Source organism: Rousettus aegyptiacus, unplaced genomic scaffold (assembly GCF_014176215.1).
Source record: "Rousettus aegyptiacus isolate mRouAeg1 unplaced genomic scaffold, mRouAeg1.p scaffold_m13_p_2, whole genome shotgun sequence".
Taxonomy (NCBI): Eukaryota; Metazoa; Chordata; class Mammalia; order Chiroptera; family Pteropodidae; genus Rousettus; species Rousettus aegyptiacus.
The window spans coordinates 169,567,191-169,688,568 of NW_023416295.1; the positions used below are offsets into that span (position 1 = coordinate 169,567,191).

A 121,378-nucleotide genomic window follows, 5' to 3' on the forward strand; every position below is an offset into this window, starting at 1 on the left:
TCTAGTCCTCATGGTCCATGAATCAAGGGCAGCTCAAGGCTAATGGGGCATGAAGTGTGTATGGAAATTTCCTGATGAGTCTAGACAAGAGTAAAGGGTGGCCCCTATGAGAAGATGCTTGTGAGGGCCAGAGGCCAAGGCCACACTCTGGGGGATATTTTAAAGTGTCTGGGTGGATACCCTTTGACCCAAAAATCCAGTAAGGGAGGGTTCTTAGGGAACCTCATCAGAGATGCTGAGGCACCCTGCTTGCCTGGCTTAGAGCTGAGATTCTTGAGTGGTGAGGCTGACCAGCCTGCCTCCCTGTCAGACTCAGCAGAACAGGCCTGAAGTATACCCTAGACAGGGAAGGAATGGAGATCCCCCAGTTGACTCCTGGTGCATCCACTGGAATGTGAACAACGCCCAGACCCTGCCATGTCTGACCCAATCTGTGTCTTCGGTATCCAGCCCTTTGCCAGGCACCATGGGGGTGCTCCGGGAGGGTTCTCGTGAGCTGTCCCCCCTGTCCCCCTGCAACAGTGCAAGGCTCAGACTGAGTGTCCTCTTCGCCCTCCAGAGGCCTTCTCCAACATAGGCGAGGTCTGCAGGCATGTACGCCCTGTAGCAGGCCACCTCCCTGCCAGCCTTCTGAGCCAGGGGTCTCCTCTGAGACACCCCCAGGGAGAGCTGGAGCGGGACGCAGGGGGGCTCGGGCTTCTCTGCGTCTGACTTCAGCTGCCCACTAGCCAGAGGCCGCTGAGCCCTGCACTGTCAGGGGGTGTGCCGTTTGGGTCTAAAGGCTCTGATGTGGGGCTCGAGAATTCTCTGGTCCAAGGATCTTGCTGAAGCCTGGGCCCTACGCTCACTGCAGAGGGGTGACGTGAGTCTCAGCTGGCTCAGCGGCCATGCGGTCAACCAGGCAGCCTGTGTTATTAAACCATCTATCTGACTCTGCCCGGAGGGATGCTGGGGGTGGGAACAGACTCCCTTCTACTGCCTAGGTCTGGAACTGGGGCAGCCGGAGGCCCCTGGGAGCTGGAGGTCGCTGGCCTCACAGACGGGCTTGTCACTGCTGACCTGCCGCCACCGGCTCCGAGGCTCCGGATGCTGCAGGGCCCGGAGAGGCGCTGACTGGCCGGTTTCCTTGTGTTCTTTCTCTGCTCAAAAACTTCCAGGCTCCGACTCCACGGGGTAAAACGCCAACTCCTTACACCGACATCTGGAGTTCTCTGAAACCTGGCCACATTCTACCTAGAATCATAATAATAGCTCAGAATGGGGGCGTTTACTCTCTCGTTCAGGCTGGATGCCAAGCGTTCCCCCATGAATTAAAGTCTCAGTGAATGACGACAACAATCCTGCGAGGGACTTAGTGTTATTATTCCCATTTTACTGATGAGGTTCAGAGATGCCAAGTGATTTGACCGAGAAGGCACAGAGAGGAAGAGGCAACGGCACTATTCGGCCAGGCTTCCCTGCGAATGAAGCCAGGCTGTGGCTGCAGGACTCTTGGGGGATTTGGGCCTGGCCATCCCATGCTTAGCCCTCAGAGAGCTCGTCATTCCCAGAACCTTCCCTTTATACCTAGAGTTTTCTCAGTCTAGAACTTGAGCATCTGAAGGTCCCTGTGGGTGAGTGAGTAGCTGTGTGTTCCCCGGGTTCTGTGGGAAATGACAGGTGCGTGTGGCCTCTACCAAGTTACTCAGGCCCAATACCCAGATGTCACCTTCATGCCACCTGGGCTCCCTGCAAATCTGATTCATCGACAACTTCCGTAAGTTCTGCATCCAAACCGTACCCCCTCCCTGTCACTGCCACAGAGGCAAAGACGAGGTCTGTCCTATTCACCTCTGCTCAGAATCTAGTGTGCAGTAGGCGTTCCAACAATATTTGTTGAATAAAATGATCAAGTTCATGCCCGAGGGAAGGAAAGAAGGTAGAATGGAAGGGAGGGAGGAAGGAAAAAAGGAAAATATTAGGGCGAGCAGAGAGGCAGCCTTCACACGAGAAGAGATGCTTGCACTACCTGCCGGTCGGACGGGTGGGGAAGCGCAGACAGGCAGAGTGCCCAGAAATGACAGCCACAAAGACACAAAATGGCCAGGACGGCATGCGGCACCTGAGGCCTAGGAAGACGACCCAGGACCCTGTCTCGTCCCTCCTTGGCCTCGGCAAGGTCCTTCCCAGCCCCAGTCCAGGCATCCCTTCGCCTTTCCTCAGGCAAGGTGGCTGCACGCCCTCCGTAGAGGCCCCGGACTTCCTTGGCAGTCTCTCTCTCTTTCTGGCCCACAGCCCAGACCTGAGATAAAAGAGCAACTTCTGCCCTTTCTCACTCAAATCCTTCTGATTGTTTGGCCTGTGGTTACTCTCAAACCTCGCCGCACGTCTCCTGCTCCCCGCCCGCCTCACATTTGGGGCCCGTGGAACCCGGTCTCCACAGCCCCAACATTTCACTCTCAGAACGAGCACTAGACACACCTCGGCATCCCAAACACCCCGCTGCACCTCAATGTTGCTGGGTCTGGCCAGGCCAGTGTTGGGTCTTTTTCCCCCCATTTCTGAGAAGGGAGTTGTCTGCCAGAGGCTGAGTTCTCCCCCACTCTGTGCCCTTCCCAGAGCAGAGCCCATGGCTGCCAACTCAGCTCTCAGCACCAAGAGGAGGAGGCCCAGACCAGGGCCTGGAGGTGGGAAGGCAGGTGAAGCCAAGTGGGGGTGTGTGAAGCCAGGAAGCCCAACATTGTGTTGGGCTGTGTGGGAGCCAGGACGGGGAACAAAGCAGGCATCAGGGTCACAGCGCAGCAGGCCAGAGTTCAGGGCAGGGCCCGGACTTCTTGGAGAAGATAACAATATCTGTCACCATTTACAGATGGCTACCCCGTGTTAGGTTATATGCAAATGCCACTGAATCCTCACAACTTGAGAGGATGTTATCAGTCAGGACTTGTGGTCACAAGTGACAGAAACCCGACACGAGCCCAGTTTGAACTGGCTTAAACTCAGAAGAGGATGTATTGGCTCCCACAACAGGGCAGGGTGGGGAGGGTCTGCCGGAGGAAGATGGGAAGGAGGAGGAGCCATCTTGAATGCCATCAGCCCACCTCTCTCTCTCTCTCTCTCTCGCTTAGTTCTCTCGGGCTGCCGTGCCCACAGCAGCGGAGTCAGGAGCACCCACGGCCCCAGGCTTACAGAGTCACTGCAAGACTAGAAGTACTTCTTCCACTTTCAATCTAAACAACTCTAGGGAAGGACTCTGATTGGCCCAGCATGGGTCACATGCTATCCCTCAGACCAGTCACTGTGACAAGAGCCATGACGGCAGAGAAACGGTCCAGCCTGGGTCAAGTGCCGCCCCACTGCGCGCGCCCCTCTTGTGGCCGGAAGGAGGCCTGTCAGCAGAAGGATGGGAGAGAGACCCTGGGCAGACGGAAGCTACGGCAGCACTGCAGGCTTTGCTCGTCTTGTAATAAATTTTGTAATAACTTTAGATTTATTAAAAAATGCAAAGATAGCACCCAGCTTCCCCTGATGTTACCATCTTACGTAACCAAGATACATTTGTCAAAATTAAGAAATTAGCACTGGGACATTCCTATTCTCTAAACTTCAGGCTTCATCCACAGTCCCTCGCTTTTGCACTAATGTCCTTTTTCTGTTCCAGGATTCCACCCAGCACGCCACACTGCACCTAGTCATGCCGTCTCCTCGGTCTCCTCTGGCCTGTGAAGGTTTCTCACTCGTTCCCTGCTTCTCATGACCTTGGCAGTGGTGAAGGGGACCGGTCAGGTATTTTGCAGCATGTCCCTCATTTTTGGTTATCGGACGCTTTCTCATGACTGGTCTGGTTCACGGGTGGGGGAGCAGAGCACGGAGGTGTGGTACCCTTGTCATTTGCACCTCGGGGGTGGGGGGCACATGACGGCCACATGATTAGCGATGTTAACCTTGGTCATTTGGTTGAGGCAGGGTCATCTCTCACTTTACAGATCGGGAAACAGAGGCTGGAAAGGCTAAGCTGCTTGTGCTAGAGTGAGTTTTGGGACAGAATGCGGACCAGGCCCGTCTGCCTCCCACTAACCCACAGTTCCTTGGCATTTTAGGCAGGGACAATGGTGCAGGAGCCCACTTAGGAATGCGGACGTGTGAAAGGCTGCTCGTAGAAACTGCATGAGGGCTGCAGCGAGAGGACTTAGCCCAAGACTTGTTCTAGGGGAGCAAGGCCCTGCCAGGATTGCCCTGGGGGCTCGAAAGCCACAACAGACTCTAGCCAGGAGGGGGAGAAAAAGGAGACAGGCCGGAGCAAGGACCGTGGCTCAGCTGGGTAGGAAGGCTGAAGGAAGGAGGGAATGACGAGCATGATTGGGCCAGAACAATCCGAGAAGTCTCCCTGGAAGAGAAGGCTGCAATTGTAGGAAAAATCAGGCCAGCTCGGGTGCGAGTCTGTCCCAGGAGACAGGACAGCAGAGTGTTGAAGATCACGAGCCCTGGAGTTCGACGAGCCTGGGTTCAGCCCTTGGGCTACCACTTCCGAACCAGGTGGTCTTGGGCAAGTGACTGCTTCCCGAGCCGACTTGGGGCTTTCTAGCCCCCAGGCTTTGCCCGCCCTCCTCACCTGCCTGAAATACTCATTACAGAGCCGGCTCTCAGACCTCCCCAGCCGGGACCAGCTATATACTTGGTGGGACCCAGAGCAAAATGAAAATGTGAGACGCCCCTCCCCTTTCCCCGTTCAAAAGTTATTAAGAATTTCAAGACAGCAATGCAGAGCATTAAACCAAGTATGGGGTTGTTCAAGGCGGGGGGCCCTGAGAGACCGCACAAGTCACGTGCCCATGAAGCCGGCCCAGTCCCCATCCCGCAGTGACCACCTTCACCCTGTGACATGATTGCCAGATTTTCTCTACAGCTCCTCGGCCATTAATCACAAGCTGCCTGTCGATGCTGCTCAGGGCGCTGTATCGAGCGGTTACTTTGCTCTCACATGGCTTCTCCTTGTCTTGCCCTGGGTGGAAGGTTGAATGAGATGCTTTCAATGGTTACATTTGATGTCCTTTAATTTTATGGCTCTAATATATATAGATATATATATTTGGCCAGGAAGCTTCCGAGCTCCTGTGTCTCAGATGCAGAGTCCAGGGGTTAGGACTTCCCTCATGCTGTCTCAAAACCCTGACATCCCTGAGCAGTTTTGAGGTTTTAGAGGAAACAAGAAAGGTCAGGAGAATTTCATTCGCTTTCATTTTGCCAATTTGAAATGTAAAATTAATTGTGATTTTTGCCATAATCACACAGTTCTTAAAACTGTCGTGGGCTCCAAAGGCCATCGATCCATCTCCAATAGGGGGGTCCAAAGGCACTTCCTTCCCCTTGACAGGGAGCTGTTAGCCAGCCTGACACATTTTTATATTTTGTGCATTACTGCTTGTTTGTTAAATTCGCTTTTTTTCCCTCCCCCTTACTGTCAAGAGGCAGAATATTAGAATCAGCTTGCCTGCACTCATCTCTTATCTCTGCCATGAAAACATGTACCAGTTGCTTAATCTCTCTGGGGCTCAATTTCTTCATCTGAAAAACCGAGACCAAATGAGTTCTAAATGTTCTGGTTACTATTGCTGCTTAAAAATTCTAGTGGTGCAAAACAAAACAAACAGAACACGTACACAGCCATCTTGTTCTGTTCACAGTTCTGCGGGTCAGGAATTCTGGAAGGATTCGACCGAGCAGTTCTCACTTGGGCTTCTCATGCGGGCGGAGTCAGATGCCAAATGGAGCCGCGTTCGTCTGCGTGCTCGGCCGGGCTGCGCTGGACATCCGAGATGGCTCACTCGCATGGCTGGCATTTGTCGCCCACTGTAGGTTGTTGGCTCTGCTGGAGCTGGTGAATGAAGTGCCTGCTTCCAACATGGCAGAATCAGGGGAAATGGGCTTTTAACGTGGAGGCTGGCTTCCCCCAGAATGAGCATCCCAGGAGAAACAGGTAGAAATTACATGGCCTTTTCGTACCTGGCCTTGGAAATCACAAAACATCGCTTCCGCTGCCTTCTATCAGTGATCAGCGATCTACTAAGTCCAGCCCAGATTAAAGCCAAAGCCACCTCTTAACAGGAGGAGTGTCAACACCTTGGGAGCATGTTTTAAATCTGCTATAATATACATCAAGCACTTAGAATAATGCCTGGCACACAGTAAGCCCTCGGACGTGTTATAGCCCCCAAGAACAGAAACGGACGATGCAAAATGGTTGGTCGAAACACTAAAGTCGGGATGGAAATATTAACAAAAATTCTGTAATTCAGAATAAAGCATAACCATAAATAGTGAATAGGACTTGATTTGCCTGTGGAATGTACTGGTTCGGAGAAGTATGATTTTATAGAAGCAAAGAAGAAAAGCAAAAATAGAAAGTACAACCCTAAATACCTGAAAATGGAGTTGCGTCATCTCTGTGACCAGTGTGGGGTCTCTCATGTCAGGTCGTCTGGTGCTGGCCAGGAGCCTTTGAAGTTTCCACATCTTTTTCCCCACAAAACAATCAAGGCATTGCTCTGGGAACCAATGGAGTGTTTCTAGAACAGCACAAAATAAAGCTTTTCAACACAAAATTGATGACTTCCATCACTAAAGGCAGAGAAGAGACCAAAAGTACAGAGAGAGGTATTATTCGAGGTGGCTGGCCTCATAGAAAAACCAGGTACAAACCATTCTATTGCCAGGACATTTATAAAGCCAGCCAGACACACAGTAAATGACAAGTCGGAGAAAGCAGTTAAGCAATTGGCAAAATTATTTTATTTTTTATCCAATAATACTATTGGGAGTGGGTGGGAGAGTCCATGAAATTAATGGCCAATGATGTAGAAGATCAAGAATTATCACACAGGTGTGCTGGCCAATATTGCCCTTTACAGATGCACAAAACCAGAAGAGGTCATGGCATCTCAGACTTTGGCACCCGTATGGGAGTGTGTGGCAGGAAAGCCCCTTTCTTTCTCTTAGCTGAACCCTGGCTGCATTCAGTGAGGCAATGTGCCCTGCTCTCAGCCAGTCTTGAGAATCCTTTTCCTGACTTCTCAGCCTCCCTTGCAGCTAGGGTTAGCCATGTGACCCAGTTCTGACCAATAGGATCTAAACAGGAACTAGCCAGAGGGTTTCTAAGAAAGCTTTACCTTTCCTTTTAAAAGAAGTCAGGCACACCTGGTGGACCCCAACTTTCTTCCCTCTTTGTCCCACTCGGAATGCTGACATAATGCTGAGGCTAACTGTGGCAGCCATCTTGTCCCTCATCAAGGCTTCTTGTCACATGAGGAAAACAGTGGCAGGCATGTACCATCTCCTCTGTCCCCAGACCTCCGATCTCTCCTCCTCATTTTTACCCAAGCCATCGATAGCTTTGTTTCCGCAGTCATCGAAGAAGCAGAACAAGGAGAAGAGCCCCTGCCAACTCCCACACTCCACAAGGCCGATATTCCATGATACCCTAGGACCGCCCCGCCCCACCTCCCCGAGGATGCTCCTCCTGCATTCCCCCTCTCGCTCCCACATCCTCATTTTCATTTTCCCTTCTCCAGGATCATTCCCAGCAGCACACACGTAATGATATTTCCTCACCTTTAAAATCTGTAGACTTCACATTCCCTTATCTCTCTTTTCCTTTGTAAAAAGAAAAAATACCCAAAGACCTATCTGTATTCGCTCACCCCAAATCTTCTCCATCAGGCCCCTCCAGGTGGTCCTTGTTCCTCTCCTACTCCTTGTCAAGGTCACCAGGTTCTCACCTCACCTCTGACTTGACCTGTCAGTCACATTAGACACAACCAACCACTCCCTCCTCCTTGAAACCCTCTCTTTTCATCTGAGAGTAAGCTCCGTGAGAATGTTTGTTGTCTCATTCACTGCTCCATCTTTACTATCACGGGTGGGGCGTAGGGGTGGCAGGTTATTCGACACTATCCGTTGAATTAATAAAGAAACTGTTAATTGTCCCCCAAATATCCACTGTCCTCTTATTTGACAAAAACATAAAAGTTTTTCCCAAATACATAGCTAACCAGATAAAGACAACATTTCCCAGCTTACCATGCTGGGATAGGTGTGGCCATATGACTGCATTCTGGCCAAAGAAATGAGAGCAGAGACAAGTTATGCGATTCCTTATTCATGCCCTCAAAAGGAAAGATGTGTACCTCTCCTTTGTTTTTCAGCCCTTCCCTAGGTTGGAATGGGAATGCAATGGCAGGACCTGGAGCAGCCATCTGAAACCAGACGGCAGAGCCACCTACGGGTTAAGGAAGGTAGGAGATAAAATTAAAAAGCTGCAGCCTATCAGCACTGGTCACATTATGCTCAGACTGTTACACGAGAAAGAAAATAAACTTCCATCTTATTTAAATCACCGTTATTTTGGCTTTTGTTGTAGCAGACAGACCTATATACTCAGGAATGCGCCTGTATTAATTAGAGCACTTGTAGTTGGATTTTTTTTTTCCATCACCGGCAGCCCGATCTGCACATATACGAGGAAACGTGCCCCACAATTGACTTCGGTCCCGTTCATTACGCAACATCGAGGCTTGAGGGGAGGACAGTCTTGGTTAAGCTGATGACTTTGTGAGCCACGATGCAGACCGGAAAGGGACACAGAGATCAGGACTACCTTTTGGCCACCGCGTGGGCTGCAAGGAAGGGCACAGCCACAGCTCCGTGGACGGAGGCATCCGCTCGGGAATGCCAGCACTCAGCACGAGTCACGGTGAGCAGCTGGCAGGCAGCAGCGTGACTCCTGATCTTCACTCAGCACCAGGAGAACCTGAGATTGGTGCGATCGAACCAAGGCCACTGAGTGGACTTCTTTGGGGCAGCTGTCAGAAGAAATGCGCCAAATAAAGATCTGCTTTTCCGACCTGGGCCACTCTCACTGTCGAACGAAGGTGCACGTCAAATTTTTTTTAAATGAAGGACAAGATTAAAAGTCTTTCTCTAGGACACAATAGCACCGGGGAAAGCCACCCCTTTGCTTTTAAGCAACATCGCTTGTCTCCGCAGTCAGCACCTTGAATAATCGGATTCTGTTGCATTGGGGCTAAATTCATTTTCACAGCTGATGAAAAGGTACCAGGGTCTTGGAAGACCAAACCATGGGGCACATTTCTTCATCCCCAAGAGCCTGACTCTGTACCGGCACTTGATGATTTTCTCCACTGCTCAGGGGGAGAAATCAATGACACAGCAGTGAGCATATTAAAGCCACTTCCAAGAGCGGACGCCACCGAGAAGGAAGCCTAATCCTCTCTCGTGTGGAACGGAACCAAGCGGGCTGTTTGTCCCCCGCGACTTCCCAGCCCTCCAGCGCGCTGCCCGTGGCAGCTTTTCTTCTGATGGGCGATAGAAGGAGGCTTCCGTGAGAAATCGCTTCCTCGTCGCCTCAGGGGCCGTGTCCGATCGGCAAAGCCCGGAACCGGGCCCTGGTCCCCATCCCCAACAACCTGTGGCCGAGTGATGGGTTGTTTGGCTCGGCGAAACTAACACTGAAAGAAAAGCAGCTGCCTGGCTGGAAACCACGTGCTGCTGGACAAGCTAGCTTGTCACCGGGCCAGATAGCGGGGCCTGGCCCATTCGTCCGCCTGGCAAGCAATGATCGCGGGCCTACTATGTGCCAGGAACACAGGGCCCTGGACGATCAGCGGTGAACAATAAAAAACACAATCCTCTCTCTCGATGAAAGGAAGCCTTTTTTTTTTTTATTATTGTGATAAAACGTGCATAACAAAATGTACCATTTTAAAATGTACTGAAATTCCGTCCCCATTAAACACTAACTCCCTGTTCCTCCACTCTCTCTGCCTCTGGGAATTTCTATTCTACTTTCTCTGTCTCTCTGAATTTGACTCTTCTAAGTACCTCATATAAGTGGAATCATGAAAGATTTGTCGTGTTGTGTCTGGTCCCTTTCACTTAGCACAGTGTCTTCGAGGTTCATCCATATGGCAGCATGTGAGCAGAATTTTATTCCTTTTATAAGACCGCGTAATACCTCATTGCATGTGTTTGTTTCACAGGTTTGCATATCTTTTGTATTTTGTTGGTCCATTCATCGGTTGATGGACATTTGGGTTGTTGCCACCTTTTGGCTATCATGAATAATGCTGCTGTGAACGTTCGTATACAAGACATCTGAGTCTCTGCTTTCAGGATACTTTCAAACTCCTTCGGGTATGTACCCAGGAGTGGAATCGCAAGCTCATATGGTAATTCTGTATTTAATCTTTTAAAAAACTGCCAATCTGTTTCCACAGCAGCTGCACCATCTTACGTTCTATCATTAATTTTAAACATATTTCATTTAGATTTTTTTGAGTTATGACAAAGCTTTTCTTAATTGGCCTACGATCGGTGGTTCACCTGGGCACCTTGTGCCATTGTATAATTCGAGATGTCACAGGTGGTTGGTCAGAGCAAGGTTCCCCTGGGGGTTTTCTGAGGTTCTTGGATTAGAGGACTGAGATGCTTGTCGCTGCGGGACAGGGCCTGTGAGTGCACTCCAGGCCGGAGTGGCGGGGCGGCCTCAGTCGGCTATGTCTTCCCCAAACCACAGCTTCTTCAGAGGAAAGCTGGCTGCAGGGGACGGGGCTGGGCAGGGGTAAGAAGTCCTGCTGAGCAGCAGAGCCGGGCTGTGGGACAGAGCCGAAGACGCAGGGATGGGACAGGGGGAGGAGAAGAGAGCGGGGCCCGGGGTCCCGCCTGAGAGAAGCCACGTGTCCCGGGCACCCTGCCTGAACTGGCGGCCAGCTGGCTGGGGCCGGCGCCATGTTTGGGAAGGGCCGAGAGGAGAGAGGATCATTCGTTCGTTCATTCATTCATTCATTCATTCATTCATTCAAGAAATGTCCTCTGAGCACTGTGCCCACTGGGAGCTGGCGTACTGAGGTAGGAAGGCCTGGCCCTCCTGTGTGTCCATCCTCACCACGTCTATGCAGCTGATGGAGATCTCTCCAAAAACCCCACCCCCACCTAACAGCCCCTGTTCATTCGGGGTTCAGCAGGTGCTGGCTGCATTCTAAGGACTTTACACCGATTAACGTTAGTCTTTATAAGAACCCCCATTTTACAGGCGAGCAGGTAACTGCAGCTCAGAGAGGTTGGGCCACTTCCCCAAGGTCACACAGCTCCAAGTGGAGAAGCCCAAATCACCTCATCACCCAAAACTGCCTCTCTAAATGTGAGAGCCCCTTCTGAGGACACAGAAGGTGACTCAGGCCAGGGGGCTGATATCACACGCGCCACAGGATCTGATACTTTCCGAAGTCCCTCCTAGTGGCCAGGACGCCACCGAGGATCTCTCCCTCCAGCCCTCCCCTGCTTTCCCTAGGTCCTCCTTCCTCCTGCCCAGAATCCTGCCATGGCCGCCCCCAGCCTCAGCCCTCTGCAGTGACGAATTCCCCCTCCTTCTGCAAAGCAGTGACTGACACACCCACCACGTCCCCCGCCACGCCACGCAGCCTCCACAGACTGCCTGGCCCTCTGAGAGCAGCCCCGCCTCCCTGAGAGCAGGCAGAACTGCTGAGAGCAAATATTTTTCCCCGTTGTCACATAGAGTAATAGACTCTTGAAAAATCACATACTCAGAGGATCACAGCTGAATCTTATAATCTGAGACTCTCCATCAAAGAACCTTAGAACCATCAACTAATAGAATCTCCGAGTCAGTGACTCGAGAATCCCCGAACACCACAATCTCTGCATCACGGCCCAGGAGCAGCCCAGGTGGGTGGGCCAACACAGGACAGGACAGGGGAGCGAGGGGTCAGGGAGGTGAGGAAGCCTTGGGGTACGGGGGGGAGGGCGGAGGGGTGGAGGAGGGAGGCTCAGCCTGTTGTCACGCTAGAGGAAGCATTTGGCGGGTGAGGCCTGGCTCTGTTACTGATGGTTTTTAATTATGTAAATCAGCCCAGGGCCTGCGCCCGGCACAGGCTTGGCATCCATCAGCTGGCAGCAGAATTAATCAATAAATAACCAGCTGGATGAGGTCTGGGCATGAGCACCCAGTCACACCCCCACTGCCGTCCCAGAGGGGTCCCCCCGAGCCGGCAGGGGTGGAGGGATTACAGGGGAGCTGCAGCCCAAGCTGTCGGTGCACGTGCACAGACGTGTACACACGTGTGCCCACACATGCACACACATGCGTATTTGTACCACCCATGCAGCTGCAGCTTTAGCCCCACCATGTAGGTGCACAGGTGGGCACACCGGCACACAGCAGCTCCCGTCCCCGGCACACAGAGCTCAGCACCTGCCCAGAGATACAGCAGCAGGAGGCGAGTCCCTCTTTCCAGCCTCCCTCTTGACAGAGCTTTGCCGCTTACTGTCACATCGCTTCAGCTCCACACAGACCCTGCGAGGCCAGCACCACGGGGCCGAGGCCCTCATTTCACAGATGAAGAAACTGAGACTCAGAGAAGGGATTTGCCCAGGATTGCAGCCAGGGGTCTGTGCTCCAAACCCCACCCTCACTCAAAGTTTCAAAGAGGCTGCAGGCCCAAGGGAAGTAGGGAGGAGAAGTGGGGAGCATGGGGATGCTGGGGCCCTGGGCATGGCCCTAGTCCCCGCCGAGGGCAGGGCCCTGGGTGACCTGGCGGAGAGCAGGGGAGTCCAGGTGGCCCGGTGGGGCCCGGGCTTCCGGGGCCCAGGCAGTGGAACTGGGCACTGGCCCGCTCTGCTGTCCTAGGGAGCTCTGATGAATTGCTCTCTCCTGCCTCTGGCACACTCACTCCTGCTCCCCATAAATCAGCCCCTTCCTCTCAGCCTTGGCTGTTTCTCGATCACTTTCCAGCATTAGGGTTGGGGTTTTTCACCATCCCTAGCGGCAGGAGGGGACAGGCAAGGAGAGTCATAAAATTAATGGACAGGTCGTCTCTTCCCCTCTCTTCCTTCTCTCTGCTTCTGGCTTCCTGCCAGCCTCTACTCCTCTCCGGATGGGATCGCTAAATACTGAATGAGGAACTGAACCGAGACATAAACGAACTTCTGAGACATGGAGCGCTGTGGGTCTCTGTCTCTTGGTCCTCCGACTGTGCGTCCGGGGTCAGCTCTCAGCATCCCTCAGCCTCAGCCCATCAGCTACTTCTCCAGGAGGTGGGAAGAGAAAGTGGGAAGGCGCCCCCTGTGGATGGAGCTCTGGGCGAAGCCGGGAAAGAACCTGGAGAGTCAAGGGCTCCAGGGCCTGTCAGTCTTACAGTCACCACCCCTGAAGCCATGACGAAAGCCGTGGGCTTTGCCAAAGGTCCAGTGTGCACAGCACTGAGAACTCAAAACCATATAGTGCAGTGGTCAGTGACTCGGCCTCTGGAGCCAGCCTCCCCCACATCCAAATCCAGGCTGGGCCACGTGGTAGCTGTGTGACCCTGGGCAAGCCGCTTCGCTTCTCTGTGACTTCGTTTCCTTCTGCATAGAGTAGACAGAGTAATTATATGTGCATCATTAAGTGAAGGGATACATACTCTTTAGAAGAGTCACTGGTAAGCACAGTTAAATGCTCCAAAAATCAGCACTCGTTACCAGAATTAAAAGCTCTGGTGGCTGGTGCCCAGACATTTGTGTGCATCTGAATTTCCTGAGGACAGTTAAAACCTAGAAGGCGGGCAGCCCCACCACCCACCCTCGCCCTCACTGGGTCCAGGGAGAGGCCTGAAGTTCGCGTTTCTAACACGTGCCACCAGCTGATGCTGGAACTGCTGGTCTGGGGTTCGGAATCCGCACTTTTGAGAACCCAGCGAAGCCCAGGTTGGCACTCACTCTCCAGCTCGGCTCCCCTGCCCACTCTGTCCTTGGGAACTGAGGCCCCGAGAGGTGAGAGAGTGCTCAAGGCCACAGGCAATGAGGGTGACCCAGGCCTGGGCTCCCAACAGGAAGGGGAGGGCCCTGGAGCTAGAGGTGGCTCCATCACTACCACCACCCACCCTCCTTCCCACCCCCCCACCCCCCCCACCCACCCCCCACCCCCCTACCCCCCCCCTCCAGGAGCAAAGAGTCAGAATTTGCCTTCCCAGCCAAAGGTAATCTTTTAATCTCTTTGGCTTTAATCTTGCAGCCCAGCATAAACCCAAATCCACACAGGGAAAGCAAGAGGGTGGGGGTGGGATCTGGCGTCCTGGGGAGGAGGCTGGTAATCCCGGCTTTAACTTCGCTGCAGCTCATCCCATCTCTACCTTCCTCACCTCTGCTCTAGGGCGGCATTTCTGACAGAAGCTGAGGAGGCAAAGAGCAGCCAGGTGGGGTGAGGCCAGGTCGAGTCATGCGTCACAAAGACTGTGCTTTGGGAGGCGAAGCTTTCTTACACTGGGCACAAAAAACATGAAGCGTAAAAGAAGAAAAAATGGTAAATTGGGTTTCACTCAAATTGAGAATTTATGTCCAGCAAAAGACACCATTAAGAGAAAGAGAAGCCAATCCACAGATGCAAAAAAAAGATATTTCAATACATATATCTGACATAGGATGAGTATCCAGCATATGCAAAGAATTCCTAGAAATCGCCAAGAAAAAAGCACACAATTTTTTTAAATAGGCAGAAGACAGGAACCAGCACTTCACAAAAGAGAATATCAAAATGACTTATATGCACATGAAAAGGCATTCAACATTAGCGACAATCAGAAATATGATGACTGAAGTCACTGTCGCCTACCATTCACACCCACAGGAATGGCCAAAATTTAAAGTACTGGTAACATCCAATATTGGAATGGGCCTGCAGGAGAGTGTCAGGGAGTCTTCTCAGATGGGCCACCATCTGCTGGCCACCTGCATGCTCAGGACTCCAGCCCGCCAGTATCCCCCCCTCCCAGGAGAGCACCTTGAACCTCCCAACTCAGTGCCAAGCTGCACCATCACCGCCGTCATCACGATTCCTTCTGGAACGTGTCTGCAGGCACAGAGCCCATGCTTTGTTCTCTCTCCCCCTAGCCCCCCATGGTTGTCCAGCAGAACCTCCTTCCCCAGGGCTAGAACTGCTACGAGATGCTAAGGGAAAAATTAAAGCCCAAACTACAAGCCGCTGGAGGGGGGCTCTCTCCCTCACCCGCTCTGGCTGCTTGGTCTGAAATAGTCACAGGGCCTGGAAAGCGAGACAGGCTTCCCTTTGGAGTACACAGGACTCTACTGTACTCTCTGACAGAGACCCTTAAAATATCCTGCCTCCCACATACCTTAGTAACAAACACTCACGTGGCGACGTGCCCAGCCTAAAGATTCCATTTCTTAGACTCCCTTGCAGCTAGGAGAGGCCAATTAGGGATGAGCATCGGCCGTTAAGTAGGATAGAGGGGAACACCTGGCTTGTCAGTCCCCACCCAGCCCCACCCCCAGAAAGTAGAAGTGATTATGGAAATCCAGCAGCCATATTGGAGCGTGAGGTGACCTTCAGGGTGGAAGCCATATGCTAAGGTTGGTGGGACTAAAGAGAAGGAGCCTGGGTCCCTCTCTTGAGGCCCCCGCCAGCTCCGGATGCCTACCTCCTGGCTTCCTTCATGTAAGAGAGAGAGAAGCCTCAGTCTGCATTAAGCTACCATTACCTCCAGTCTCTTAGCGATGAGAAGCGATCCCTAACTGACAGGCGAAGGCCTGTGAGGCAGTATTACTGTGCAACCCCCACCCCTCTCATCCCCATGTTACAGATGCACCCCCAGCCTTCCTGCCTCTCTGCCTCCCCGTCAGAGATCCGGTTGCCAGACAGACCAGCATTCAAATCCCAGCTCCCAGCAAACTGTGAGTCAGCCTTGGCTTGGCCTGGAGTGGGGCCACAGCCCAATGTCAACGGTGCTCCATGCGGATCTGCGGCTGGAGCTGTTGACACAAGTGCCGTGGGGGCAGCAAAGCCCTGGCCCGGGTGGCCTGCCCGCTGCAGAGATAAAGGGGCAGCCAGATAACAGTTACAAAGGGCAAACAAGCCAGCAAAAGGAACACCGGCTGCGTGGGGGAGCGGGAGGGGGGGGAGTCTCCTTTAAACTCCTCCTCTGCCCTTGCAACATGCAAATGAGTCTTTGGTGAGAAGCTCTCAGGCACAACTAAGCTTTGTGATTCTCCTGCAGCCCATGACCACCGTCCGGGGCTGTCCTACAACACACGGCACGGTGGCTGAGACCTCGACGAGGGGCACCAAATCGCTGCTCCACTAACTGTGTCATCTCGGGACAAATTCTTTATCCTCTTGGTGCCTTAGTTTCTTAATCTGTAAAACGGGCACCCTGGGGTGGCTGGAAGGATTATGGGAGCTGACCTGGGAAGAGCTTAGAGCTGCGCCAGGTGCTCAGGAGGGGTTATTAAGGATCAGCTGTTGTGATCACGGTGAGACCTTCATTTCCTCATTATCTGTTAGAGGAAACTGAATTTACTCACCAGTTTTGGCACATTTCGCCCGCTGACTTCACACTCACGGCTTTTATTATAATTAACCCTGTGTAGAGTCTCCTGGCGCCAGAAAGAGCAACCCAGAGCTGTTCCTCTCACTTAGGCTGATGCAAGTAAAAATGAGTGGTGGTTATAAGCGATTCATCTGTCAAGCACAAGGTCAAGAATCGCAATTTGCCCATGTCGTCAGGCAGCACCAGGAAGCTCCCAGCATCCCAAACTGTCTCCCCTCTGACACTGACTGAAATTCCACCCTTGGAGCCAGAGAACCCCTAGGAGGAGAAGCAACTCAGCGGCACAGCGTCTTGGAGCAAATGCTCGCATCCGGGTCAGCCAGGGCGAGGGAACCAAGACAAGGACGGGGAGGGCAATGCCACGGGCAAGTTTTGGACCTTCTCAGGGTAGTTGAGGATTCTGCAGCCGCTGAAGGCTGGGTCCGGTCTCACTCACCTACACATGTGCGTGCACGCCTGCGCACGCGCGCGCGCGCACACACACACACACACACACACACACACCCCATAATCGCTTTACCCCAGCAGTAGGGACTTAAGCCGCTATCTAGGCTAGCCCCGCCCCCGCCCCCCAGCTGCACCAGCCACCTCTGTCCCAAGGTGCGGGGAGGAAATCCTGCAGGGCTGGAAGCTGCATCCAACAGAGCTGCCGTGGCAACACACAGCCCTCTCCTTCACACAAACACACACACGCTCACACACGCGCGCGCGCACACACACACACGCACTCACTGGTGCACGGACACACGGTCAGAGACAACACACTAGACACATACACACACTGAACTGTCCCCCTGAAGGCATGACAAGTCCAGCGAGACGACTAAGAGCCATTCCGTCAGGGAGAAAGCCACCCCCAGAAACAAGGGAGGCGCCGCAGAGAGGGACGGCACACTCGGGCCACTTTGCCGGGGCGCTCTCGCCCCGCGTGCCCATTCCCGCCCCCGCCCAAGCATTCCGCGCCCAGACGCTCTCAGCTTCCTTCCTCCGTGGGAGCCCCTGGAGCCCAACCCCATCAGGGTTCCCTTTCCTCCCCCATCTTTTCCCAGGACTCGCCCCTCCCCTCAGAGTCTCCTCACTCTCCATCCTTCCTCCATTGACGCCCCTCCCAGCCCTGGGAGCTGTGAGAACCCAGGAACGCTTTTCTGCCATTTTTCTGCGGTCTCCCCAGCCCATATCACAGGGGCTACCTGCAGCGGGCGCTGGGCCCCAAACCCTCCCCTTTCTGGGGCTCACTCCCCTCCATGAAGCTGTTGGCTCTTCTCGTTTTCTAGCAAGTGTGTGAAAACACAGATTAGAGCAATTAGAGAAAAGTCATTGGAGGGCAAGGTAGAAGCCACCACCGCACCTAATTACCAGTTGCAGCAAGGCCTGGTGAGGTACAGACGCCCTCGCACAGGTTACAGAGTTGCAGAGTCTAACGCAGGGAGGGGTGGGGGGAAGGGTAGCAGCTCCCATCGCAGGGTCTGGTTTCCGTTTAAACCTGCTCTCTGCTGTTTGCAGCAGCTCTCACACCCGTGCTCCCCAGGGAGACAGGGCAAACTGAGGCCCAGGGGGCTGGGGAAGAACAGTTGCAGAAGGCCCAGCCACGTGGACTGGTCTTCCTGGCTGAAGAGCGGCCCCAGGCCCCAGCAGAGGCCCCCTCTGGCCTTCGATCCCGTTCCCTGCCTGTCTCCTCTCCCTGGAAAGAATCAGCGAAGGGTTGAGGTACAGGACGGGTCCAGGATCTGGCCACAGGCATGCTCATGGTGCTGCTGGTGGGCTCAGCATCTGCATGTGGGTGACCTTGCCCTTCACCAAATGGCAGGATGATTTAACGAAAAGCTGCTGTCCTCAGCTGGTCACGTTTTGCTGAATCTGATACAGAGATGTACTGCGAGAGAATGGGAGGTTTTGTTAGAATCGGAGTGCAAGGCGTCCATTTTCATGCCCCCTTACCCCACAAGGCTTTTCCCAAACCTAGCGGGGCTCCTAACCTGCCAGCCAGGCTCCCCTTGCCCTGGCCCTGGGCCTGGGTGTGAAGGCAGCGGTGGGGCAGGGTTGCCCCCTGGTGGTGATGACCTGCACTGCCCACTGAGACTCCAACCAGGGGTCTAGGTAGCAGCGCACCTCCAGAACTGCCTGGCTGAGCAAGGGCGCGTGGAGCCCTGAGAAGGAGCTTCAGGAGGGCCTGGAGAAGGCGGGCACGGCTCCGTCCCTGTGCAGCAGCAGGGCGCATAAGCGGCTCCTAGGTGGCAAGTGGACACCAAGCAAGAGGGCAGGGGCGGATGCCCGGCATCCAGCACGGCCCGTCGGAGGGGCTCAGGGAGTGTGGATGGATGGATCAAGGCATGAGGGGATGAATGAAGACATGAATTTATAGTTTCCTAAAAGGTGATGGAAATATCACTAGTAATATGCAAGGTCATATTCAGATAATAGTGATGAACTTATTTGTACTTATTTTGAAGTGCGTTTGACATATCTGGTCCATCAAATCCATGATATGAAGTTTCTTTTTAAAACAAATATCTTTATGTAAAAAGGGTCGATGTAAAGAAAAACATGAGGTAAATAGCATGCAGGTGCCTCAGGACCTAGCATAGAAAGTGTTCAATAAATGGGAGTGTAATAAATGAACGCATGAAGAGATGATTATAGAAGATCTACACAGAGCAGTAGGTCAAACTTGGCTGTACTATGGACTCCACTGAGGAGTTTTAAAAAAATATCTCTGGTCAGGTGTGTGTCTCCGAATGTGGAGTGTCAGAGGAGGAAGCTGGTATGTCCTGAACAGCTCCCAGAGGGGAAAGCCACAAGCATGCAGTCTGGGCACAGTGTAAGGAGCAGCGTGGACTTAATGCAGCTGAGACTGGGGTCATTGGAGAAAGCAAGCTGGTCTTGGGTGGCCTGGGATTCCTTTGCCGGGTGAAAGTTTGGACTAGACGAACTCGAAGGTGCACAAGGAAAGCAAAGTGAGCTAATGTTTATGTAAACTAGCTTCTAAGTTGACACCAAGTGTAAATTTAATGTGTGTTTACTATGGTTTTAACATACTGATTATTTCGTACGTAGTCACCCTGCACATCATGCTTTATTTGGCGTATGTCTTTATTTTCAGTTAATATAAATATTACATTACTTTCTGTGTGGAACATATAAAATTTGCTGTCTTGAGTTTATTTACAAGTACGTTCTTCATTTATGGGACTTTTCTCCCCTAAAAAAATCCCCTTCTTGAAAACCGTGACAAGTTAATTATGAATGTATATTAATATAACTTTGTTAATGTGGTTATAATCTGTTTATCTATTTTCATTGGATTCTAATTGGCTCATAACAATTTTCAGTTATTTTCTTGATTAAAAGTTGAGGGAGTGTTTGGTGTGGGGTTTGTAAGGGACCCTGTCTGCTTCTAAATCCACACATAGTCTAGAACGGGCAGGCTGAGTTAATATTTAAAATGTGAGTTGATCCGTTGTCTTGTTTGATACTATTGATAAGAGAAAAGCATTTCCAAACATGAATTTTCATGTCTCTATTTCTGAGAAAGAATTGATAAAAATAAATTTTGTACTATTTGGGAAGATTAACATTCAAACCGAGATTGAGCCGGATTTTTGGTATCAGTTTAATGGTATTCAAGTAGCAGCTTTTTTTTTTTTTTAACTTTAAACGGATTTTTTAGAACATAAAACATGAATAGACTTTTCATAGCACAGGGTCAAAATTAGTTCTGTTAATGGCAAGTTATTCGATATTAATTCCATCTTATGAACAAATGCAATTAAGTTGCAAATCCTTTAACAGAGTGTGGTGTTAGGCCAATATTTTAATCGGTATTAGGAAATGCCCGATTAGCATGCCCGAGGAACAAGAAATCTTTGGCATAATGTGGAAAGCACGTGTATTCATTTTCAACCAGCGCCCTCCTCTCTTACATGGCTACAGGGAATACAAACCGTTACATCTGCTCTTGAGGGCAATCAGACAGTATCTTTAATCCACCAGTCCTACTGCTACAGATTGATCCTCCAGTATACTCACACAGGAGCATAATGGCATATGCACAGGAAAAGTTATTGTAGCATTGTTTGAACAGCACATGTTTGGGAACAGTAGAGGTCTAGTTAATAAATAACTGTATAACTATTCTTTGAAATATTACATGGCTGTAAAAAAGAATAAGAGTTCATCAACAACAACAACAACAACAACAAAACCCAATTAAAAACTTGCCAAAGGACTTGAATAAACATTTCTCCAAAGGAAATATACAAATGGCCAATAATTACACGAAAAAGTGCTCAATATCACTAATCGTTAAGGAAATGTAAATCAAAACCACGATGAGATACCACCCCACACTCACTGAGTAGTACTTTAAAAATAAATAAATAAAATGACATGTGTTGGCAAGAATGTGAAGAAATTGGAACCCTTACACGGCTGGCGGGGGCGTTAAATGGCGCAGCGGCTGTAGACAATGGTATGGCAGTTCATCGGAAAAAAACTAGACGTAAAATTACCATGTGATCCAGCAATTCCACCCCTGGGTATAGTCCCAAAAGAATTGAAAGACGTTATGCAAACGGATATTTATACACTTGTGTTCACAGCAGCATTACGCGCAAGAGCCAAGAGATGGAAGCGACACAAGCGGCCGTGGGTAGATCGACGGATGAACGAAAAGTGACACACGTACAATGTGGGCAGCCGCGGGAAGGAGTGGAGTCCTGGTGCATCCCACACGGGGATGGACCTCGGAAACGTCATGCTCAGACATGACGAAAACGTTCGGTGGCATTTGCACAACATCACGAATGTCATTCATGCCACGGAATTGTACTTCAAAATAGTTCAAATGGAAAATCTTATGTAATATGTTTTAACACAATTTTCTTTTTAATGGACAGTGCAATTTTTAAAGGAGGGCTTGTGGGAAGTCTAAATCCCCTCTCTTTGAATATAGGCCAGCCTTGGTTACCAGCTTCCAACGAAGGGAGGCTACCTGAATCTGAGGCTGGGTCCTAAGAGGTGTCGACCTCGCTCTCCCGGCTGCAAGGCCCGAGCCAGCATTGCAGGGTAGTTTGGCTACCCTGCAGCGTCAGCCACAGAGACCCCATGGAGACAGGGAACGAGGGCAGCAAGACATCAGACACATTAGAGAGAGGATCCGAGTCCCAGCCTCGAGCCACCCCAGCTGACACCGAGGGGAACAAAACTGAGCTCTCCCGTAAGCCGATTTGTGAGCAAAATAAGTGGTGTTGCTGTTTTAAGCCACTAAGTTTTTAGGGGAGTTTGTGGTGCAGCGGCGGGTGAACAGAACAGTAGGCATATTAGCAATGTATTAAAATGTACTGCAATTTAATTTACGAATAATCAGATGCAAATAAAACAGCTTTGGACTACATGAATGTCTCTTACAAACCAACTGGTAAATTGGGTGTTTTCACTCTCATGGTCTGTATCCTGCCTCTATAAAATCATTCGAAGTACAAAGACGCTTTCACCTGATTACTGAATGAAGCTGAGGGATAAGTGGGCTGGAGAGACAGGAGCGTTTGTCCATCCGGAGGGCCCCTTACCCAGAAAGCAAAGATATGGGTGGGATAGAGAAAGGTCACAAGGGCTGCATAGCATGGCTTGCACCCCAGCAGGACCCCTGGTGAGCGGGTCCTTGAAATAAAATCCAGAATGTGGAAGGGTTGTGTGAGGGATTTGCATGTCACGCACGAGGGGGTTCCAAGAGGACTGAGAAGAAAATTATGTGGTCAAAGCAAGAGAATTTCAGACCAGAACCACTGAGGGGCTGAAGGTTTATGAGTTAAGTTCAGGAGATTTTAAACACAAACCCACAATGTGTCCTCCCCCAAAGATCTCCACTCTTTCCTGTGTATTTCCCTCATCACTCCATCACTCACTGGAACTCCAGCTTGATGGTTTCCCCATGTGTCCCCCTGTATGAGTCAGGGTAGGCTAAGCCTTGTAACGAACACCCCAAAACCCAGGGGCTCAACTGAACACCAGTTCGTTTCTAGGTCTAGGTGTTCTAAGTGTTCCTTGCTGCTGTTTGGTGCATAGACTGCCACCCAGGGAAGAAGCTGGGAGGAGATTATGCGACCTGGGCCCCTTCCATCTCCAGGCTCCATTCTCCTCTAAACCAGAGGCCTCTCTAGCCAGCCAGTGATGAGGACAGAGAGAGATCATCTCATGTGGGGTTCATGGGCCAGATCTGCATGTGGGGTACACCCATCAGCCAGAACTTCATCACATGGCCACCCTGACTGCAAGGGAGGCTTGAAATGGGGAGAAAGAGGAAGAGCCCCTCTGCTGACTCCCCTCATATAAGACCCTTGGGTGCCAGTTCTCGTCTGTCTTGTTCACAGTGCCTGGCACCATCCTGGCTCAGACATAGAGTCTATGAGCAAATGAATGGGTGCTTGGGCCGGGTCCTGGGCACTGGGTTGAGCGGGCACTTCCCTTATGAATGCCTGGGGGCGGGCAGAGGGAGAAATGTAGCCGTGCCCATTTATCAGATCAGGAAACTGAGGCTCTGAGACCCAAGCATCATGCACAAGGCCACACAGGCAGTCTGTCAGAGCCGGGTCTCAAACGCAGGAAGCTTCTGCGGCAAAAGGTCTGTTCTCTCCACTCTCCTGGCTGCCTCTCCAGTACACACACTCGCCGACTCTAGTCTCATTACCTTCAGGGCTGCTCTCCTTTCTAACAATCAATGAACCATGTTTGACAAGCTGCACATTCCTTGGGGCGGCAGCTGTATCTCTCTCATCCCTATGCGCCCCTTGGCTACCGGCACAGTCCTTGAACACAGTAGGTGCTCACACCATATTTGGGGGATTAATTTGCTCACGCCGGCTCAGGCTTCATGCCTTGCTGCTTGCACAGTATGGGGGTCACTTACAACTGAAAAAAGAAGTGGAGGGGTATTTCTTATACGGCCCCTCCCTGTGCAGAGTTAGAGCTGTCTCCCACAGCAGGACCAGTGCCGTCCTGAGACTCCCTCCTGAAGCACAGACGAGGGCTGTATCGCATAAGGACTGAGGCTACAGGTGCCACCTAGCCGTCATCAGGGTGAGACCATGAGCCCCTGCCACACATACACACACAGAACACCCTTGCCCCAGCTAGTGCTAGCAAGGAGAGTAGAGGCAGCAGTGGGTTTCTGTCCGTGGTGCTGAACTCCCTTCAACCCCACCTCGTTCTCTAACCTAGCAGCAACTTAGAGCCTCTTGGGGAGCTAGGTAAAAAGTACAAACTACCTGCCCTCTTCTTCAGAGACTTGTATTCTGAAGATCTGGGTTTGGGCCCTGGAATACGTTTTTACCAAGCACCTGTGAGTCTTGGTACCGACAAGAGGTCGACTCCCCCACCTAAGTAGACAATCTTTGTGAAGTGCCTGCTTTGCGCCCAGCACGGCTCCAGATACTGCAAGGTACACGGATGCATTGCGTAGGGTCTCTGCTGGGCGGGGGGGGAGAGCAGCATTTATAAAGTCATTCAGGAGGAGGTGTGGGGAGGGAAGGAGGGAAAATACTCCCTCTGTTTTGTGTGGACACTGTGCCGGGCACACACTTTACCTCCATCACGCAAGGTGAGATAAGTTGGTTTGTATAAACAGTAGTGCTCACCACCACAACACTGTACCTTTCCTTCGGGTCTTCATCCCCTCTCTGCAAGGCAGTGTGTGACGCATTCTGCTCTTTCTGACTTCCTCATGGCTCAAGACCCAGATCTAACATCACCTCACTGTCCCAAAGACCCCCCAGACTTTAGTCCTTTCCTTGTGCCCCATGGTTGCATGTAATCATCAGTTACATGACATGCCATGTATTCAATACTTCCCCGACTGGGATTCGAACTCCCCGTTGAGGGTCGGGCATGCACCTGATTCCCCTGTGTAGCCTCTAACATAGGGACACACACATACACATACACTCCAGGAGAGGAGCAGTAAATTCTTATTGGATGGATGATTGGGAAGAACGGTAATGTGTCCAATGACTGCGCCAAGGAAAGTGGTCCTGGGTTACAAAACAGCTGGGATGAGTGCTCAGAACCAGAAGAAATCAGAGTGGGCCTCGGGGCCAGGCAACGGGCCAAGTGCGAATCAGGCAGGGGCCAGCTTCCGGTCAAGGTCTGCCTCTCCTTTCTCTGGGTGTTTGCAGAGAACAGGAAGTGGAGTCGGGACAGCTGTGTCTGACGAAGACAGATGTTCTCTGGGCCCGAATGTGGGGTGTGGAGGAGGGGGCAGGGGAAAGAGAAAGGGAAGTGAGGAGGGCCATGTCCAGCCAAATGCAATAGCCACAGGCCCTCTTTATTTAATTTTATTTTTTATTATGGAAATTTTCACACACACACATCCAAGTAAAGGGAATAGCATAATAAACCCGCATGTGCCATCAGCCAGCTTTCAAAAAAACCATTTCCATTTTGTCATTCTTATTTCCTTCTCCCCTCGAGCATCTTTTTTAAAAAAAAAATTCCAGATGTTTTTTATTTCACCTATAAATATTTTTAAATGTGTCTCTCACATATCAGAACATTCGAGAAAAACTCAATATTCTTATCACACTCGATAAAATTGACAACTTTTAATACCATCTAATACGAAGTCCATGTTCAAATTTCCTCGTTTTTTTCTAAAATGTCTTTCTAGGACCAGGTTATTTGAACCAGGATCTAAACAAGGTCTATATATTATGTTGTGTTGCTGTGACTCTTAAATCTCTTTTAATCTCTAACAGTCCTTTCTCCCTTCCTTTTTTATGCTATTTTACTTGAAGAAACCAGGTCCTTTGTCCTCATTGTTGATTTGGTGGGTCCATCCCTCATGGTGTCATTTAACATGGTCTCCTGTTTCTCCTCCCACCCTGACCCCCACCTATTTCCGGAAACAGGTATTTAGACCCAGATGGTTGGTCTATGTGGGGTCAATTATTTTGGCAAGCCGACTTCCTGGGTGCTGCTGTGTTCTTCCTATTGCATTTATCAGGAGCACCCAAGGTCAGATTTTCTCCTTCTGGGTGATGATCGGTCTCGCCAGCGTGATCCTTCCATTATAAAGCTCCCCATCACCTTGCCACCCAGTGGTTTTAGCGCCTTTTACAGAATCTTCAAGCACAGACAGAGCTGGAAAAGATCTGAGAAATCCATTTGCTCATTTTCTTACTCATCCCACAAATATCTGCTGAGCATCTACTATGTGCCACGCAGGGAGTTGCCGTGAACAGAACCAACATGATCCTTGGGATCATGGAGCCTCCAGCCAGATGGGGGCAGACCACAAACAAACTCATGAGTAAGCAGATGCACCAACCAGAGACCTGTCTCTGAAGGTTGGACCTACGCGGAGAGCTACCATACAGTGAGGTGACAGCAGCTACTGCTCTCAGGTGGACACTTTCCTAGAAGAGGGTATTGGAGCTCAATCCAGCCATGCAGAAATAGGGGTGCAGTACAGGGCGAGGGAAGAGCTGGTGTAGGCAGAGAACTCGGGCACCCCCTGGGGGTAAACGAGCATGCTGAAGTGGTGAGCAAAGGGGAGGCCAGTGAGGAGGCAGCTGTGATAAAGCGCCAGGACTGACGGTGGGGGCGATGGCCGGTCCGGCACCCCTGCAACCCACTTTCACGGCTGAGGCACTGAGCTTAGAATGGCAAAAAGGCGGTGTTCACTGAACAGCGACCTGCACCAGGGGTTCTCTGTGCAGTCTCTCAAGACCGCGCAGCATGCTGCGTAGAAGTCACCTGTACCTGTTCTACAGGTGAGGCTAGCGAACAGCGAAGTCACCTGCTCGAAGGTAGAGAGCCAGAGGTGGAAAGGAGGGTGGACCCAGGTCTGGTGGGGCTCTGACCCTCCAGAGTCGTCCCACGCTGAGATGACCACTGCAGGGCCAGGGTGCTTCAAATCTTGGCTCTGGCACCTCTAAGCCCTGTGACCCGGACTAAGGGCGTTCTCTCTCTCCATGTCTCAGTTTCCTAATCTGTAAACTGGAAATAACATTTGCCCAAGGAGCACAGCAAGGCCAATATTGGGTGGTCCAACCGTGCCCCCTACTCCCAGCCCTGCCTGTGGAGCCCACGTGAGTCACCTTAGCATTGAGTGCAGGCAGCTTCATACTCCCCATACAGACACACAAAGGGTTAAACCCAGACTCCTTCCTCCATCCCAATTCTGGTCCTTGCTGACTCTGCTCCCCCTCCTTCCCGCAGCTATTCTGGGACAATGGAGGCAGCAGATGGCCTGTTCCCTCCACCCGACCCTAAGAATCTGAGAACAACCAGAAAGCCTGCTGCCGGTTCTCAGAGCAGCCCGGCTGATAGTCCTCCACGAACAGGGCGGAGAGGACCATCCCTGCCCGGCTGCAGAGCCAGAGGTTACCCCTGCTCACTCACACCCCACAAGCCCACCATCAGGACAGCCCGGAAAGACAGGAGGCTTCGGAAGAACGCGAGCACTGGCTCAGCGCCTGACCCCCTGAGGGACCGCAGCACGTGGTACGTCTCTCTGGGCCTCAGTCTGCTCCCTGGAAAACGAGGGCTGAAGCGCTGGTGCTCAGTGGCCCCAGACATCGCAGACAGAGTTGCAGCAGAGACAAGGTCCTTCGAGGCCGGGAGGATGTGCTCCAAAGCAGGCCCCAGCCCGGGACGCGTAGGTCAGAGCCCCTGCAACCCTGAGGATCTCTCCTCCCTCCTCCCCCAGCCCAAGCCCCACCATGACCTAGCTGCACACTGGGCATGATACGGGTGGGAGAAAAGACTTCCCACCCCTAACCCTCCCCTACCATACACCGCCATGATCCCTTCATTCATTCATCCAACCTCTTTGGGACCTGAAATTCTAAGGGCATTTGGCATTCATTCAGCTCCCACCTTGGTGATCAAATCGCCCCTTTATCTGACACCAGAGACTGAATCCCTCAGCTCCATGTCTGCATTCTGCCTTCCCTGATTCTCAGGCCATGCCCACCCTAGGCCCTGAGGGCAGAGGAAAGGAGGAATAGCTTTCGCATACCAACACCTCATGGCACACACATATTCACACATGTGTACATTATACACACATGCGTGATAGGGCACAGACACATACATACACCACACATAAGTCTTATGCTCGGACGTGTGTAAAAGGGTATACACCACACACACATACCCATGCACACCCTAACACACCCTGGCACGCTACGGCACACACACTAATAGCAGCCACCATTCACTATGCCAAGCTCCTTTCTCCATGCCAGGCTCTGTGCTGTGCCCTTTACAAACACTGTCTATCAGCCCGTGAACATGGTGTTCTTTTTCTCATCTATAACATGGGCAAACAGGCCAGAGAGCAAGTGGACTCCCCAAGGTTACACAGCCAGCAAGGGCAGAGCAAGGATGTATAGCTTAGGACCCAAATGAGCACTCCCATCACCACTGTAGCAAACAGATCAGGAACACTCTGGCTATGTATAAAAATAAAAAAATAAATAAAATAAAATAAAATAAAATAAAATAAAAACTGGACCAGGAGAAGCTTAAACAAATAAGGGTTTAATTTTCTTACAGAACCAGGTGCTGGAAAGGACAGGGGTGGATGATTGTCTTGGCCTTTCCCTCAGGGCAGCAAGGTGGCTGCCCCAGATCCAGACATCACACCCACATTCACAGCAGGAAGATGAGGTATGGGGCCACAAACTTTCCCCAGAATCCTCTCCATTGGCTTTGCTTAGTTCACATTAACAGACAGAGCTCTGGCTCCAGCCAGAGCCAGGTGAGGCACATGGTAGCTCCTAACAGCAAGGGAGGCTGAGATAATGGATTGTGATGGGTCAGGATGATACTCCAAACAAAATCGGGTTCTGTTAGCAAGGCGTAGGGAGCAAGGAGCTGGAGACTGGTCACCAAAACCAGCATCTGCCACAATGTTTGCACTCTGCCACTTTCCACCTGGGTCCCTCAGTGGTTGAGGACTCGGCTAAGGGATCCAGGAGTGGGTGGCCCAGCGTTCGACGCCAGGGGAATGACTGAGAGGACAGAGTCGGGGTGGAAGCCAGACCCCACCAAGAGGCCCATGTAATTCTCTAGAAGATTAGGACCACTGAGCCCTAGCCCAGCTTAATGGTCCTCATCCTCATTTAATTTAACCACCCAGGGCCCATGGCAGCCCAACCCCTGGGGTCCCTCTGGCCCTGGTCCCTGGGCTGTCCAACCCTCCTCCCAGGGACCTGAGATGCCTTCACCACCATCCACCATCCAATCCTGGGCTTGCCCACCACTTGGAGGCCCTGCCAGGGACTGCCTACCCCAGGGCACTTGCCACAAGCACTCGGGGCTGCCTTGGGAGGCGAGGAACAACCAGAGGTCTCAGCCCAACAGTTGCCCAGCAGTTGGGGGTTCATTGGGCCTCCAGCTGTGGGCACCAGGGAGTATCTGGGTAGAGGAGACAATGTAGGGAGCGAAACCTATGGAGAGACCAGAAATGGACAAGACGGTCACCCCCATGGGCTCCTAAGGAAGCGCACATCATAAAGATGGTTTGGAGCAGGGTTTCTCTAGCTCAGCACTATTAACACTTGGGGCCAGATAATTTTTGTTGTGGGCACTGTCCTGTCCATTATAGGATATTTGACAGCATCCCTGGACTCTACCCACTAGATGCCAATAGCATCTCCCCAAGTCATAACCATCAAAAACGTCTCCAGACATTGCCAAATGTGAGTCTTTAAAGGCCAGAGAAACCACAAAGAGACTTTAGCTGAGACCGGACCATCTAACCACATATATCTGAGTCACCAATTGACTCCAGCCCCATTAGGCAGAAACCTACAGATTCTAGGACCTTCAGGCTTAGAAAGAATTTAACATCAGTTCTTAAACCTCCTACCAGTACAGCCATAGTTTGCACACTTCCACTGATGGGGGACTCACCCCACTAGAAGGCAGCTCCCGGGCCCCAGGGCCCTCAGAATAGTTGTGAGCCTTCCGCTTCCAAACAGACATCTCTGTGGAATTTCAGAACCAGGAGTCCTGGCTCCCCCAAGGGTTACATACTTCAGATAAATACAAAGTTCAGACAGAAGGCCTTTTGGAGGGGTCCCCTGCCAACTTCACAACTGAATTTGACACCACCCTCCTCTCTTCCTACCCTCCTCTCCTAGTTAAACGGGCTTCCTTTACTTTCTTGAGAGCATCTTGTTCCCTCCTGCCACAATATGTCACAGGTGGTGCTACAAGCTGCGCTACAGCAACTGAGGGATGAGCTCAACACCACTGACCTCCCTGTAGCCAGTTTTGGGGATAGAACTGGAAGGCACCCAACTGGCATCTTAGCCGCCCCCCCCCCCCATTCCAACCCTGTATCCACTGAAAAAAACCACTGAAGAGTATCAAAGATACAAAGAGCCTACAAAGGATCAAATAAAAATTCCCCATCAGTGCTTGAAGGTCCTCCATTAATGCCCCTTTTGCTCGGTGAAGACATTTCAGACTTCCAAGGTCTCCTGAAGAATCCCAGAAGATCAGGGCTGGAAGAGCCCTTCGGATCCGCCACACTCAGCTTCCATGTGTTACAAAATGGGGAGACTGAGGCCCAGAGAGGGCAAAGCACATGCCCAAGATAACATAGCAAGCCAGCAGTAAAGCAGGAACTGAAATCCACACCCTCTGATCCCAGCTCTGTTCGGTTGGCCCCAAGGCCTCTCTCACTTCCTTCTTCCTGGTCTCTCATCGTTGGTTGCCTGAACTCAGCCCCACCCTTCCCGTTCTACAGTTTCAGCCCCCAGACCTACCTGGAAGGGTCCTCCTCAGAGGAGAAGGGGCCCTGGAGCTTAATGACGTTGAGCTTCCCCTCAAAGACACCATAGCTGAGGGTGACCTGGGCACAGAGAAGTGGAGAAGAGAGGAAAGGTTGGGGTGCTCTGCTGGGGACCCCACAAGGAGCACAGAATTTGAGGAGAAGCAGGAAGGTACATAGGGCATTCTGAGGGCACAGAAAAGCTGCCTCTGAGCCTGAAACCTCATTAGCTGTGGGTGTGTCATGGAGGAGCCCACCCCACTCCCCAAGTTCTTCAAGCTTATAGGGCAATTTCAGGCCCAAATCTCATTTGCACCCCCAACAGTCCAGCTTACCTAAGAGCTGGAATGATTCCTTCATCTATGGACTGGGAAACTGAGGCTCAAGAGGGGAAGGCACTTTTCCAGTAAGTTCCAGGCATGGATGGAGATTTCCTGGGACATGCCGTGGGGCCCTGACAAATCCCTCTCCACCCAGGGCCTCAGGTTTGTCCATGAGCAATGAGGACTCAGGAGAATGACCCCAATGGAGAGGCTGTCAGGCACGGTGGTTATAGACTGTGGGCCTTGGGGCCACCCAACCAGGGTTCAAATGCCCCTCTTCTGTGGACTAACTGTGTGCCGTGGCTAGCCCCACCCTCCGGGCCTCCATCCATCTGAGGGATGGGAATAATGTTAGCACCATCCACATGTGAATGTTGTGAAGAACCAGAGAGATAAAGAGGATAGAGTCCCACAGTGGTGCCTGGTTCAGTGGGTGCTCCAGAAGCCCCTTTAGGGTGCCTTGGTTCTGGTTACCCCAAATCTGCCCGACTTTCCTGGCTTCAGGCCCTCTGGTCCTTATGGGACTAACTCCACACCCCGGGTTCCAGGCCTAGCCAAATTATACGGATTCTAAGCGCCGGTAGGAGACAGGTCATGTGACCCAGTGGGCCCATCAGACCAATGAGGGCCAGCCTGGGGATCTGACGGAAGGAGGCGCTCTCTTCCCAAGAGTGAGAGAAACTTGGGGCTGCCATCTTGCCAGCACAAGGGGCCTGCATGCCTGAGAACGAGGCCAGCATGGGGCAGGGCAGGTAAGAAAGGGAAGAAAGTCTGAGAGCCCAGACCCAGCCAGAACCGGCAAGTGAAGCCAAGCCCTCAGCTTCTCAGGTACGCAGGCCCGGGCTGTGCTGCTTTTCTATCACTTGCAGCCGAAAAGGTTCTGACTCACACTGTTGGGCAGCAGATCCCAGGGGCCTTTCTAGACAGGGCTGGACACCCATGAGCTAGAGAGCGGCAACTGCTAGACAGCGCCAGTTGGACGTTCTGGGTGGCGGGATGGGGGGTGTATCCCATCCCACCACCTTACGCTTGAGCGTCCTCCCTGAAGACCTGGTCCTTCCCAGTAACATCTGAGTTAGAAGGGAAAGCAGCGAGCAGTGGACAGTTAAGCTCGGATGAAGGAAGGGGCTACTGACGGGCATGGAAAGGGCAGGCCCGGCCCCTTCGGAGGGGTGTGGGGAGGATGGGAGGAAGAAGGGAGGAACAGGAGGCAGCAGGTGGGGAGCAGGGCTGTCTGAACCTGACGACGAGCTCCATCTCGTCTGTGCAGTTCCTTCCAGCTGGCATTTGGGGACCAGATCAAGAATTTTAGCCTCACAACTGCCAGCCCTTGAGGGTTGGAGGTGGCGAGTCACTGCACACCCTTAAGTGGGTCCTTTTCCACCCTGAGCCTCAGTTTCCCCATCAGTAGGGCATAGCCTGAACGCAAACACCTCCCCCACTGCCACCTGCCCAAGGCTGGCTTACCTGCTTCGGGAGCTGGGCAGCCCCCAGCAGCTGTAGGGTCTCCAGGTGGGAATGAAAGAGGGGACTGGGCTGTAGGTGGCCGCCCAGCTTGCACTCAATGATGTAGCCCACGGTACAGTCATCAGGCAGACGGATGAGGGCGGATGTGTCCACGAAGCGGGGGCCGCTGAGGAACAGAGCCATGCAATGCCACTGGCCTGGGCCCTCCACACCTGGAGCTTCTCCCTGCCTCCCAGGAGGCCCTCCACTGGGACCAGCCAGCAGAGCAGAGCTCAGCTGTAGCATCTGTCTCCTGGGTACCGTGTGAGCTCCTATGCTCTCTCTCAAGCTCTTCCTGCTGCAAAGGCTCCACACACACAACAGGTGCCGCCACCTCTCAACGCCTCTCGCCCTCCCCCACCCACCTGGGGGTCTCTGCTTACCTGGCCCACGGAGCCATCTTCAAAGCTAGTTTGCGGTTGATACAGAAGCCGGCACCCCCGGTGGCAAACCAGAACTGTACCATCCTCTGGAGGTAAGAGGACAGGAGGGGCAAGGTGCAGAGTAAGCCTGGGAGTTGGTGTGAGCGGAGCAACAACCAGGCAGGCCACCCCTCACCCCAGCCAGCATGGCTCAAAAGATTTTTATTTTACCACTTACTAGAGTCTTGCAACAGCCTGACATTATTATACCCATTTTATAGATAAGGAAATCGAGGCCCAAAGTCATATAGCTTATCAAGAGTGATAGGGACACCAATTAGACCCCAATCTGGCTGAATTCCAGTTAAAGAGGACATGTGTCTATTTGTCTCCCTGACATATCTTCTCCTTTTCCCCAGAGAAATGTCTCAACCTCACCCCATGTGGTTTGGGAGGGGCTGCCAAACACAGAACTTGCTCCTCTAGGCTACAGAGGTGAGCAGATGCCCCAGGCATGATTGCAGGGCCACACCCCTTGACCCAGTGATTGGCTCAGCAATAGGCACATGACTTAGGCCAGCCAATCAGAGTCTTCTCCTGAGCTCTATCTCGCTAACTGTGAAGAAGAGATGCTTTTACAGGGTCACCAGGCTGGAAGCTGTAATCCTGATGCCACCTATCCTGGGCCACATGCACTGGCCTCGCTACTCCCAACTCCTGGGACCAAGAAAACTTTTCCACAAAAGGAGAGAATGAGGCCTTTCATAGAGTAAAGAGAGAATAGACAGTCCTGTGAGCACTTGAGGCCAGCAAACTCTTGACACTGCAATCTCACGAACCGGTAACAACCCTTTGGGATTTAAACCATTTTCTTCCCCTGCCCAGCATCACCAAGGCCTCTTCTACCTCCTCTGTGAGGACCCGTGAATTCGCCCATGGATTCCTCTAAGGCTTTTGAGAAACAATATCCCCTTTCGGCTGTACCATCTCCTGGTCAAACAAGTTCCCTAAGGTTACCTTCTCCCAGGTACACAGTTGGTGCTTCATTGATGCATGTTGCATTGGGTTATCTCCCATGATGAGCAGTGAAAAGAACCCTCATCAGGGAGTTGGGAAGCCTGCCTCCTCCACTGCACAGCTCAGAGCAGAACTTTGAGAGTCATTGACTCTCTCTGGGCCTCTGATCTGTCACCTGTGAGTGCATCATCGGCTCTAAGTTCTTAAATCTGATGGTTTTCCTGGCCCAGAGGTATCCCCCTAAAAACCTCTGTGCACTTACTTTTGGAAATCCCACTGGCTTAGAGAGAGGTCAGAGCTCAATAAAACAGAATGAATGGCTTCTTGAGTAGCTAACACAGAAAATGCTCATAACTATAAATGCTTATTTAATGAATTAATGAGTACATGGCTTCCACTCCCAGATAATTACCGTAACGACAGCAGTAACAAAGAGCTGCCTAACCCTGAGCATCGACTGTGCCAAGCCCTTTGCTAAGGATTGTGCTACAGATGAGGGGACTAAGGTTCATAGAAACAAAGTCACTCGCCTGAGGTCCCAGCTGGGACTGGCCTCAAGCCGGAGCCACCCCAAGGAACCTCAGGATCTGAACAGGCCGAGGGCAGAGTCCCAGCATCCCCCTGGTAGGATGTGTGCCAAGGAGGGCATTCGTGCCTGTTCAGCGGGGTGGGGCTTGGGTGTGCCCAGCAGGGTGCCGAACCTGCACAGGAAGAACACAGCTCAGAGAGGAAGGCTGAGCTGAGTCGCGTACCGATTGCTAACACCAGTGTCTTATTCCACGCCAGGTCCCATCCCGAGCACTTAAATAGATGACGCTTAGTTCTTTTTCACTCACAGCCACCTTCTAAGTAAGGGACTATTATCACCCATTTCGCAGATGAGAAAACTGAGGAACAGAGAGGTAAGGTGACTTCAATCAAGGTCACGAAGCCAGGAGATGGCAGGGCTGGCACGTGAACCCAGGGAGTCTGGCTGCGGAGCAGAGCTCTCAACCCTGAAAGTCAAAGGTCAGGGGCGAGATGGAGTGGGAGCCTGAGAGACCCCTAGACCCACCTGGAACGACTCACATGCACACATCCCAGAGGGTGTAATTAAGACTCAGAGGCTGATTAGCCGCTAATTAAGGTTTTGTGTTTCCTGCTCTTGGCTTCCCTGATGAAGCAGATGGTGACCTAGGGAGGGTGGCAGCCCCACAGCCAGGCCCAGCTCCTGCTGCAGGCTCCACCTCCGGGGAAGGGACCCCCTGACTTGCCTTTTTCCTGGGACCGAAGAAGCCCTACCGTCCTGGGCCTCCCCAGTCCCGAAAGCCTGGCGGCATCCTGGAGCCGGAGGGAAACCATACAACACACTTAGACTGAAAAATTCTTCTTTGTTTATCTGAGAGTCAGATTTAACGGGTGTCCTGGGTTTCGTTTATGTATTTTCTAAACCTGGCAAGCTTAGTCCGTGTCCATCAAGCTCGGGGGCTGAAGCTAGAGCGAGGGACCCCGTTGTGCCAGGTGTCAACTCTTCAGCTGCTGGTCAGTGAAGTCTGCAGGGGGGTCGCCCAGGGGAGGTGAGATTCAGGGGGTCAGAGGCAGCGGCAATTGACCGCCTGGTCCAGGAGCATTCAGCATCTAAGGAACCCGCATGCCTGCACAATGACACCAGGTGACTAGCTGCCTGGCGGCGGAGCTGGGAGCCTCAGCTCACCCCACACGCGCTTCCTTAGAAGCCAGTGCTCCTCAATGACCAAGGCCCTACTATGTGCCAGTCCCTCTGCCTTACCAGCATCATCTGTCTCCCCGTTTCACAGAGGAGGCTGAGGATCAGAGACAAATCCACCAGCCCAAACACACAGCGACCAGGCCACATCTGAAACCCAGAAACCCTCCCGACTCCTCCACAGCCCTTGCCCCAGCCTGGCCCCTCCCCTGGGCCAGCCCTGACCCCAAATCTGGCCTGGCCTGGGCTGCGGTGGCCAGCATATGAAGGAGTCAGGGAGGAACAGACCGTGCGGTTGTGGGGCCGCGGCTCAGAAGCGTGGATAGGCCGGTTCAGGCTGGGTCGACCTACGTAGACGTCGAGGGTCGGCGGGAAGGCTTTGAGCAGCTTCAGCAGAGCCTTTGGGTTCACATAGTTGTCATCATCCACGTGGCAGAACCACCTGTGGGGATGGACATGTAGCCAGTGAGCTTGGAGCGGGGTTCCTAAAGGCTGCCAGCCAGCCATACTCTGCCTGTGCCCCCTACATTGGTCGATGAGCAGTTACGGGGAGGGTGGCTCATATGTAAGGCGCCTGTTCTATGCCAGGCAGCATCTTGTGTAAGATCTTGAAGGAGGTGTGCCCATGTAACAGATGAGGACTAAGACTCAGAAAGGTTAAGACACTTGCCCAAGATCACACAGCCAGTAGATGGCAGGATTTGAATCCAGGCGGTCTGCCCAAAGACAGACCACCGTCGGTCCTGCATGATGGAATTCACAGGATTCAGACGACTTCCCTTTTTTGAAAATGACATTTTCAACACAACACCCCATTCAGGAACTGGCGTGAGACAAATGTCACACCTGTCCCCAGAGACCCCAGTGCACTCACCTCAGCCCACTGGCCAAGAAGGCATCAAACTCAGCAGCCATCTTGCAAGACAGGGCGGGGTGGCTGTGCTCTGCAGAACAGTTGGTGACCACGAGGTGTGGCCCTGGGGAAGTGAAGACTAGTCAAGAACCTCCGCCCAGTTCCTCCCCACGGCTCTGTACACCCTGCGACAAAGTAGAGCAAGGCCTTGGGGGGCCCGGAGTAGTTTACCCACTCCCATTTTACACATGGGGAAACTGAGGTCAGGGAGGGCTGACCTTCCCAGAAGCCCAGAGCTGACAGACAGCAGCTAGGCTGGGGGCCAGATGTCCAGAGTCTTGTCCCGCACAATCCCTCTCCACACCCACGCCCATTTCCAGGGATGAAGCCTGCTCCCATCCTGAGCAAAGGAGCATCCCCACATGCCAAGGATGAGCAGCCTTGTTTCCTGGGGACTCCCAGGCCAGGGGACAGCCACCCCACCCAGGTCAGGCAGAGTTACCCAGTCTCTCCTGGAGGCCTTTATCCGGGCTGTCAGTAAAGATGAATGTCTGGGAAAGAAAAAGAGGAGTCAGGACTGGGCTCGGCCCAGGGCACTCTGGGGGGTCAGCCCACTGCCCACCACAGCCAAGCCCCGACGAACCCCTGTCCAGGTAGACACACACATAGTAGACCTCGGTCCTCCTTCAGTGACAGACACAAATCCCTCTCATAGTCACACACTCCTTTAAGACATCATACAGCTACCCTCCCCAAGACAACACACACACACACACACACGCACACACGCACACAGAGTCCCACTTAGCTCCTCCACAATCACTTATACACAACGCTTTGTCAGGAGACAATCCTGATGTGAAAAGGCCCACACACTGGGACGCCACTTAGGGAGAGAGTCACAACTTTCGTGGTCACACGAACTCCCTGTGCAAGTGCAGGAGCCCTGACACACCTCGGAAGTCTCGTATCATGACCCGATCCAGCCCTCCCAGGTCGGACAGGCACCCCACCGGGACCTTGCACACTCCTGGGCCCTCACAACTCACTGAGCACCAAGACGGGTGTTGTACTCTGTCCCCCTCACCGAGGATGAAACCGAGGCTAAGGGACAGCCCAAGGCTGTACAGTCGGCAAGTGTAAGCTGGGATTCAAACCCACGGGCCTCGGACCTCTCCCTTGCTCTCAAACCCCACTGGCAGCCATGACTTATTCCCATTTGTCCCCGGAGACCTCAGACTCAGTGCTTCAAGACTGAGCACGGACCACCCCCACCCCAAGACCTGTACTCCTCTTGGTCTCCCCATCTTGCTTGAACCCAATACTTGGGGTCACCATGTCCCCTCTCCTTCTCTCACAACCCCTATCGGTTTGTCAGCAAATGCTGCCTGTCCACCCAACCTTTCTATTACCCGGGGAACATCCTCTCCCCACCCGCCTCCTGGGCCACCTCATGGCCCAGGTCACCCTCGTCCCCTCCTGCCTGCTTTGCCGCAGTCACCTCTTCCCTGGGCTCCCTGCTCTGCCCTACCCCCAACCTCATGTCTGTTTGCAACACAGCTCCCAAGGGAGCCAGTAAACTAAGGCAGGCCTTCCTCCTCCTGCTCCCTGGCAACCTTTTGCCACCAAACAGCCAGTGGAGATAGTGGAACTCCCTCAAGTTTGCAGCATGAGCCAAATGGGTCACGGAATGTGCCGATGGGCAAGCAAGCCCCAGTGAATCGGCGATGCGGGGGTGGGAGGGGAAGGGGTCCTGAAGCAGGGTGCATGGCAAGCCTGAGGCTGGCACCAGCAGCAGGGTCGTACTTGGTTTGTTTAAAGAGGGGACCCTGACAATGGTTAAATCCTTGCGGGAAAACAAAAGGACAGGCAGCCAGCCGGGGGGAAGGGAGGGGTTGGCCGGAAGCCATCTGCTACAGAAGAGGGGAGATGCGGGGCCACCACTGCTCCCCACACCCCTCCTACCCCTGCCCCCAAGGGGATTGTGGGGAAGAGAAAGGCTCCTCACAGATCACAAAACATGCCTCCTCCAGCCCGCCCCCTCTGAATGGGACAAGGGCCAGAGCACGAGCCCCAGCCCGCTTCCACAAAGGCCCACCTGCCGCCAGGCCGCCCTTAACCAGCTGGGGTGGTTGCCCAGCCCTGGAGTTAACCAGCTCAGGCCTGCTCCTGATGGCAGAGCTGAGAGAGGCTCCAAGATCCTTCTGTCCCGTGAAGATGGGGAAACTGAGGGCTAAAACATGGAGGCTCTCGGTCAAAGTCAGAGATGAGCCGAAGGGTGGAGACAAAGGGGGCCCAGATGTGGGGGCGAGCGTAGGTCTCCCCATGTTCCCTCTTCTTCCTCTGTTTGAGCATCTTTCCTTTTCTCAACTCTGCCTTAAAGGACAAAATTCTAGACTCTGCCCCTTGCACTTGGGGCTGAGGGCAGGTGTCTGAGTGAATTCATCTCCTACCTCTGCTTAACGGTGCTCAGTTTCCTCGCTCGTGAAAGGGGAATATCGATAGCGTCGGCTGGGGAAACCTTCCCCTTGCCCCTTTAGTTCTTCTGGCTGGTTGAATAATTCGAATGATTCACAGCAGATTAGCAGGAGAAGGTCAAATTTTTATAGGGGTGCATGAGGACTTCACATACGTGTGAAAATGCCGAAGACGGCGAGGATTCTGGACTAAGGGGGGAGAGGCAGGCGATTCAGAGGTAGATGAGAAAGAGCAAACTTTTGGTAAACAAATTTTTACAGGGCTAGAAATAATGGGACGACAAGGAGAATCTAACGAACAGAATTTTGCTTGAATCCTCTGACTGCCACACTCGATTCGAATATGCTAAGGTAACAAAGCTGAGGGTTCCCTCCCTGAAGCAGCTCTTTCTGGCTGAATCTCTTTGGGAAAGAAAGGCAGGAGGAGAAACCTCTTCTTGAGTTTGTTGGGCTTGAATTGTTTTCGGCTTGAAATAATGGCATGCCAGGGAGGCACATTTCTAGGGAACTCCTCCCAACCCCCACAATAGCTACCACTTGAGGGGTAAATAGGGCGATGCCTCTGACACGCAGCCCCTTAGATGCTGAGCGGCTGGCAGGCACTCCTCTGGCTGCCCGGCTGGCATCTGGGATTGAGTTCAGGACCCAGAGGGGTTGGCCGCTTGCCTCTCTTCTGCTGGCCTGGTCCTGCCACCTAGGCTGGAGGCCCAAACACCCTTTCTTGTAGCCCAGTGGCCAAGCAGTCCTGGGATCCCGGGTCTCAGCAGAGAAAGTAGGGCCCCAGCCAGGAGGTGGGGACTGGGTCCCACTGGGTCCCACTGGGCTCTGCCCCCTCAGGATAATGCTGGCAAGCACTTCCTCCTCTCTGGCCTCAGTTTCCTCATTTGAGGCAAGAGCACCATCATAGTAATCAAGACAAGACAGGAAAGGGCCTCAGACCATGTGAGGTCACAGTCCCGGGTACACACAGACACGGCGCCATAAACAGGAAGGTCTTTGGGGAGGGCCAGGCTCAGCTGCTTCCGCAAGTAGAACCAGAATCTCCCCAAGAGGAGAAGTTATGCGGGGGCTTCAAGGAAGAGTCTGGGGTGCCGGGGGCCTGGCAGAGAAAGTGTTAATCCAGGGTGCTAGGACATGCGGGGGTGCCCCCTCCCCAGGAGGCTCTGACCTCTTATCAGGCATCACCTCCCCCTTCCTTAGTCTCCCAGGAGTCCCCAACCCCCTCTGAAGGCTCAGTCACTTCCTCCCACTGAGCCAGCTGCCAAAGTGGGGACAGTGTGTGCGTGCGTGTGTGTGTGTGCGTGTGTGCGTGTGTGCATGTGTGTGTGTGTGTGTGTCTGTTTAAACCTACCCCTCCACCACCCCCACAGATGGTTCCCAACACCCCCAAATCACTGACTTCGCTTGAGGTGGGCACTGGGGGTGGGGAGGGAGAGAGCCAGGAGGGACTCCGCTTGTGAGAGCTGCCCCCAGGGACAGACATAAGCCAGGAGCCGTCACCCACATGCCCCTTGCCATAGCATGCCTAACACACACTTTAGCTCCATGCATGTGAGCGTGCATGCACGCGCGCGCGCACACACACACACACACACACACACCACGTGCTGCGTAGGCCCCTACCCCGGCCTCGTGCCCACCACTGCCTCAGCCACCACCGTCACAGCACATAGCCTCCCTTCCTGCCTCGGAAACTGCCCCACAGGAAATGGGCACAGGAGGCGAGACGCCGCTCCCCTCGGCACGCCTTCGGCACCAGAGGCATGGGGGGCAGGGGCTGTCAGGAATTCCGAAAGGATGCCCCCCACACCGGCCCCTTCCCCAACGGGCACCACCTATGGTCCCCTCCTCAGCAGCTCAGCCCCTGTTCTCACAGCCGGGGCAGAAGGACGTCACCCAGAGCCTGGACTGGAGGCATCGGCCTGGGCGCATGTCAGCCAGGACCTCCGAGGCCTCCGCCGCAGCCGCCCAACACCCACCATCGACCCAGAGGGCAGGAGTGAAGCCTGCACTGAAACAGCCAGGGAATAGAGGGACCCCTGGGAGGGACCCAGAAGCCTGGGACAGGCGCTCAACCTCCAAAAGAGACAGAGCAGTGAGCCCGTGGAGCAGTGGGCTCCAAGGCCAGCGAGGGGCACGGCCAGGGCCGCAGGAGTCCCCAGATTCCGGGAGTCTGGGGGAGTGGGGAGGTGGACAGGCAGCTTCTCCAGTAAGGCCTCCGAGGACCCCAACCCAGTAGGAAGGCCTCTGTGAGTCCCTCAGGCCAGGCGCCACTCCTGGGGCCCTCAGTAGCCAGCTCGTCACCTGTTCCCTGATCCTGGAGACCCACGTGTCAAGCAGCAGCTCCAGGCGGGAGCGGTGGAAGATCCGGGTCGTCTTGACTGCGATGAAGACATCCCGCAGCTGCAGCTCGGGGGGCCGATGGCTTGGCGGGCTCAGCCCCGGGATCTCCTGCGCGCCCTTCGGAGACAGGCTCAAGTGGTACCGAAGGGAGAGGAGCCCCGTGCACAGAAGAGTGAGGAGGGCTCCGGCCAGGCCCCGGAGCCGGCACTGCATTGGCCCTCGGACCCCAGACAGCTCAGCCCCCGAATCCCAACTGGACGGGGAGGGGAGGCTGGTCAGGCGGGGCGCCCGGCAAAGGCGAGAGTCTGGCAGGCATCGGAGACCGGCAGGGAGGGAAGAGGTGGGAGTTAGTGCTCTGGCCCCAGAGGCCGAGCCATGGCAGCCCCTCCACCACTGCCGCCAGCCCTCCACCTGCTCTGGCCGCGCTCCCGCCGCCGCTCTGGGGCGCCTGGCCCCGCCCCTGCCTCCCGCGCAGCCTGAGGGGCGGGGCTGCCCCAAGAGAGTCCCAGAGGTGGCTGGAAAAGAGGCAGCTGAAGGGACAGCCCCCACCCTGCCAGCTGCTGCAGTGGGGGTGGAAGGAAGGGGCCCTCCAGCGCTCCCCCGCCCCCTACTCCCCAGAGATGGGCAGCGTAGCTCATTCAACACCCTTCGCTTTATGGTGTCCTGGTATCCAGCCTCCAGCTTTTGCTCACACTGTTCCTCCTCCTGGTCGCTCTCCCTCAGCCATGGTCATCCACGTACCCTCCACCAGACTTAATTCTATGTGGACTTTAAGGCTCAGCTCAGAGTCCCTTCTCCACGGGCCCTTCTCCGATGCCCCCTCCCACCCTCTGGGGCTCCCACAGTAGTTTGGGCAGTTCCTTTGGTCTTCACAACAGCACTGGCATTGTTATTCACAGTTTATAGCCGAGCACACGCCACAGAATGATCTAAAATGATCCAGCAACTCAGCCACAGAGCCAGGTAGGACCCCTGAGGGAGCCTGTCCTGCTGTGGCCCTCGGTACCCATCTCTCTCAGCCAGCTTTATTGCTGCCTCTCTCCCAGCCAAAACAGCGGACACACAGAGGGCCTTCCCCAGCCGCCACCGCCGCCCCGTTTTGCACGAGATCACTCACACTTCGTCCTGCTCCTACTAGAGCCCTGCACGTCCCCCTTCCTTTGTGATCAAAAGTCAAAGGTCGTACACCAGCCTATAGGCCCTGCAGGAGCGGGCCCCCACGCCACTCCTCCCCCGCTTCCCACTGCTTTCCCCTGGCTCCCTCCACTCCAGACCCACTGGGCTCCCGGCCACTCCAGGCCCTCACTCCCCGCCCTCAGGACCTTCGTGCATGCTGTTCCTGCCTGGGCCTCTTCCCAGAGAGCCACGCGTCTCCCTCAGGCCTTCACACAAATGCATATTCCCCATGAGGCCTTCCTGGACCACTTGATTTAAATTACGACCCCTGCTCCCCACCCCCTAGTTCGCAGGCCCCTGGGTCCTTCCCAGGCCCCCGTTTTTGCTGTCGTCCCCACAGCTCTTTTCATCTTCCAACGTCCTGTCTATTTGACTTATGTATAGTCTGTCTTCCTCACGAGAATATCAGGGCAAGGATTTTTTTATTTTTTATTTTTATTTTTGATTCACGGAATTCCCCAGTGCCTAGAACAGTGCCTGGTACATAGTTGGAGCTCAATAAATATTTGTTAATTAGACACAAGAAAGTACCAGATGGCTGGCAAATTGAAATGGGCCTGCTGTGGTCCAACCTTGCACTAGGAAAACCAACCCTTATGACTCAGCTTCCCATGGGCCCGCCCCACACCAGGCCCCTTCACACCAAGACGTGATCTCTGCCTTTGTGCCACACAGACCAGGGTTCAAATCCTGACTGGGCCACTCACTAGCTGCGTGACTCTGGGCAGGTCACGTTCCCTCTCTGAACTTTGCTTTCCTATCATTTGTAAAATGGGGACAAAAATAAGACTTGGTGAGAATTAAAGGATTAAGGGGCTTCTTTACCCCCATGGAAAGGTTACCTAACATGGGACCAGGCAGACAGCTGAGCCACTGGGTTCCCACATCTTCACCCAGACTCATAGGTCCTTAGACCAAGGACTGGGCCAGGCACCCAGCACGGAGGGGAGAGGGTCATTTACTCAATGAGCGTGGCCCCATCTCCTCACCCGAGGAGCCCACAGCCTTCCAGAGATCCGCTATCCCACCACTAGGCAGGGCATGGCGTGGCCAAGGAGAAGTCCTGAGGGCTGAGAGAACTGAGCCAGCTTCATGGGATGGAGTCTGAGCCAGACTTCACAGGACACTAAGATTTAGGCAGCTCCCATCCCTGGACTTCCCGGCCTCACTTCCTACCGCTTCCCAGTGGCCAAACTCAACCCATTTTCTGCCTCTGAGCCTTTACTCTTGAGGCTTTCTCTACCTAGTAACCCACTCCCCCAAAACCTGAGGACAGGTATAGGAGGACCTAGGACAGCACATAGACACGCTGATCCAATAAATGCTTCGTGAAGAAAGGATCCCAAACCCCAAGTTCAGGTGGCACCTCCTCCAGGAAGCCCGCCCGGATTTCTCCCACTGCAGGTGACCTTCCTCTCTCTGGAGGCGCTGACTCAGGGGCCTGACTGCACACTGAAGGTTTCCTCTTGGTCTCCTGGACTTAGTAGCCAGGCCCCTTAAACTTAAGACCACATCCTGTTGACTTCGATGTCCCCATTTCAGGGGACGCTCTTTTGATGATCAGACGCAGGGCTGGGCGTGGGGGTGGCCCATCTGTGGGGCCCTCCTCCGGTCATTCCAGGGCAGGTAAGGTGATGCCAGCGCAGATGGCGGGCGGCTCAGGGATGAGTCAGGAGTGAAATCTGACCCTCCCCATGGGCAAGCGGGGACCTGAAAGGTAGTATCAGCCTTAGCTGGGGGGTAGGGATGGTGGGGCAGGAGAAGACAGGAGGGTCCCCAGGCCAGGGATACGAGCAATCAAAAGGCCACCAACTTCTATGACAAATTGTTTAATGTTCCATAATGTGCAGCTTCTGAGTAAAAAAAGGCCCATTAAAAATTCATGAGCCATACATTCTTGTGATGGAGCAGCCAGCCCCCTCTCCACCTGTCCCTCTGAGAGGGGACAGGGCGGGGAGCGGGCACTGTGAGAACATGGTCCTAGGTGTGCTCGTGCCCAAGTGTCACAGGGGTGTGAGGCACAACATTTACACAGGAGAGAACCACAGACGTGTGTGTGACTAGAAGACACAAGGGGCACGGGTAACGGTAGACCAGGGAAGCCACAACGCCCATGTGTGGAGGTACACACAAGAAATGTGAGCTCGACAGGTGGGAGTCACAAACGCAGGCCCAAGGCTCCTGGGACCAGCACAGGCGGAGCGCCTAGGAGACCTCGTGTGCCCAGGGGGTAGGGAGAGTCAGAAGCCTACCCTGTGAGAACTTGGGTGTGTAAACCGGTACATAGGAGTGAGAATTCAGGTGCTTCAGGATAAGCAATGATGGAGGGACACAGACCCACACGTGGGGACAGAGACACGGGGGTACATGGAAAGGCCCAGAGCAGCATGTACGGGGTGGGTGGAAACTCTGCCCAAGGGCTGAGATCCCTCCCGTGAGAGCCCAGAGCCGAGGCCGAAGGGTCTGGGAAGGCTCAGGACAGGGAGGACCAGGCTCCGCCGCAGGCATCAGGGTCTCCGCTGGTGGCTTCTGCAGTGCTCGAGGAAGCCGCGGGCATCAGAAGGGGCCCTCAGGCCTCGCTGCTGCTGTTGCAGCCTCTGCCACTGCCACACTCCACCCACACGAGGCGGGCCTGCTCCTGCAGGATGCGGCCGCGCACCACCTTGGCCAGCTCCTCCGAGTGGCCCCACGTGTGGGCAGGCACCTGCACCCAGGAGCAGGGCAGCCCCCAGAGCATCTGCTCCGAGCCACGGCACTGCCGCAGCAGCTCCGAGTCCCGCCAGCCGGGCCGGCCCAGAAGACCCCTGCCGAGAGAAGAGAGTGGGCAGTGGGCAGAGTGAGAGAGAGACAGACAGACAGACAGACAGACAGACAAGGATACGGAGAGTCAGAGAGAGAGGATGGACAGGTGGAGGACGACAAAGAGATCACAGAGAGAGATGGAAAAGAGATGGGGTGGGGGGAGAGAGAGACAGACAGACAGAAAGACAAACAGACATAAAGACAGATCTGGGGTCCTGCCCATCTCCCCACCTGCCTCACCTGACTTCCCGGACATTCTTCTCGGTCACCTCCACATGGATGACGATGGGGTAGATCTCATTCTGGACCAGTTGCCGCACGCCCCGCACACCCAGCTCCAACAGGCAGTGTTTCTTCTCGGGGGGTCAAAGCTACATTTTACTCCCCGCCCAGAGACACTAACCTCCTTGTCCCCGCCCCCTCCCTGCCACACACACACACACACACACACACACACACACACACACACACACACCAGACCCTATAGGTTCTGATTCCCCATCCAAAGGGAACTTGCCAGTGAGGGAAGAACCGTAAGAGAAGATGAGAGACCTGGGAAATAAGTCACTTTGCCCCTCTGGACCTCAGCTAACCCCATTCCCCACAGCCGGGGCCAACTCCCAGGAGGAAAAGGAGCCGAATAGGTGAGATGAGCCAAAAACGTGGAGGGTGACCCACCTGAGGTCAACTGCCCCAGCCTACCCATTCACAGTGAAGAAAAGGGACCCACAGAAAGGAGAGGACTTGCCCAGAGTCACTCCGCAAGGGAGCAGCACAGGCCTGCACTCCAGTCAGGCTCCTGGACCCAGAAGGGCCGCGGCCCATACCTTCCCAACAGACTCCTGGATAGCTCGGATCCTGCTGCCCAGTCCCAGGGTGGCAGACTGGGCCTTGGGTGCTCCAGGCGCTGAGGGTATGCACTGGTCCTCCCCCGACAGGCTTTCTGGAAAGCAGGGAGAGGCAGGAATGAAGGGCCAGTGGGCCCGGCTGCCCCAGACGCCACTGCACCCGCCCCTCTCCCAGCTCAAAGACTCACCAGCTGGGCACACTTGGAAGTCCAGCCGGGAATTGGGCAGGTCTAACAGGTTGCGGATGAGCCGGGGTGCCAGGCACTCGGGCAAGAGCACCACGGGCCGCAGGGCGGGCACCAGCAGCGGCTGCACCAGGCTGTAGGGTTTGAGGCTCCGCTCCGGCTCTGTCGGGGGGAGGCATGCAGAAGAGATGAGCAGCAGGCAGGTGGGCCCCAAGCTCCTTCCCAGGGCGGCCTCGAAACCCCATCGCCCCCTCTCAAGCCCCTCACCTTTTCTCCCTCCCTAAGTGCTGCTGCTGCTACACTCACTCACACACACACACACACACACACACTCACACACTCACACGCACACCAATGCTGCCCCTTCCCTCACTGGGACCGTTGCTACAGACTCCTCCCCGATCCTCTGCCTCGCTCTCACCCCCTACAGGCCGTTCTCCACTCAGCAGCCAGAGAGAGGTGCTAAAACTAAAGTCAGACCCTGTAACTCCCCTGCTCTCAAGGTGCCCGTGACTTCCCAGGACTCTCTCAGCGAAGAGGCCACATCCTTCACGTGGGTTATCCAGCCCTGCCAGAGCCACGCACCCCATCACAGACTTTACCCCCGCCACCCGGACTTCCCTGCGGCTGCCTCCAATCATGGGGCCTTCTTGCGCCTTGGGGAGGCCTCAGCCCCACCCTAGCCCCTCCTGGCCCAGTTAACCCTCACACTCTCTTCAGGGCCCGGGTCACAGCTTCCCTGGCTCCCAGACATGCAGGGCCTCCAGCACGAGCTTCACGGCGCCCAGTTCCCGCCCCCCGCCCCTCACGACAAGCGTCACCCTTTGCAATTACGCTCATGGGTAGGATTATCTGGCCGACACGCATCTGCCTCCCCCCACCCCCAGCAGGCAGTGAGGCGTGGGGGACCACTGTGTCCTCTGGATCAAGCACAAAGCATGACACGGCCGGCGCCCGAGACCCACTTGCTGTACTCAGTGTCCTCCAAACACAGCACGCACGGCTACACCTGTGTGCGTCTGCACAGGCTGCGCCTTCTGCCAGGAACAAACTCCTCATCCTCGAAGGCCACAGTGCAAACAATGTCTCTTCCAGGAATTCTTCCCTCACCACCCTCTCCTCCTTGCCCCTCAGGATTGCTACTTCCTCATCTAGGCGCCCCCACCCCCACCCACTTCCTTCTCCCTGATGTGGCCCAAAGCCTCACCCTGCTGCCTCTTAGAACCCACTCTGGAGTCCTCGTGGTACCGCCCACCACACATCTGTGAGAAGTACAGCTACACACAGTCTTTCAGACAAGAACGGGCCCATGCTTCTGTGTGCCCCACACTCATACAGACCCACAACACACCAGGACACACGTACCCCTACCAGCCAGCCCCATCAAACCCGTCGGCCCAGCTCCCAGCAGGGGGCGCCTTATCTCTCAGACCCTCCCCCAGGCGCAGGCCTCATCCCCCTGGAAACCTCACTACTGGCCCTTCCAGGCCAAAGGTGCACACTGCTGGACTCCAAGGGCAGCCCAGGCTGCACCTTTGCACCTGGGCACGCACCTGAGCTGGGCTCCAGCAGCAGCTGCTCTGGGGGGTCCGCTGTAGGGCTCCCAGCGTGCTTGGGCTTCACCAGCCGCAGCTGGTCTAGAGCTCGCTTCTTCAGCTGGGGAAGGCACAGGAAAGGAGGGGCTAGGCACCATCCCACCCTCGGGGAGAGGGAAAAGCACTCCCAACGCCAGGCAGAGGGGGCCCTGCGCCACTGCGGTCCAGGCCCCGAGGAAGAGCCTTTCCCAGCAGGCCTTCTTCTGTCCCCACCTGGCCGGGCACAGCCCCCAGGGAGGCAAAGGCAGCTATCCCTATGGGCCCAGGAAAGGGAGCCTGTCAGAGCCAGTTAGAGCTGGAGGAGCCTTGGGTCTATCCCCCATTTTACAGATGGGCAATTCGAGGCCCAGAGAGCAAAGGAACCTAACGTCACCGAAGAGACAAACTCTGGGGTCTCTTCCAATGAATTAGCAATGTGGCCTTGGAAGGGAAGATTAACGAAACCAACAACGACAGCATTTAGACCAATAGCTGACAAGTGCCGAAGGCCTCCAATGTGGCACGCACTCACCAGGCCCCACACGTGCATGAACAATTGAGATTTCTCTGCCGAGGGGCCAGGCAGGCAGCGTAATTCCCCATTTTACAGATAAGGACACGGAGCCTCCAGGGAGCGTCAGGTGGTTGTCCGAGGCCACACAGCTGATAGTGGCAGAGCTGGGATTCAAGTCCAGGCAGTCTGGCTCCGAGTTACTTAGCCTCTCTGAGCCTCGCTCTGCCCCAGTGGACTGGGGGAGGCTTGCCTAGCCCAGCCCTGACCCAGGGATTGGAAAAGGGATGTGACTGTTGTTTTGTCAAGCGCTGACCACATGCCAGGCATGCTCCCGAGCACGGGGCACACTCCACCTCGTTTAGGGTCCTAAATACCTAGGATGTGAACCCTGTTCTTCCATTCGCCGGCACATAGTAAATGATCAACCAAGTCGGGGAGAAGGAGCAAGGTGGGGCCTCCCTCTTCTCCTCCCCCAGAGCTGCAGAGAATGAAGCCTCGCTGCTCCCTTTCAGACCCCACCTCTGGCAGCCCCTCTCCCCAGACCCTTCCCCAACGGCCCAGCCCTGCTTACATTACCACGGGGCCCTCGGTGCCGGCTGGAGGGCAGGCATTTCTCCTGACCTTCCAGGAGCTGCTGGGCACTAGGGAGAAGGGGTCATGTCACATGCTTGTAGGGAGATGGGGAGCCCCTCGATTCCTCTCCTCTAGCCCCCCATCCTGCCCAGAGGGTGGTGACAGGCTGCAGAGGGAGGAACAGGCCCCCAACCCGAGCCACTCCCCAGTGGGACCCCGTCGCCAGGCGCCGGGCTCTGCGTCACCTCTGATAATTGGGCACCGTGCCCCGGTCCAGGTCCCGCAGCGTGACGGGGTCGACCCGTGCGCAGAACCACTCCTGCCGCCGCTTGTACGCTGGGTCCACCAGCCGCAGGATCTCCTGGGCTTTCACACACAGGGCGTGGGGGTCTGCCCGTTCAGGCAAAGTGAGGTTGGCTCGAATGTAGAAGGGCTCGGCACCAAGCCCCTTCGCCCAGGCATCCAGGGCCTCGTGGAAGGACTGACAAGCTGGACGTGAGCAAGGCAGGGGGCAGCACGGGGGACAAGAGGAGGAAGAGGTCAGGGATCAGCCTCGGAGAGGCCAGAGACACGGCCCTCTCAACATCCAAGCTGCCAGGACCCCGCCTTCCCCTTCTCAAAGCGAGAGCCTGAGTCCAGAGGGAGCGAGCCCACTAGGGACAGAACCAGAACTCGAGCCCAGATGTCGGGACTCCTGTCCTGTATCAGCTGCTTACTGAGGACAGAGGGAGACACAATAAGAACCAGCAAGAGGCAGTGATACGGGAAGGAAGCGCGCTGCCAAAGCCGGGGAGCGGAGCGTCTCCCTCTCGGGGGTCAGCTGTCCCCCCTCCACCACGGGCAGCACGAGCCCTCTCGTGGGCCCTCAGCTCTGACCTGCTAGGACTGGTGAGTTCCTAGGCCCTCCCTCCAGGCCAGACTTACCCTTGGAGTCCATCAGGAAGGGAAGCGTGGACACCTGGTTCCAGGGCAAGGTTCTCTGCTGGGCCTCGCCTTCCAGGCCTGTCCCCTCCAGGCCAGCAGCCTCTGCCCTTGGCTGGAAGAAAACCAAGGCAGGGAAGGAAAGAAGTGAGCTTCCAAGGGCAGGACAGCCCTGGCTCTGGAGGGAGACTGGGTGTGGGACTGACGATACCTCCCAATTCAGATGCCTCCACCTCAGAGGGCAGTCAGACCCTGCTCCCATCAACAGGACTCCCCACCCAGCAGGTCTATCCAGGTCCTTCCCATATTTAAAAGGGGAGATTGATCAATGTGCTGTCAGTCTGCCCCACGTCCCAGCTCCTGCCCAATCAGGTTTCATTTAATGCTGGTTGAGGGAGGCCCAACCAGCAGCTAATCACTGACCCTGCCTCCTCCTGGCCCATTCCCAGAAACTCTACCCGGTGACCTAGATCCACCAATCAGAAGGCATCCAGCGCTGGCTAAAGCACTAACTCTGCCCCCAGCCCAGAGTTGGGGGCCTCACCTCTCTTGGTTCCGCCCTGGCAGACCCTGGCCCAGAGAGCACTCTCCGAACCACAGTGGCCCCAGACCAGCTGTCCCCAAGAAACGGCAGGCCATCTGGGCCTCTGTCCTGGGTCTCAGGTCCCCCCGGGGGACTCCGGCCAGACACTTGGATGGCCAGAGACCTGAGAAGAGAGAAGGAGGATGGGAATTGGAGTTCGGTCAGTATTTTAATTCGATTCAACATTCTTGGAAAACCACAGCGATCCCCAAAGTATAGCATGACTCACTCTCCACAGTCCACTGCACCTGCTGTGCCACTGCCTGGACTGCCCTTCCCCCTCTCCGCCGCCTGGCGAATTCTACTCATCCTTCAGGGCTCAGGTCAAAAGCAACCTTTCCCTCCCGGACTTCCACACACGGAGGGGTGGGGCCTCCCACACAGGCGGACCGTCTGCACCCCGCGTGTTCCCCTGTGTTTCATCCCTAGCACCAAACACAGTATCCGGCATACAGTAGATGACTAATAAAAAGCTTGTTATGCTCACAGTCTAGGAAGGAAGGTCCCCATGAGAACGCGACACAGATCAGAGATGGTCACAGCTGGCAGCGGGAGCATGGAAGGGAGTGGCTTGTCAGAGGAAGGAGTAGCTGGGCTACTCCATAGTCAAGAGGAGAAGCACTTCAGCCATAGACAGAGAGGAGACGGTGTTCCAGGCTCGAGGACAGGCGTAAGCGAAGGCGCGGAGGACAGAACACAGGATATGTGGGAAAATCTAATAACAACGATAGCGGCAGCCGACGCTTAGTGGGGGCCTCCCCTGCGCCAGACACCACGCGAGGCTCCATGCCCTAGTTAACTAATTTAACATCATGACGGACAGCTCTCAGAAAAGGCAAGGTGCAGCCAGCCTGCGGAGGGCTCGGCCTCTGGCCTGCCTCTCACAGTCAGCGGGAGCCACTGATGGTTAAGACAAAGAGTCACCACGAACCCCATCGTGGCAGGTCTCTGCCTGTCCCCAGATGAGACTTGGTGAGGCTCTATGACCGGCCTCAGAGAAACGGACCGGAAGTCTCCTCCATGACCTCCTGGCCCTGGTGCTGGGAAGGGGAGAAGCCAGGGTCGGCGGGCGTGCCCCAGCTGAAGAGGTAGCCCAGGCAGAGTCCAGGGAGCCAGCCACCTCCTCACCCACCCTGGCAGCCGCAGCACACGTGGCCACACTGCCCCCTGCTGCCAGCCTGGGGTGAGCAAGGCTGCAAGGACCTCGACTCAGTTTTGGCCCCGGGGAGCCTGTCTTGGCTCCTGCCCTCTCAGTGGAAACGAAGAGCCAGGCCCAAGGGCCGGGGGCCGGACATGGGAGCTGGAGGCATCGGCGCTGCCTTCGCAGGCTCCTCCAGTCCCGGGACTGTCCTGGCTGTATCGAGGTGGCGTGGACAGGCCTGGGCAGAGCTGGGAGGCCTGGGGCCGGGCCTGGCCTCACCGCCCATCGGCCTCATGACTGGAAAAGCACAGTCCAGCGCCGAACCCCAGTGTTAACTGTGCCCTGGACTTGGACTTGGGCGAGCGAGCTGGCTGCTTGATTCTAGGCCACCACATCCACAAGGCAAGGAGGGTGATGGCACCTGTCTCCCCGCTCCAGGGAAAGGCACATAAAGCTAATGCAGAAAGAGAGGAGACCAGAGGCTCCGGGGGCCCTCCAACCGCAGGCCTGTTCCTAGGCGGGAAGTGGAAGTCGACGTTTTAATGGAATGACATAGAAGGTAGAAGCCTGTCTCCCTTCGAGTAAATCCAACTCCTGTCTCGTGGCCCCTTCGTTTCAGGCATATGCATTGGGTTTCTCCCACTGTGGGCTGCAGACAGAAAAGTTTGAGAAATGTGGACTGCTTCGCCGCCAGTCCTCGGCAGCCCCGCCTGCATCTACCTGTTTCATTAACCCAAGGAGCTAAAACATGGAACGCTCTTAAAACAGTGCCCGGTAAGAACTGAGTGCTCGGTGAAAATTAGACGTTCACTGTCACCAGGGGTGAGTCAAGACAAGTCCCCCTCTGTGGCCCACAGTTTCTGCCCGTTTCGAGTCCATGGTCCACTCCCCATCACAGCTTTCCCAGACGAGAACCCAGCCAGCAGCCCACACCAGGCCTTTCACCCCATGCCTGGGCACGCCCCTCCCCATCCTGTGATTCCAGCATCTGACCCTCCACCCCAAGTTTTCAGGCTCCTCTTGCCAACTCCTGCTGATGCCTGAAGACCCAGCTCTAGCACCCCCTCCTGCAGGGCACCTCTGCCCACATCCCTGAGCGACCATGTGACTTCTCTGAGCCTCCACGGCCCCGGGCTACCAAGTCCCAGCACTTTTCAGAGTCTACCAGGGGGCTGGCTAGGGGCAGGGTTCTGATCAGTCTTTCTGTGCAAACGAGCAGGAAAGGGGGGAGAGAGGAACACGGTGTGGGGACGGGGGGGGACAGAGCTGCCTGCTCCAACCTCCAGGGACTCCCCGATCTCCAGCAACACAGTCTGACCCCCGTCCTGCCTGCGGGCAGCGTGAGGGATGGGCGTTCCCTGTCCGCCAGCCCCTCCCCCAGTGTCAGGTCAGGACGTCGGGTCACAGAGGAACAGGTGGAAACAGGGCGAGTCCGTCGCCCTGCCAGCTCTGAGCAGTGATGGACCAAGCGGCCTCAGTGAGTGTCCCCCGCACCCCTAGCCCAGGGCACTGTGAGAGGATCTCTGGGCGGCGTACACGACTGCTTTGTTCCAGGTCAGGGACCTATGAAGACGGGGCTTGAGCAAGCCACACAGAGGACCTCATTTAATCCTCCCGACAGCCCTGCAGGAGACGTCTGTTATTCCCCTTGTGTTAGAGAAGAGGGAATCTGAGGCACAGGGAAGCATAACCTGATGAGGGTTACTCAACTGGCGGAAATCCGGAAAGGACCGATTCGCACCCTTGTACACAGACAGACGGTGCCAGAGATGCTGAGTCCGTGGGAGCGCGTGTGGGCCGGGGCGGGCCCTGGCCGAGGACACAGCGCCTGTGCTCTCCCCAGAGCCCCTTCCTCCTCAGCACCTCACGTCCGCTCTCAGCTCTCCCGCGCTGCCTCCCAGCCTGTCCGTCTGTCCGTGCATCGGCCTGCCCCAGCACCCCACCGACCTGCCCCAAGGCCCGAGGAGCCCAGAGGGGCGGCAGAGACGAGGGCGGGAAATGCCCAGCACGTAGTAAGTCCTGGCCACGAGCGTGAGATTAAAAGCAGCTTAGACGGAAGGAAGGCACCGTGGCGTCCCCAACTCCACCACCAAGTGGCCTTGTGACAAAGTCCTGACTGACACTCTGAACCTCATTTTCCTTATCTGGATAACAGGGCTAAAAATGCCAGCCCTGCAGGTTACTCTGACGACTAAGCAAGGGCAACAACATGTTAGCTAAGAGCCAACATTACTGCTCTCTCTGAGCCCAGCGCAGCCCTAAGGACTCAAGTAAGAATACTGGAACCCCCACAATGACCCTAGGGGCCAGGCACTATTGTGACCCCATTTTACAGAGCAGGAAACTGGGGCATTGAGAAATTCAGTAACATGCCCAAGATCCCACGGTAGCAAGTAACAGAGCTGGGATTTCAGCTGGCCAACAAAATCTTTCCCAGCGTGCTCCGGGACGCGTGCGCTGGCACCCCGCCTCCCTCTCCACCCCTCACCTCCCTCTCCACCCGTCCATCCACCTCTTTCTCTCGCCGTCCACCACCGCTGCCTCTCCCACAATCTGTGTTCTTCCCCCATCCCCCTCCTCCCCGGGAACAGTGTGGGCAGAGGTGGCCCCACGACCACATGGCTCCTGCTCCCTCTGCCTCATCCCAGCACCCCCTGGACGGCAGCCAAGACCCCTGCTGCAGGCCTGAGCTGGAGGAAGGGAGGAAGGGCCGAGACAGGCAGGAAGGGAGGTGCCTCCACCCCTTCCCCCAGAAGCATGTCCTGCACAGAGAGAAACAATGTCACACTGGGCCTGCTGCCGGGGGTGAGGGTGAGGGCAGGGCCCTGGACATGGGCCTGGCCAAGCTGCTTCCAGGAGGCAGGAGGCCCCTGGTCCTGCTACGCCCTGACTTCTTGTGCGACCTGTCCTCTGCATGCAGCATCCCCATGTTCCAGCTCTGACATCAGTGCTTCCTACGCGCTTTCCAAAGCCCAAGTCTGCTCAGGCCCCTGCAGGCCTCGGCCGGGGCACGTCCCAGCTGTGTGACCCGGGGCAGGTCACTTAACCTCTCTGAGCCTGTTTCCTCTTCTTTGAAACAGGAACAATCCTAATAATGTCTACCTACCAGGATAGAGAGGCTGAGGTAAGGCAGCCAGCAGCTGGCCTGCATTTAGTAATAGCTGAACTCTCGCAGGTTTCCCGGAGAGCGCCAGCCAAAGTCCACGCTTGTCCAGCCTGACTCACCAAGTTTACTGTGGCTCGGCCTTCCCCTGTCCCCCGGGCGTGCTCCAGTCAACACCAAACTCCAAGCCCACCCGCAGACAGCCTCTGTTCTCTCCCCTTACAGCCACCCAGCTGCCCTCCCTACCTACTCTCCCCATGGCTGAGTCCAAAGGCCACGTTCTCAGCATGGCCTTCTCCATCACCCATCCTGAGGTCCACTCACAATCTTACCAGGGAGGCCACTCATCCACCAAACACACAGAGCTCACTGCCTGCAGCACACTCTGAGCCAATGTGTTTCATGACTCCTGTCACGGGTTTGCGGCTGGTCCAGGTGCTGGGGCTCCCTCGGTGGCCCCACCCCACCCCTGGCACAAAGCTTCGCTGGATGGCTCAGTCCTGAGGGAGCTCAGAGCTGGGAAGGATGGGCGAGCCTAGTGTGCATGTCAGCACAAGTTAACTCCTACCATTTACTAAGCACCTACTGTGCACCTGGCGAAGCCGGGTGCTTTACTGACGAGTCCAAAACCTCGAAATACCCACATGCAGAAGAGATCACTATCACCTTTAGCTGATGAGGAAACTGAGGCCCAGAGAGGTGAAGTGTCCAGTCGCACAAACAATAAGCAGTGGTGACAGGATCTGAACCCCTCAGCCTGAGTCTAGGGACCTCACTGTTCTGACCGTTGCGTAAAGCGAAGGCTTAGCTGCTGCTCCCTCCCACCTCGCCCCTGCACACGCTTCTCCAGGAATCTGAGACCGGGCCCTCCCGCCGCCACCCACCTCAGGCGGTTTCCCAGTTTCCATACCTATTGAGGAGATCCAGGCCACAGCCTCTGGCCAGGAGGCCATCCGGCTTTCCCAAAGGCCACACGCTGTCGGAGGATGAGGACGAGGAGAGCCCAGGGGACCAGGGCTTAAGCGTTACACTCCCTGGGGAAGAGAAGTGAAGTTCAGGGGTGCCAGGCAGAGGGACTAAGAAATGAGGGGAGGGCCCAGTGGCCTTGGCAGGTTTGAGACCCCAGGAATATCTTGGGCCAACTGGGCTCAGAGCTGGGCCTGGATGACCCTTCGGTTTCCTGGAAGGGGGTGGAGGGTGGGCCGGAACTGAGGAGGGGTCCAGCACAGCACAGCCAGGACCAGGACTGGGCTCAGGGGGGCACCAACTCCCCCAGAGGCCTCCGAGGCGTAGCCCTCCTGCCTGGCCGGGGCCTCAGGGAGGTGAACTCGGGCCAAGGGCAGAGCGGGCAGCACGGGCCTAGGTGAGCCCTCCCCACAGTCCCCGAGGGCCCTTACCTGTGATGTCTGACATGCTGCTAAAGGACCTGGGCAGAGAGAGGACGGGGAGGGGCAGGAGCTGAGGCTCAGTGGGCATCTGCCCCACGCCCTCCTTCTGCCCCCATGCAGCTAAAAGGTCCTTCAGCCCCCAAGCAAATACAGGCTAAGACTCGAGGTTGAGGTCCGAGGCACAGGGTACTCATGCCACCCAGGGCCCCTAAACCCACAGGGCAAGAAGTTAACGCCCTGACCTCAGCGCCATGGCCTCTACCTAGAACGCCCGGGCCTGTCCTTCGACGCCGCTGCTTCCAAGAAGCCTCCCCTGACCTCTCACCCTTCATCTCACCCTCACTTCCTACATTGTCATTTGTGGCTCCTGGGCCTGCCTCCCACACTAGACCATGACCCCATCATCGCACACCCATTTGTGGCAGATTCACTCATCTGCTCAACCCCGTGACAAACACACACTAGGAGGCAGGACGTCCCCACCCTTGGCCCTGCCAGCAGTGGAGATGGCTTGGTTTTTCAGGGCCCCATTGGCTACTGAGGCCGGCTTTCTTGCCTGAGGTCCCTGACCCCTTGAAACGTTCTCTGCGTGCCCTCGTCCTGAACCACCCAGGCTCCCCGCTGGGTTTAGGGACTTTGAGGCTCGATATCTAGTGACTCTCCCCCCAGGGCGCTTGGCTGGGGCTGAGCCCCCTCTGCCCTTGGGCCTTGTCTTAACCTCTGACCCCAGTCATGCTTGTGACACTCAGGGCCTGGGTTTCCAGAGCTCCAGACGCTTACAGGCCTTAAAAGGAGGTGATTGCCTAAAGTTGGCTCTGGCATCAGGGGTGCTGGGAGGTGGCAGTTTCAGGAACGAGCAGCACCCCCTCTCCGGGCCCCTGTGGTTCTCTCCCAGCCTGTTTACCGCTTAGCAGGTGCGGGGTCCTCCTCCCGCTGCCGGCGGAGAATGGAGCCGGCGCTGGGAGGGAAGGGCAGGATGGAAAGCCGGTTGATCTCCTTCTCGCTGTCTGTGGCCTCCTCCTGCAAGGTCATGACAGGGCCACAGTCACCTCCACTGCACGTCCCCACAGCTCAACACACCTGCTTGTGCCCATTTCGCAGATGAGAACGGGGGCCCAGAGTGGGGAAGTGGGCTCTGCAGGGTGACAATACGTGAGTGGCCCCCCACCGTGGGCCTCCTCCTGGCACCCAGGCCCAGCATGGAGCTGGCTCTTGGTGACTGCAACAAGGCGCTTGGCCTTCGTGGGCCTCAGTTTCCTCATATGTGAAATGACCTGACAGCGAACTGGAAAGCATTCTGCATGTTGGTGATGATGTGAATATCAGCAGTGTCCTCCCCGCGTTTGGGGTGGGGCAGGTATCTTACCGAGGTGTGGGGCTCAGGTCCCCGCACAATGGCTGCCTCCCCGGCTGCTTCTGGGCCTCCCAGCGGGGAGGGGAACTCGCTGAGGCTCCAGGTGCTGCTGAGGTTGGAACACAAGGAATGGGAGGAGGCGCAGGCCTGGGAGAAGAAAGGGGAGCACACAGGTCAGCAGTGCCGGGCCAGGGACATCCATGGGCACTTGCTGAATGCCTGCCGTGTGCCAGGAACAGGGGCACAGTGGGAATAAGAGAGCCGGGACTCTGGCCTCGAGGAGCTCTCAGCCGAGAGAAGGACGCAAACCGTAAACAAGCAAACAGATGAAGGAAACAGCCCCAAGCTGCTGGGAGGGCAGGAAGGAAAGCTTGCAGAGCAGGGACAGCACTCAGAGGCCCACCCAGCCTGGCGACATCAGAGGAGTCCCAGAGAAAGCGTGGTCTGAGCTGAGAACTGGAGGATAGGTAGGTGCTAAGTAGATAAAGCTGGGGAGGATAGTCTAGGCAGCTAGCAGGGTATGTGCAAAGGCCCTGAGACAGGACTGTGACTCATTTCAGGAATTCAAAGGCTGAGACCCGGAGAAGCAGGCTAAAGGGAGGGAGGGGCCCACCTGCAGGGCCTCTAGGACAGGGTAAGGGGCTTTGTCTACCTAAGAGCAAAAAACCACTGAGGGTGTTAAAAAGTGAGAAGTCACAGATTCACACTTCCTTTGTTCTATTCCTCCAAGTATTAAACACCTGGCCAGTTAATCATCTCCAAGCAAACCCAAGATGGAAAACGTCAGAGTTCCTGGCACAGGTCCAGGGCTTCATCCCCGCCCCGGCCCCGCTCCAGTACTGGCTGGCTCTATGACCTTAGGCAAGGCCCTGACTCTCTCTGGGCCCTGTGCAATGAGGGAATAGGACTAACTGGTCTCTGAGGGTCTTGAGAGGCCACGTTTTGCATTCTAAGGTGCTCACGGGCCCTCGGGCAGCCAGGGTTCTCCAAGTGTTTGCAAAGGCAATCTTGGTGCTCCAGGGACAACCCCAGAAACTCAGAGACCCACATGCCCCTCTCCTGTTATCTGATGCAGCAACCTGCACCCATCCCGGCTGGGCGCCCCCCCACCAGACCGGCATATTCTCTGTCCTGGCCAAGAGCTTTCTCCAAGACCAGCATGTTCTTGACCTAGGGTGAGGGCTCTGGCCAGGACCCACGTATTCCCTCCCAGAGCCTGCATTTTCTCCAGCCCAGCTGATGGGTCCTAACGTGTCCCATGTGGTCCCACTCCCAGTAAAGGTTCCCGTCCAATCCCCCAAGTCCCACTCCACGCTGAGGACTCCTGCCAGTTCCCCCATGTTCCTGCTCCCGGCTAAGGTTTCCCACAGGGTCCTGCGTGTTCCCAGTCCTGGCCAAGAGCTCCTGCCAGGACCCCGGCATACCCACCAAGACCCCTGTTCCCTTGCCCCTGTCACCTTGAGGCAGGAGCCACCCTGGGCTCGCTGCAGCTGTGCCTCCAGCAGGGCCTTGGCACCCTCCAGGCTGGTGAGCGTGGTCAGCAGCTCGTCCCGCTCGGCCTCCAGGCCCCGCACCTGCTTGCGGTACTGGTCCTTCTCGATGAGGCTCTGTGAGTACTGCAGCTGGATGCGATCACGGCTCTGGATGGCCTGGGAAGAGCAGGCAGGGAGGGTGTCTTGGCCTCCGACCGCACAAATGGGGGCGGCGGTAGGAATGGCACTTCTCGTGCGCCAGACCCTGTGCTAAATACCAGCTCGCTGAATCTGCATGCTAACTCTTCAAGTTAGAGATTCCCATTAATCTCATTTTATAGATAAGGAAACCAAGGCAGCAGGCGCAGGGCTGAGACTCAAATCCAGGCAGTCTAGCTGCACGGTCCAGGCTCTTCCCAATTCCTAAAAACAATTCAAAACTGTAAGACCTACTGTGTGCTGCTGGCTTTATCCACCACATCTCCGCTAGTAGAGGAGTCTGGGTACGAACCCACCCCTCTGCATCCAAAGCACGTTTCCCCACAGGGTGTCTGTAACCTGGGCCTGTGGTCCAGGCCTGCCATTCACTGCTTCGGAGGGGAATGGAGCCAGAGGCCCAGGGGCTGAGTGCACCAGCGTGAAGTACAGATCCCTGGGCCCACCCAGACCACAAAACCAGAATGTCTGGGGATGAAACCTCCAATGTGTCTTTTCATCAAGCCCATCAGGGGATCCCGAAGCCCATTCTAATGTGTAGAGACTTTAACTCCTCTAGTGGAATTCAAACTTGGTCCAAGGACAAAATCCCCTGCCTTTCCCCTGCACGGGAACCTCGCGCAGGAGGGCTGGGGCCCTGGAGAAGCTGGCCCAGGTCCTCAGCCCACCCCTTAACCTCAAGTGATGAGGGCCATGATGCCTAGCGCCTGGAGCCAGAACTTTTGAGAATTTCTTCATCAGCAAATATTTGCGAGCAACTCCCCTGTGTAGGCCTTGTCCGCGACGTGGTGAGAACAGGGATTCGGAAATGAATAGTGCCAGGACCAGCTTTCTAACAGCCCCAGAAGCTCAGGTGAGATAGGTGTGTTCAGGGGGCAAGACTGGCACATCTCAAGCACTCAAGGTCCCATGTCTGTGTCTCTCCTGGCCTACGCGCCCTCTCCTAAACCAGTCAGTACGCTGCGAAAGTCTTTTACCTACAATTTTAGTCCTGCCCGCTTCTCAAGTCTGCTGTACGAGAACCAGTGGCCAGGCCAGGGCCTCGCAAGCAGCAGGCCGGGCTCACCTGGTCTCGCTCCTTCTCGATCTCTTCCAGCTGGGCCAGCACGGTGGCCATGCGGTGCTTGTACAGGTCACAGTCCTTCTGCAGTGTGCGATGCTTCAGCCGCAGGTCCTCCATCTCCTGCAGGTACTGTGGTCGGGTGGGCAGGCAGAGTGGTGCAGGGTAGAAACCGCCCAGGTCAGACCACAGGGCTGGGGACCAGGGGAAGCTAACCAGCAGGTGCCCAGCAGGTCCACAGAAAGAGGCCTGAGCCCCAATAACAAGTGCCCACCTCCCCGGCTAGGCCTGACTGTACCTCACTAGGCCTCAGCTACCTAATCTATAAAATGAGATTAACAGTAACAATGACACCCTCCCAGCCAACCTTGGCCTCCTCGTTTTAGCTGCGATCTGCGATCTGCTTCTTCCTCCACAGCCCTCGTCACCCTCCGCTACGTGAAGTGGTTGACAAGGGTTGCGTGTATGGCACGTGGCTTGTCTCCCCTGCTGGAATTTACTCTCCACGGGAGGAGACATTGGCTTAGTGATGTATCTCAATAAATACGTGAGGATGAATGAATGCACTGGTCCTAGCACAGTGCCTGCCACCCCTGCAGAAAAGGTTGGCTCCAGTAAACTGGCGATGCCCACGACCCTCCCCTCGCCAGGAGGCTCTCCGGGCTGTTAGTGAGAAGGAAGGTGGGGGCAGGGCGGGGGGAGGGGATGGCGCGCAGTGGACACTACCTTGTCCCGCAGCTCCTCAGCCCACTGCAGCTCCCCCTGCACAGCGAGCAGCTTCTGGCACAGCTCCTGCCTGCTGTCCTGCGCCTCCCGCCAGTCATGCTCCAGGATATCCAGGAGGATGCGCTCTGAGCCTGGGGCCCCCGGCCTGCTTGCTTCCTGGGGGTCAGAGTTCAGGGCTGCCTCAGCCTCTGGCCCAGGGCCCACCTCATGTATTAGAGGGAAGGGGGACACGTAGCCTTTTGGCCCTCGGACCCACCCCACTAGCTCTTCCACGCTGGCCAAGGGCCTTTGCCGCTCTGGACCTCGGTTTCCTGTACGTAGCATGGGCGTAGCCCCGCTAGCCCTGCCCACCCTCCAGGGAGCATCTGGGGTGTAAATGAGGTAAGTGGGTGAGGGCGTGCTGGGACAGTTCGGCCAAGACCTTGTTCCTAAACAAAAACCAGGCCCGCTCTCCCTTGCTCTGGTCCCCACCCATCAACCAGGACAGCAGACGGGTGGCTATTTCCAAAGCCTATCCCCCACCCTCCTGACAAGGGGTCATCCCAGCTGCTGAGCCTGGCCCGGGCAGGTAGACCACAGGTCCAAGATCCAGACCCGGACCCCAACCCTATGAAATACACCAGAGCCCTGGCTCCCATCTCCCACTTCCTGTGTGGAGCAAAGACCAGGCGCCCCGCCCACACTACCACTGACCTGCCACAGGACACTCAGCAAGCCTGGGGCAACTCGGACCTCGGGGTCACAACCTTTCCAGGGTCATAGACTCCTCTACAAATGCGAGGAAAAACGGGGGCCCTCTCCCCCCAAAAAATGCTCACATACAAAATCAGGTGCACAGTTTCAGGGAGTTCAGAGACTCTAGACTTAGCCCCAGGGAGAAAGAGCCAAGCACTAAGCACCCTCCGCTCAGAGCTAGACAAGAGGCCAGCCAGGGTTCCACCCAGTCCTCAGATCCCGGGGACAGAGTCCTCATTCTCTGGCCTCAGGAGGATGACAGAGCAGCAGGAGCGTCTGCCCCTGCTTCTGCCCCCCAGTGCCACCCCTCATACCTGCTGCCGGCCGTCCTGCAGCTCCTGCAGGGACGCCGTCAGCCGCTGGTTCTCGGCGCGCAGCTCGGAGACCAGGTCGGCGCCGTCGGGCTCCTTCTCCTTCTCCTCGGCCGCAGGCAGCGGGCCCCTGGCCCTGCGCAGCAAGGTGCACTCTTCCTCCAGCTGGCTCACCTTGAGCTTGAGCTGATCCACCTGGGCACCGAGACATGGGTCAGTCCAGGGAGGGGCCCCAACAAGGCCAATGGCGAGAGGTCCTGCTCCTCATTCCGGGGTGCCTCCCGGATCCCCGGGGGGAAAGGGGCCTGGGCAGCCGTCCTCCCAGACTCATCTATGAAGAAAGTACAGGCTGGGCATGTAGGATGAGGAAGGAAGGGGGCAGCAAGGCCAAGTGACCCCCCCAGGAATCGTGGGCAGAGGTGCTGCGTCACAACACACCTGTCCATCCCACACGTCTGACGTGAGGCACAGGTGACGATGGAGGAGGAGGGCGACACCGAGAACAGGGGGAACCAGGGTCTGGGCCCAGGTCTGCCTCGAGTTCAGCGTGGCCTTGGGCAAGTCACGGCCCCTTTCTGTGCCTCAGTCTCCTCATCTCCAGGGGCAGAGGCGGCGGAGGATTGTTTTGAGGGTCTCGCCCAGCCTGAGAGCCAGGAGGTTCCCTTGCCACCCAGCCTCCCAGCACTACGTACACTCACGGAACAGAGGTGAGTCTGATCCTCCCGTAAAGACATCCCTGCCGAGGCCCCGCCTCAGGAAGACAGTGCCGTTGGTTCGTCCCCAGCGAGAACTCCAAGCACAGGGCCCAGGTTTCAATCGTGCCGCTTTTGCCCTCTGTCACCCTGAACAAGTCGCTTACCTCCTCTGGGCCTGAGTTTCCTCATCAGAAAAATGGGCCCATCCAATCCCCAGCTCCACCACCAGCCTCGCAAAGTCATTGCAAGAATCGAGTAAGACAGAGCGCAGACAGGGACCTTAACACTTGTCAGAGGCTGGCTGTAGAACTGCCAGAGGTGTGACAGTGGCTGTCTTCATAGCTTTAAATAAAATCCTAGAACCCCAACCTGTGACCCGCTCCGTGTGTGCAGCCGGAAGCTGGCCAGGGTGGCGGACGGGCAGCTGGTGGCCACCTGGCTGAGAGCGGATACGCATGGGCAGTGTGCTGGATTATGCGTGCACTCGGCCAGGGTTATGCTCCAAATTCATGTGCGGTCCGAAGTAGCTAGACAGTGACAAGAGCAGCAGGAGGTGGCAGGCTACAAAATGAAGTCATTGTTGGAAAAAGGGCACAATGACCTCTGGTGCTCCACACAGGCATGCCAACATCTGGTGCCCTAGAAGGGCCCTAGCGCGTACACGCACGCGCACACACACACACACACACACACGGGTCTGGAGGCTAGGTCGGGCAGTTGTTCCACAATACTCCTCCTCCTCAAAAACCTCAGAAATTCATGACTCTCACATTCCTTTCCCCTCACAAAACATGCTTTGTGAACCGCCAAAGACAGACAGCTAGTTACAAGGGCAAACGTGGTCACACCCTCTCTAGCAAACCACAGCCACGCACCATGGCCTCCCGCCCGACCCTTGGCCAGCACGCTCCCCACGATGAACTCAGGGGATAAGACATCTGGGAGTCTTCGCTGAACGCCAGGAAATACGGATGCATGTAATCCCGGTGTACAAACTCACTTAGCACAAAATTATAGCATTGGTTCCTTAAGTCTATGTTGCTTAGAAATAACGGCTCATTAAATTCACACCTCATAAAACACAGTATTAAATCACAGCCACCACACACCTGTCCCTGGGGGAAGGGGACCCAAGCTGCCAAGACAGGTGCCGTCAGCTGTTCTGTTCATTTCCATCTGCAACGCCTTTGTTAATTTTGTGGCAAAGAAATCTCCAAAAATTTAGGCAAATTTATAGTAGCTACATTTAAAGAAAAATGTACCTACTCATTGAATTTTACCCCTCACCCTCTATCCGCCAAAACTAGGAAAAAGCAGCCATTCTCTGCCTGGTGACAGATTACCTTATCCCTAGGTGCTCATACTATACGCACCTGCAACCAATATGGAGACACAGAGGCACCTGCAACGCCACTTCCTCATCCCCCTACTCCACCCCAGGAGACCCCAGATGGCGGTACACACACACGAGACCCTCCCCCCAGTCACATGCATACATTCGCCACTTCGGGGGGTGCCCAACTCAGAATCACACCCAACCCAAAAGTGAGACAAGCCAGTCCGGCCACAGCCCCTACCAACACTCCTGGGCTGGTGGCCATCACACTGTCGTCTCTGAGTGACGGAACCCTTTCTTCCAAGAAAACCTCACAGCCTGTCTCATGTCCCATTTGGAAAAATAGGACATGGGTAAAGAGGGGGAACCCCAGTTCTCCCCACCTGCCACCCACCCCGCCCCACCCCAGCAATGCCGAGTAAAGTCAGAAATTCTCAATCTTGGGACCCTGGAAAGTGCTCCAACCAACTTCTCTGTGCCTCAGTTTCCTCGTGCATAAATGAGGACAATAATAGTGCCCCCACGGAGTTGCTAGAGAATTCAAGGAGTTGGTGCGTGGCAGTACCATGCCTGGCGCATAGGAGGTGCTGTCTTGTTGTTAAATCATTCTTCTCCATGACCTCCTGCTTCCAGAATGATGAGGAAACTGGAGCGTAGAGAGGGACGCCTTCCCCGTGCCACCCTTCGCTCAATCTGCAGCCAGTTTTGGGACCTCGAACAGCCCCATCTCACACTAAACACCAGGCTGGCCCCTAGAGGACAGACAGTCTCCTGGTCTCTTCACACCATGTATCAGCCTCCTACACCGTCCAGCGGGCCTGGCAGCCTGAGCCCTTCAACCTGTGGGCTCAACACTCCCGATCAGGACTCCCCTCCCCAAACGTCGGTCTACTGCCATGCACCAGGCTCCTGCACCGGGGCGCCCACACCAACAGCCTCCCACAGGCGCCTGTCACAGCCTGCAATGCCACACCCTCGGCCAGCCTCACGGGGTCAGGGGGCTTCAAATCCCACGCTCAGACTCCCCGCACCCCCATGGAACCTGGCACAGTATTGCTGGAGAGAGCCTACTGTGTGCCGCTGGCACTGTGAAATCCTTGCCAAACATTAGCTTGTTAAATCCTTGAAACAATTCCCTGGGGCAGTAAAATACCAGCTTCATCCTCATGCTAAGTGCCAAGAAGAAACCAAGAAAGTGAAGCCCAGTTCCCAGGCCTGTAAGAGGAGCAGCCTCACTCACTGCTGGAGAGGGCTAGGTAAGAGTTCACCGGGACGGGAGCGGGCAGAAAAACACCACGGGGCCGAGGCCGGCACAGGTACCAGGCAGACCTGGTTCAAATCCAGGCTGTTCCATTTCCTGGCTTTGTGATGAGCGAGTCCCTTTACAATCGAAGCCTCGGTGTCTGTTTCAAAATGAGAACCTAGTGCATGGTGTCTTCGTGGGGTCAAATGGCATGACACATGTCACCTGCATGGCACAGAGCAGCACTTAAAAATACTAACAACAACGGCTAACGATGATACAGATTTTGAGCACTAACTCTGTGCCAGGCACTGTACCTGTCTGAAACTCGTGGAGCCCTCGTAACCCACGGCTTCTTCACCTTGGCTCTTACTGCTGTTCGGGCTCACTAACCCTGGGTTGTGGGGCTGTCCTGTGCACTGTTTAGCAGGATGTTTAACAGCCTCCCTGTGACCTCTACCTACCAGATGCCAATATCCCACTCCTAGTTATGACAACCAAAAATATTTGGAAATGGACAAATGCTTCTGGGGGCAAAACCACACCCCCCCCCAGTTGAGAACCATGGTCATAACCTGATTAAATAAGTGCCATCAACACCCCCATGTTGCAGATGAAAACACTGAGGCACAGATCCAGGAAGGGACTCGCCCGTGGTCCAACAGCTGGCAGATGGTAGCTCTGGAACACAAGCTGGCTACCACAGCTGTCAGTTTTCGCAAAGGTCGCCCCTTTCCCCACTCTACCCCGCCTGTCTCCCAGGGCCTACCGCCAGCTGCAAGTCGCGGCTGCGCAGCACGGCCGAGTTCTTCTCCTCGCTGAGCTGTGCCAGACGCATGGCGATCATGTAGTTCTCATCCTTGAGCCGCAGCAGCTCCAGGCTGCCTGCCTCCCAGTCCTCACGCAGCCGCTGACAGCGCTCCTGGGCCTGCTGCTGCTCCCGCAGCCTCTGCTCCAGCCCCGCCCGCTCCTCCTCTAACACCCGGCCCCGGGCCTGCAGTTGCTGCTCCCGCTGCAGCTGGCTCTTGCGAGCCTCCCGAAGCCGCCGCACCTCCGTCATCAAGAACTGGGTCAGGCCCTCAGGCCCCTCTTCATCTGCCAGGGACACGGGAGAAAAAAGTCATGTCAGGCAAAGAAAATCTGGAGGGGATAGCAAACTGCACAGAAAAAAGTCAAACCGTAAAAATACTAGAAGGAAACTCTGGAATATATTTCGATAATCTGAGAGTGAGGAAGGCCTTCCGAAACAAGGCACAAAATCCAGGAGCTATAAAAGGAAAGATGGACAAAGCCATAAAAAAAGATTAAAATTTCTGAATGATGAAAGGTGTAACAAAGTTAAAAGACAAGCAACAGAGTGGGAGGAAAATATGACAAAGGATTCAGAGCCACAATATATAAAGAGCTTTTACAAATCAATGAAAAAGATAAACAACTAAATAATAATACAGGTAAAAACTATCAGCAGGTAAGTCCCCCCCCAAAAAATGGCTAACAAACATAGGAAAATATGCTCTAACTCACCAACAATAATAATAGTTACAGTCACTAACGTTTAACTTTATTCTTTGGGCTACATATATATATATATCAATTTATTTAATCTTCACGATAACACGTATTATTATTGTATCCATCTTAATGACAGGAAAACTGAGGCACAAAAACCTCAAGTCATTTGCCCAAAGTTTACTAAGTAGTAAATTGTGAACTACATCTCTCAAGTAGTTCAGAAGGACAAATTCAAAATAACATTATTTTGACATGTCAAACTGGTAGAAATGTTTTAAATGATCCCCATGATGCATGAGGGTACAGAAAAATGGATACTCATACACTGCTGGTGGGATGTATGTTGATTTAACATGTGAAATACACATACTCTTTGAGAAATTTTACTTCTCAGAACCTCTCCTCCCGAGATACACATTTGCACAAAGACGCACATAGAATGATGTTCCCAGCATTGTCTGTAATGTTGCAAAACTAGAAACAACCTAGACATCATCAACAGGGACCCAGTAAAATGACTTATGGCACAATGTCACTAATGAATACTATGTAGTCATTTAAAACACGTGTAACAGATGCAGAAAAATCACGAAAATCCACTGTTCTGAGAAAAAGCAAAATACGGAGCAACACATGTAGAATGATCACGTGCGCGCAAGTGTGCACGTGTGTGTGTATGTGTGTAAATGCAAAGAAAAGGGAGACTTGCCAGGCTGTTACCAGCAGAGTGGAGCTGAAGGAAGAAGTGAAGACCTTCCTTTTTATTCTAAAGTCACCTGGAGTGTTTGAATTTTTTTACACAAGAGACTGTAAACTCATGTATGTCTGACATATACATGTCCAAAAACAACTTGAGGAGGAAAGGGCTTTGTTAGGTTTATGGGCTCCCAACCTAGACTAACTAGATGAGAACCCCGCCCCGCGCTCAGCCTGCCATGGTACCTTGGGCAAACCGCTTCAGGTCTCTCTGTGCCTCAGTCTCTCCATCTGGTCAACACAGATAATGGGAGTGCTTCCCTGAGAGGAATGGGGCAAGGAACATCTGTGGTGGCGTCAGAGGGAGGCACCCACGCTGGACCGACTCACCAAGGATCATGGAGCAGCGCTGGGCGGGCTCCTGGCCAGTGAGCAGCGTGAAGTGCTCGGGGTAGTAGAACTCCAGGGCTTCCAGGAAGGCCTCGTAGCCCCTCTTGCCACGGCAGCGCAAGATGTCCATCAGGCGCCCTGGGAGGGGCGAGAGGGTGCCCAGGACTCAAGGTGGGGGCTTCCCGGAGCACCTGGCCACTTCCTCTCCCGCCGATGTTCCAGGGCTCAAGTTCCCCAGATTTTTAAGCCATTAACACACACAGGGACCTGTCTCGACACATCAGGGGCAAAGCCAGTCTGCCACAGCGGGGAAGGCCGGGACCCCACTGCACTCCCATGGCACCTGTGCTTCAACGGGGCCCCAAACCCCCGCCTGTTCCCCACACACAAACAGATGCAGGGCCAGCAAACACTGCCTGCCTTTTCAAGGACACAGAGAAGGCCCCTCCATCCCCAGACTGAAAGTAAAATGTTTCTTCCATTGGTCAATGCCTGGAAGTCCATTAGACCCTCAGCCCTTTGGCAGCCCTGCGGGAGAGGAGACCCTCATTCAGCTGAGATGGATCTTAAAGCACTTGGGGGAAAGTGACTCTCCAAGGAGTGTATAGTTCACAGAGGGAGGAGGCAGAGAGACGGAGGAGATCAAAGAGAATGGAGGACGCCAAGTCCACCAGCTGTGACCCGGAGGTCACAGGCATAGCCTGCCCTGGAGACCACATCCGACCCCTTACCCTACTATAGGCCCAGGAAGTGGGAGGAAACCCCAAGACAGATAAAACCCTGACGCCGGTGTGGGCGCCATAGACTCGCTGGGTCGTAATGATGGTCTGGGAGGAAGCAGGATGGTGGGCACGACAACCATCTCCCCTACGGATGTGGGGAGCAGAGCCCTTGGCCTCGCGCCCCAGGGTCCTGCGCGCAGCGCCAGGGGTCACCGCCGGCTCAGGCCCGACCCCCGGGCCCCCGCGGCTCACCGGTGCGGTTGACGCGGCACGGGAAGCGGTAGGTGCTCAGCACCTCCTCCTCGTCCTGCTCGTCGATGACCCGGCACTGGCGCAGATACGGCGTGAGCTTGGCCGGGTTGAGGGCGCGCGTCAGCCGGTGCCGGACGCCCTCGATCCGCTCCCACAGCGCGTCCTCCTCCGCCTCGGACCCCGAGCCGGCCCCGGCCTCCTCCTCGGCCTCCGCCGCCTCGGCGCCGCCCGGCATGACTGCGTCCTCGGAGTCTGCGGACCACAAGCCCCGGGAGTCGGCGGCGTGGCCCAGGGCAGGGGGCGCCGCCCTCGCGACTGGCCACTGGGTGTCCCCGCGGCCCCCGCGACCACGACTCACCCCGCACGCCGCAGCCGCCTCGGGCCCCCGGCTCTGCGCTCGGGCGGCGGCTCCGCCGGCGCAGGGGAGCGCTGTCCGCCGCGCCCGCGGCTCCGCCCCCGTCCCCGCGGCCGCCGGGGCTGCCCGGACCGCCCCACATCGCCGCCCCGGCCGGCGAGAGTCCGGCCGGCCAGCCGCCCGCACGCCCTGCCTCCCCGCTGTCCGGCGGCGCCTCCCCCCGCTTCCTGTTTCCCGCCGGCTCTCCCCGGCCCAGCTCGGCGGGGTCCGCGCGGCCCGCCCACACCTGCCCGGCCTCCGGGCGGGGCGGGGCGGGGCGAGGCGGGACACGCACGCTCACTATCTCCCGCACGCCGCGACACACCTTCCCGGTGTCGCGGCGCCGCTCCCCACGCCCACAGCACGCCCCCCACCCAGCCCGCGAGGCTCCGGCTCATACCTGGCGCGAACCTCGGCAGGACGCTCAGGTCACTCCAGCACACACGCAGGGCCACACCAGCCCACGGCATCACGCCCAGAGCTCCCACAGCACAGTGGTCCCACACAACCTACATGTCGCACTCGCCCTGTGCATGTGTCACACACCCGGTCACAACCCTGCCTGCTCCATTTCCCAGGAAATGACCTTGAAGTTTGGGGTGAAGACTCCCACGCTTCGGAGAACACCCACAGGTCTCTCCTCCAGGGCTCTCCCGTGTCCAAAGCACTTCTAAGGCCCTGCTCAGCCGTGGGGCCACTGGGGTGCTCTGCGTGGGAGCACTGCGTGGGGGCAGTAGATCCTGACCCTGCCGGCCCTCTGACTCACTCCTGACCTGGGCAAATGGTTGCCCTCTTGGACCTCAGTGTCCTCAAATAGACTCCCAGCTCTGGTATCTTCCCTCAAGCTCAGGGCAACCGCCAGCGGACAGCAAAGTCCACCTCAGAGAAGGTTGTCTGAACTCTTAACTCCTCACCTACATAAAGTCTCATCAGAGAACATGGGGACCGGGGACCCCACATTTCCCAAAGAATATACCTTCAGATGCTAGACGCAGAAATCCTTGGGAGTGGGTCCGTGGTCAAAGTCAAATAAGTGCAAAAAATGCTGTGTCGGTACCCCCCACCCCCCTCAGGGAACTCACGGTCACTTACTATGAGGAAGTCTATACCCACATCTGATGGTAAGTGTGGTATTATCTCTCTGTGCACTGGAAATTGCTAATGGTGCCTGCCGAGAGCAGATATGGAGAGGGCAGAACTGGTAGGGGAAAGAGCCTGAGCGCCCCCAACTCCTTCCATACCATCAGGATTAAATGCCATGTGAATGTGTTATTTGTCCAAAAAAAAATAAGTTTTCAAAGACTAAAGGCTCTGAAAACTCCTGCAGTAAAGAAACTGGTTTGACTTTCTATACCCTGGTGTCATTTCCCAAACTTAGTTAACCATTAACAATAATTAATTATTATTTTCACTTTGTTTTTGTTTTGAGGATCACCTGTTTACATCCGGGGGAAATGCTTTAGAAGTGCTGAATTCTAGTGCAAATTCCTCAATTCACAGAGGAAGAAGCAGAGACCCAACAGGGCAAGGAAATTGCCCAGATTCACACGGTGAGGCCACAGTGGGTCAAGGCCAGAGCCCCAACCCACCATCCTCCCCTCCCGAGCTCTGTGCCCAGGCTCCCTCCAAACACACCCCTTCCTCCCTGTGGCCCTGGGTGCCCCTGGCCCCTTGCACTCCTCCCGCCAGCAGCCCTGCACGTTGTGAATATTTTTAACTTGGCCAGGAGAACGAGATGCAAGTCTTGCAAAAGGAGTCTGTGGTTAATTATTTTCTCATCAAGAAGCCCAAGCAAGGCTCTGAGAGAAGGCATAGAAACCGAGGGGCCTGTAGATAAGTGGACAGAGAAGCAAGGGGTCATTGGGTCCAAGCGGGAGTTGTTGAGTACCCTTGGGTGCCTGACACTCCTGAAGAAGCCACATTTCCTGCGGGCACCATGCTCGCATGTTTGTTCACATGCAGTTACACACACTCACACTCGCCCACAGTGGGCACCAAGCCAAGTGGAAGGCAGGTGGGGATGGACCCATTTTCCCCTCAAAGCAGAGCCTCCTCATCTGCCTCCAGTCCCTGGGCATCCACAGCACTGAGGGTGGAAATGTGCAATTAAGCATCACCTCTGTTATTGTTCTCTTGTGAGTTCTGCCCCGTTTATCTTCTCTCTACAGCCACGCCAGGAGGGCAGGGACTACGACGGGGAGACGGGAGGTCTAGACCCCGTGCCAGGAGCCCCGGGTTCTGTCCCAGGCTCACTGCCAGGAGCGCTATTCTTTGGAACCTCAATTTCCTTGTCTGCAAACACCAGGTGCTGAGTAATCTCAGCCACACCTAGAGAGGGAGACTGTCTAGAAGCAGAGAAAGTGCCCTAGGGATCTACATTTGACTTCAGTTATGTCTCCTTTGGACAAATGCCTTCCCATCACAATTTCTGCATCTGTAAAATAGGCCTACTAGTCTCCCTAGGCAGAGGCTGCCTCTGAGCTGTGAAATGGGTACAGGGACGCCAAGTCCTCTTTCTGCTTCATAGCAAAACACGTCCCTAGGTCTCAAACCAGTCTGCGTCCCACACTTCTGACCCTGATGGTCCAAGCCTCACACCCGCTCACCCACAGGGCTCTAGGTTACAGTCCCCTCTGCAGCCAGAGGGAATACTTTAAAAACGGAACAGTTTCCTCTCCCGCTTAAAACCCTCCGAAGGTTTCCCACATAAGTGGAATAACACACAAATGCCGGCTGCTCCACACTCTTCTCCCACTGCTCCACTCACTGGCCTCAACCTCTTCCTGAAACTGGTCAGGTTTTCTACCTCGGGGCCTTCATCCAGTCTGTTCCCTCTGCCTAAAATTCTTGTCCCTCAGTTCCTAGCATGGAGGCTCCTTCTAGCTCTTCGGGTTCCACATCGAATGGCACCTCCTTTGGGACGTGAGCATCCACACGGGGAGAGCACCCCTGCATGCACCTGCTCAGACCCCTCTGTGCTATTTTCTTCTTGGCTCTTGTCTCCAGCAGACATTTCCCATTTCTCGCTTTCTTTACCTCGTCATTGCTGCTTCTACTCCAAGAACAGAAATATCCCTGGTCAGCAGGAGTGGGCCAGACTGTTCCAAGAACAGCGAGCATGAGGAATGGCGTAGGAAAGAAGAGGAGGTCGGAGAAGGAAGCGGGGTACAGAGCGGAAGGCCATGCAGGTCATTGTCAAGGCTTTGGTTTTCCCATGTATCATTCATAATACTGTATTATTATTGTCTTCCCTACGCCAGCCACAACGCCCACAGAGGCAGGGATCGACTTTTTCATTCATGCTACAAGGATGCCCCTGGCCCAGGCACCTTCTCGCCTCTTCTTTAGCAGCCTCTGATCACATCCCAGGAATTGGAGCTTTGATTTACCTCTTCTGCCAGACTGTAAATGTGGGTATGTGGGGAACCTGGGCTCCCTCACCCCGGCCTGCAGACTGATGGCACTTTGTCTCCCTCCCCACTGCCTAATGTCTCCTTAAGTTACCTCAATGGAGTAGGTCCCCTCCCTGGGACCTATTCCATGGGGCTGGGGATGGAAGGAGCCTGAGGAGTCTGTTGTAACCAGTCACAGGAGTCTGGGCTGGAAGGGTCTTTGTGACTACTGTTTTACATCGGTCATAAAAAAAAAAAAAAAAAAAAAAAAAAGAAGGAAATCCTGCCGTTTGTGACAACAAGGATGAAACTGGAGGGTATTATGCTAAGTGAAATAAGTCAGACAGAAAGACAAATACTGTATGATCTCACTTATGCGTGGAATCTAAAAAAAAAAAAAAAAAAAAAAAAAGAACTCAGAGAACAGATTGGTGGCTGCCAAGGGTGTGGAAAATGGGCAAAGGGGGTCAAAAGACACAAACTTCCAGTTGCAAGATTAGTAAGTTCTGGGGCCGTGACGGACAGCATGGTGACCGTAGGTAACAATACTATACTGCATATTCGAAAGTTTCTAAGAGAGTAGATCCTAAAAGTTCTCATTACAAAATAAAAAACAGTTTGTGTCTACGCCCATGCCACCCTGAACAAGCCCCATCCTGTCTGATCTGGGCTGCTAAGCAGGGCCGGGCCTGGTTAGTACTTGGATGGGAGACCACCTAGGAAGACCAGGTGCTATAGGTGTAGAAAATAAAGAAACAAACAAACAAACAAACAAATAAGGGATTGTAAACTGACAAGGTCCTTGTAATCTATGAGGTCAACCAAGGGTTGCCTCACCTAAAATATGTAAATAAATAAATAAATAAATAAATAAATAAATAAATAAAAACAGTTTGTAACGATGTGGGCACTTATTGTGGTCATCATTTCACAATATATACGTAAATCGAATCGTGATGTTGTATACCTTAAACTAATATGATGGTATATGTCAATATATCTCCATAAAACTGGGGAAAAAAATACTGCCATTTTACAGAAATTGGAGAAACTAAGACCCAAGGCTGCCGTGGCCTGAGTGAGCCCTGGGCTCAGGGCATGTGAGGCAGAGGGAGGAATGGCCTGCAGGAGCGGTCCTCCTGGATCACATGATGCCGGGAACTCTGCAGTGGCCGGAGGAAGGGGGATGGCTCTGTTCTCACCTTCCTTTTCCCCTACGGCTACCCCCAGCAGCCTTGGTATGGGGAAGGGGGGCCGGGAGTAGAAATAGTGACTCACCCTCATCCCTGTTGGGATCAGTTACAGAGAGAGGTGTGCCCGCCTGTCTTTGGTCTCGGCGTGGGGCTGGGAGCTGAGCTAGGCAGGGGAATCCCTGGCGAGGGGTTCCAGGCTGGGCTGAGCGTTGAGAAGGGCTAGGAGAAGACGGAGAAAAGGGCCAGGATTGAAGCCGGACTTCTCTGCCCGGCCCTTCTCACTGTGGCTGTGCCGCCTGGCCATATCACTGGTCCTCCCTGTGCCTCGGTTTCCCCCTCTACACCACTCCACCATCAGAGGGAGATGTCCATCTCGCCAAGGCGCCGACCCTACTCTTGAGAGAAGATGGAAACCCCAAAAGGGACACAGGACACTGCCGAAGGCCTCCGTGGGAGCTTGAGCGGCCTGCCAGCTCTCTAGGGAGGGCATCCTGGTGGAGGTGACCACCTGGGAGCGCTGCCTAGAGCCCCGCATTCCAGGGGAAGGCCTGAGGGATCATCCTGGCTGAGTCAGTAGGACAGGGCGGGCTGGGGGCCCTGCCTGCTCTGAGTCATCGGTGCCCCGCTGGCTTGCTGGCTTGCTTGCCTTCTTCCTCTGCTGCCTGCTGGGACCAGCCATGGGATCACACAGACCCTGGTTCAAATCCCAGTCCTGTTCCTTCCGTGAAATCGCGACCCCAAGTGGGAGTGAGCGGTGGAGACAATAGCCCTTGTTGCGTGGTCGAATGAATGACTTGGCACAAAGTTGGTGTTCGCGGACAACAGCAGCAAACAGTTTTAAGAATGCATCATATTCAGGACATATCATGTACAAGCGTTTTCCAGAATTAGGTCCTTAAATCTTCTTCACAAATCCGCCCCCCCCCCCCCCCGAGGTAGGGCCCAGGGATATCAAAAACTAAAGCTGAGGGAAGGGCAGGGCGGCCCGGGCAGCAGTTGCTGCCAGTGCAAAAGCCCAGGGGCGAGAAATCTCATGTTATGCTAGCAAAGGGCCCCTCATTCCTCTCACTTGCTGGAACTTGCACCATTCTCAGCCATCAGTCCGTCTCACCATAGTCCCCATGACTCAGACCCTCCCACCAGGGGAGGAGACCAGGGCAGTGGGCGGGTCCTGCCCACAGACCAGTGAATAATCACCCCGCTGGCAGTCGCTGAAGGAACTCCAACTTTACGCTGAGTGCTGAGCTCATTCCATCGCACGCAAGCCCAGGGGCAGGCCTCTTACTGTCCCAGGGTCAAGTGAGGAAGCCAAGGCCACAGGCGAAGCTACCCTGTGCCAACCAGGAACCTGGTGACTTCAGCTCGCTCTTGAGAGAATGAGCAGCCTCCAGGAGGAAGAGGAAACCAGGTCCAAATCCCTGATTTGTTACAGGGCTTCATGGAGCTGGAACCTCCTTTCTGGGCCTCATCGTCCCCACCCGTGAGGTGGGGCTGGCCGAAATGAAAGGAACCTGCAGCCGGGCACAGGCTCTGGGGCCAGACTGTCTGCATCCGAACCCCTCTCTCAGTGCCTCGGTCTCCTTACCTGTAAAATGGGAGGAATACTACTACCTATGGGATCGGGCTGTTGCAAGGATAGAATGAGGTCTTACACATACAGTGCCCTGCACGTGATAGGCGTCCAGCACAGCGTTGGCTGTTGCCATCCACCAGGGCTCTGTCTCCTGGGAAGACTCCTTGGTTCTGCCCGCCTTGCAGCCTGCGCCACCTCCCCTCATCCTGCCTAAGTCCCGAAACACCTGGACCCCGCAGGAACCTCAGCACCAGCCCCACCTCCTCCGTCTGAAATGCTTTTCCCTCCCCTTTTCCTCGAGACTGGCTCCTCCATCCTCTTGGAGTTTCTGCTGAGATGTCTCCTCCTCAGAGAGGTTTCCCTGTCCTCCAACTATTTTTCTGTCTCCACCTTATTTTTGTCCTTTGAGGTTCTCATGACAACCTGTCAAATCTTTGATGCATTTGTCTACTCCCATCCCCAACGGAATGTAAGCCCCAAGGGCAAAGATGGCGCCTACCTCCTTTATTGCCATACCTCTGGAGCCTAGCCCAGTGCCTGGCACACAGCTGGCACTCCAGAGATAGGGGTAGAACAAATGAATGAGAAAACATATTAAGTTCCCAATGCGTCTCGCACACTGAGTAACTCCCAGAGCTCAGACATGACAGAACCCCAGGGTCTGGGGTGATAATAATAATTGCCAACATTACAGAATGCTTTTTGTGTGCCGGGGTCATTCTGAGTGTTTTCCATAGACTAATCCCTTTAATCCTCACACCAGACCTGGGAAGTAGCCACTATTATGACCCCATTTTATGGATGGGGAGACTGAGGCTCTGAATTAAGTAGCTTGCCCATGGGCATCCAGTTGAGAAGTAAGAGATCTGGAATTCAGACCCAGACTCGGTCTGGCTTTAGAGTCAGCTTGCTTTTTTTTTGTTTTTTAATAGACCTTTTATTTTAGGGCAGTTTTAGGATCACAATAAAATTGAGGGGAAGGGACAGAGATTCCTGGTATATCTCCCACCCCCGTGCCTGCAGGGCCTCCCCCATCATCGCCATCGCCCACCTTCGGCTTGCTTTTGAATACTGCCCAACTCTGTAAACAGAAAGCCTTCCTGGAGGAAGGCCACGGGGTCCTGCACCCATTCCTGCCTCAGGGAACAGAGTGGACCCGGGTGCGGCCGGCCTGGCTGGGGTAGAGGGAGCCTGGAGGACGCCCCGGGGAACAGTTCCCAGGTGTTCCAGTTACCTACCGGTGCATGTCGATCCACCCTAGAACACAGCAGCGTAAAACAACCACCACCATTGCTCTAGCTTGTGAATCTGCAGGTGGGTAGCTCCACTCTGCTCGCATAGTATCGTACGCTCAGCTCAAAGGGTGGCCAGAGGCTGGACAGCTGAGGCTCCTGGGGCTCCTATCTTTCTGTGGTCTCACTGCATGGTGGCACTAGGACAGCCAGCGCCCTCCATGGCGGTTTCTAAGACGTATGTCAGAAGAAAACCAGAGCAAGCCATCGCCCTTTACAACCTGGCCTTGGCAGTCAGCCAGCGTCACCTCTGTCACACCCTGCTGGTCAAAGCAGGTACGATCTCGCCCGGGTTGGGGAGAGGATGACAGGGCATAGGTGGTGCCTCCTGACGGGGGACCGGCGAAGTCCTGGGAGAGCGTGCGGGGAGTGGACAATACCACGCGGGACATTTTTAGAAAATTCTTTCTGTCACAGCGGGTGACCGTAGCTAGATCAAGGTGTCCGCCGGGGAGCCTGCCCTGCCCGTGCATGGCGGGTTCGGTCTCCAGGTCCTGGGTCAAGGTGACTGGTGGGGCCTCAAACCTTTTTAAAAACTTTGTACTTAAGTGCGAAACATGGTTAGGTGCACAGAGCCTCAGCGGAAGCGCATGGATTTTCACCTGCGGAACATTCGGCGACCACCACCCACCCAACCCAGGTGAAGACGCGGAATGCGTCGGGCACCCAGCCGGCACCCCCTGCAGGCCGCTGCTCTTCTGTCCGCCCGGGTCGGCCTCACCTGTTTCGGTTCTTCACATGAGTGGAATCGCACAGTGCATGTGCTCTTTCGGCTCTGGGGACTTTCATTCACCGCGTGTCAGGGAGACGCCTCCACGTGCTCTCGCGGATCGTCCGTTCTCATTGCCGGATACTATTCCATTGTACGGCTATGCTGTTTCGTGGGCATTTGGCTAGTTCCTGTTTGGGGCCGCGAACAGCCACACGCACGTTGTCTGATTAGCATATGTGTCGGACTCATCCCCCGGAGTGGGCTTTCTTGGGCGTAGGGTCACCCTACGTTCAGCCTCGGCACATCTGCCACTTAGACTCGCCCAATGCTTGTGCCAGAGGCAGTGGGTGTGAGTTCCACTTCCTCACCAACACCTGATGTGGTCCGCTTAATCTTAGCCAATCTATTGGAAGCGAAGTGGAAACCAGTGTTTTGAATGAATCTCACCAAATAAAAGCCACCGTTTCTAAGACAGATCAAAGGAGAAATGAAACGAAAGCGAAGGCTATTAGATGCGATGGGGAGTCCGCGGGAGCATCTTGCTGTTGTTTTATTTGGTTTGGCTTTATTTTATGTGTTTTTATATTTATGCGGGTGATTTCATATTGTTAAGTTAAAAGTAATAACCGAAAGTGTACGTGAGCCCTTCTGGAAACGCAGCTTGATAATGACAAGCAACGGGCTAAGAGACGCCTCGAAACAAACAAACTCAGACGGGGAGGAGCTGTGGGAAAAGGACCGAGGCGAGTAACGAGTCCACTGACATGCAGGAGTAAAACTAAGCAAGTGAAGAAATTATGGGTGGGGGGGGGGGGACAAAAAAACAGAATTTAAATGTTATAAACTCTGACAAAGCAAAAATGTTAGGAACACTAGTGACTAGGAAGTGAATCGGAAGGGAAGTGGGGAAAGTGTAAACCAACTGATTTATCTTTCAAATACCCAATTCATGCTGATTAAATTGTAATGTGGGTTTTTTTTTTAATTACTCCAAATATTCCAAGTAAAAGATAAGATTATCGAGCCAGGTAACGATTACAAACCTAACTATAAGCTATTTACTAGAGACGTGGTTTAAATAAATATAAGAACACAGAAAGGTGGAAAACTAAAGGAGAGAAAGAAATATCCCGCACAAACAATAACTGAAAACCTCTACTGTCACTGTCCCAATGTCACTGAGTAGACTTTACGGTAAGAAACATTCTAGAAACAAAAGGGACATTTCAAAAAGGAAGATATTATAATCCCAAACTTGTGTGCATCAACAGAAGAGCTTCAAAATACAAGCGAAACTTAATGAAACTAAGAAGAAGGACAGACAAATCTGTAGTCATCGTAGGAGACTTTAACCCACATCTCTCAACGAATTTGCCTGAATTTAGCGAAGTCGCTAGAGGTGGGATCAATATACAAAATCAACTATATTTCTATCCATTGGCCACAAATATAAAACAACATTTTAAAACTAAAACCATTAAACTCCTAGACGATAACATAGGAGAGAATCGAGATGGCCTTGGGTTTGGTAATGACTTTTTAGATACAATACCAAAGAGACAATCCGTGAGAGAAATAATTGATAAGCCGGACTTTACTAAAATTTAAAATTGGTGCTCTGAAAAAGATGCTGTCAAGAAAATGGGAGGATAAGCCACAGATTGGGAGAAAATATTCCAAAGTCAAATCCGATAAAGGACTGTTATCCAAAACATGCAAAACTTTAAAACTCAACAATAAGAAAACAAACAATCCACCTAAAAAAAAAGGGGGGGAGCAAAAGATCTGAATAGACATCTCCAAATAAAATGTACAGATGGCAAACAAACATATGAAAAGGTGTTCGATGTCATATGTCATTAGAGAGTTGTAAATTAAAACCATAATGAGATGGGGTGGCTCCATAGTGTAGCGGTTAGCATGTCAGCTTTGCACACAGAAGGGCCTGGGTTCGTGCCCCAGGTGGAGCCACGGACCATACCCCACATGTGCCAGGCCCCTCAGGCCCCATGTGGGGGGAGATGCCCCCGCTTTCAGAGATCCAGTCCTTAAAAGGGAAACAGCAACATCCATAGGTCAAAGGTAGAAGTGTGTGTGTGGGGGGGGGGGTTAATGAGGAGGGGGAGATGAAATAATACTTGTACCTATTAAAACGGCCAAAATCCAAAACGCTGATAACACCAAATGCTGACGAGGATGTGGAGTGACAGAAATGCTCATTCTTTGCTGATGGGAATGAAAAAATAGTATAGCCACTTCAAAAGAAAATTTGGCAGTTTCTTATAAAATTAAACACACTCTTACCATATGACCCAGCAATCGCACTTCTTAGTATTTACCCAAGTGATTTAAAAATCTAAGTTCACACAAAAACCTGCACGGGGATGTTTATAGCAGCTTTATTCATAATTGCCAAACATGGAAACAACCAAGATGTCCCGCAATAGGTGAACAGGTAAATAAACTGTGTTAACATCCACACAGTGGAATATTACTCATTGCCAAAAAGACTCGACCCATGACATGACATGGAATAACTTCATAAATATTACTAAGTGAAAGACGCCAACATGAAAAGGCTACATACTATATGATTCCACTTTATGGCATTCTGGAAAAGGCAAACCTATAGAGACAGTAAAAAGGCCAAAGGTCACCAGAGATTAGGGAGAAGTAGGGATGAATAAGTAGAGCACAGAGGACTTTTAGGGCAGTGAGACTATTCTGAATGGTACCATAGTGATGGATACATGTTACTACACATTTGTCAAAACCCACAGGATGCACATCACCAAGAGTGATGTAAACCATGAATGCTGGGTGATCATGTATCGATGTAGTTTCACTGACTGAAATAAAGAGATGTTGATAGTGGGGGAAGCCGTGCGTGTATGGAGGCAGGGGACATATGGGAACTCTCTGTACTTTCCACTCAAGTTTCCTGTGAACCTAAAACTGCACAAGAAAATAAAATCTATTTTTAAAAATCAAGCCATCTATAAGAGTATCAAAAACATCGACTTCCTGGGAATAAATTAAACAAAAGGTGGGCAAGTCCTCCACACCAAAAAACTACAAAACATTATTGTATAGCAGTCATTAGGAAAATGCAAATAGAAACCACAATGAGATCCCACGACACACCCGCTAGGATGGCTGTAATTAAAATGACAAACAATAAGTGTGGGCCAGGATGTGGAGAAACTTGAACACTTTCCGCATTGCTGGTGGCAATGTAAAATGGTACAGCCGCTTTGGAAAACAGTTTAGCAGTTTCTCGAAAAAAGTTAAAGATGGAGTTACCATATGACCCAGCGATTTCACTCCTGGGCATACAATAACCAAGAGAATTGAAAATATGATATTCACAGCGGCACTACTCACAAAGGCCCCAAAGTGGAAAAAACCCAGATGTCCATCAACTGATGCATGGGCAAACAAAATGTGTATCTCCATACAACAGAATATTATGCAGCCAAAAAAAAGAAGTACCGATATGTGCTGCGGCATGGGTGAACCTTGAAAACGTTATGCTGAGTGAAAGAAGCCAGACACGAAAGGCTGCATGTTGTATGACTCCATCTGTATGAGAAGTCCAGCACAGACAAATGCAGAGACAGAAAGCTGATCGGTGGTTGCTGGGGGTTGGAGAGAGTGAGGAGTAGGGGAAAGACTATTAATGGATATGGGGTTTCTTTTGGGAGTGATAAAAATATCCCGGTACTAGATAGTGGTGATGACTGTATAGCTTTGTTAATATACTAAAAAAAAAAAATTTTTTTAACTCTAAATTCTACATTGTAAACGAGTGAATTTTGGCCCCACCCAAGCCTCATCCAGTTGCGTCCTCTGTGAGTCCTGTGACACTTGCTGAGCAGCTCCAAGACCCACACTGGTGGCAGCTAGCCTCAGTTTCCGGCATGACTTCTTGAGGCAACTATAAGAACAGCGTCTGGGGATTGCTTGCTGAATCTTAACAGGTGGCCCTGGAGGGGCACAAGTTGGGGCTAAACTTGGCGTGCAGCTGAACCCCAGTCATGGCAGTACCACTGGACACCTACTTCACAAATCCGTGCTAATACGACCAGGAGACTTAGGAGCTTTGATTAGGACATGGAAATAGACACAGAAAGGCAGCCAAAAATGGGAGGACAAAGAACAGAACAGAGATCCAGGAATAATGGAGTCAAGCAATCTACCAGATGCAGAGTTCAAAACACTGGTTCGAAAGATGCTCGGCGAAATTATGGGAAATGTAGGTGAACTCAACGAGCACTTTAACAAAGAGATAAAAACATAAAACTAGAAATGGAAATTATGAAAGGGAACCGGTCAGAAATAAAGAATACATTATCTGACATGAAGGAAATCAACAGACCGGATGAAGAAGAGGATCGAGCCACCAATATAGAGAATGGGAAAGCCAAGGACACACGATCAGAACAGCAAGAAAAAAGTAACCAAGAATATAATAATGATTTAAGGAGCCTACGGAACAAAATTAAGGGGTACCTGAAGAGGGAGAACAAGACGTCGAGAATATATTTGAAGAAATAATGATGGAAAACTTTCCTCACCTGGTGAAGGAAACAAACACGCAAGCCCCGGAAGCTCAGTGTCCCAGAAAAAGTGAACTCAAAGAGGCCCGCACACAGACACATAATTAAAATGCCAAAGGTTAAATACAGAGAGAGAATCTTAAAAGCAGCAAGAGAAAACCAGTTACATACAAGGGAGCCCCCATAAGACCAGCAGCCGATTTCTCAAAAGAAACTTTGCGGGACAGGAGGGCTTGGCACAAAATATTCAAAGTGATGAAAACACAGGATCTACGACCAAGAATACTTCATCCAGCTAAGCTATCATTTAGAGTTGAAGGACAAATAAAGAGCTTCCCAGACAAAAATAAGCTAAAGGTATTCATCAACACCAAGCCAGTATAAGAGGACTTGTTGAAGGGACTTCTTTAAGAGGAAAGAATATATTTATCAAAAACATGAAAAAGTAAAGGTCATCACTACATTCCTATCAATAAGTACTTCAAATGGAAAAGAAGTGCGTGCTCCAGCCAAAAGATAGAGTGGCTGAATGGATAAGAAAGCAAGACCCTTACATATGCTGCCTACAAGAGATGCACTTCGGGTTAAAAGACACACACAGACTAAAAGGAAGAGAATGGAGAAAGATATTGCCTTGATGGACCTAGAGGGTTTTGGGCTGAATGAAGTGAGTCAGCTAGAGAAAGATAAATGCCCCATGATTTCACATACATGTGGAATCTAAAGAACAAAATCAACAACAGCAAAAATGGAAACAAATTCATAGATACAGAAAATATTTTGAGGGCTACTAGATGGGAGGGGTTTTGGGGGATGGTGAATATGGGCAAAGGAATTAAGCACAGATGGATAGATACAAAATAGTCATGGAGCTATAAAGTGTAACATAAAGAAAATAGTCAACGATGTTGTAAAAAAATATGTAAGGGGGAAGAGGGGTGCTAGATTTAGTGGGGTGATCACTTTATGAGTTATATAGATCTCTAATCTCTACGCTATACAATATATTATTGTATGCCAACTATAATTGAAACTAATATATTATTGTATGCCAACTATAATTGAAAAAACTAATTGAATTGTACAATGTAAATATGAGCAACTAATTGTCTATTATATTTCAATAAAGCTGGGCAAAATAGTCTTAATTATAAAACAATCAAAAAATGAGTGAATTTTATCGTATGTGACTTTTATCGCAATTAAAATTTTTAAGTAGCATTCTTGTATGAAATCAAATAAGATCTAAATAAACCGAGGGACATACCATTTTTACAGACTCAAAGACAATATTATAAGCATACCAATTCTCAAATCACTCTACAAATTTAATGCGGTCTCAATCAAAATCCTAGAAGTTTTTTCCCTGATAAGCTGATTCTAAAATTTTTATGGAGAGGCAAAGGAAAAGCCATTTATATACAATACAAAAACAAAGAACAAAACTAGAGAACTTACTGTACCAGATGCCGAGAACTATTGTAAGTCTGGAAATTTCGATAATGGTGCTGGTGCAATAACAGACAGACAGACTAATGGAAGGGCATAGAGTTCAGAAACGACCCCACACCTGATCTGTGACAGAGCGACACTGCAGTGCCCAGAGGGAAGGACGATCTTTTCAAGAAATAGGGTTGGGTCAGCTGGATGGAATATGGGGGGAGGGGTGGTATGTACCGCAAGCCCCGTCATAGGTTCCTAAGCTGCTGAAAAAAAAAAAAAAAATTACCACCAATGTGTGGCTGAAAACAATAGAACTTTATTCCTTTACGGTTCTGGAGGCCAGAAGTCCCAAATCAGTATGGCTGGGCCAAAATCAAGGTGTCAGCAAGGCCAAGCCCCCTCTGGAGGCTCTGGGAGGGGACCTGCCTCTTACCTCTTCTGGCTTCTGGAGCTGCCGGCACGCCTCCCTTAATGGCTGTACCAATCCAATCGCAAGGCTAGCAATTTCAAATCTCTCCATCTCTCTCTGCTCCATCTTCATCTGGCTTCCATGTATGTGTGTGTAAAATCTCCTTCTGCCTCCCCTTTATAAGTATATATGTGGTTGCATTTAAGTCTCAACTAGAAAATTCAGGCTAATCTCCCCATTTCGTGATCCTTAAATTAATCAAACCTGTAAAGGTAACTAACGTTCACAAACCCAGGGATTAGGATGCGCCCATCTTTCGAGAGCCTGTTTTTCAGCCTACCACAACCCCTACCTCACACTACAAACAAAAGTAAATTCCAGACCCAAATATGAAAGCCTAAAACAATAAAGCCTCAGAAGAAAGCACAACGGAACAGCTTCACGACCTTGGAACAGGCAGTTTTTTTAAACCAAAAACTAAAGCACTAACCATTAAAAAAAGTTACATTGGACTCTATTAAAACTAAGAACTATGTTCAACACCAAGAAAAAAGTACCTTTGGACAACCCAAAAAGTGGGAAGGATATTTGCAACAAAAATATATAGCAAAAAAAACTACTCAGAATAAATAAAGAACTACAAATCGACATGAAAAAGGCAAACATCCCAACAGAAAAATGGGCAAAAGACTTGCAGATAAAAGAGAATAGCCAAAATGGCCAATAAACACATGAAAAGACGCTCAGCTTCATTAGTAATCAGGGAAATGCAAATTGAAACCACAACACAATTGCACTATACACTGGCCATAACGGTTAAAATGAAAAAGGCAGACAATACCACAGGCGGGTGGCATGTGGAGTAATCGGAGCTTACTGGTGGCAATGTCAATTGTCACTGTCACTTCGGAAGACTTTTTGGCAGCTTCTGCTGAAAGAGAACACATGCAGACCTTTGACCCAGCACTCCTATGTCTAGGTATATACCCAACAGAAACGTGCGTACGTATTCACCGAAAGACACATACCACACTAGAATGTTTGCAGCGACGCTGTTCGTAATAGGCAGAACCTGGAAATTACCCAAAGGTCCATTAGTAGTAGAATGGATAGAACAAAGTCTGGTATATTCGCACACTGGAGTACTACACAGCGATGCGAATAAATATCACACAACTACCGGGAGCAGCGCAGACGGACCCCACAGACACACTGCTGAGTGGAAGCAGCTGCACAGAGAAGAGGATGTGATTCCTCGGACAGGGAAAAACAGATCCAGGTCGGAGAGGCTGGGACAGCGGTTCCCCCGGTGGAGAGTTAGAAGCGGGCACAGGGGGCTCATGGGGGCTGGTTGTGTTCCGTCTTTGTCTGGGTTCTAGCTGCATGCTGTGTTCATGCTGCATACACTTAGAATGTGTGTGTGTGTGTGTGTGTGTGTTGTATGTCAGTAGAAAATGGTACCCGTCCAAAGCAAATTATATGTAATCATATGAATTCAAAGCAAAAACGTCATTAAGTGACAAAAGCAAGTGCAGAAATGTATATTCCATGCCACCTTTTGTTTTTAAAAAATGAAGGTGGGGGTGGGATTATATATGTGTGGCCGGGTACATGCAAACATCCCCCATCCCTGGAAGAATGCAGAAGGAAATTGTGCTCAGCTTACTGCCTTTAGGAGGGGAACTGGAGGCCTGTAAAACTGGAGGCCCAGGAAGTATAAGTGTGTGTATGTGTATATATATATATATATATCTTTTTTTAATTACCAAATAGTTCACACATATGAAGACATTTATAGAAAAACAAGGAACACCTAAAAAAAAAAAAGCAAACTGAAAAAAGACTAACGTTTGAAAGTACTCCGAGGCAGCGAGGTCCACGGGGTACCTCAGCAAAAGGCTGAGTTATGGGTTCTTCCGGTTTCTCTTGGGGTCTGAGAACTGGAAGGGGCTTCCTTGGGGGGCGGGGGACTCACGTGCACCCCACCCCTTACCGATGGGGAAGCGGAGACCCTGAGAAGTCGCGGGGCATGTCGTCGATGTCTACAGGCTCCGCCCCACTGCCATGCACCTCTTTGGGTTTTGCTGGAGGCTTTGGAGTCGGACGGGCGTGGAAGGTCGTGCGACTGTGGCATGTATCAGTCTCTCTGAGTGGGGTCTCCTCGTCTGGAAACATGAGGGTAATAACCCCACTTCATGCTGAGGCCGTGAGGAACAGACCGATGTGCGTGCAGTGGCTGGCGGACAGCAGGAGCTCTGGAAGGGGCGGGACCTGCAGTCAGCAGGGCAGAAACCAACCTGGAGCCTCTGCCCGCACGTCTCTGAGAGGGCCGCACGGTGGCGCCCGTTCCCTACAGGACCCCCATGCTCCCAGCTTCTGAGGGCATTGGCTCCCGGAGAGAAGCAGGGGAGCAAGGAGGGAGCCACATCTGCACACCCGTACACACGCTTCGGCCCCTGGGGGTGGAAGGTAAACCTGGAAGGGGTCCCCGCTCAAGCAGGCAGGACTGGAGGGGCTGGGAGGCCCAGAGGAGGGAAGAGGAGAGATGCTCTTCATCTGGGATTGCACTTAGGGGTTAGAATTCAGGATCTTGTAATGTGTTGAATGGTGGCCCCCAAAAGGTGGTTGCACCCAGAACTTGCATATGTGACCTTATTTGGAAAAGTCCCTACAGATGTAATTAAGAAAAGGATCTCCAGATAACCTATCCTGGATTATCCCCCAGTGGGCCCTAAATCCAATGACAAGTGTCCTTATCACTAACACAGAAAGGGCCATATGGAACCAGAGGCAGAGATTGGAGTGATGCAGCCACCGCCAAGGAACCCGTGGAGGCACCAGGAGCTGGAATCCTCTTAAGAATCCCAGAAGAAAGGCACCCCTACTGTGTGCAGTTCACAGGTGGGCCGAAGAACTAACTTCAGGAGTGGCAGAAGGACCTGAACCAAACCTGCATGGTCATTCCTCCGCGTAGGGGCCTCGGAACTGTGGCACTGAGCTGGCGCAACCTCCCCTTATCCACGCCGCAACCGCCCAGCTCCAACTTGCTCTCTCTCCCGTGGATTCTGAATTTTGTAAACACGATTACCGGATTTTCTCCCTATCAAGGAAGCTCCTGGAAAACCCCACTTTACGTGGTAACAGGCACAATGTAAGGGGTTCGATAAACTGGAATGAATGAGTGAATGAGTGAATGGTTTCCAGGGCTGTCAGGTCCTGGGGATTTCTCGTCCTCAAAGAAAAGATGAATTATGCAAATTTTCTGGAACCAGACTTTTTGCCTCCTCCCTTCCACTCTCCCCCAATCCGAGCCTCTTGCCCAGGTTTCTGGGAGGACACCGGGCTTTCTGGAAAATGCCCCAGGCACTCTAGTGGCCCGTTTCCTGATTGCAGCTGAATCTAGGGCTTAAAGCTGGTGAATCACCAGCAGCCACCAGCCAGGACGTGTTAGGGTGTCAGGCAGGAAGGAGAAGCCAGCTACTTGTCAACCTCCCCCTACTCCTGCCACCCCCAACTTTGTCATCACTGTGTGACCTCCCCAGCCCCTGGAGCCTCTGTGATACTAGCTTTCAGTGCAGGTGATGTTGAGGAACCCCTAGAATGCCCCCCTTCCCCTTTCTCCAGCACCTGCCACTCCCAGGTCCCAGAGAACCCACAGCCCAAACAGTTCCCAAGCCCTGGTCTCAACAACCCATTGGTGACCCCAGGGAAGTGCTGCATCCCTTTTTTGGGCACAGGGAAACCAGCTCAGGGAGCAGGAACTACCTGAGACCGCCCGCAGGAAGTAAGCAGGACACAGGAAGCTGAATCTTAGCTTTCTGCCTTCCAGGGGCATTTCAAGCAGGATTAGCCATTGGCCATTTCTTGATTCAAGGGTCACAACCTTAGAGGACAAAGGAGTAACAAGTATGTATTCCCAGGTCCTACCCCAAGCTGCCTGGAGGCAGTCCCACAGGCTCAAGGCAGGTGGGGAAATTACAACCCAATGGTTTAGGGCACAGTCAGGTTCAAATCTCAGGCTGACTCCTGACAAATCACAGAGTTCTTGCAACCTCACGCAAGTTTCTTAGCTTCTGTAAGCTTCAGTTACCCCATCGGTAAGATGGGAGAGACTCTAAGTACCTACACATCTTTAGATTGTCGTTAAGTATCCTAGGAGTCAACGCAGAAGGGCTTAGAGCAGGTGGTGCATGCCCAGTAAAGAGCGGCTTTTTAAAAGGGGATTTTGAAGGAATTGGTTTCCAAGAAGGAAGCATTTGGAGCGAATCCCTGTTCTCATCAGAGAGGAATGTTCCCCACACCTGTCTCTAGAAGGCTCAGTCCTGGGGCTTCCTTATAAGTCCCAGGCCTGTCCCACCCAGACCTGCCAGTACAGAGTGTAGGGGGTAGAAAGCTGATATTTTTAACTCGAGTCCAGAGGGTCCACTGAATTAGGTAAGTCTGGGAATCCCAGGGGCTGAAGATCAAATCTTTTTTTGAAACCTCTTCTGGTGACACACCTCACCCACCTGTCAGCATGTCCTTGGAGAAAAACCAGCTTTCTCTTTTTCCCAATTAGTAATAATACTTGTTAACTGGGATAAGCACTGGCTAGGGCTTGGTGTTTGCTAGACGACCGCCGTCCACCAACAGCCCGCTGAGGCCGCTCCTGTCTTTAGCCCATTTTACAGGTGGAAACAGGCTAGGGAAATTAATAACTTGTCCAGGGTCACAAAGCTGGAACTTGACAGAGCCAGGAAGGACTCTATTCACCACCATGGTGTGGCCCGTGCAAGCAGCTCCAGTGTCTTGGGGCGAGGTGCTTAGGTGCTCCAACCTGGAGCAGGCCTCTCAGGAGCTAGAAAGCCTGAGGCAGCTTCGCAGAGCTACAGGCCAGGGTCCCGGGCAGTCTCCAGGCCCTTCCCCTCACAGCCACATCGAAGGACTCCCCTCCACCTCCTGGCCCTGGGCAAAAGAGGGCGCTCTGGAGCCCCGCAGGCTGTGAATGATTTCGTCCCCACCCACACCCCATCCCGCCTCTCCAACAAATCTCCTAGCACTCACTCGCCCGCGCCTTGCTCCAGCCCCATCATGGCTTCAGCATTTCCCTGGGAAAGCTGTGCCTCTGACCATGCTGTTTCCTGGAGCCCACACGTCTCTACTAATTTTAGGCTTCCATGTTGAGAGAGTGGCCTCCTTCCAGGAAGCCCCCCGTGACTGCCTCCTCTGTGTTAGCTGGCTCCTCACCACCGCTGCCCCCTAGGGGATGACTGACCCCAGCACTGCCGATGTTGTATCCTAAGGGTCTGTCTACAGTACTCTGAGCCGAGAGGTGTGGGGTATGGAGGGGAGGCAGAAGACAGTTGTCACTCACCTTCTGGGTTCAGTAAGAGAAGAGAGACAGGGAGAGTCTCCCTCTTCCCCGCTTCTTCCAGCCGGCCTTGACCCTCAGGCCCTTGGTCAATACCTGTTGGGCAACCCAATCACCAGATTGGCCAGGGCTGCCTGAAGGGGGAGGAGGACATGGCTGTTTGCTTCCCCAGGGGCACCTTTGGCCAGCCCCACCCCTCTGGCTGCTCCCCCACCGCCACCCTTGGAGCAGGGGCTCTGAACACAGAGGTATTTTTTGAGGTGTGAAGTGGCCTCTTGGTCTGAGTGAGGCATGGAGGCCTAAGCCGAACAGTGCCGAAACAAGGCTGAGAGAGTGAGTCGCTGGCCCACCCCGCTCCCCAGAGAAGAGAGACTGAGGCTGCCAGAGCCTGGTCAAGCCAGAGCTGGAGCCCGGCGGCCCCAGTGGGGCTGGATGGGGTCTGGCCTCCTCCTTCTCAGCGCCCTCAGCCCCTCCCCCATCAAAGCAGGGCAGGGCTCCCAGACTTTCGGGGGCTGGGCCCTGGAGCCATGGATGCTTCCTGCGGACATTCGACTCCCACATTCCTGGCCTTTCTAAAGACTCCTCCTCTCCTCCTCCCTTCTCGCCCTCCCCACGGTAGGGGGAGGGCAGTGGCCTGGGTCTGAGCTAGCTGCCTGCGGCCTATAAGGATATGTGGGGGCCTCTCTGGGAGCAACTGAGGTCTAGACTAAAGGGGCTGCCGGGAGGGCTGTCTGAGGCACCGCCCTGGGGGTCCTTGCGATTCTCATAAACAGGAAGTCGTCCACCGGCCCCTCCCTCCCCCCAGACAGGCCCCTGTGTGTGCAGATGCTGGCTCTGGAGGCCCAGCGGCCCTTGACCTCTCCGGCTGCTTCCTGTTGGCTGGGCCAGAGGAGAGAGGAAGACAGGAACGACCTGAGATGGGGAGAGGCCTGAGGGAGTGTGAGCGCAGAGGAGAAAAGTATAGAGAGGCTGGGAGGGGAAAAGCCAGAGCAAGCCTGGAGCGTAGTAGGCACTCGAGAAATAATGTGGTCCGAGGTTGGGTAAGGAGGAGAGGGGCTGCTGCTCTGAGAGCAGCGCAGCTGGGAGGAGGAGAGGCTGGAGGTTCCCGTCCTGCCGTCGCCAAGGCCTAGCGCATAGTAGGTGCTCAGTAAATGCCTGAGACCTATTGTTTAGGATAGGTGGAGAGGGAGTGTTCTTGGGAGAGCAACGCTGTTGGGGGGCGGGGAGAATGGGGCTCCCCCGGTCTGGCTGCTCCCTGTGGGTGGACAGCCCCCAAACCTCAACATCCTATTGTCCCTGTCTGGCCCCCACCCCGCCCCATGGCAGGCTGGGCCAGGCCACTGTCTCAAGGCCCTTTATTTTTAAAATCCCTGTGGTGTTCCCACCCCAAACCGAAGGAGCAGTGCCAGCCACAGATCCGCCTTCAGCCTGGGCTTGAGGCCCAGAGGCCCCTGGGGGGTGGGGCATCCGGCCACCCGGCAGCTGTCGATGCAATTCTGGGAGGGCTACTGGGCCGGCCAGCCTGCCTCAGCAGGGAGAGGGGGCCCCTGGGATGCCCCCCACACTGGCACAGGGTGTTAGCCCAGAGGCCTGCTAGGGCAGCAACCTGACTTTGTTCAATCCAGGGGCTTATTCTCCTCTAAATCAAATCTTTGTCTCCCCCCATTCCACCAAACAGATATGTGCACGGCACATAGTATGCGTAAGGAAGGAGGCACGGGCCTGACCTTGTGAGGGGGACAGGTGGGCCCTGCAGAGGGTGCTGACAGTGAAGCTGTGGGGCAGTTCTGGAAAGAGCCCCCAACAGACTCCATTCCTCCTTGGTCATGTGGCCTAGGGAAGGTCATCTGGCCCCTGTGAATCCCGGGCTCCTCCCTGTAAGATGGGGTAATAATAGCCACCGAGGAAGGCTGGAGTCCATCTCCAGACAGAGCAATGAAGAAGGCAGTCCAGTCCCTCCCTCCTGGCGCTGAAAGACCTACATAAACAATAGGCATGGCATGGGCCTCGAAAGAAGAGTGCTAATGGGGCCAAGGGCAGGGGACAGTTAATTTAGGTGAGCGGTCTGGTAGGCTTCTCAGCAGGTGACACTTGAGCTCAGAAGACAGCCTTTCACTCATCTGGGGCGAAAATGCGCTGGGCGGAAGGAATAGGAGCGTAAAGGCCCTGAGGCAGGAGGTGGCAGGGTGACCTGCAGGAGGTGGCAGGGTGACCTGAGCTAATGGGTATGGAAGGACTTTGTAAACCCGCAAAGACTTGCACCTGCACCGGGAAGGTGGTATTATTGTTACTGTCGCTGCGTCAGACCTGGAGAGGAGGCGGAGATGTCGGGCAGACTCGGGCCCCAGCTGAGCGCGGAGATGTCGGGCAGACTCCGGCCCCAGCTGAGCGTTGCCTCTGCATCCTTCCCTCCTCGCTTACTCCAGCTGGAGAACGCCAGACTGGCTGGCCAGCCCGTGCGTGCGGGCCCTTGAACTACAAAGGTGGTTCACTCCGGCCCGACTTGTTTTCTCCTTTGATCCTCCCAACAACAGCTCTGAGTGAGGTAGGGTGGACTGGGCTTATTATCACTGTATCCATTTGATGGACCAGGAAACTGAGGTCGGGGGGGATGGGCAGCTGGCTGAGATCGCCTAGCTCATTAATGGCAAAGCTGAGCCACGCGCCCAAGCAGCCTGGCTCCCAGACTAATCCGTTCTCCCTGCAGTGGCCTCTTGGTTCCCTAGCCTTGATCCCCCCCAAAAAAAACATTTCCCTGCCTCACCCTAGCATCTGTCCCAGCACCCACAAACCAGCACAGACTCTGCCAGGAGGTACCAGCCACCCTCTAGGCTTTAGCCAGAGAAGAATGTGGCCTGACCCTCCCCATGGGAGCTCTGGCCAGCAGGCCTTGGCAGAAGAGAAGCCGGCTGAGTCAACAAGAGGCTGGCAGGGGCGCAAGCTGCCCACCGGGGTGGAGTCAGAGATCCAGAGGGGCCTGCCCACTGCCCACCCCTCACTCTCCATGAGCCCCTCCCCCTTGCTTGTCTGGGCACCAGCCAACCCAGTTAACCCCTGCAGGTCTGACAGGAGGATGCTCTAGAGAGCATCAATTGACCAATCACCCTGTGGAAAGATGCTGTGAGACCTCGTATAGGTCGCTTCACCTCTCTAAGCCGGTTTCCTCACCTGTGAGATCCTCTACTGACCCGTGAGGGTGTGGTTGAAGTCTTTACAAATTAATAAAGGTTACGCTACACATAAAACGATACGAGCCATTGTGTCTCGTCCCCCCTCTGGAGCTGAGGCACAAATTCCCGAGTTCAAAGGCGATAGCCGTGCCCTGTTGCCAGGGGCCGAGTTGGCGCTTAGTGAGAGCTTGTGTGATGTGACAGTTAAATTCATGACACAACTCGGAAATACACAAGGAGCCTGAACATCTGTAGCAGCTACGATGCGCCCCCAGCCTGGGTCTGCGGAGCTCCTCCCCAAGCTGTCCTTTGATCAGGGCTTTTCTTTCCCGTTTTACAGACGAGAAACTGAGGCAGAGGGAGGCTAAGGAATTTGCCCACGATCCACAGCTGAGACTAGTGGGAGGTAGGTCTTCTGACTCCTGGGGAGACACTTGGAAAGGGGGGACAGCCAGGGGCATCTGTGTGCAGCCCCGGCAGGAGGAAAGAGGAGCAGTGGGCAGAGGTTATGAGGAGTTCATTTCTGTTCCATTTCAGGGAGAAATTCTTGACTAACAGGGCTGTCCTCTTGGAGTGAGCGCCTCATCACCAAAGAGGTATAAGTAGAGGCAACACGCATCAGTTAGGGATGCTTCTGAGCCATCCCGGCCCCAGGAGGATGTGTGTACAATACACAGGTCATTCCCACATTCTGAGAGCGAGATAATGGCCCCGTAGTGGTCTCCAAGCCTTTGCCCTCAAAGCAGCAGGACACCGGGGATGCCGTAGACTGGGCTGGAGTCCAGAGGAACCACCTCCAAGCCGTGAGAGGTTGAGGAGATAACTTTACCTCCTCGGCCTCAGTTTCCTCCTCTGGTATTGTGAGGATTAGAGCAAATGCAAGGAAAGCACTTGTCTAGCACTTAAGAGATGCTGAGTATTAATTAAGCGTTAGCTCCCCTCACTTCTGATAAGCTTCCTCTCATCATCAGTCTGAGAAAGGGACGAGCAAACCGGGAGCTAAGAAGTGGTGGAGGTGGAGGACCAGTGGATGAACCCGGGACTCAGCCAGGAGTGGTGCCTGGTCGATTTCCAGCTCTGTGGGAAACAGGCAGGTGCCCCGAGCAAGCTGCTTTCCGTCTTCTGTTTCTGTGTCTACAAGGAGATCACGCACGTGAAAACCTTTCATCGACCCAAGTGGGCCAGCTTTTGTGAGAAGAAAACAGACGGACCCAAGCTTCCAGGAATGAGCCCGTGGTCATGGAGGTGAGTAGGGAGCCCCTACCCTACCCAGGCAGGGCCACGTGAGACCCCACGGGCTGGGCTGCAGGAGGAGGTGATGCTAGAGATGGTCAGGGCAAGGCAGGGCTGGCCCCCAGCCCACTGGCCTATCTGTCAACCCAGGCTGGACGGCAGAGAATAGACCATTGTTTCTGCTCCTCAAACACTTTTCCTGCCCCTTCCTTGCCCCTCCCCTCTCCGCCCCACCCCCCTCACGTTGAGAGCGAAGATCTCCTGGAGGACCCTCCCCACTGCCCTCACCTCTAGGCTCCTGGGTGCCGGGCCCAGCTCTGGAGAACCCAGTCCCATCACCCCTGGGATGGCAGGGTTACCTGGCCCTGACCCTTCTGCTGTTCGTCCCCACCCCCTGCAGCTACAGGAGCCTCAGACCCTGACTTCCCCCTCCATCCATCCATCTGACTGTCCTCCTCAAGGGTGGAGCCGGAGGAACTGACCCCACATCCTTCCTCAGTTCCTGGCCAACTTCTTGTCCTGTTCTCCAGGAGAAAGGGAGCCTGGCGGGGTGGGGGCCCTGCCCCGCCCCCATTTCCCTGCGGAGCAGTGAGGGGACGAAAGCTGAGTCGGCCTGGAAGGCTCCAGCTGAGAAAACGCTTCCACACAGCCAGCCCCTTTCCCAGAGCTGGAATTCCAGAGGCGTTTCCGGCCCTGACAGCTGCTGCCTCCAGAGCCAGGCTCTCCCTGTGGGCCTCGAGGCCACGCCCTCCAAAATACCCATGGGATTAACTCTCATCCTGACGCTACTGGCTCCCAAGAACCCACTCACACCCAGGCAGCACCACCAGAAACAGCTATCGGGACAGCCAGGGACTAATCTGCCATCACCTGGCCCCCAGGCCACCTGCCAGCCCCAGGCAGGGCCCCGACTCCCAGCATCTCAGTCATCACTCTGGCTAATGATTCCTCATGTGCACACACTCCTGCCAGACACACACACTTGGTGCACCCCGCCTGGCTCTCACGCCTTCTGATTTGCACAGGCTGTATAAAGCTCCGTCCCACCTCCTTCAGGCAGCCTTCCTGGAAGCCCTGCCAAGTTTGTGCTCTGTCTGAGCCTTAACTGTCTGTGAGCCTGTCTGTTATATCCTGCTAGGCTGGGAGCTGGCACACAGTAGGCACTCAGCAGGTGCTCACACACACTAAGGCAACTATGAGGACTCCCAGCTCCACTGCGGACTTGCTGTGTCCCCAGATGCCCTCTGAGGCCCTGAAACTCCCCACCAAGTGTTGACTCTAGGGACTCTGGGGCAGGAGGAAGGGACCAGAAGGCTAAGGTTCCTTCCAGGAGGGTCTCCATCCCCTACTCCCTCAGAGCGCATTTCTGTTCTCAAAGTCAGCCAGGGGGAAAAAAACGTTGGGCAAGGTTGCCGCCTGGCTTCCTCTAATGAGGAAACCCCCAACAAGGATTCCAAGGCAACCCAAGGTCTGTGACCGCTAAGGGCAGCTCTCACTGGGGGCAGGACAGTGGCCCGGCCTAGCCCATGCCACAGAGGGCCCTCCCACACCCCTCCTCCCTCAGCACCGTGTTCAAGGCCTCTCTCCCCAGCTCCATGGTAGATCATTCCCAGCTCACCTTCTACCCCCCCCTAGGGCTGCTCTCTCCCCAGCTCTACCAATGGGCAATCTTACCCCAAAACACAAGGCCCACTTCGAATGCCACCTCCTCCAGGAAGCCTCCCTGGCCCCTTCTACTGTTGTTTTGGTCCTTCATCTCCACCAATATCCTGGCCTCTGTCTTCCTCTCCAGACTATGACTCTTGAGAGCAGGCACTGCTTTTCTTACTCATCGCCACCACCTCACAAGTCACCCAGCTGAGCCCTGGCCCATAGCAGGCACTTATTTAACGTGTGTTAGATGAAATCACCTCCCAGGCAAAGGAAAATGATAACAATAGCTACTCTTCCTTGACCATGGACCATAGGTCAGGCAGTGAACTTCATGGCTCATCACAGACAATGCAAATGAGTCCCCAGGCAAGGAAGTGGCTTGTCCAAGTTCACTCTGCAAGTGAGAAGCAAAGACAGGCTTGAATTCTGGTTTGTCAGATTGAAAATGCATGCTGGGTCATAGAGGTGGGAGCATGGAGGAGCCCCCTCGGCCCACTGCCAGTCTCCCCTAGCACAAACCTCTTGGAGAATGCAACACTCTCCCTCCCCCTGCAATGCCCAGGCATGTCTGAGCCCCTGCCAGGAGCCCAGCCCATGGAGAGGGTCCTTGGAGTGGTCCCAGGAGGAGGACGCCTGCCCTAATGGTGCTTGTAGTCCAGTTGGGGGTCAAGGATCCGCCCCCCTTTCTATGCTGGCCATGACCGTTTCTCCAAACATGCCAGGAACACAGATACCACTGTCTTGTTGAAGATCTCACATGGCAACAGATGCCAATATGGAGGATGGACCAGGTGCCGGGGAGAGGCTCACTCTGAAGGAGGACCTCCAGGGGCAGGTGACATTCCAAAACACCCTTCAAGGATATTTTGCCCAAGGGGAAACCACTGATGAAGGTAAGCGGGGTTTCCGCATGTGAGAAAGATGAGGATATGCTCAATGAGCCATGCTGGTCGGCAGAAGCCAGGTGTGAGTCAATGTAAGAGCATCACAGGATGGACAAGGAAATGAGTGGGCGAATCACGGAGGGCCAAGTGGAGGGACAAGTGGGTGGGTAGGCAAGTACAGGGGTGGGCAGTAGGCCAAGGGATGCTGGACGGAATAGGTGGACAGATACATAGGTAGATAAATGGGTGGAGGTAGAGGGGTGCATGGCGTGGTGGATGGATGGGCGGGGCTGAATGGACAGGCGTGTAGGCAGTGGATCAACTGAGGGGTGGGTACGTGGTTAGGTGATTGGATGAGTGGGAGGTAGGTCAGTAGATGGATGGGTAAAGGGGTGGGTAAATGGAGGAGTGGGTAGAGGGTAAAGACACGTGTATGGGCAGTGGGTAGATGGATGGACTGACAATTGCATCTGGGGGTGGATGGACATTCAAAAGAGAGAGGACTCGGCAGACCCATCGATGGGTCAATGAGCAGATATATAACGCTACGTTCACTGCAGTGCTATTTATAATAGCCAAGATATGGAAGCAACCCAAGTGCCCATCGATCAAGGATTGGATAAAGAAGTTGTGGTACATATATACGATGGAATATTACTCAGCCATAAAAAATGAAGTCTTACTATTTGCAACAACATGGATGGACCTAGAGGGTATTAGCTAAGCGAAATAAGTCAGACAAAGACAAATACCATACGATTTCACTTAATTTAAGGAACAAAATAAATGAACAAACAAAACAAAACAGACTCATAAATACAGAGAGAAAACTGGCGATTGCCAGATGGGAGGGGTGGTTTTGGGGGCTGGGTGAAAAAGGTGAGAGGATTAAGAAATACAAATTAGTAGTTACAGAATAGTCACAGGATGTAAAGTACAGCATAGGGAATATGGTTAATAACATTGTAATAATTACGTATAGTGCCAGGTGAGTGAATGCTAGACTAATCAAGGGGATCACTTTATAAATGATATAAATGTCTAACACACCTGAAACTAATATAAAATAATATTGAATTTCAATTCTAATTGAAAAATTAAAATTAAAAATGAGCAGATGCATAAACTGACCAAAAGCCCAGTCAGGCTTTGGGATGGAAAGTGCGCATGCTCCCTAGGGAGGGGCTGGGCGGGGGGCTGGTAGATGTGGCCAAACCAACTCTTTCAGCTCAAGGCTCCCACTCCAAACCTCGCTGGAGCCTGGTGGGCCGCCAGTGGCATTCCTGGGTCCCTACGAGGCAAGCGCCCCTCTCTAGTTGTGCCCTGCCCCCTCTGCCCTAATTCCCTGCCCAGAACTGACTCCTTCCCATAAGCCCCATGCTTCACCCCTCTGCAGGGGTGAGTTGAGGGGGCAATTGAGCTCTGTGATATGGCCCAAGGGGCCTGGTTCCTCCAGGAAAGGGGAGAGATGGGGATTTCCGAGTTGAGTTCCGGGCAGGCTGTCCCACCTCTCAACCCCCAGTCCCCAGCTGGCAGGCATTCGTTCTGCATTCTGCACGGTGATTACAGCTTTGCCAGGGTTAACCCCTGCGTTCCTGAGCACAGCCTCTGGACAGGGGAAGGCAGGGGACCACAGACAACTGGGGGAGGAGGAAACCATGGGAAGCGGGCACCACCCATCCTTGCATCCTTCACAGGGGTTCCCCAGACCCGTCCCTTTCTCCCATTTTCCAGAGCGAAAAACCGAGTTGGATCCTTAAATCAGGATGGAACCCAGAACAAGAACTCAGCCTACACAGAGAGGAACTTCTAGTTGGAGAAAAGCTTTGAACGAGGGAAGCGAGCCCTTCCAGCCTCAGTTTACCCATCTGTAAAATGGGGCAAAGGATTCCTGACTCATAGGTTGCCTTGCGGTGAGCTGCCAGAGACAAAGTGACCGGCGCGTAGTAGGAAGGTCCCCTGCCCACCCCTGGCCTGGAGCCAGAGGACGGAGCGAGTGTGTGAGAGGGTGTAACCATTTTCATTTAGACCACTTTCTTAGCCACTCTCTGGGACTCACAACAAGTAGTAAATGCCTGTTAAGTACCAATATCCGCACTGGAGTTATACTCGTTTACGGATAGACAAGAAACTTGCAGCTCAGAGAGGCCAAGTGATGCGATGGCTGGGAAGCTGATGGCCAGGATTTGGGTTCAGGGCCTCTGACACTGCACCAAACTGCTCCTTTCCAAGCGGCTCTGAGGACCCTCTGACCAGGGCAACCTAGAGTAATTCGTCTAACCAGGTCACCTTTGAGAGTGAAAGGAAGTGCTATTAATAATTACACTGGGACAGCAGGCCTCATCTGGGACCGTCCTGGACCAGCCAGAAAGTGTGGACATCCTGCCTCAGTGGGCGGCTTTGGGCAAGTCACTCCACTCCTCCCGCAAAGGGGCATGACGGCAGCCAGTCCCGATGGGGCTCTCACGAGGATTAAATGTAGTGATGCATGTAAGAGGCTGTAGAGCCGGATGCGTATTAGATGTTCAATAAATGCTGGTTACTACTACTGCCTTCGTGCCCGTCCTTCCAGTCCATTCTGTGCTCACGCGAGAGCTTCCAAATACACACCTGACTAACCTGCCGGCTGGCTCCCCATCCCTGCTTCAGTGAGGCTGGACACCTGGCCCAAGGTGAAGCCCGCAAGATCTGGCCTAGTTCTCTCCCAGCCCATGACTGTGTCCCCTACCCATTGGTCCCTGCCTCTCAGCGGCAGCCTCTCCTCCCCCTCCCCCATGCTCTGCTGTGCCTCTGAGACTCTTCCCAACTCTCCCTGGCAGGGAGCCTGACCCCAGGAAAGAGGTCAGACTGACTGCGGTCCAATCCCACCGCTGTGCCACTGCAGCAAGGGCTGGAATGCCCTGTGCCTCGGTTTCTCCGTTTTTCCAGCTGTGCAAATAACCCCTTCCCTTGGTGACCAGCACGAGGATTCAGGAAGCCAATGAAAAAGACGTAGCACTCTGTGAGCACAACCTTGTCTCCTCCACCTGTGTGTAAACGTGTCTCCTCATCCCCAGCCAGGTCAGGGCTCAGACCACTTCCTCCAGCCACACCTGCCTCCTCCATGCGGGATCCTTGCCTCTGAGGCATCGCTGGTATCCTCTCCTGCCAGATGTGTACTTCCAGCTGCCCTTCCCTCTGCCTAGGTGTCCTCTACAACTTCACTCAGAGGTCACCTCCTCGAGGAAACTTTGGTGAGCTCCCGCCGATCCCTCCCCGGCGAGCTGTGTTAGGAGGTCTCTCCATGCAAGGGCAGACCCCGGGACTCCTGCCAGTCAGGCGGGAGCTCACAGTCCCGGGTGAGTATCAAAACATGAGGAGAACAAAACGTGAGGCGGGAATCAGATCTATCTCCTGGCTTTGAGGATGGCACAGGGTCCTGGGCACAGCTGATTCCCTGACCCTCATGGGCAGGGTTGAAAGGTGCTCTCTGAACTCATCCATCTGAGGTGTGATCTCACCTACCTGTTCCACAAGCCTCCTAGGTGCTGACAGAGCAGAGGGCGCTTAATAACATAACATCTGATGCCCGTTTTTATCATTTCCTTCTACAGGTAGGAAAACCAAGGCACAGAAAAGTTAAGTAGCAGCGGGGACAGAATAGGAAGTCAGGCTGTTGGCTTCCAGGGTCCCACGTTCTTGATATCCACGGCACACCGCTCTACCAGCGACCTGCCACGGCCTGCACCCCAGTCTGGCAGCCGCGAGGCCTGCATAGGATTGAAGAGAATGAAGGGCTGGGAGAAAGCGAGCGGACACCCCAGCCGGTAGAACGCGAGGTCTAAGCAGGTCCCTCGGGCGTTCAAAGCCGACGCGGTCAGGCTCCCCTGTTCCCCAAACCCCTGCAGGGAGCAGCTGGAGAGCCCAGGAGCGAGTTATCAAGTCAGGGCGCCCCAAGGCCCCGCGCGGAGCCCGTGGGGGAGGGCTTGGCTGCCGGCGACCCAAGTCGCCTAGCCTGGGCAGCCCGCACATTCCGCGGCTCCTCCTGCCCGGGACCGCTGGCCTGGCGCCTCCGCCACTCCCCCTCCAGCTCGCCGCCGCTCCGGGCGGCGGGCAGCGTGCTGGGTGCCCGGGAGGGGGCCGGGCCCCGCCTGCGGGCGGGAGGAGGGAGGCGGGAGGAGGGCGCGCGCCCACACCCCGCCCCCGCCCCGGAGCCAGCCCGCGGAGCCCGCGGCCAGGGCGGCGCAGACCGGCCCAGCGACTCGCCCCGGCTACGCGCCGGGACGCGCCGCCGCCGCCGCCGCCGCCACTGCCGCCGCGCCCGCCCTCGCCCGGGTCCCTGGGGCTCGCGGAAAGAAGGTAACAGCGAGCCGGCCCGCGGCTCCCCCAGCCCCGGGTGGGCGTGGACGCGGCGGGGGAACGCGGCGCCCACGGGGACTCTGCGCCCTCCTAGGCTCTCCCGGCTGGGGCGCGGGCGAGAGAGGGGGACCGCCTGCCGAAGGCGCCCGCGTGCCAACAGGAAGGCCCGGGGCGCCGAGCGCGCAGCGGCGCGGGGGCGCTCCAAGTTTTCGGGTGGCTTTTCCATGTTCCTGGTGGGCAGCGGGGGGCAGAGAACCGGAGGGGGAGAGAGGCAGAACGGGTGGCAGAACGAGAGTGGGGGGGGGGGCAGAGGGCCGTCTGCGCTCCTTCCTGCCCTGGGGTGGGAAGGGAAGGGACGTGGCGGGGGCGATGTGTCGAAATGTCGGCGCGCAGAGCGGGAAGCGGGGGTGGTGGTGGGGGTCCCGCTGCGGAGAGGGAGCGGGAGCCCTGCCTCCTCCCCGACCGCTGCATTCCAGGACGGAGCGGCGGATGAGGTCATTCTGTCCGGTTCCCCTCGGGCCAAGGCAGCCGGCTATCTATCCCCTTCCCGCGCCCAGCGACCTTCCACATTCGAACCCGCTGCCCCCCAGAGGAAATGTTCTGTGGCTAAATTCTTTCTCGGCTAAATCCAATCCCGACTGCCCTCTCTACGTGTTCTGCCTTTGCCGCAACCATGCAAGCCCCGCGAAGTTTGAAGCCCATTTTCTGGACTGGGAAACTGAGGCTCGGAGAGGGGAAGGGACTGACGTGGAGGTCACCGCCGCACGAAACACGGCGCGGGCGCCGTAACCCAGGGCGACGGCAGACTTGGCCGGCAGACCCTCCCCTATGGCCCGTAGTGCCCCCTCCTAACCCGCTCCTAGTTTCTCAGTCTCCCAACCTTGGCGCGGCTTCCCTTCGAGGGGCGTGCGAAGCCAGCCCCCAGGGAGTTAACCCCTATTCCAGGGACCCGAGCAGCCCTAACCAAGATAGGGTCCCGCTGTCCATTGGTAGGGGTTGTGTTACCCAGCGGGCGCTCTCGGGCAAGGAGGCCGTGTGTACGCGAGCGGCCTCCAGGATGAGAGGTGGCGCCGCTGGCGGACCCCACGGCCTGCGCGTGACCCCCAGGTGAGCGCCAGAGTGCGGCTGCCCAGCCTGCGCCTCGGCCTCCCGCGCAGTCAGACGGGCTCCTGGCCGGCCCCCAACCACAGTGCCCCCACAGCGGCCTCTGTTGGTCTCTCCTGATGCATGGTCCCTGCCCGAGACCTCCAGCATCTTTTCGTCATTACCACCATCGAGTAAACTGCTACCGCGCTCCAGGCCTAACTGTATAGCAGGGTTTCCCCACCCCGGGATCGGACCAGTCCCAGTAGGTGGCCTGCTAGGAGCCTGGCGACACAGGCGGAGGTAGACGGTCCCTGAGCCTCTCCCCAGTGCTGGCGTCACCGCCTCAGCTCCACCTCATCAAGCATTAGGTCCTCATAGGAGGACCCGTCTCTGATGCCAAAAAGGTTGGGGACCACTGCTCTATAGTGAAGATATAAGGATTCCTGAGACACGGAGCCTGCGTGTGACTGACTCCTCTTGTCCAGGTCATGGCACGTTGCATCTGCGGAGCTGAGTCTCCCCTGCCTCCCAGGCCTGCCGTTCCCATGCTCAGTGGCTGGCTGGCGGTGGCTTCCTCCAACAGCTCTCCCCCAAACCCCTGGAGTCTTCACCCCTCCCCCGCAATCAGTGCTGATGTCGGGAGGGCCCCAGCCAATCACTTTTTCTGCTCTGTGATCTGGGGCAAGTTAATTCCTTTTCTTTGCCTTGGTTTTTTTTTTTCCATCTGTAAAATGGGTGTTCTAAGCACGAGCAGGTAGTATTCCAGGGCCAGCGAGGGGAGACAGGTGTTGCACCAGGACACCCAGAGCTCTGCTTACTCCAGGGCCAGGTGGGGCACAAGGTGGGGCACACTTCATCACCAGCAATACCCTGGGGGCAGTGTCAAGTGCCAAGTAGAGGCCCCGGAATGAGAGATGTGAGTACGAGGATGTTGAATTTGGATCTAGAGCTACCCGCTCCAGCAACGAGGCATCAATTACAGCACCTTCCACTCTTGTGACTCTCCCAGGAGGGGACCAGCCTGTGAGGTTCTTCTTATTTTCCACGTGGGAAAAACAGGTCTCCAGTGTCAGGGCCCTGCCCTTGGCCCCACACGGGCAGGTGGAGACCTTTTGAAGATGCCCAGAGCCATGCGGGAGATGAGAGCATCATCACAAGCCTGGGGCAGAAGCTGGCCTCCCAGGTCACAGTGGCCATGGGGGTTGGGTGGGAGCTGGACCCCTTTTTTGATGAGAGAGGACAGGCTGCTTCAAGAAGCCAGGGCAGTTGGGAGCTAGGAGAGAGGCGGGTATGGCCACATGGCAGATGGAGTGATGCCCTCCGCGTGACATTTCAGAATGAGCCCCCTCACAGTTCCTTCCCCCAGAAATTCCTCCCTCATCTTCGGAGCAGGGAAACCTGGACTGTACCATGTGCCTGCCATGTGACCCTGGCCAATTCCCGTCCCTCCGAAGGGCTCTCCCTGCGAAGTAGGCTGACCCTGCAGCTCTGCAGGGCTGTTGGAGAGTCGGTGACATCACGTTGTGGTTGGCCAACTGCAGAGCGCCTCATAACTACAACAAACATTCCACGAGGACTTCTTGGTGCCAGGGGTGCCAGGGAAAGGGGTGATTCAGAACACACGCACACACCCCGCCCCGAGGAGGAGGAGTAAAGGTTCGGGGAGGATCAGATGGTGGGAAGGGAAGAGAATGTAGTCAGAAAACAAAGCAAGCTTTGTTTTATTGCTTTCTTTGTTTTTATCTTGTTATTTAACCTATTTTGAATTTCAAATAACAGTCAAAGGGCATTATTGAGATTTTTACGCTTGGAGGTGGCAGCAATTTTTTTTTTTTTTAATCGAGACTCAGATCTAGGTTTCTCTTAATGATTATTATCAGCTGAGGTGCAAGGCCTGTGGAGGTAAGTGACTCGCCCAAGATCACGTGGTAAGACCACCAAATCTCCCACCTAACCTCACTCAGAAGGTGGCAAAGGGTTATCCTTTAGCATGAAAGTTATCCTGTGGCATGCAGATCTCCTGATTAAACCAATATTGATTTGGCACTTGCCACGCCGAGTGCAAAGCCCCGGCTGGGTGCTGGGAAGGAGGAAGGCAAGAAAATCCAGGCAGCGGCCCCACCCTCGGAGTGTTTTGCCGATCTGGGGAAACAAGACTGGGCTCCAGGAGCCAGTCAAGAGTTGTGTGAGTCAGAGGCTCTGAGTTCAAGTCCCGACTAGTTCTCTCGATGTGACCTTGAGCAAGCTTGGCCCTTCTCTGGGCCACAGGAAAACCAGAGGTTAGACCATAAGCCCGTAGGGGTCTGTCCTTCAGCCTACACTTTCTAAGATACTAGAAGAGATAGGGTCAGACCAAGAGAAGCCTAGAGAAGATCAGGGCCGTGGGGAAATCGGGAGGGGCGGGGGTGGGCAAGAAATAGCTTTTGGCACCAGCTGAGCTTTTTCCAAAACTCGTTACCTGACGACAAAGCTCCTATGTTGGGACGAACGACGGTGAATATGCACAGGCATAAGGAGGCATCTGGAAAAAGCCACATTTGACCACAGGATCCTTTCTCCAGGAAGCACCTTGAAGGCGGAGGGCTCTGAGGAACCTCTGTTGGGCTGTTTACACAGGCGTTCACAAAGCCTTTCCTGGGCACCGCCTCCCTCCTCGCCACTGAGTCGAGACAATTTAACCCATGGAGAAGGGAGGTGACTCGCAGGAGGCGGTGTAGCTTGAGACTCAAGGGATCTGGATTTGGGGGGCCCTGTTTCGCCATTTTCTCCTGTGTAGCCTCAGGCAAGCCGCTTCAGTTCTTTGCTGCCTCTGTTTCTCCCTCAGGGCTGTCGCGTGAGTTAACTGTGTGATGAGCATAAGTCATTGGCACTCTGGGGTTTCATAAAGGGCCCTGTATAATAACCAGACACATCTTAAGTGTACAGCTCCAAGAACTTTTTGTGCCCAGTCAATACCCACTCAAAAGCAACCCCTACTCTGATTTCTATCACTATAGTTTAGTTTTGCCTGTTCTTAAATGTCCTAAACGTGGAATCACACAGTGTGTCCTCCTTTGTGCACCCGCTCAGCATTTTGTCGGTGATCCCCACCTCTGTTGTTGGCTGCCACCGTGTGTTCTCTTTAGCTATTATTATCTGGGCCTAGGATCCCCCAGGCCTACCGTCACTCTTCTCTCTGTCCGTCTTTCAGGTCTCCACCCTGTCACGTTTGAGGCACATCTTATACCTTCTTTGTTCTTCAACAGAACATCTACGGCTGCATCCACAGGTCCAGGAGCCAGGCCTCAGGGAGAGACAAGCCATGGACCCCTCATGGTCTCAGCATTTGGGGGCAGCACCTTAGGGGAACAGAGGGGCAACCTCCGTCCACCCCCTTCCACTGAGAAGGAAGGAGCTGAGACATAAACCCTGATCCCAGCCCACCGCCCACCCCAAGCCCCAGGTAGGCATGGACCAGCAGCTGTGAACAGCCAGAGCCGATGCCAGGCCCCCAGGGGGCCAGAAGAGCCCCTGCCATGAACCTGGGCAAGCTCTCGCCGGTGGGCTGGGCGTCCAGCTCACAGGGGAAGAGGCGGCTGACTGCAGACATGATCAGCCCGCCACTCGGGGACTTCCGCCACACTATGCATGTGGGCCGCGGCGGGGACGTCTTTGGCGACACCTCCTTCCTCAGCAACCATGGAGGCAGCTCCGGGGGCACCCACCGCTCGCCCCGCAGCTTCCTGGCCAAGAAGCTACAGCAGGTGCGCAGAGTAGGGGTGCCGCCCAGGCGGATAGCTTCCCCGCAGGCATCCTCGCCTGCTCCGCCTGCCATCTCCCCCATCATCAAGAACGCCATCTCCCTGCCCCAGCTCAACCAGGCCACCTACGACAGCCTTGTGGTGAACAAGATCAGCTTCGACAGCAGCCCCGCTGGCTCCACGGACGGCCGCTCCACTTATGGTGAGGGCCTGGGTTACTTCCTATCTTTCAGGTGCTGAGGCCAAGAGGGTTTGGTGGTTCAGCCAAGCCTCCAAGTGAGCTTTTTTCCCCACAGTAGTTAGGTCTTAACCATGGAGGTCAGGCCCAAACTTCACACCATGGACAGGGAAGGGGTCAAGGAGTGGGAACCAGCTCACTCTCCAGAATACACTGACACATTTGGAAAGCCACTCACACGGACAGAAACCAGAGGCCCTTCCTGTCCTAGTGGAGAGAAGCAGGTGCCCACTTCACTCTGCTGGACAGCTCACCTGGGAACAGGGCTCCTGCTGCCACCTGGTGGCCATTTACTGCCCTGCAGCCTTGTCGCAACACCAGTGGCTGCCTGTCTCTAATGTTCCCTGTGCAGGTCACTGCTCAGAACCCCACTGAGGTCTGGTCCACAGTAACCCCACTATGTCTCAGGCCTGGTAGTCCTGGAGCCAGGGGCTGGACCTGTGGAGGGCATCTGCCTGTTCTTTGAGTCTGTGACTTCTGTGCAGTCAGACCCTGGCTGCTAGTTCCTCCCTGTGACCAACACACATGCTGTTGGTTCATCTTCAGTGATGGGCCACTGTCATGGCAGGAGACCAGGGGCCATAGCCAAGTTCACAGCCGGGACTGAGAGTTGAGCTATTTAAGCTCCCGGCTTGGCTCCACCCCATCAAACTGTAGCCCTTTGCCTCATCCCCAACTAAGCCTCACTTTCTTCAGCCACAAAATGCAAATGAGGTGTATGTCCATTTTCAGCTTCCAGGGTTGATGGGGGGCTTCACCGTTCTGGAAAGATGGGAGAAACTGAGGCCAGATCGCAACATGGGGTTGGTTCTGGCTCTCCCCCCTCTTCAGTTCCTGGTTAGAGACCCTAGCTCTGACCTGGATCCCCATTTCTCTCCTAGGCCTAGACTCCGGGTTTTGCACCATCTCTCGCCTGCCTCGCCCAGAAAAGCCTCGTGACCGAGACCCAGACCGTGACAGTTCCTTCCCCTCCGAGCCTGAGCTCCGACGCTCTGACTCCCTCCTGTCCTTCCGCCTGGACCTCGACCTTGGGCCCTCTCTCCTCAGTGAGCTGCTGGGGGTCATGAGTCTCTCAGAAGCCCCTGCAGCTGAGACCCCAGCCTCAGCCTCTAATGCAACGCCCCCACCCTCAGCCCCTGCAGCAAACCCTCCAGCCCCTGCCCCGAGCCCTCTACCCCGTGGACGCTACCCTAATGGGGTGACCGCTGGATTGGGCCCAGTGGCTGAGGCAAGGGTCAACCCAGTGGGAGAGTGTCCTCGTGCACCTGCTGCCGTGGCCCCTGGCAGGCACCGGGGAGCAGGCTGCGGTGGCAGCTGGGACCACTGCCACTACACCGAGATAGATGCTCAGCGGGAGCTGGTGGAGGTGCCGCCCCAGGCTCGGGCCTCTTGGGAGAGCCTGGATGAAGGGTGGGGGGCACCCCAGGCAGGCAGCAGGACCCCCGTGCCCAGCTCGGTGCAGGCAAACACCTTTGAGTTTGCCGATGCTGAGGAGGACGACGAAGTCAAGGTGTGAGTGGCCGAGCATGGGCTCGGGAAGCCGCCAGGCCTCGGGGCCACTTTCCAAGAGCCCAGATACAGAGCCAGTCCCTCACCTGACAGCTGGGTGCTGGCAACGACAGAAGGGAGGACCCAAGTTGCCCCCAAACCCCTCCACGCCTCTGCAGGACAGACATGGGAGGGAGGCCAGGCTTGTTTGGGGACCTGGGTGTTCTGGAGAGCCCTGCCAGGCTGACCTGCCTCCCTCTGCTGCCACTCTGGACCCTGTGGCCATTCCTTCAGCCCTGCCCCCACTGGCTGGAGGGCCTGGCCTCACAGTGCTGCCTTTGTGCTGGGGAGCTGTCCTTGCTGGATGGGGGGTAGGGAGCATACCACACAGGGCCTTTGTCTCTTTGCAAAGGGACTGCCTGTCATCCTGGAGCTGTCCCCAGCAGGGTCCCACCACATCCTTGAGTCCTAGCCCTCGCTAAGGCTGCTTCCCCAATGTTCCCACCTGAACCCCGACTTGTCCCAGAAGCCTCAGAGAAAAATTAGGGGTGACCTCCCAGCTTCCTGTACACCCCAGATCTGCCACTGAGTCCTGATTAAAAAAGGCTTTTTTTGGTAAAAGTGTCCTGCAAGATGTTTGGGGATCTGGGAGAACAGCTCAGCTAGTTCATTCAACTCCAGTTTGGAAGCCGAGGACCCCCTCAGGGCCCCCAGGGAGGGGAGGGACCATGGCGGGGTAATGAGTAACCAGGCTGGAATGAATGTTCCTGAGATAAGAAGCCCAGGTGGGAACCTTATCTGCAGTTCCTGGCCCAGGTACCTGGAACCAATGCCTGCCCCATAATCCCACAGGGTAACTTGTCACTTGCCCTTGTGATAACCAGGGACAGATAGGCAGTAGTGGGTGCTTAGAGGTGTTTGGGAGCATGTCTCCATCCCTACTTGGCAGTCCTATGACCTTGTGCCTCAGTTTCCTCCATATTATGAGCATTAAAACGCTTGGAAAACACTAACCACAGTTTCTGTCAGAAAGACTGGATAAAGGTGAATTCTTTAGTTTGTCCTTAATCTTGGGGGAAGGAAATTGGGTCAGAGGGGAAGGAACTGCAGGTGGGAAGCCAGGACCCAGGGGCTGCTGATCCGATGTGACTGAGAAGAAATTCAAGGTAGGGGTCAGAGGCTGTATCTGTCATTCTGGAGAGGTGCTGCCCACTCAGTCAACCTTGAAGAAGGAAATGTCAAACCCGCCCGGCTGCTCAGGTAGCTCAGGTGGCTGTGGCCCGGCCTGTTGGGAAAGGTCAGCCGGTGCCCGTCTGGCAGCTTCACCTTAAATCCGTCACTCCTAAAGGTCACGGTGAACTGCAGTGGGAAGGAAGGTGTCAGGGAGTCAGGAGGCACCTAGAAATGGGCCAAGGCAGTGCCCGGCGGCTCAAACTGCCAGCACGTGTCTGGGCCAATGTTCCTTTTGTGCTCTCCCTTTGACATCGTCCTCAGGCCCCTCTCCCCTTTGACCTCACCTTGACCTCTGACCCTGGGCCAAAGCATATGTGATTTTCCCTTTGCTCCTGTCCCTACTGGTTGCCATGCATGCCATGAGTTGCAGACGATGGTGGATTCACAGAAGTGTGGATTGAAATGCAGGTCCAGTTTATCCGTTCCTTGGCCCTGGTCAATCACAAAACGGCAGAGGAAGGAGTAACAGGTAAGGGTGAAGGGCCAGCCCTGGGTAAAACGGCTTGGGTTGCAGGGTGTTGGTTGACCACGACCTGGAGGAATCACCGAAAAAGGGTCATGTTAATTGAGGTGCGTGCCTTAAAACAATGAATGTGACAGTGTTGTCAGACTTGGCACTGGAGTATCACCTTCCATTAGGAGCACTAGTGACAGTTTCAGGAATTGGGAATGTCTAGCCTGGAGAAGAGAATTGCTGTCCTTAGCTATCTGAAGACCTATTAAGTTTGACATAAACAGTCATCATCTTAAGGGGAGCTCCCTGTCATTCGGCACATGGAATCTGGGGTTATGTGACTTCTTGGTAGGACCACTATAGAAGCCTGGGTTAGACCAGGGTCTCAGAGTGGGACATTCTGTGCTGTGAGGTGCCTTCATTAGGAGGTCTCAGACCAGAGATAGCCCACCTGATGGACCCAGAGATAGCCCACCTGATGGACCCAACTAGGACAAAATGGTGACTTTTCTCTTGGCTCCTATCCCGTCTGCCTGTCCCCTCTCAACCGAAAGGTGATGGACATCCGTCCCAAGAAATGCTGAAATTGTTCTACACACGGGAGAGCCCAGTGCCGAGCTGTAACTGGCCAGGTGGATAAATGTGTCTGCTTCTGATGGGGAGGATGCAAACCAGGCCACTTGGTACCCCCTGGTGGCTGCCCTGGTTTAATGTGTGTGAAAGGCTGGCCCCCAGTTCTCAGCTGGGTAGAGGGTGATGTCCCTGGGTTTTGAGTTTTCAGGAGGTGGGCAGAGCTCCAGGGGCTTCTCCACCTGCCCCTTCAGTGTCTGTTGGGGCCAAGGGATAAAGCATATGGTGTCAGCTGTGAAATTGTGATAGAAAGGCATGTCCAAACAGGAAAGGAGCCAGCAGGGGTGAGCAAAGATGTAAAAAAGGTCCACTTAGCCTGAGGTCACTCTGACCATCTCACCAGGCTGCCTCGCCTGCCCCCACCTTCCCGGCCTGTTCCGGGTGGAGAGTCCCCCCTCTCTCTCCCACACCCCAGCACCCCCCTTGCTCACCCATTAACATCATCGGCGATCTTGCCCTTCGTCGTCAGGGTTGTCCCCAGCTTCATGTCCGTCCATGCGCGTCATCTCAAACTTTCCCAACGGAGAAACCTTCTGCAAAAAGGTCAATCACACACACACGCCCAGATGCTTTTCATGAGCGTTATCCCATCTCGACTGGGCCGCGGGTCTCGCTCGCCCACTGCGCATGCACACGAGGGCGCTGAGCTGGAAGGCGGAAGAGCGGGCGGGCTCTGATCCTCCGATCGAAGCTTCCCGGAGCCCCCGCTCTTGCCCGTTTTGCTTTGCTCTCATCCATCCCAGCCTGACCAGAAGAACAGCTGCATCTGGAAACGAAGGGCCCCGCTGAGGGAACCTCAGTTTGCCCCTCTGTGAAATGGCTAGAATGGTCTCTGCTGACCTCACAGTGTTCAAGTGAAGAAGGCACAGTGGCCTTAGCATAATCCTCCAAACAAGGATATGCTTAATGACCACACAAACTTGAACTCAAATTTCCTAACAGGAAAACAAAAACAAAAACAAAAACCTGTATCAAAGGCATGCAGGTCTTGATCTATCCAAAACTAAGAATCTGTAAAACTCTAGAAGCAGGAACTCCCACGCTAGAGGGCCATGGAGATGATCTGTCCTCACTCTACAGACGGCAACCAGGCCTGGGGAAGGGCGGCGACACTTTTCCCCTAGCATCCCCGCCCACCTCGATCCGGGCAAAGATGTGGATGAATACAGTGGGTGGGCAGCAGGCAGGTCAGCATCCTCCCCGACATGGTTGGTTGCAGCTCCTGGGGGGAAGTTCTCAGTGACTCCCGGAGGCCTGGGCTCAAGGTCTTCCCCCACAATTCCAGCTTATACCCTAGAATATTATACATTAACTTCCCCAAAGCCATATTACATATTAACTTCCCCAAAGCCAGAAATGGAGACTTTGGCTCCTTTTTCCCAGGTGTCTCTCCACCCACATCTCTCAGTATCCGGAACAAATAGGCGAGGGCTCCCCACCCAGCCGGGGCATCCTGGCCTCCATCCAGTCCGGCCTCCCGCCTCCTCTGGGAGCCCGTGTTACCAGCCCCAGGTGAGTTCGGCAGGCCGCCCAGCATCCCCGAGCCTGCCTCCTCGTCCTTAAGCAGGGAACCTGCTTTGCGAAACACCGCTAAGCTTCTTGTTTTCTGTGATATCAAGGTTCGCTCTGAGGACGCTTTGTTTTGTTTTCTCCCCTCACCCTGTAATTTTGCCGATTGTACGTGCACGCTTTAAAAGCAATACATAGTGGAGTCAAAGAAACATCTAGAAATATCTACGAAGTGGAGATGGGAGTGAGAGGGCTGAGGTTGGGAGGTTGCTGGGGACTTAAACACTTCACTCTTTGCTTCTGCTACTTATGGAATTGACATGCTTATCACTGGCAGTTAGAGCTGTGAATGAAGGAGAGAGCCATCACCACAACCACACCGCCGGGAGGAAACCCGCTTACTCTATTGGCACATTTTCTTCCATTGGTGGTTTTCTACAGGTTTATATCTTAGACACCCCTCTATCTGTGCAACTGTTGATCCCACTTCATTCAGTAAACATTAAAACCCACAAATCTATATTTCAGAACTATATTTTAATGGTAATGAATGAAATATTACACCTTTTGATGACTAAGTCTATGCGGCCAATTTCCTTCTGCTGACCACTTATGTTAATCCTAAATGTTCGCTATTAAAAACACTGCTGCATTAAATCGATTTGCATCGTGACAACTTATTCAGGGCGGATTCCCAGAAATAGGATTTTTCTAGAGCCCTGGTTTGGCAAGCCGGAACACTTTCCATTAGAGTTGGTGGTGGCCTCTCTGGGCGAGGTGCTGGGAGACTTGCCCAGCCGAGGGCCCTCCCATGCCAGGAGCCAACAGGCGGCTCGCTGCCTAGTGCTCACAGGGGACACCACCTGCAGTCCTCTGCCCGCCTGGGGAGGAAGATGGCGTCTTCATTTTATTCACAAGGAAATTAATTCCTCGTTGGCCTTTCTCCCAGGGCAATGATAAACTCGAGCAAGATAAAGAGCTTCAAAGTGCTTTATACACAGAAGGAAACTCTCTGATCAACAAAAACTATGCCTTGTAAAGGTGGTATTTTTCTGAGTCTAGTGATAATTCTAACTCACTGTAGACAGTTTTGAAAAGTGCACAAAGTAAAAAACCTAAAAGTTCACTGGTTTTAGAAAAGTCTTTAAAGACAAGGGACACATTTCTGAATCGGGAATTTTCTGAGTGTATGTTTTACAAGGAAAGTTTTTAGAAAGAAAGAAAGAAAGAAAGAAAGAAAGAAAGAAAGAAAGAAAGAAAGAAAGAAAGAAAGAAAGAGGGAGGGAGGGAGGGAGGGAGGGAGGATAAAGAACGACAGACCAGAAATAACTCACACGAAGCAAACCTAACCGCACACGACAGCATCAATACGCTCCCCACCCTCCCTCCCCCCCCTCTCCCCCACTACCCTACTCCCCTCCCTCTCCCCTCCCTCCCTCTGTCCCTTCTTTCTTTCTTTCTTTCCTTCCTTCCTCCCCTTCCTTCCTCTTCTTTCTTTCTCTCCTCTCTCTCTCCACCCCACAAATTAGCGCACGAAAATCATCTACCTGCGCATCTCCAACCTTATTCTCTTAATAACGCCTGCCTTCTGAACTTCACAAAGCATTTTCTCCAGCCCTCATCACAATAAACTCAACGAATTCTCAAGGTAGTCTTTATTATTACTCCATTTTTCAGACAGGGAACAAAGGTTCCCAAGACATATACAACTAATAAGCAGTAGAGCTTGTCTCGTCTACCAATCCATTTCCCAGATGACTGTCAAGGCATGTAACATTGCCCTCACTTAGTGAAAAGAATATTTGGCCTCCAGGAATATGATCTTAAATTCTTTGGACAGTGGCGACCTCCAAGATGACTCTCAGTATTCACACCCTTGTATAACTGGCTCCCCTTGAGTGTGGCTGGACCCAGTGACTCTATTCTAACAGAATACTAGAATAGGCAAAAGCGATGGGATGTCACTTCCAAAATTAGGTTACAAAAGACTGATTGCAAAAAGAAATATCTCACACACACACACACACACACACACACACACATACACTATGAGCTCCATCTTCCTCTCCTTCTCCCTCTCTCTCTGCCTTAGCTCCGAAGGAAGCAAGTAAGCCATATTATGAGTAGTCCTATGGAGCGGCTCATGTGCCAAGAAACTGATGTCTTCAGCCAATTGCCAGTGAAGACCAGAGCCTACTGACAGCCACGTGAGTGAACTTGGCAGTGGATTTTCCCCCACTTAAGCCTTGGTATGGCTTGTGTAGCCAACACCATGATTGTAGCCTTATGGAGACTCTGAGACAGAAGGCATCCAGCTAAGCCCTATCTGGATCTCTAATCCACAGAAATGGTAAGAAACGTGTTTCTTATTTTAAGTCCCTAAGTTTTGACTAATTTAGTACACAGCAACAGATAACTAATACACTTTGCCAAGCAATTGTTATCAAAAGCTCGGTGGAAGAAATAATATTCATGAAGGCCTCTTGACTAAAGAATTTACAGTCTGTGCATGTCCCTAGACATTCTATTATATTGATCTTTTTAAAGAACCAGCTATTGATTTTGTTTCCTTTTCTTATTTTCCTCCCTTACACTGATTAACTTTTTCTTCTAGTGTTTCTTTCATTTTATTGCTCCTTTTCTAGTTTCTCAAGGCGAATGAGTAGTTCATTGATTTCCCCTCTATTCTTATTAATAACAAATGCATTTAAGGCTATACAATTTCCTCTGACTACCACTTTGGCCAATTCGCATAGATTTTTGGATGTTCTGCTCAGTATTCAAAATGTTACCCTTGAATCAAGCTGGACGATTAGAAACTTGTTCTTACCACTTAGTGAGTGCTTAATAATATTTATTGGCTGACTTACTAAATAATAAAAATAATAATAATATTAATACTCGTGGGAGAGTTGGAAAGTGAAACATTGATAATACAGAATTGGCTAGGTTAATGATGCTATGAAAATATAAATAAACTATTATGTGGTCATCAAGAATCACATTTTTTGGAGATCCTCTATGGCCACGGTTCCTTGCTCATGGTACAGCATTAAGTGAATAAACCAGCTAAAGAAGCAGGTTCCCAGGACTTCGTGATGGCCCCTTACAGATCTGCCCTCACTGACTGTACATGAAGCCACCAGTCTACACTAAGGCAATGGTGAGGAGCTGCCATAACAAAGCTCCTGATGTGTGCGGATCTGGGGTGCCAAGAAGAAGCTCACCTAGCTGACTTCACAAGGTCTCCTTCATGTAACGCAAGTACATATGACTTTATTCAAACGCATGTATTCAAGGACCTCCAGAGAAGAAAAGTATAAAATACAGCTGGGCCTTAAAGAAACCAAGTCAAGTAAAGAGACAAGCTTGAGCACGGGAAAGAACTAGAAAAGAATTCATTATACCCCCATGGAAAACTTCAGAAAGTCCCAGACTCCTGGGAGCAGGAGGAAGTCCTCGAATGTCATTTGGAGGTCGGGATAGGGCTGGAATCTTGGCTCTACCACTTCTGAGTTGCGTGACCTCAGGCCCAGTTATTTAACCTCTCCAGTTCAGTCTCCTCTGTAAACTGAGAACAATAAGTATTGTGAGGATTAAGGGAGATAAAGCCTGGCATTTCGTTAATAGCTAACAGATAATATTTGTTATTATCAGGAGGAGCCCCGTGCTCCACCTCTGTTGGCTGTGAGGAGGCAGCTCGACCTCCCACCACCTCTCCACCCCCCTAACCCCTTCCCCGCCCCCCAGCCTGGTCCTGAGTCTGAGCTCTCAGGCCTGTGAGGTTGTTCTCCATGAAACCTCCTGAGCCCCGCTATGACTCTTCTATGCCTGAAGTACTTCTGGCTTCTGGGGCCCCTTCCTACATTAAAAAAAAAAAAATATATATATATATATATATATATATATATATATATATATATATATAATACACTTACATAAACACACACACATGTAATTACATTTTACAACTGCATCGAATGAATATATCAATGTTATATATGAAAACCTTTTCTCCTACCTAAAAGTTCATTTTCGTCTTCTGATTTTACAAGACATTGAAACAGTTCTGTGGTCCCTAAACTGTCCTGGGTCTGAGACTCTGTGCCCTGTGTGCCTAACGGAGGAGTGCGCCGTGGCTTCCGGCACCTGTCGTCCACCCGCTGCCTGCTGGTGGGGGACCTGGATCCCGAGGTCTCCGAGATCCCTGCCTGTCTCCTCTCCGGTCCTTCTCCTCCCCAAGAACAAACAGATCAACGCATCAGTCTCTTCGTCTCTGCTTCCCTCCCTGCTCACCGTGTCCCCAACATTCTCGTTCTGAAATGACAGAGGGAGCTAGGGGGTGACAAGGAAAGCACAGAGTTCTTGGCATCAAATGGGTGAATGTCAAGTCCTGGCTCTGTCACCTGCAAGCAGAGCAGCCACAGCAAAGTCACCTCGAGCCTCAGTTTCTTCATTTGTAAAAAGGAGCTAATAGCACCTTCTTCACAAGGGGATTGTGAGAATTTTTTTTTTAATTAAAAAAGTTAACCTATGTAGCATTGGGGCACATAATAGATAATAAATACGTACATACATACATACATACATACATACATGTCTTCTTTGCTTCTTTCCTTTGGGAGAGAATTTCTAAATGGGTAAAGATTTTACCTGAGCTGATGAAGGCAGGTGTCCAGGAGGACAGTGACGGAGCGGAAACTGGGCGTGAGTTTGCAATGAGCAGCACATGGGACAAGCATTCAACAGCCTGAACTCTGGCTGGCAAGCCATTGCTTCCCCTGCCCCTGGAGGACAAGTCTCCTTGGGAAGCTAGTGTCTATCTTCACAGAGCATTAGGAGCCTGAGACCGGAGCGTAGGAGGTGAGGAGAAAGATGCTGGTGACAGACAGATGTACCATCTCAAAGGGGCCAGATGCTCATGACAGCAAGTTAGAGATCCCGTCTCTCCTGGACAGAGCTGGGGCTCATGATCTGTGTTTTCCATTCTCTGTACAGATCAAAACGTTTCCTGTTCCCATAGTCTTTCTTCAGGTGGCTTAGCCTCAGGCACAGGGAGGTCTTTCTATAGCTGTGTGACCTTGTGGGCAAGTCAGGAAACCCCCCTAGGCTTCAGTTTGCCCATCTGTAAAGTGGGAACTTTAATTGTTACACCTGACAGGGTAGATGTGACCCTTAAGGGAGAATGTATATGAAGAGCTGAGCACAGTGCCGACCTGTGTTTAGTGCTGAATAAATGTTCACTGTCATTAAGTCTTCTTAAGCCTGATTGGGTGATCTCTTCTGGGTTTGGCATACAGCACCGGGCACATAGTCGGTGCTCAGTTATTATTATTCCATCGCTAATAGCTAATGGCTGGCATTTGCTGAATGTTTTCTAAGCATTAGGCCATTTTGAGGCCCCACACCTCTGGACCCCTGACAGCCCCCAACCTTCTGTCTCCCCAGCTGCAGCAGGAGGGGCTGAGAGCAGCTCAATGTCTAGTGATCTCTGGGTCTCAGTTACTCCCTCTGCCACCTCCCCCTGTCCTTACCACTCACGTCACAGGTTGAAGTTTCCACTGGCCCGCTCGAAGACTCCTGAGCCCTTCTCCCCTGCAGAATTCTAAAGGATCCCAGCTCCTCCCTCCCCTTTCTTCACAACCTATGTCCTTAGCGCAGCCCACAGGAGTTGATTTTCAAAGAGGATAAGCGATCTCACCATCAGTTCACCAGGGTCTGTTCATTTCCTGGCAAGCAGGTAACACCTGTTTAGTTGTTCAACCCTCATACATTTCTGATGGAGATGTAAAATGGTGTAGCCATTAAGGAAAACAGTTTGACAGTTCCTCAAAAAGCTAAACTTAGAATTACTGTATGACCCAACATATTCACTCCTAGGGAAAGTTGAAAGGAGTTGAAAACAGGGAACTTGAACAAATACTTTCACATCAACATTCATAGCAACGTTATCCACTAACAGACAGAAGATGGAAAAAGCCAAGTGTCTGTTAACAGATGAATGCATAGATAAAATGTGGTACATGCACATGATGGAATATTATTCAGCCCTAAAAAGGAATGAAGGGCTGATGCGTGCTACAACATAGATGAAAGTCGAAAACAGTATGTTCAGTGAAAGGAGGAAGACACGAAAAGCCACATATTGTACAATTCCACTTTTATGAAACATCTACAATAGATAATTCATAAAGACTGAAAGTGAGAGGATCCAGGGTCGAGGGGAAGTGGAACAGGGCCTTACAGTTACAGAAGTTCAGTTTGGGGTGATGAAACCTTTTGGAAAGAGATGATGATGGTTGCACCGCACTGTGAATGTAATTAATGCCACTGAATTGTGCACTTAAAAATAGTTAAAATGGGTTTACAGCCATGCTACTCTGAACAAGCCCAGTCCCACCTGATTTCAAGAGCTTAAGCAGGGTCAGGCCTGGTTAGTATTCGGATGGGAGACCAGGTGCTGTAGGTGTAAAAAACAAAAATAAAAAAATCAGGGTTTGTAAGCTGACAAGGTCCTTGCAATTTGTGATGTCAACCAAGAATTGCCTTACCTAAAGAATTTTTTTAAAAAAAGTTTAAAATGGAAATTTTTATGTTATATCTATTTTGCTACAATTTTTTTTAGAGTCAAAGTTTTATTAGATAAAGAGTAACATTCCATAGACAGAGTGTCTTCTCCTCTCAGAAGCAAAGCATGAGAGAGCCTAAGAGAGACTCAGAGGGGTGGCTCCATAGTGTAGTGGTTAGCACGTCTGCTTTACGCACAGAAGGTCCTGGGTTCGTGCCCCAGGTGGAGCCACGGACCATATAGCAGGTGTGCCAGGCCCAGGTGCACACACTTCAGTGCATGGGAGGGGACGCCCCACCTTCAGAGATCCAGCTCTTAAGAAAAAAAAAGGGATGTGGCAACATCCTAGGTCAGGGGTGGAAGTGGCGGTGGGGGGAGAGAATTAAAGAGGAAAAAATAAAAAGAAGGGACAAAGACAATAGAGAGATGAGGACAGTGAGAGAGACAGTAAAGGCACCGAGAGGGACCTATTTTGCTATAATAATTCTTAAAAATTAATAATGTAATAATACATATTCCCAATTACCATGCACAAATGTGAAAGTTGGGTAGTGAAAAGGTTGATAGGAAAATAATTAGTTCTTTTGAAACGTGGTGTTGGACGACAGCAACTTGTTGAACAAGTGGTCCTCATGCAAATTACGCCTGAAACACCATTGAAGGCAAAAAATGACAAAACTGAAAGCTGTCTTACTTCGAGTACATCATGAGAAGGCAGGGGTTCTTTAGAAAAGACAGGAATGCTGGGAAATCAGGAGGCCACAGGAAAAGAGGGAGACCAAATAGGACATGGAGTGACTCCATAAAAGAACCCACAGGCATGAGTCCACAGGAGCTGAGAAGGGCTGTTGAGTACAGGAAATCGTGGATGTCACTTGTTCGAACGGTCGCCAAGAGTCAGAGTCGACTCAACAGCACATGACACACAAGTACCAAAAAACACTGAATTGTACACTTTGAATGGGTGAATCCTGTTATATGTGAATTATATCTCAATAAAGCTTTTTTTTTTTTTTAATTGGAGCTACTCCAGAGTTCATAGTGGCAACTTATTTCACTTATTTTCCTTCTAAACCCTCATCTGGAGTTGGGCTCCAGCTACAGGGCTCTGTCAGTGTGTTTTTAGAGGGTCGTGGGAGGAGTACCCTCTCTCTAGGAGAGAGAAAACATTTGCCTCCTCCTGGTGGCCACTAAGAGAACAATCTAAATCAGGAAGACAAATAGCTTGTCAATTGCTAACCATCTACCTCAAAAAAAAAATGAAAAATTAAGATACTCACATAATTAAAAAAAAAAAAAAACACTTCTCAAAGGTCAAAATGGTTTTACAGGGAAGAGCAAGTCTCCCTCTTACCCTGAGCCACCCAGAGGCAAACACTCTTCTCACTCTTACTTCCAGAAATATCCCTTGTGCCAATACACGCGCTCTGTGCCTTGGATTTATTCTCATAACAATACGTCTTGGAGATTGTTCCATATCAGTAAAATACTTTTTTCTTTCTATAGGCTGGGTCTGGCTAATCTGAGATCTGACTAATGGGAAGTTGAGTTGAACATACGCTTAGTCTGAGTTTAGTGGGTTATAGTTATAAGATTCACAGTCATGTCTATAATAGTCAGGTGGTCGCTTGCTCATCATAGTGTAAGGAATGGTTTCCAAAAATACTCCTATCATCCATACTCCCTCTCCTATTTTACCTGGTGTCTTGACATAAAGGTGCAGGGGGGACAGAGGTCACATCACTACATCGGCACAACATACGTCCTAGGCACCTGACATGGAAAGAAAGTGACCAGTGGCAGAGAACCAAGGTCTGCATAGTATGGAGTCAGAAACTAGTCCATGAAAAACTCCCAACTTTCGCACATGTTAAATTGTTAAATTACAAGTGAAGGACTGAGTTCCCACAGACACCTGGTTACAACAGAACTCCATACCCTTGAGAAGACAATCAGTAACACAGCAAATGAAATTATAATTGTACCACGTGCTAGTTTCTTTTTTGTTGGGAACTGTAGACAGTAGAATTGACCAGAATGCCTCTGCTGTAGGACACAAACTCGTAGCAGTACTACGAACAGCAAGCACACCTGCATGTGACATCAAAAGTTTTATGGATCATAACACATGGACTTGTATCTTACCATAGAACATTTTGTTCTAACAAAATTGGCAGCTCCTGATGATACCGTATAGAAAATCTGGCGTTTCCAAATTTGACAGTGTTAAAAGTTTACGATTTACATGACACTACCAACAACAGATTATGAAGCTGAAAAATACTTTTCTAAAATAAAACAACTTTTTGATCAAACATACTAGAAGTCTGACTTGTCTTTCTCCTTATAGAAAATATAATAAAATCATTGTTTTATGAAGAGCATGCAGCCCAAATTTGTAGGAAAAAATGTATTATAGTGACATGTCAGGTAGTTACATAAAAATTTCTTATTGTTCTGATCTTATAATTATGGTATTGTTAGCTTTTGTAAGTTTATAATTTACAGGAATATATTTTCACAACCTAAATAAATATCTCATTTTGCATGTGTAATTTTATATTCTTGTTTTTAAGAGGTCTCAAAATTTTTACAAACTTCAGGCTCCGTCAAACTTGAGTTCAAATGGTCCTGATATAAAGTACATTTCTTACACTGGATGTCAAAAACAAATGAAAAAAAAAGATTGAAAAGCTCTGGACTAGATAAATGATCTCACAGATTTCTTCCAGCTCCAGAATTATCTTAACTATGGGAAACATGCCCTGTCCCCTTCCTCCCAGCAGCTGCGACTCTGACATGAAGACAAGGAAGTTCTTTCTTGAAGTTTATCCAAGTGTTTCCTGCTATACTTGAAGTCCTTGTCCCTCACAGAGGCAGGAAGACAAAATGCCAGTGTGCAAAGTTCCCAGAGGAGAAATGAAAACAGAAGCCCTGAAAATATAAACTTTGGGCAGAAAGGAAGTGAAAAGTATAGAACCAAATCCCCAAACCTGAAGAATAGGACCCAGCCTCTCCCATTATGACGACAGTAGTCACCATTTGGAGCTTTCTTTATTTAGCGTTTATTGAGTGCCTACTGTAGGCTGAGTGTTTCATGTTTTGTCTTCAATCCTTTGCCAACTGAGGCTCAAGAGGTGAAGTGACTGGCCCAAAGTCATATAACTCTGCTCTCTTCTGCCCTGCACACCTTACCCTCCAGCCGTGTCATACTTATCGGGTTTCTAAAGATCTTACCTACAGCGTCCTGCAGCCCTCTCAACTTGGGGAGGAAGTTACTCCTGCTCTAGGGCGCCTTCTCTCACCCCTCCCTCTACCCCGGGATGATTGGTCTTCTGTTCTACGAGAATACACCCCTAGAGGAGATGCAGCGCCACCAGCTCACAGCTCCCTGGTGCGCGGTCTTCTCGGCGCCGCCCCGATATGAAATAACACTGGTCGTTTACGTGTTTGTTAGTTTGCTAGAATGTAAGTTCCACGAAGGCGGTGCCTTGCCTCCCTTATTCACCCCTGTATTCCCTGACACAGGACTTGGCACAAGGTGGGCTCACGATGATTGTTTTCCTGTGTAACCTCCAGGTGTAAATTATGCTACAAACGCTAAATCTCAGAGCACATGAATGAATAGTCCATTAGCCAATTAACTAGGGCAATATTTGCATATTGCCTTTCTATTGGTGAAGCCTGGAGTCTCTAGTTTCCCTCCAGCCAGTGTGATTGGGTGGGTCATAGAGTCGGCCTCTGAGGCCACACCCCCCGCAAACCAGTTCTACCTGCCCTCTGGAAAAGGGTGGGAGGAGCGCAGGGGAAGGGCTTGCTCAGACTTGGTTCCCCAGCCGCTTTATTACTCGGCTCTCCCGCCCGGGTTGGTACGCAATTCAGTCACCAGCAAGTATGACCTGTCTAGTACACCTGGGCACCAGAGCTGGGAGAGGCCGGTTTTTAAAAAGCTGGGGCTGTGGGAGGCAGGGGACCAGGGTCCACTGTGCTGCAGAGATCGTCCATACCGCATAACCAGACGTTCGGGTGAGTGTGTCACCCTAGACGCGCATCTGTCATCTAAGGAAGGTCCTTGAGGAACCATAGCGGGCAGAAGCACAGGGTTCAGGGAGCAGGGGGTGGACCGAGCACAGGGTAAAGATAACTTTGGACTGCGAATTTCTGGATCACATCCCCAGAGAGTTAAAGCCAAATATGAGGTCGTCCAGGAGCCTGCAGCCTTATTTAGCTCCCCAGGGGATTTTGACACAGGTAGTCGCTAAGAGAAAACCAGCAGAATAGACCCAGTGCAACCCTGGAAATCAAGCACAACTTGGTCCCAGTCCCCCACTAACTTGTGACCTCAGTCAAGATTTTCTTTAACTTCTCTGGACCTCAGTTTCCTCCTCTGTAAAATGGGGAGACTAATCCCTGCTTCAAAGGTATGATGTATATAAGTCATGACACACAGCTGGTGAGTCAATAACTGGTAGCAAATTATCTTTATCATGGAATCAGAGCAAAGGTGATGAAAGCAACTGTCACAGGGAGATTCTCACACCCCTCAACC

General features: G+C 53.5%; 4 protein-coding genes, 3 long non-coding RNA genes and 1 pseudogene across 16 annotated transcripts; 5 read left to right on the plus strand and 3 right to left on the minus strand.

Annotated features, from left to right (window-relative positions):
• Window positions 1–3,337: 3,337 nt before the first annotated feature.
• LOC118613782 lies at window positions 3,338–5,748 on the plus strand. The gene is made up of 3 exons (XR_004955856.1): window positions 3,338–3,442; window positions 3,641–3,765; window positions 5,664–5,748. It is a non-coding gene; the product is annotated as an uncharacterized LOC118613782 (long non-coding RNA).
• Window positions 5,580–41,208, minus strand: MFNG (MFNG O-fucosylpeptide 3-beta-N-acetylglucosaminyltransferase). Of its 6 annotated transcripts, XR_001599067.2 has the most exons (9): window positions 40,722–41,207; window positions 36,443–36,491; window positions 35,962–36,064; window positions 35,376–35,529; window positions 32,387–32,472; window positions 31,965–32,130; window positions 30,170–30,255; window positions 6,400–6,545; window positions 5,580–5,870 (listed from the first exon to the last, which is right to left on the minus strand). XR_001599067.2 is itself a non-coding variant. In XM_016161721.2 (8 exons), exons 1-8 carry the CDS (start codon window positions 40,971–40,973, stop codon window positions 18,228–18,230), a joined length of 936 nt encoding a protein of 311 aa, XP_016017207.2. In that variant the 5' UTR covers window positions 40,974–41,207; the 3' UTR covers window positions 17,474–18,227. The 6 variants fall into 6 exon arrangements, 5 of the variants coding, with proteins under 5 accessions (XP_016017207.2, XP_016017204.2, XP_016017203.1 ...); XM_016161721.2 differs by lacking the exons at window positions 5,580–5,870; window positions 6,400–6,545 and adding an exon at window positions 17,474–18,267; XM_016161718.2 differs by lacking the exons at window positions 5,580–5,870; window positions 6,400–6,545 and adding an exon at window positions 20,759–24,613 and having other exon boundaries at window positions 40,722–41,208.
• Window positions 41,209–43,749: 2,541 nt separating this feature from the next.
• CARD10 (caspase recruitment domain family member 10) lies at window positions 43,750–69,100 on the minus strand. Of its 4 annotated transcripts, none has more exons than XM_036237469.1 (21): window positions 69,083–69,100; window positions 68,289–68,540; window positions 67,315–67,452; window positions 65,486–65,811; window positions 61,446–61,637; window positions 60,397–60,552; window positions 59,677–59,802; window positions 58,380–58,571; window positions 56,935–57,069; window positions 56,473–56,588; window positions 55,578–55,606; window positions 55,091–55,214; window positions 49,898–50,060; window positions 49,357–49,468; window positions 48,678–48,921; window positions 48,431–48,500; window positions 47,325–47,427; window positions 45,775–45,933; window positions 45,566–45,681; window positions 44,979–45,094; window positions 43,750–44,740 (listed from the first exon to the last, which is right to left on the minus strand). In XM_036237469.1, the coding sequence occupies exons 2-21, from the start codon at window positions 68,521–68,523 to the stop codon at window positions 44,506–44,508; spliced, it is 3,087 nt and encodes a 1,028-aa protein (XP_036093362.1). In that variant the 5' UTR covers window positions 68,524–68,540; window positions 69,083–69,100; the 3' UTR covers window positions 43,750–44,505. The 4 variants fall into 4 exon arrangements, with proteins under 4 accessions (XP_036093362.1, XP_036093361.1, XP_016017262.2 ...); XM_036237468.1 differs by lacking the exon at window positions 69,083–69,100 and adding an exon at window positions 68,647–68,836 and having other exon boundaries at window positions 59,677–59,793; XM_016161776.2 differs by lacking the exon at window positions 69,083–69,100 and adding an exon at window positions 68,647–68,835.
• A 3,596-nt stretch (window positions 69,101–72,696) lies between these two features.
• LOC118614812 lies at window positions 72,697–72,815 on the plus strand (annotated as a pseudogene).
• Window positions 72,816–89,410: 16,595 nt separating this feature from the next.
• On the plus strand, window positions 89,411–92,612 carry LOC107519224. Its single transcript, XR_004955952.1, has 3 exons — window positions 89,411–91,150; window positions 92,116–92,181; window positions 92,313–92,612. It is a non-coding gene; the product is annotated as an uncharacterized LOC107519224 (long non-coding RNA).
• Window positions 92,613–92,637: 25 nt separating this feature from the next.
• On the plus strand, window positions 92,638–98,232 carry LOC107519225. Its single transcript, XR_001599061.2, has 3 exons — window positions 92,638–93,020; window positions 95,384–95,554; window positions 97,280–98,232. It is a non-coding gene; the product is annotated as an uncharacterized LOC107519225 (long non-coding RNA).
• A 1,495-nt stretch (window positions 98,233–99,727) lies between these two features.
• CDC42EP1 (CDC42 effector protein 1) lies at window positions 99,728–107,056 on the plus strand. Of its 2 annotated transcripts, none has more exons than XM_016161802.2 (3): window positions 99,728–99,883; window positions 104,215–104,911; window positions 105,829–107,056. In XM_016161802.2, the coding sequence occupies exons 2-3, from the start codon at window positions 104,449–104,451 to the stop codon at window positions 106,461–106,463; spliced, it is 1,098 nt and encodes a 365-aa protein (XP_016017288.2). In that variant the 5' UTR covers window positions 99,728–99,883; window positions 104,215–104,448; the 3' UTR covers window positions 106,464–107,056. The 2 variants fall into 2 exon arrangements, with proteins under 2 accessions (XP_016017288.2, XP_016017287.2); XM_016161801.2 differs by having other exon boundaries at window positions 99,738–99,883; window positions 104,160–104,911.
• Window positions 107,057–107,420: 364 nt separating this feature from the next.
• On the minus strand, window positions 107,421–109,227 carry LGALS2 (galectin 2). Its single transcript, XM_016161804.2, is given in 4 exon segments — window positions 107,421–107,794; window positions 107,953–108,024; window positions 108,026–108,201; window positions 109,184–109,227. Coding segments are annotated over 4 exon segments (447 nt in total). The 5' UTR covers window positions 109,197–109,227; the 3' UTR covers window positions 107,421–107,608.
• Between the last annotated feature and the right edge of the window lie 12,151 nt (window positions 109,228–121,378).

Bases quoted from the DNA above. Each gene is read 5' to 3' on its own strand.
- MFNG (XM_016161717.2), bottom strand. From the start codon at position 40,973: ATGCAGTGCCGGCTCCGGGGCCTGGCCGGAGCCCTCCTCACTCTTCTG. The intron at 36,492-40,721 runs GTGACGAGCTGG...TTTCTTTCCCAG, and splicing joins TCTCCAGGATCAGGGAACAG to ACATTCATCTTTACTGACAG. The intron at 30,256-31,964 runs GTAAGCCAGCCT...CTCTGTGCCCAG, and splicing joins CTGCCCAGCTCCCGAAGCAG to GTCACCCTCAGCTATGGTGT.
- CARD10 (XM_016161776.2), bottom strand. From the start codon at position 68,785: ATGTGGGGCGGTCCGGGCAGCCCCGGCGGCCGCGGGGACGGGGGCGGA. The intron at 57,070-58,379 runs GTGACAGGGGCA...TTCTTCTCCCAG, and splicing joins AGGGTGGCTCCTGCCTCAAG to GCCTGCGCCTCCTCCCATTC. The intron at 50,061-55,090 runs GTATGGAAACTG...CTCTCTTCTCAG, and splicing joins GGCCTGGATCTCCTCAATAG to GTCTCTGGCCATCCAAGTGT.
- CDC42EP1 (XM_016161802.2), top strand. From the start codon at position 104,449: ATGCCAGGCCCCCAGGGGGCCAGAAGAGCCCCTGCCATGAACCTGGGC. The intron at 104,912-105,828 runs GTGAGGGCCTGG...TTTCTCTCCTAG, and splicing joins GGACGGCCGCTCCACTTATG to GCCTAGACTCCGGGTTTTGC.